General features: G+C 37.1%; 7 protein-coding genes and 16 pseudogenes across 11 annotated transcripts; 2 read left to right on the top strand and 21 right to left on the bottom strand.

The window, feature by feature from the left end:
* The window catches only part of LOC103330538 (exopolygalacturonase pseudogene), a 1,225-nt pseudogene extending 121 nt beyond the window's left edge, over positions 1–1,104 (bottom strand).
* Positions 1,105–8,698: 7,594 nt separating this feature from the next.
* LOC103343963 (exopolygalacturonase pseudogene) lies at positions 8,699–9,913 on the bottom strand (annotated as a pseudogene).
* Positions 9,914–24,637: 14,724 nt separating this feature from the next.
* Positions 24,638–25,860, bottom strand: LOC148916622 (exopolygalacturonase pseudogene; annotated as a pseudogene).
* Positions 25,861–36,243: 10,383 nt separating this feature from the next.
* LOC103330537 (transcription factor bHLH130-like) lies at positions 36,244–39,414 on the top strand. Its single transcript, XM_008233134.3, has 8 exons — positions 36,244–36,374; positions 36,535–36,657; positions 36,760–37,547; positions 38,129–38,463; positions 38,567–38,734; positions 38,847–38,912; positions 39,004–39,072; positions 39,178–39,414. Exons 3-8 carry the CDS (start codon positions 36,947–36,949, stop codon positions 39,226–39,228), a joined length of 1,290 nt encoding a protein of 429 aa, XP_008231356.2. The 5' UTR covers positions 36,244–36,374; positions 36,535–36,657; positions 36,760–36,946; the 3' UTR covers positions 39,229–39,414.
* A 4,746-nt stretch (positions 39,415–44,160) lies between these two features.
* Positions 44,161–47,105, top strand: RABA4C (RAB GTPase homolog A4C). Its single transcript, XM_008233131.2, has 3 exons — positions 44,161–44,743; positions 46,128–46,628; positions 46,720–47,105. The coding sequence occupies exons 1-2, from the start codon at positions 44,517–44,519 to the stop codon at positions 46,570–46,572; spliced, it is 672 nt and encodes a 223-aa protein (XP_008231353.1). The 5' UTR covers positions 44,161–44,516; the 3' UTR covers positions 46,573–46,628; positions 46,720–47,105.
* Positions 47,106–49,590: 2,485 nt separating this feature from the next.
* LOC103330569 (cytochrome P450 705A12-like) lies at positions 49,591–53,512 on the bottom strand (annotated as a pseudogene). The gene is made up of 2 exons (XR_016126726.1): positions 51,984–53,512; positions 49,591–50,415 (listed from the first exon to the last, which is right to left on the bottom strand). The product of XR_016126726.1 is annotated as a cytochrome P450 705A12-like (transcript).
* A 185-nt stretch (positions 53,513–53,697) lies between these two features.
* EMB3144 (AAA-type ATPase family protein) lies at positions 53,698–62,882 on the bottom strand. 3 transcript variants are annotated; one of them, XM_089051734.1, is made up of 18 exons: positions 62,366–62,494; positions 62,042–62,145; positions 61,666–61,921; positions 60,690–61,065; positions 59,941–60,199; positions 59,558–59,689; positions 58,006–58,080; positions 57,809–57,934; positions 57,609–57,718; positions 57,440–57,518; positions 57,150–57,287; positions 56,951–57,062; positions 55,880–56,043; positions 55,675–55,780; positions 55,453–55,529; positions 54,795–54,938; positions 54,562–54,707; positions 53,698–54,035 (listed from the first exon to the last, which is right to left on the bottom strand). In XM_089051734.1, exons 2-17 carry the CDS (start codon positions 62,042–62,044, stop codon positions 54,564–54,566), a joined length of 2,301 nt encoding a protein of 766 aa, XP_088907860.1. In that variant the 5' UTR covers positions 62,045–62,145; positions 62,366–62,494; the 3' UTR covers positions 53,698–54,035; positions 54,562–54,563. The 3 variants fall into 3 exon arrangements, with proteins under 3 accessions (XP_088907860.1, XP_008231350.2, XP_008231351.2); XM_008233128.2 differs by lacking the exon at positions 62,042–62,145 and having other exon boundaries at positions 53,698–54,038; positions 62,366–62,882; XM_008233129.3 differs by lacking the exon at positions 62,042–62,145 and having other exon boundaries at positions 62,366–62,882.
* A 5,222-nt stretch (positions 62,883–68,104) lies between these two features.
* On the bottom strand, positions 68,105–69,327 carry LOC103330533 (exopolygalacturonase pseudogene; annotated as a pseudogene).
* Positions 69,328–70,833: 1,506 nt separating this feature from the next.
* LOC103330531 (exopolygalacturonase pseudogene) lies at positions 70,834–72,050 on the bottom strand (annotated as a pseudogene).
* Positions 72,051–73,560: 1,510 nt separating this feature from the next.
* LOC148916621 (exopolygalacturonase pseudogene) lies at positions 73,561–74,779 on the bottom strand (annotated as a pseudogene).
* A 1,514-nt stretch (positions 74,780–76,293) lies between these two features.
* Positions 76,294–77,513, bottom strand: LOC148916620 (exopolygalacturonase pseudogene; annotated as a pseudogene).
* A 1,507-nt stretch (positions 77,514–79,020) lies between these two features.
* LOC148916619 (exopolygalacturonase pseudogene) lies at positions 79,021–80,228 on the bottom strand (annotated as a pseudogene).
* A 1,509-nt stretch (positions 80,229–81,737) lies between these two features.
* LOC148916618 (exopolygalacturonase pseudogene) lies at positions 81,738–82,961 on the bottom strand (annotated as a pseudogene).
* Positions 82,962–84,476: 1,515 nt separating this feature from the next.
* On the bottom strand, positions 84,477–85,691 carry LOC103330532 (exopolygalacturonase pseudogene; annotated as a pseudogene).
* A 1,512-nt stretch (positions 85,692–87,203) lies between these two features.
* Positions 87,204–88,425, bottom strand: LOC148916617 (exopolygalacturonase pseudogene; annotated as a pseudogene).
* A 2,982-nt stretch (positions 88,426–91,407) lies between these two features.
* On the bottom strand, positions 91,408–95,174 carry LOC103343565 (PKS-NRPS hybrid synthetase cheA-like; annotated as a pseudogene).
* A 5,693-nt stretch (positions 95,175–100,867) lies between these two features.
* Positions 100,868–102,086, bottom strand: LOC148916616 (exopolygalacturonase pseudogene; annotated as a pseudogene).
* A 2,285-nt stretch (positions 102,087–104,371) lies between these two features.
* On the bottom strand, positions 104,372–106,364 carry LOC103330529 (cytochrome P450 705A22). Its single transcript, XM_008233123.3, is given in 4 exon segments — positions 104,372–105,202; positions 105,278–105,321; positions 105,324–105,616; positions 105,699–106,364. Coding segments are annotated over 4 exon segments (1,563 nt in total). The 5' UTR covers positions 106,277–106,364; the 3' UTR covers positions 104,372–104,554.
* A 662-nt stretch (positions 106,365–107,026) lies between these two features.
* Positions 107,027–107,613, bottom strand: LOC148916615 (non-specific lipid-transfer protein 2-like; annotated as a pseudogene).
* Positions 107,614–108,248: 635 nt separating this feature from the next.
* LOC103330528 (uncharacterized) lies at positions 108,249–111,220 on the bottom strand (annotated as a pseudogene). Its single transcript, XR_016127287.1, has 7 exons — positions 110,861–111,220; positions 110,468–110,641; positions 110,254–110,346; positions 110,088–110,156; positions 109,352–109,558; positions 108,714–108,839; positions 108,249–108,576 (listed from the first exon to the last, which is right to left on the bottom strand). The product of XR_016127287.1 is annotated as an uncharacterized LOC103330528 (transcript).
* Positions 111,221–121,129: 9,909 nt separating this feature from the next.
* On the bottom strand, positions 121,130–121,998 carry LOC103330527 (protein LIM1). The gene is made up of 2 exons (XM_008233121.3): positions 121,666–121,998; positions 121,130–121,400 (listed from the first exon to the last, which is right to left on the bottom strand). The coding sequence occupies exons 1-2, from the start codon at positions 121,967–121,969 to the stop codon at positions 121,384–121,386; spliced, it is 321 nt and encodes a 106-aa protein (XP_008231343.3). The 5' UTR covers positions 121,970–121,998; the 3' UTR covers positions 121,130–121,383.
* A 787-nt stretch (positions 121,999–122,785) lies between these two features.
* LOC103330526 (uncharacterized) lies at positions 122,786–125,739 on the bottom strand. The gene is made up of 7 exons (XM_008233120.3): positions 125,373–125,739; positions 124,968–125,141; positions 124,757–124,849; positions 124,588–124,656; positions 123,853–124,059; positions 123,337–123,462; positions 122,786–123,199 (listed from the first exon to the last, which is right to left on the bottom strand). Exons 1-7 carry the CDS (start codon positions 125,598–125,600, stop codon positions 123,044–123,046), a joined length of 1,053 nt encoding a protein of 350 aa, XP_008231342.1. The 5' UTR covers positions 125,601–125,739; the 3' UTR covers positions 122,786–123,043.
* A 3,507-nt stretch (positions 125,740–129,246) lies between these two features.
* LOC103330525 (muniscin carboxy-terminal mu-like domain protein) lies at positions 129,247–131,580 on the bottom strand. The gene has a single exon (XM_008233119.2). The coding sequence runs from the start codon at positions 131,402–131,404 to the stop codon at positions 129,449–129,451; it is 1,956 nt and encodes a 651-aa protein (XP_008231341.1). The 5' UTR covers positions 131,405–131,580; the 3' UTR covers positions 129,247–129,448.
* Between the last annotated feature and the right edge of the window lie 12,599 nt (positions 131,581–144,179).

Raw genomic sequence — 144,179 nt, 5'->3', positions numbered from 1 at the left:
CCGTAGGTGAGATCAATGTCAGTCAATTCCACATTCTCACATGGTATGCCCGTGGTACATACAAGCTTGACTGCAAGTGGAGTGAAAGATGAGCCCTTAATGTTCTTGAAGCTGACATTGCTTATCTTAACTTTTGACGGAGGCTTTTGTTCACACTGAGTATATGGGCAGTACAATTGGTCTACAAGGATAGGGTTACTGACATTAACCATGATAATATCCTCATAGTGTATACCCGAGGCAGTGCTAGGCGAAGGAGAATCTGGAAATGTTTTGATTCTCACACCGTTGTCCGTATTAGTCAGGGTGCAGTTCTTAACTATGATCCCGGTCACATCCTTTTCGTCCTTATATTTTCCCAGGCTTCCAATGCTTATTCCATGGCCAGGCCCACAAGTAACATCAGTCACTATGATTTCGTGGGAGTCATCACCAATAGAAATACAGTCATCCCCAGTTCCAATCTTTGCATGAGTAATGTTGATACCAGTCGAAGCCCCGATATGGATTCCATCTGTGTTTCTGCTGTCGTCAGTGCTGTGATGGTAAGCTGTTGAAATGTAGTATGGTTGCATCGGAAAACATGCATGTGGAAAAATTTGCTGTTAAGTGAAGTTATGTCCTGAACTTTGGAATTTGTGAGGAATTCGAACCGCAGATTAACGGGAATAGGTTTGCAATTTTTGTTTTTGTGGCAGTCATTTTGATTCCAAGAAAGTGCTCCTTGGCCATCAAAAGTCCCACCACCTGATAAGGTGAGCATGTCAATGTACTGAAAACCAACCCAAGTATCCGGTCTTGTGAGTTGGCTAGCGTCTGCTGGAGCCTGCAATGTGCCTTGAACTTGCATCTCAATAGGAGCCTTACAGGGGCCTCTGAAATTTGCTTCTTTTAAGTTGTATGTCCCGCCGGAACAACAACTTTACTTGCGGATGGCGATGCACATGCATCACTCCAAGCCTTGGCCAAGGCCGTACTGACATCAGAGCCAGGCTTTGCACCGTATGTTGCACTCGTCACGTCAAACACACTAGCATGAGCTTTAGGTGTAGATGCTAACAATAAGCACAAAAGCATTGCCAAGAAACTTAATTTCATAGCCATCTTGATTTTCCTTCCACTTTGTTATTTTAATCTCTGTTTTTTTTTTCCCTTTGGAAGGATGATGCAACTCCATTTTGAGTTGAGGCCAATTTATAGTCCGATTGGGAAGGCTCAACGCCATCAAACTATCCAACCAATCACTAACTATTTTTATACACAGTTGCATTCTAGTTTAGCTTTATATCCTATAATTAGTAAGCTGTTTAGCCTTGAGAATATTCATCACCAAATCTCTATCTAGAACGTGCTAAGCTGTTTGTAGTATTGCTGTCCTCCTCCACACCCCGCAATATATGTATATTCCAAAAAAGGAGGACCAAAACCGTGCATACACACCTGGATAGAGTTAACAAGATCAACAGGAAAAGACCATGCCTACACTATTGGCGCATCTATGTATAAACTTTTTCTAATATCATCCAACTAGAAAGTGCCTCATCTCCACAACTTTAATTCATCGACTTAGCTTAAATAATCCACTTGCACCATTGTGGTGGTTAGTTCATCTATTTTTTACCATACTCTTTTTATTTTTCTTATAATCCATGGGTTTTTGCTTGCTATCCGCCGGTGACATTGATCTCACCTACAATGGAAACAAAGGCCCTCTTACCTCTCAATGTTCTAATGTCAAGCGCACCATTATGAGTTATAATGTCTAACGAAAGCCCTTGCCTGTGCTACCTATGTTGGGTTAAAGATAAATTGTTGTGCTCTTTGTTTTTTTTTTTTTATTGTTTTGTGGTGCATGTACCGGTCTTTTTTCTTCGCTCAGATACCTTCACATGGTATGAGTTATAAAATTCTAATATATTTAATATTTGCAAATAAATTGCCTGTGTTAAAGCATACATTCACTAATACCTTCACATGATAGTGCATCAGTTTCTACTCTATATACTTTTCTTGGCCTACAACCAGTTCGATGCCAACAAGAGGGCATTGTTTCTTCCCATGCTTGGCCAATTGAAGCTGGGATTAGTATGCCAGCTTGATTTTGATCCTTCCACCATATTAATTGAAGATTATCAGACAAACTGAATGTGTATGTTTATATATATATATATATATATATACATATTTATTCTCTTATCCGGACGGTCTGCAAGTTATTATCGTGCGGGCGCCATTGTAGACAAGGAGTATACTTTTAAAATAAATTAATATTTAAAGAGTGGCTATACTTGTTATTTATGCGAATATTTTTTAACTATAGCCGCGCGGCTATATTATTTAGATATTCCAATGTATGCAAGAGTATAAAAGGGTGTTCTTTTTCGTAATTAAGTAATATCTTACGATTTTAAAATTACTTTAATTTTTATGTATTTAGTGAATAATTAGTACTGAAATATTTTACTAATTTAAAAAATTACTTCATAAATTGTAATGAATTATTTTACATTATTTTGTGGACTTTGTTTTTTATTTAATTTTCTACAAAATTAGTTTATTTTGTTTAATATGTTCGAATATTTTAATAGTATAGCACAGCGACTGTACTATTCAAATATATTAATATTTAAATAGTATAGCCACGTGGCTATACCTGTTAAAAATATTCGGATTTTAAGAGTATAGTCGCACAACGATACTATTAAAATATTCAGACATATTGAAATATTCAAAAATATTAAATTAAATAAACTAATTTTGTACAAAATAAAAATAAAATAAACAAAGTCCTCAAAATAATTTAAGATAATTAATTACAATTTATTAAGTAATTTTATAAATTAGTACAAAATTTAAATACTAATTGTTCACTAAATTTATAATAATTAAAGCAATTAAAAAAGGCTAAGATATTTCATATTTACAAAACAGACGGCACTGGGATTGTGCCTTTTTGGTTGGCAACCGGTCCATGTCTTCTCACAACTTGTGATTTATCTCAATGGGTGTGTTAGCATGCTTACATCCAAGCATTCTTGTTTTAGTGTGTAGATCCATCAGATACTTCCTTTGAGACAAAAATGTACAAGTTTTTTACCTTGCTAGTTCAATTCCGTGGAAGTCTTTAAGAGTACCTAAATCCTTCATCTCAAATTACTCAGACAAATACATTTGTAGCTTATGTTGCTTTCTTGTGTCGTTCCCAGTTACAACCATGTCAGCCACATAAACAATTAATGCAGTGATATCTCTTGCATCACACTTCAAGAACAGGGAGTCATCTGAATTACTTTAAGTGTATCCAAAATTCTTGATGGACTTAGTAAATCTGCCAAACCATGCATTTGGAGATTGTTTTAACCCATAGAATGACTTTATGTGCTTGCAAACTTGATTTTTCTTTTCAGGAGCTAAATTACATCCTTGTGGTAAATCCATGTATATCTCTTCTACCAAGTCTCTATGTAAGAAGGCATTCTTAACATCGAACTGATGTAGTGGCCAATCTAGATTGGTTGCTAGAGACAGTAGGACTTTAATAGTGTCGATCTTGGCTATTGGGGCAAAGGTCTCTTGGTAGCCCACCTCATGTCTCTGTCTGTACCCCTTTGCCACCAATCTAACTTTAAATCTTTCAACGGATCCATTTGCTTTGAGTTTCACAGTATAGATCAACATGCATCCCATAGTCTTCTTTCCATAAGGTAAAGGCACGAGCTCTCATGTGGCAATCTTCTGGAGAGCTCACATGTAACACGCCGTCCCAAAAATCACTTTTCAATTGATTATTTAATTGTGGATTTACAATTTTGCCCTCGAGGATAGGGTTACTTTAGTCACTTTTCGATCTGGAAGGATTTCGTGGATTTGAGTGACACCATTTCGTAGAGCTCGCTCTCATGAGTTCGTAGACACGTAGTGGACTTAAATCGAAGTTATAACGAAGAAGTTGTGGCCAATGGAAGTGCAGTAGAACAAACGTAAATTTTTCAAAGTTGGGTTTTAAAATACCTAGTCAGCCTCTCTCTCTCTCTCTCTCTCTCTCTCTCTCTCTCTCTCTCTCTCTCTACGCATGCGACTTTCTCTCTTTACACGAGCGGCATCAAATTTTCAACGGTAATTTTGTCGTCGTTCCAGTGTCCGATTCGAGCAAAATTGGTTGCAAAAATTTCGTATCGATGTCCTTTATCTTACCCACATTTTCCTAGCACAAAAACTTAACGAAATTAAATTGGAATGATTGGAAGTTCGGGTGATTTTTGAAGTTTCCGACGTTGTTTTAGGAGATCTCGGTTGCGGTTTTCGTCGATTGAGGTACGAATCTTTATCCCATCCACGTGCTTTAGTTGTCTATGTTAGTATCTTGGATCAATTTTGAGGTTTTACATGTCGTTCAAAATACCCATTTTAGCCGACGGTTTCGGCTTTAATTCGGCTAGTTCCGACTAGTTTTTGGCCGTGGTCCAAGAACAAACCTTGATCCCCTAGTAAGTCTGAATCTGTTGGCATAGGTATTCTCCGGTGGTTTGGAGATTTTTCGTCGCTGGTAAATCTTTTAAGACACCCACGCGCTGTCGGCGGTAGGTGGCGGCCCATAGAGTTCTAAATTGTTACTCTTGTTGTCCTAAGCGTGACGGTATGCTCAGATTTGGATTTCATTATCGTTTCACAGTCGAACGGATATTGCACCTATTATGCAATATCCGGGTTCAATAGGTTTGGACCATTCAATCGGTCCCATTTTCTAATGCGTTGTTCCTCATACTTCTAGGATTTGTGTTGGAACTGGTGGATCGAGAATGGGAGTCCCGAATACTTCGAATCAATAATTCTAGAGTTAAGTAAACTGGTTACCGTCCGATCGTGCGATTGAGAGCGATCCAATTGCTCGATTGAGTCCAAACTCTGGAAACTTGTTAAGTAGACCTTGTTGGACTTATAGTAGAGTTTGGATCGAAAATCGGAGGTTGTGGGCCCTACGAGCCTAATTGTTCAAATTCAAAGATCGAGGTCAAACCGACCGTTAGATCGTGACGGGACTTCTAGAATGGGCTGAACTTTTGGTTATGGACCAATAGGAATTGTCATATAACAATTGGGGTCGTGGTCCCTTTGAGCCCAGTTGACTTAGATTGTGGGCTTTATTGGCTCGGTTGAGGCCTTTTAATAGTTGTAATTGTAATTGGAGGTTTGTTTTAAAATGATATTGTGTTTTGAGTGTTTTATTAAAATTTTATGAATTATTATGTAATCGTTTTTACTTTCCGTGATTAAGGAATGGCTTGGATAACCGGGTTTTGGCATGAATAAGGAATTAATTAAATGCCTGATTGTATATCTATATTTAAATATATGCTCGGTGGCTTGAAATCGATGAATGATGGATACTAGTTTTGTCAATAGTATGTTGTACGTATTTGAATGTAGTTTGAGAACAGTTTTGAAAGATTATGCATGGTCAAGTTCAAGTTAAGGAATGTTGGGATTGATCTCATTTTAAAAAGGGATTTTTGGTTATCTATTTAAGAATTGATCTTTGGAAAGTTGAGAAAGAATTTGGAAATTGGATTTGTGAAAGTGGATTAGTGAAAAAAGAGGAATTTTATGATAAGTTTCAGAAAATGGTTTTCAAAACCCACCACCGGAGTACCACACCCCCCAGTTGCCTTCGGAACAGTCTAGTCATTTATGACAATGCCCACGAGTCTCGAGGACCGCTGAACCGTGTGGTGCTAGGATTTGCGTTCTCAGGTTGATGATATCTTCCTGAGTCCTGCGAGGGGATTTGACGGATATGCGTTTCGGGCTGATCACCCGATTTTGAAAGGATGCGCGTAATGGGGTTGGCTGCGTGTTCCCCGAATTCTGCGATGATATGAGTTCTTGGGCTGACCACGTGTTCCCCGAGTTCTACGAGGACATGTGTTCTTTGGCTGCCTACGTGTCCCCAGACTTCTGCGAGGACATGAGTTCTCAGGCTGACCATGGTTCCTCCGAGTTCTGAAAGAATGTAACATATATGGTACTTGGAATTTACGGATTATGATTGGGGGTATGCCTAGGTGGATAGTATTTGAGTTTGGCGATGTTTTAAACCAAAATTGATGATTTTATCTTGGTACTAATTGATGAAAGTTTTAATACATGTATAGAGATTTATGAGACAAGGATTGAAAGTTTTCTAAATTTTAAGGATTGTATACAATTCACAACTATTTTCTTGAGTGATGAGTTTATTTTTACATGTGAAAGATGGAAGCTGTTTTATTTAAACCATTGATATTGATATTAAGGTTTCATGTGGCCAATGTTATTTTAATAATGTTCTCGTTTTCCTACTTATCTGGAATGAGCTATTATATATATGTATTTGTATATGCACATATGTGATAGGTGGAAAATTGTTCTAAAATCAATATATTTTGCTTAAGTTTCCCCGGATTGATTAGAGTTTGACGTTTTTGGTTTTAGGAAAGTGCGATGGAATATTTAATCCATATGCTTACATATGGGTTGAACTTTATTTTCTTGTATAAAGAACTACGTGTGGCTTGATCACTCAGTAAGGGTACCTGGGCAACCTAGGCTAACCTAGGTGCAGTCACAAGATTTTGATTGTCTGTTATGTTCAGTTTTGTAAAGTTGATTGTGCTGAACGCTCGAGACTATTTGAGTTTGCTGTGCATGTGCATTTTTTAAGGGAGACTCTGCCGGTTTTCCGATAGAAGTCAAACCCTAAATCAGTTTTTGGATTAGGGCAAGAAGCGTATTTTGGTCAAGCATGCCTGACACCCGCTAGGTGGTGGGCAAAACTGGGTTTGACACGAATTCCAAAGTGGAATTTAGGTCGGGTCCTGTCATCGCATTTATTCATTCGTGGCTTCTTTCCATTTTGAGTTTTCTAGTGCTTCAGTCACACTATTGGGGACATATATATCTTCCAACTGCTCCACAAAGTCTACATGTGACTCTAATAATCTAGTTAGAGATATATAATTATTGATTGTGCATTTCCAGTTCGCTTTAAGATCTACTTCGTAATGTACTCGAGGTTTACCACGATTCTTTCTTTCTGGAAGTTGGTATATAGGGGTATCTGCATCCTTTATGTTTTCTGAAATCAAATCATCATGGTATATTTCATTAGTGTTATTAGTTTCAGGGGGAGATGTTACCTAAACGACTTCTTCCGAAGGTGATTGGTGTGGTACTAAAGTTGAATGCAGGTCCAAATTGGGCAAAATCTCAAAAAACAGTTCAACTTCCTCCTAATGATTTTGGCAGTGTGGAGTTGCTCGATCATTTTTCACTGGCAACCGGTTGTTTTGACACAGAGGCTCAATGTTCGGGAAAGGAGGACAAAGTGATCGGTAGTTTGGGCAGAGCGGCTGGTCGTTTTGACACAGTGGCTCTGGTTGTGAAGGAATAAAAGGGGGCCACCGGCGACACATATTCGTAGGGATAGGTCTATCCCATCAAAGTTCGCCGGGATAAGTCTATCCCGTTAAAGTTCGTTTGGCTAGGTTTATCCCGACAAAATTCGCTGAGACATGTCTAGGTTAGGTTACGTCAGACTAACCCAACATTGAGAGCGAAACCTAAACCGTAAAGCCCTTGATCGAGTTACGTGATTATCCAAGCCTAATTGAGTCCTAAGTGCCCTACAGTAGATTTATAGCTAGAGTTTAAGGCTTGCGAACGATTATGGAACAAGTTCGGACAAGCTCGAAAGCTAGGGTTTTTGGTTCTAGACTTGGATTTAGAGTTTGGAGATTAAAATTCGATTTTTAGAATTTGTAATTAATTGAAACTACTTTTAAAATAATTTTATATTCCACAAAATGACTTAAGATAATTAAATATAATTAATTTGTATTTATTAAGTCATTTTTATGAAATTAATTGAAATATTTAAATACTAATTCTTCAATAAATAGTATAGCCATAGCCGTGCGGCTATACTCCAAAATATAACATTTTAAGAGTGTAGGGCTATTTCTAGCATTTTAAGGAAGAATTTGTAAAAGAATTATGTAATGGCCCCCAAACTAAGTTATTCACACTCTTGGTCCCTCTAAAAATTGTTTTCTAGCTTCACCCTCCTATTTTTTTATATAAAAAACTTATGAAAGATTTCATTAATTTGATAAACTTGGAGTATTATCCAATAACAATGAAGTAATTAAGTCATGGAGGATCTTCCTCTAACCAAAAGATTCTTGATCTAACAACAAGGCATGCCTAGCAAGGGAGTGAGCCACCTTATTGCATTCTATGGAGCTATATCGCCATCTCACCATAGAGAAAGAATGTGTGAGGCACTTAGCTTCTTTAAAAAGGTGACCTTCCACACATGCAAATCCTCCCCATCTTTCTCAAGAGCAGTAATAATATATTGTGCATCCCCTTCCACTTCAATAGTCCCGACAAAATTTCGGCAGGAAAGATCTATCGATTGTTTTTTATATAAGACAGAGATATATCATGCGGTGTTACTGCCAAATTCACAAGGGAAGTTTTCAGTGATGAAAATTGGGATCAAACAAGTCAACAATGGTATAAGAGGGCTCTAAATCCTGTTGGCATTGATGAAAATTGTGTTGTGCGTTTATTTATCTTGGACAAAGGAGAGAACATGTAGCACAAAAGCAAAGTAGAACACAGCAATTTATGTATTGAGAACACTAATTAGTGCTTTCTACTTCTTGGATAAAGGAAGAGGTGCCAAGGACGATGTAGCACAACCAAGAGCCTTTGTCACGCCAGTAATTGTGGGCTTGACATTAGAACACATAGAGGTAAGAGGGCCTTTGTCTCCGCCGTAGGTGAGATCAATGTCAGTCAACTCCACATTCTCACACGGTATGCCCGTGGTACATACAAGCTTGACTGCAAGTGGAGTGAAAGATGAGCCCTTAATGTTCTTGAAGCTGACATTGCTTATCTTAACTTTTGACGGAGGCTTTTGTTCACACTGAGTATATGGGCAGTACAATTGGTCTACGAGGATAGGGTTACTGACATTAACCATGATAATATCCTCATAGTGTATACCCGAGGCAGTGCTAGGCGAAGGAGAATCTGGAAATGTTTTGATTCTCACACCGTTGTCCGTATTAGTCAGGGTGCAGTTCTTAACTATGATCCCGGTCACATCCTTTTCGTCCTTATATTTTCCCAGGCTTCCAATGCTTATTCCATGGCCAGGCCCACAAGTAACATCAGTCACTATGATTTCGTGGGAGTCATCACCAATAGAAATACAGTCATCCCCAGTTCCAATCTTTGCATGAGTAATGTTGATACCAGTCGAAGCCCCGATATGGATTCCATCTGTGTTTCTGCTGTCGTCAGGTGCTGTGATGGTAAGCTGTTGAAATGTAGTATGGTTGCATCGGAAAACATGCATGTGGAAAAATTTGCTGTTAAGTGAAGTTATGTCCTGAACTTTGGAATTTGTGAGGAATTCGAACCGCAGATTAACGGGAATAGGTTTGCAATTTTTGTTTTTGTGGCAGTCATTTTGATTCCAAGAAAGTGCTCCTTGGCCATCAAAAGTCCCACCACCTGATAAGGTGAGCATGTCAATGTACTGAAAACCAACCCAAGTATCCGTTCTTGTGAGTTGGCTCACTGGAGCCTGCAATGTGCCTTGAACTTGCATCCAATAGGAGCCTTACAGGGGCCTCTGAAATTTGCTTCTTTTAAGTTGTATGTCCCGCTCGGAACAACAACTTTACTTGGATGGCGATGCACATGCATCACTCCAAGCCTTGGCCAAGGCCGTCGACATCGAGCCAGGCTTTGCACCGTATGTTGCACTCGTCACGTCAAACACACTAGCATGAGCTTTAGGTGTAGATGCTAACAATAAGCACAAAAGCATTGCCAAGAAACTTAATTTCATAGCCATCTTGATTTTCCTTCCACTTTGTTATTTTAATCTCTGTTTTTTTCCCTTTGGAAGGATGATGCAACTCCATTTTGAGTTGAGGCCAATTTATAGTCCGATTGGGAAGGCTCAACGCCATCAAACTATCCAACCAATCACTAACTATTTTTATACACAGTTGCATTCTAGTTTAGCTTTATATCCTATAATTAGTAAGCTGTTTAGCCTTGAGAATATTCATCACCAAATCTCTATCTAGAACGTGCTAAGCTGTTTGTAGTATTGCTGTCCTCCTCCACACCCCGCAATATATCTATATTCCAAAAAAGGAGGACCAAAACCATGCATACACACCTGGATAGAGTTAACAAGATCAACAGGAAAAGACCATGCCTACACTATTGGCGCATCTATGTATAAACTTTTTCTAATATCATCCAACTAGAAAGTGCCTCATCTCCACAACTTTAATTCATCGACTTAGCTTAAATAATCCACTTGCACCATTGTGGTGGTTAGTTCATCTATTTTTTACCATACTCTTTTTATTTTTCTTATAATCCATGGGTTTTTGCTTGCTATCCGCCGGTGACATTGATCTCACCTACAATGGAAACAAAGGCCCTCTTACCTCTCAATGTTCTAATGTCAAGCGCACCATTATGAGTTATAATGTCTAACGAAAGCCCTTGCCTGTGCTACCTTTGTTGGGTTAAAGATAAATTGTTGTGCTCTTTGTTTTTTTTATTTATTGTTTTGTGGTGCATGTACCGGTCTTTTTTCTTCGCTCAGATACCTTCACATGTTATGAGTTATAAAATTCTAATATATTTAATATTTGCAAATAAATTGCTTGAGTTAAAGTATACATTCACTAATTCATCATTGTCTAGATAATGCATCAGTTTCTACTCTATATACTTTTCTTGGCCTACAACCAGTTCGATGCCAACAAGAGGGCATTGTTTCTTCCCATGCTTGGCCAATTGAAGCTGGGATTAGTATGCCAGCTTGATTTTGATCCTTCCACCATATTAATTGAAGATTATCAGACAAACTGAATGTGTATGTTTATATATATATATATATATATATATATATACATATTTATTCTCTTATCCGGACGGTCTACAAGTTATTATCGTGCGGACGCCATTGTAGACAAGGAGTATACTTTTAAAATAAATTAATATTTAAAGAGTGGCTATACTTGTTATTTATGCGAATTTTTTTAACTATAGCCGCGCGGCTATATTATTTAGATATTCCGATGTATGCAAGAGTATAAAAGGGTGTTCTTTTTCGTAATTAAGTAATATCTTACGATTTTAAAATTACTTTAATTTTTATGTATTTAGTGAATAATTAGTACTGAAATATTTTACTAATTTAAAAAATTACTTCATAAATTGTAATGAATTATTTTACATTATTTTGTGGACTTTGTTTTTTATTTAATTTTCTACAAAATTAGTTTATTTTGTTTAATATGTTTGAATATTTTAATAGTATAGCACAGCGACTGTAGTATTAAAATATATTAATATTTAAATAGTATAGCCACGTGGCTATACCTGTTAAAAATATTCGGGTTTTAAGAGTATAGTCGCACGACGATACTATTAAAATATTCAAACATATTGAAATATTCGAAAATAGTAAATTAAATAAACTAATTTTGTACAAAATAAAAATAAAATAAACAAAGTCCTCAAAATAATTTAAGATAATTAATTACAATTTATTAAGTAATTTTATAAATTAGTAAAAAATTTAAATACTAATTGTTCACTAAATGTATAATAATTAAAACAATTAAAAATGGCTAAGATATTTCATATTTACAAAAAAGAAGGCACTGGTATTGTGCCTTTTTGGTTGGCAACCGGTTCATGTCTTCTCTTGTGATTTATCTCAATGGGTGTGTCAGCATGCTTACATCCAAGCATTCTTGTTTTAGTGTGTAGATCCATCAGATACTTCCTTTGAGACAAAAATGTACAAGTTTTTTACCTTGCTAGTTCAATTCCGTGGAACTCTTTAAGAGTACCTAAATCCTTCATCTCAAATTACTCATACAAATACTTTTGTAGCTTATGTTGCTTTCTTGTGTCGTTCCCAGTTACAACCATGTCAGCCACATAAACAATTAATGCAGTGATATCTCTTGCATCACACTTCAAGAACAGGGAGTCATCTGAATTACTTTAAGTGTATCCAAAATTCTTGATGGACTTAGTAAATCTGCCAAACCATGCATTTGGAGATTGTTTTAACCCACAGAATGACTTTATGTGCTTGCAAACTTGATTTCTCTTTTGAGGATCTAAATTACATCCTTGTGGTAAATCCATGTATATCTCTTTTACCAAGTCTCTATGTAAGAAGGCATTCTTAACATCGAACTGATGTAGTGGCCAATCTAGATTGGTTGCTAGAGACAGTAGGACTCTGATAGTGTCGATCTTGGCTATTGGGGCAAAGGTCTTTTGGTAGCCCACCTCATGTCTCTGTCTGTACCCCTTCGCCACCAATCTAACTTTAAATCTTTCAATGGATCCATTTGCTTTGAGTTTCACAGTATAGATCAACATGCATCCCATAGTCTTCTTTCCATAAGGTAAAGGCACGAGCTCTCATGTGGCAATCTTCTGGAAAGCTCGCATGTAACACCCCCGTCCCAAAAATCACTTTTCAATTGATTATTTAATTGTGGATTTACAATTTTGCCCTCGGGGATAGGTTTACTTTAGTCACTTTTCGGTATAGAAGGATTTTGAGGATTTGAGTGACACCATTTTTTTAGAGCTCGCTCTCACGAGTTCGTAGACACGTAGTGGGCTTAAATCGAAGTTATAACGAAGAACTTGTGGTCAACGGAAGTGCAGTAGAACAAACGTAAATTTTTCAAAGTTGGGTTTTAAAATACCTAGTCAGCCTCCCCTCTCTCTCTCTCTCTCTCTCTCTCTCTCTGCATGCGACTTTCTCTCTTTACACGAGCGGCAGCAAATTTTCAACGGCGATTTTGTCGTCGTTCCAGTGTCCGATTCGAGCAAAATTGGGTGCAAAAGTTTCGTATCGATGTCCTCTATCTTACCCACATTTTCCTAGCACAAAAACTTAACGAAATTAAATTGGAATGATTGGAAGTTCGGGTGATTTTTGAAGTTTCTGACGTTGTTTTAGGCGATCCCGGTTGCGGTTTTCGTCGATTGAGGTACGAATCTTTATCCCATCCTCGTGCTTTAGTTGATTATGTTAGTATCTTGGATCAATTTTGAGGTTTTACATGTCGTTCAAAATACCCATTTTAGCCGACGGTTTCGGCTTTAATTCGGCTAGTTCCGACTATTTTTTGGTCGTGGTCCAAGAACAAACCTTGATCCCCTAGTTAGTCTGAATCTGTTGGCATAGGTATTCTCCGGTGGTTTGGAGATTTTCCGTTGCTGGTAAATCTTTTAAGACACCCACGCGCTATCGGCGGTAGGTGGCGGCCCATAGAGTTCTAAATTGTTACTCTTGTTGTCCTAAGCGTGACGGTATGCTCGGATTTGGATTTGATTATCGTTTCACAGTCGAACGGATATTGCACCTATTATGCAATATCCGGGTTCAATAGGTTTGGACCATTCAATCGGTCCCATTTTCTAATGCGTTGTTCCTCCTACTTCTAGGATTTGTGTTGGAACTGGTGGATCGAGAATGGGAGTCCCGGATACTTCGAATTAATAATTCTAGAGTTAAGTAAACTGGTTACCGTCCGATCGTGCGATTGAGAGCAATCCAATTGCTCGATCGAGACCAAACTCTGGAAACTTGTTAAGTAGACCTTGTTGGACTTATAGTAAAGTTTGGATCGAAAATCGGAGGTTGTGGGGCCCAAGAGCCTAATTGTTCAAATTCAAAGATCGGGGTCAAACCGACCGTTAGATCGTGACGGGACTTCTAGAATGGGCTGAACTTTTGGTTATGGACCAATAGGAATTGTCATATAACAATTGGGGTCGTGGTCCCTTCGAGCCCAGTTGACTTAGATTGTGGGCTTTATTGGCTTGGTTGAGGCCTTTTAGTAGTTGTAATTGTAATTGGAGGATTGTTTTAAAATGATATTGTGTTTTGAGTGTTTTATTAAAATTTTATGAATTATTATATAATCGCTTTTACTTTCCATGATCAACGAATGGCTTGGATAACCGGGTTTTGGCATGAATAAGGAATTAATTAAATGCCTGATTGTATGTCTATATTTAAACATATGCTCGGTGGCTTGAAATCGATGAATGATGGATACTAGTTTTGTCAATAGTATGTTGTACGTATTTGAATGTAGTTTGAGAACAGTTTTGAAAGATTATGCATGGTCAAGTTCAAGTTAAGGAATGTTGGGATTGATCTCATTTTAAAAAGGGATTTTTGGTTATCTATTTAAGAATTGATCTTTGGAAAGTTGAGAAAGAATTTGGAAACTGGATTTGTGAAAGTGGATCAGTGAAAAAAGAGGAATTTCATGTTAAGTTTCAGAAAATGGTTTTCAAAACCCACCATCGAGTACCGCTTGCCTTCGGAATAGTCTAGTCATTTATGACAATGCCCACGAGTCTCGAGGACCCCTGAACCGTGTGGTGCTAGGATTTGCGTTCTCAGGTTGATTATATCTTCCTGAGTCCTGCGAGGGGATTTGACGGATATGCATTTCGGGCTGATCACCCGATTTTGAAAGGATGCGCGTAATGGGGCTGCGTGTTTCGAATTCTGCGATGATATGTTCTTGGGCTGACCACATGTTCCCCGAGTTCTACGAGGACATGTGTTCTTTGGCTGCCTACGTGTCCCCGACTTCTGCGAGGACATGAGTTCTCAGGCTGACCATGGTTCCTCCGAGTTCTGAAAGAATGTAACATATATGGTACTTGGAATTGACGGATTATGATTGGAGGTATGCCTAGGTGGATAGTATTTGAGTTTGGCGATGTTTTAAACCAAAATTGATGATTTTATCTTGGTACTAATTGGTGAAAGTTTTAATACATGTATAGAGATTTATGAGACAAGGATTGAAAGTTTTCTAAATTTTAAGGATTGTATACAATTCACAACTATTTTCTTGAGTGATGAGTTTTTTTTTTACATGTGAAAGATGGAAGCTGTTTTATTTAAACCATTCATATTGATATTAAGGTTTCATGTGGCCAATGTTATTGTAATAATGTTCTCATTTTCCTACTTATCTGGAATGAGCTATTATATATATGTATTTGCATATGCACATATGTGATAGGTTGAAAATTGTTCTAAAATCAATATATTTTGCTTAAGTTTCCCCGGACTGATTAGAGTTTGAAGCTTTTGGTTTTAGGAAAGTGCGATGGAATATTTAATCCATATGCTTACATATGGGTTGAACTTTATTTTCTTGTATAAAGAACTACGTGTGGCTTGATCACTCAGTAAGGGTACCTGGGCAACCTAGGCTAACCTAGGTGCAGTCACAAGATTTTGATTGTCTGTTATGTTCAGTTTTGTAAAGTTGATTGTGCTGAACGCTCGAGACTATTTGAGTTTGCTGTGCATGTGCATTTTTTAAGGGAGACTCTGCCGGTTTTCCGATAGAAGTCAAACCCTAAATCAGTTTTTGGATTAGGGCAAGAAGCATATTTTGGTCATGCATGCCTGACACCCGCCAGGTGGTGGGCAAAACTGGGTTTGACACGAATTCCAAAGTGGAATTTAGGTCGGGTCCTGTCATCGCATTTATTCATTCGTGGCTTCTTTCCATTTTGAGTTTTCTAGTGCTTCAGTCACACTATTGGGGACATATATATCTTCCAACTGCTCCACAAAATCTACATGTGACTCTAATAATGTAGTTAGAGATATATAATTATTGATTGTGCATTTCCCTTTCACTTTAAGATCTGCTTCGTAATGTACTCGAGGTTTACCATGATTCTTTCTTTCTGGAAGTTGGTATATAGGGGTATCTGCATCCTTTATGTTTTCTGAAATCAAATCATCATGGTATATTTCATTAGTGTTATTAGTTTCAAGGAGAGATGTTACCTAAACGACTTCTTCAAAAGTGATTGGTGTGGTACTAAAGTTGAATGCGGGTCCAAATTGGGCAAAATCTCAAAAAACAGTTCAACTTCCTCCTAATGATTTTGGCAGTGTGGAGTTGCTCGATCATTTTTCACTGGCAACCGGTTGTTTTGACACAGAGGCTCAATGTTTGGGAAAGGAGGACAAAGTGACCGGTAGTTTGGGCAGAGCGGCTGGTCGTTTTAACACAGTGGCTCTGGTTGTGAAGTAATAAAAGGGGGCGACCGGCGACACATATTCGTAGGGATAGGTCTATCCCATCAAAGTTCGCCGGGATAAGTCTATCCCGTTAAAGTTCGTTTGGCTAGGTTTATCCCGACAAAATTCGCTGAGATATGTCTAGGTTAGGTTACGTCAGACTAACCCAACATTGAGAGCGAAACCTAAACCGTAAAGCCCTTGATCGAGTTACGTGATTATCCAAGCCTAATTGAGTCCTAAGTGCCCTACAGTAGATTTGTAGCTAGAGTTTAAGGCCTGCGAACGATTATGGAACAAGTTCGGACAAGCTCGAAAGCTAGGGTTTTTGGTTCTAGACTTGGATTTAGAGTTTGGAGATTAAAATTCGATTTTTAGAATTTGTAATTAATTGAAACTACTTTTAAAATAATTTTATATTCCACAAAATGACTTAAGATAATTAAATATAATTAATTTGTATTTATTAAGTCATTTTTATGAAATTAATTGAAATATTTAAATACTAATTCTTCAATAAATAGTATAGCCATAGCTGTGCGGCTATACTCCAAAATATAATATTTTAACAGTGTAGGGCTATTTCTAGCATTTTAAGGAAGAATTTGTAAAAGAATTATGTAATGGCCCCCAAACTAAGTTATTCACACTCTTGGTTCCTCTAAAAATTGTTTTCTAGCTTCACCATCCTATTTTTTTATATAAAAAAATTATGAAAGATTTCATTAATTTGATAAACTTGGAGTATTATCCAATAACAATGAAGTAATTAAGTCATGGAGGATCTTCCTCTAACCAAAAGATTCTTGATCTAACAACAAGGCAGGCCTAGCAAGGGAGTGAGCCACCTTATTGCATTCTATGGAGCTATATCGCCATCTCACCATAGAGAAAGAATGTGTGAGGCACTTAGCTTCTTTAAAAAGGTGACCTTCCACACTTGCAAATCCTCCCCATCTTTCTCAAGAGCAGTAATAATATATTGTGCATCCCCTTCCACTTCAATAGTCCCGACAAAATTTCGGCGGGAAAGATCTATCAATTGTTTTTATATAAGACAGAGATATATCATGCGGTGTTACTGCCAAATGCACAAGGGAAGTTTTCGGTGATGAAAATTGGGATCAAACAGGTCAACAATGGTATAAGAGGGCTCTAAATCCTGTTGGCATTGATGAAAATTGTGTTGTGTGTTTATTTATCTTGGACAAAAGAGAGAACATGTAGCACAAAAGCAAAGTAGAACACAGCAATTTATGTATTGAGAACACTAATTAGTGCTTTCTACTTCTTCAATAAAGGAAGAGGTGCCAAGGACGATGTAGCACAACCAAGAGCCTTTGTCACGCCAGTAATTGTGGGCTTGACATTAGAACACATAGAGGTAAGAGGGCCTTTGTCTCCGCCGTAGGTGAGATCAATGTCAGTCAACTCCACATTCTCACACGGTATGCCCGTGGTACATACAAGCTTGATCTCACTCTTTTTATTTTTCTTATAATCCATGGGTTTTTGCTTGCTATCCGCCGGTGACATTGATCTCACCTACAATGGAAACAAAGGCCCTCTTACCTCTCAATGTTCTAATGTCAAGCGCACCATTATGAGTTATAATGTCTAACGAAAGCCCTTGCCTGTGCTACCTTTGTTGGGTTAAAGATAAATTGTTGTGCTCTTTGTTTTTTTTATTTATTGTTTTGTGGTGCATGTACCGGTCTTTTTTCTTCGCTCAGATACCTTCACATGTTATGAGTTATAAAATTCTAATATATTTAATATTTGCAAATAAATTGCTTGAGTTAAAGTATACATTCACTAATTCATCATTGTCTAGATAATGCATCAGTTTCTACTCTATATACTTTTCTTGGCCTACAACCAGTTCGATGCCAACAAGAGGGCATTGTTTCTTCCCATGCTTGGCCAATTGAAGCTGGGATTAGTATGCCAGCTTGATTTTGATCCTTCCACCATATTAATTGAAGATTATCAGACAAACTGAATGTGTATGTTTATATATATATATATATATATATATATACATATTTATTCTCTTATCCGGACGGTCTGCAAGTTATTATCGTGCGGGCGCCATTGTAGACAAGGAGTATACTTTTAAAATAAATTAATATTTAAAGAGTGGCTATACTTGTTATTTATGCGAATTTTTTTAACTATAGCCGCGCGGCTATATTATTTAGATATTCCGATGTATGCAAGAGTATAAAAGGGTGTTCTTTTTCGTAATTAAGTAATATCTTACGATTTTAAAATTACTTTAATTTTTATGTATTTAGTGAATAATTAGTACTGAAATATTTTACTAATTTAAAAAATTACTTCATAAATTGTAATGAATTATTTTACATTATTTTGTGGACTTTGTTTTTTATTTAATTTTCTACAAAATTAGTTTATTTTGTTTAATATGTTTGAATATTTTAATAGTATAGCACAGCGACTGTAGTATTAAAATATATTAATATTTAAATAGTATAGCCACGTGGCTATACCTGTTAAAAATATTCGGGTTTTAAGAGTATAGTCGCACGACGATACTATTAAAATATTCAAACATATTGAAATATTCGAAAATAGTAAATTAAATAAACTAATTTTGTACAAAATAAAAATAAAATAAACAAAGTCCTCAAAATAATTTAAGATAATTAATTACAATTTATTAAGTAATTTTATAAATTAGTAAAAAATTTAAATACTAATTGTTCACTAAATGTATAATAATTATAGCAATTAAAAAAGGCTAAGATATTTCATATTTACAAAAAAGAAGGCACTGGTATTGTGCCTTTTTGGTTGGCAACTGGTCCATGTCTTCTCTTGTGATTTATCTCAATGGTGTGTCAGCATGCTTACATCCAAGCATTCTTGTTTTAGTGTGTAGATCCATCAGATACTTCCTTTGAGACAAAAATGTACAAGTTTTTTACCTTGCTAGTTCAATTCCGTGGAAGTCTTTAAGAGTACCTAAATCCTTCATCTCAAATTACTCATACAAATACTTTTGTAGCTTATGTTGCTTTCTTGTGTCGTTCCCAGTTACAACCATGTCAGCCACATAAACAATTAATGCAGTGATATCTCTTGCATCACACTTCAAGAACAGGAAGTCATCTGAATTACTTTAAGTGTATCCAAAATTCTTGATGTTCTTAGTAAATCTGCCAAACCATGCATTTGGAGATTGTTTTAACCCACAGAATGACTTTATGTGCTTGCAAACTTGATTTTTCTTTTCAGAAGCTAAATTACATCATTGTGGTAAATCCATATATATCTCTTCTACCAAGTCTCTATGTAAGAAGGCATTCTTAACATCGAACAGATGTAGTGGCCAATCTAGATTGGTTGCTAGAGACAGTAGGACTCTAGTAGTGTCGATCTTGGCTATTGGGGCAAAGGTCTCTTGGTAGCCCACCTCATGTCTCTGTCTGTACCCCTTCGCCACCAATTTAACTTTAAATCTTTCAATGGATCCATTTGCTTTGAGTTTCACAGTATAGATCAACATGCATCCCATAGTCTTCTTTCCATAAGGTAAAGGCACGAGCTCTCATGTGGCAATCTTCTGGAGAGCTCGCATGTAACACCCCGTCCCAAAAATCACTTTTCAATTGATTATTTAATTGTGGATTTACAATTTTGCCCTCGGGATAGGGTTACTTTAGTCACTTTTCGATCTGGAAGGATTTTGAGTGACACCATTTCGTAGAGCTCGCTCTCACGAGTTCGTAGACACGTAGTGGGCTTAAATCGAAGTTATAACGAAGAAGTTGTGGCCAACGGAAGTGCAGTAGAACAAACGTAAATTTTTCAAAGTTGGGTTTTAAAATACCTAGTCAGCCTCTCTCTCTCTCTCTACGCATGCGACTTTCTCTCTTTACACAAGCGGCAGCAAATTTTCAACAATGATTTTGTCGTCGTTCCATGTCCGATTCGAGCAAAATTGGTTGCAAAAGTTTCGTATCGATGTCCTCTATCTTACCCACATTTTCCTAGCACAAAAACTTAACGAAAATTAATTGGAATGATTGGAAGTTCGGGTGATTTTTGGAGTTTCCGACGTTGTTTTAGGAGATCCCGGTTACGGTTTTCGTCGATTGAGGTACGAATCTTTATCCCATCCACGTGCTTTAGTTGTCTATGTTAGTATCTTGGATCAATTTTGAGGTTTTACATGTCGTTCAAAATACCCATTTTCGCCGAACAAACCTTGATCCCCTAGTAAGTCTGAATCTGTTGGCATAGGTATTCTCCGGTGGTTTGGAGATTTTCCGTCGCTGGTAAATCTTTTAAGACACCCACGCGCTGTCGGAGGTAGGTGGTGGCCCATAGAGTTCTAAATTGTTACTCTTGTTGTCCTAAGCGTGACGGTATGCTCAGATTTGGATTTCATTATCGTTTCACAATCGAACGGATATTGCACCTATTATGCAATATCCGGGTTCAATAGGTTTGGACCATTCAATCGGTCCCATTTTCTAATGCGTTGTTCCTCCTACTTCTAGGATTTGTGTTGGAACTGGGGATCGAGAATGGGAGTCCCGGATACTTCGAATCAATAATTCTAGAGTTAAGTAAACTGGTTACCGTCCGATCGTGCGATTGAGAGCGATCCAATTGCTCGATCGAGACCAAACTCTGGAAACTTGTTAAGTAGACCTTGTTGGACTTATAGTAAAGTTTGGATCGAAAATCGGAGGTTGTGGGCCCCAAGAGCCTAATTGTTCAAATTCAAAGATCGGGGTCCAACCGACCGTTAGATCGTGACGGGACTTCTAGAATGGGCTGAACTTTTGGTTATGGACCAATAGGAATTGTCATATAAAATGGGGTCGTGGTCCCTTCGAGCCCAGTTGACTTAGATTGTGGGCTTTATTGGCTCGGTTGAGGCCTTTTAGTAGTTGTAATTGTAATTGGAGGTTTGTTTTAAAATGATATTGTGTTTTGAGTGTTTTATTAAAATTTTATGAATTATCATGTAATCGCTTTTACTTTCCGTGATTAAGGAATGGCTTGGATAACCGGGTTTTGGCATGAATAAGGAATTAATTAAATGCCTGATTGTATGTCTATATTTAAATATATGCTCGGTGGCTTGAAATCGATGAATGATGGATACTAGTTTTGTCAATAGTATGTTGTACGTATTTGAATGTAGTTTGAGAACAGTTTTGAAAGATTATGCATGGTCAAGTTCAAGTTAAGGAATGTTGGGATTGATCTCATTTTAAAAAGGGATTTTTGGTTATCTATTTAAGAATTGATCTTTGGAAAGTTGAGAAAGAATTTGGAAACTGGATTTGTGAAAGTGGATTAGTGAAAAAAGAGGAATTTTATGATAAGTTTCAGAAAATGGTTTTCAAAACCCACCACCGAGTACCGCTTCAAGTTGCCTTCGAATAGTCTAGTCATTTATGACAATGCCCACGAGTCTCGAGGACCCCTGAACCATGTGGTGCTAGGATTTGCGTTCTCAGGTTGATTATATCTTCCTGAGTCCTGCGAGGGGATTTGACGGATATGCGTTTCGAGCTGATCACCCGATTTTGAAAGGATGCGCGTAATGGGGTTGGCTGCGTGTTCCCGAATTCTGCGATGATATGCGTTCTTGGGCTGACCACATGTTCCCCGAGTTCTACGAGGACATGTGTTCTTTGGCTGCCTACGTGTCCCTAGACTTCTGCGAGGACATGAGTTCTCAGGCTGACCATGGTTCCTCCGAGTTCCGAAAGAATGTAACATATATGGTACTTGGAATTGACGGATTATGATTGGGGGTATGCCTAGGTGGATAGTATTTGAGTTTGGCGATGTTTTAAACCAAAATTGATGATTTTATCTTGGTACTAATTGGTGAAAGTTTTAATACATGTATAGAGATTTATGAGACAAGGATTGAAAGTTTTCAAATTTTAAGGATTGTATACAATTCACAACTATTTTCTTGAGTGATGAGTTTGTTTTTACATGTGAAAGATGGAAGCTGTTTTATTTAAACCATTGATATTGATATTAAGGTTTCATGTGGCCAATGTTATTTTAATAATGTTCTCGTTTTCCTACTTATCTGGAATGAGCTATTATATATATGTATTTGTATATGCACATATGTGATAGGTGGAAAATTGTTCTAAAATCAATATATTTTGCTTAAGTTTCCCCGGATTGATTAGAGTTTGAAGCTTTTGGTTTTAGGAAAGTGCGATGGAATATTTAATCCATATGCTTACATATGGGTTGAACTTTATTTTCTTGTATAAAGAACTACGTGTGGCTTGATCACTCAGTAAGGGTACCTGGGCAACCTAGGCTAACCTAGGTGCAGTCACAAGATTTTGATTGTCTGTTATGTTCAGTTTTGTAAAGTTGATTGTGCTGAACGCTCGAGACTATTTGAGTTTGCTGTGCATGTGCATTTTTCAAGGGAGACTCTGCCGGTTTTCCGATAGAAGTCAAACCCTAAATCAGTTTTTGGATTAGGGCAAGAAGCGTATTTTGGTGATGCATGCCTGACACCCGCCAGGTGGTGGGCAAAACTGGGTTTGACACGAATTCCAAAGTGGAATTTAGGTCGGGTCCTGTCATCGCATTTATTCATTCGTGGCTTCTTTCCATTTTGAGTTTTCTAGGGCTTCAGTCACACTATTGGGGACATATATATCTTCCAACTGCTCCACAAAGTCTACATGTGACTCTAATAATCTAGTTAGAGATATATAATTATTGATTGTGCATTTCCCTTTCGCTTTAAGATCTGCTTTGTAATGTACTCGAGGTTTACCACGATTCTTTCTTTCTGGAAGTTGGTATATAGGGGTATCTGCATCCTTTATGTTTTCTGAAATCAAATCATCATGGTATGTTTCATTAGTGTTATTAGTTTCAGGGGGAGATGTTACCTAAATGACTTCTTCAAAAGGTGATTGGTGTGGTACTAAAGTTGAATGCGGGTCCAAATTGGGCAAAATCTCAAAAAACAGTTCAACTTCCTCCTAATGATTTTGGCAGTGTGGAGTTGCTCGATCATTTTTCACTGGCAACCGGTTGTTTTGACACAGAGGCTCAATGTTTGGGAAAGGAGGACAAAGTGACCGGTAGTTTGGGCAGAGCGACTGGTCGTTTTGACACAAAGTGGCTCTGGTTGTGAAGGAATAAAAGGGGGCGACCGGCGACACATATTCGTAGGGATAGGTCTATCCCATCAAAGTTCACCGGGATAAGTCTATCTCGTTAAAGTTCGTTTGGTTAGGTTTATCCCAACAAAATTCGCTGAGACATGTCTAGGTTAGGTTACGTCAGACTAACCCAACATTGAGAGCGAAACCTAAACCGTAAAGCCCTTGATCGAGTTACGTGATTATCCAAGCCTAATTGAGTCCTAAGTGCCCTACAGTAGATTTATAGCTAGAGTTTAAGGCCTGCGAACGATTATGGAACAAGTTCGGACAAGCTCGAAAGCTAGGGTTTTTGGTTCTAGACTTGGATTTAGAGTTTGGAGATTAAAATTCGATTTTTAGAATTTGTAATTAATTGAAACTACTTTTAAAATAATTTTATATTCCACAAAATGACTTAAGATAATTAAATATAATTAATTTGTATTTATTAAGTCATTTTTATGAAATTAATTGAAATATTTAAATACTAATTCTTCAATAAATAGTATAGCCATAGCCGTGCGGCTATACTACAAAATATAATATTTTAACAGTGTAGGGCTATTTCTAGCATTTTAAGGAAGAATTTGTAAAAGAATTATGTAATGGCCCCCAAACTAAGTTATTCACACTCTTGGTCCCTCTAAAAATTGTTTTCTAGCTTCACCCTCCTATTTTTTTATATAAAAAAATTATGAAAGATTTCATTAATTTGATAAACTTGGAGTATTATCCAATAACAATGAAGTAATTAAGTCATGGAGGATCTTCCTCTAACCAAAAGATTCTTGATCTAACAACAAGGCATGCCTAGCAAGGGAGTGAGCCACCTTATTGCATTCTATGGAGCTATATCGCCATCTCACCATAGAGAAAGAATGTATGAGGCACTTAGCTTCTTTAAAAAGGTGACCTTCCACACATGCAAATCTTCCCCATCTTTCTCAAGAGCAGTAATAATATATTGTGCGTCCCCTTCCACTTCAATAGTCCCGACAAAATTTCGGTGGGAAAGATCTATCGATTGTTTTTTATATAAGACAGAGATATATCATGCGGTGTTACTGCCAAATTCACAAGCGAAGTTTTCAGTGATGAAAATTGGGATCAAACAGGTCAACAATGGTATAAGAGGGCTCTAAATCCTGTTGGCATTGATGAAAATTGTGTTGTGTGTTTATTTATCTTGGACAAAGGAGAGAACATGTAGCACAAAAGCAAAGTAGAACACAGCAATTTATGTATTGAGAACACTAATTAGTGCTTTCTACTTCTTGGATAAAGGAAGAGGTGTCAAGGACGATGTAGCACAACCAAGAGCCTTTGTCACGCCAACAATTGTGGGCTTGACATTAGAACACATAGAGGTAAGAGGGCCTTTGTCTCCGCCGTAGGTGAGATCAATGTCAGTCAACTCCACATTCTCACACGGTATGCCCGTGGTACATACAAGCTTGACTGCAAGTGGAGTGAAAGATGAGCCCTTAATGTTCTTGAAGCTGACATTGCTTATCTTAACTTTTGACGGAGGTTTTTGTTCACACTGAGTATATGGGCAGTACAATTGGTCTACGAGGATAGGGTTGCTGACGTTAACCATGATAATATCCTCATAGTGTATACCCGAGGCAGTGCTAGGCGAAGGAGAATCTGGAAATGTTTTGATTCTCACACCGTTGTCCGTATTAGTCGGGTGCAGTTCTTAACGTGATCCCGGTCACATCCTTTTCGTCCTTATATTTTCCTGGCTTCCAATGCTTATTCCATGGCCAGGCCCACAAGTAACATCACACTGTGATTTCGTGGGAGTCATCACCAATAGAAATACAGTCATCCCCAGTTCCAATCTTTGCATGAGTAATGTTGATACCAGTGAAGCCCCGATATGGATTCCATCTGTGTTTCTACTGTCGTCAGGTGCTGTGATGGTAAGCTGTTGAAATGTAGTATGGTTGCATCGGAAAACATGCATGTGGAAAAATTTGCTGTTAAGTGAAGTTATGTCCTGAACTTTGGAATTTGTGAGGAATTCGAACCGCAGATTAACGGGAATAGGTTTGCAATTTTTGTTTTTGTGGCAGTCATTTTGATTCCAAGAAAGTGCTCCTTGGCCATCAAAAGTCCCACCACCTGATAAGGTGAGCATGTCAATGTACTGAAAACCAACCCAAGTATCCGGTCTTGTGAGTTGGCTAGCGTCTGCTGGAGCCTGCAATGTGCCTTGAACTTGCATCTCAATAGGAGCCTTACAGGGGCCTCTGAAATTTGCTTTTTTAAGTTGTATGTCCCGCTCGGAACAACAACTTTACTTATGCGGATGGCGATGCACATGCATCACTCCAAGCCTTGGCCAAGGCCGTACTCGACATCAGAGCCAGGCTTTGCACCGTATGTTGCACTCGTCACGTCAAACACACTAGCATGAGCTTTAGGTGTAGATGCTAACAATAAGCACAAAAGCATTGCCAAGAAACTTAATTTCATAGCCATCTTGATTTTCCTTCCACTTTGTTATTTTAATCTCTGTTTTTTTCCCTTTGGAAGGATGATGCAACTCCATTTTGAGTTGAGGCCAATTTATAGTCCGATTGGGAAGGCTCAACGCCATCAAACTATCCAACCAATCACTAACTATTTTTATACACAGTTGCATTCTAGTTTAGCTTTATATCCTATAATTAGTAAGCTGTTTAGCCTTGAGAATATTCATCACCAAATCTCTATCTAGAACGTGCTAAGCTGTTTGTAGTATTGCTGTCCTCCTCCACACCCCGCAATATATGTATATTCCAAAAAAGGAGGACCAAAACCATGCATACACACCTGGATAGAGTTAACAAGATCAACAGGAAAAGACCATGCCTACCCTATTGGCGCATCTATCTATGTATATACTTTTTCTAATATCATCCAACTAGAAAGTGCCTCATCTTAACAACTTTAATTCATCTACTTAGCTTAAATAATCCATTTGCACCATTGTGGTGGTTAGTTCATCTATTTTTTACCGTACTCTTTTTATTTGTCTTATAATCCAGAGGTTTTGCCTCTCAATGTTAATGTCAAGCCCATCATTACTTGTGTGACAAAAGCCCTTGCCTGTGCTACCTACGATGGGTTAAAGAAGTGGAAAGTACTAAAGATAAATTGTTGTGTTGTTTGATTTTTATTTTATTTTGTGGTGCTTGTGCATAGAATGGTATGCTCCCCCTGCTATACTGCATAAAATGGTTTTCTTTTTTGTAATTAAGTAATATCTTACCATTTTTCAATTACTTTAATTATTATTTATTTAGTGAATAATTAGTATTTAAATATTTTACTAATTTCAAAAATTACTTAATAAACTGTAATTAATTATTTTAAATTATTTTGTGGACTTTGTTTTTATTTTATTTTGTACAAAATAAAATGATTGAAGTGAAGAAGAAGAAGAAGAAGAAAATGAGCAACAGTAGAGAAGAGAAAATTTTAGCCAAAGAGAGAGAGCAAGAGAGCAACACCAAAGAAGAGAAGAAGAAGAAAAAGAAGAAGGGAATGGGAATCTATCCAGTGAATCAATTCCCAGAATCTTCGCACAAATGCCCACATACTTCAAATTTAAAACAAACCTAGAACTTGACGCAAAAAACCTTCAAGATAATTGAGTTTGTTGAAAACCCATTTTAAGCCCGGTTTTGGGGCAAGCGAGTAAGGAACCGTTGGAATAATCGTAGTGCATAATGTGTCTCTGACTCTGCGTCCTTCCACAAAATGAAACAATTTGGCAATTAGAGAAATCTGAAAGTTAGTATTTTTTGTGACCTATTTTGATTTCCTCTAGGCGACAAGACAATAGGAGAGTACGTATTTTTTTTTGGTTTGACAAGAGAGTACGTATATTCGTTAGAATTGGATATGTAAAGAGTGCTGCTATTTCCACTCCTTATTCTATTTTCCTATCTATCTATTTTATCTTCAAATTTTTAAAAATAAATTTAACCCTTTGTAAAATGACTTCTAAGAACTTAGAAAACATTTATCCAATAAGTTAGACAATCCACAGGCACCTTCACTCTCGACATAGTAACCCGAGTCCCGACCAATTACCCGTTCTCCCAATCCCCTACAAAATTCATACCTCTTAAGTTTCTTCTATCTTCAATTCTTGCAAATTACAAAGAAGACTCATCAGAGAATGGAAGAAAAAAAAAGGAAATACGTACAGTAAAGAAAAATATATTCAAAACTCATCTATATATTGATTCCCAACTTCATTTCTTTTTTCCACCACCAAAACTTCCCATCCTCTTTCTCTCTCAAGTTTCTGCCTCAAACCCTCAAAAGCCCAAATGCTCTTCGATTGAACAATGGGGGGAAGAAAGATATATAGTATTGCGGTTTTTAGAAAATTATATGGTGGGAATTTGCATGAATTAATAATTACATGGCATTTTAGGAATATGGTGGATGGAAAGATAGGATTGTGTTTGTTTAAATTTACATGGTTGGTGAGAAGCTAAGGTAGGTGGGGAAATTGGATAGTGCAGTGGAAATAACAATGCTTTATGTAAATATGGTTCTTCCTTTCTCTCTCGTTGCCTTAAATAGTAAAGTGAAATATAGTTATTAATTTTTCCTTTCGCCAAAGAACTATGTATTAATGAAAATCCCACAAAATGCTAATGTTTTAATAAAGTACTTTCACAGACATAAGCTTAGGTAAGTTGGCTAGAGAAGATGTGCTCAGTGGTGGATTCAAGAAATTCTATTCCGGGGGCCAACGTATAAAAGGTAAAAAAAATTCATACAAAATATGTTGAAGAATATAAGTCTCACATCGGAAACTTAACTAAATAAAATAAAATATATAATGAATGATTCCACCACTAATATCACCAAGGCCTTTTGTTATAAAACCTCACACTTATTTGGCTTTGTAGGTGGTTAAATTGAGGACAATATCGGTGTTGCTAGTAGTGGACTGTTGACCCGTCTCTCTAAAATTTAACATGGTATCAGGGAGGGTTGAATGATTACTCCTGAAATATTAGGCCTTTACCCTTACTCATTACCCAATATGTGGTGTTCACATGTTGAACTTGAATGTTTACCCTTACCCCTTACCCAATACATGGTGTAATGTTTGACTCAGATGTGGACTTGTCTCCATGTGTGGCCCATTATGTGGTAGTCCCACGTGAGGGGGACGTGTTGAAAAATATAAGCCCCACATCGGAAACTTAACTAAATAAAATACAACATATAATGAATGGTTCCTTTACTAATATCACCAATGCCTTTTGTGATAAAACTTCACACCTATTGGGCATTGTAGGTGGCTAAGTTGGGGACAATATCGATGTTGCTAGTAGTGGATCGCTAGCCCGTCTCTTTAAAATTTAACAAAATAGACCCATGAAATGAAACGATAATATTATATTTCATACTGAATAGAAAAACCACATTACAAACTACAATTTTCCACATCAAATTTTGAGTGTGGATGGTCGTGGTGGTTTGAGTGCGGAGGGGTAGGGTTAGGAGTTGGGAAGGTAGGGTTCTTTTTGGGGAAATTCAGTTGAAACTGATTTGGGGGAAGGGGGAGTATTGGGCTTGCTTTAGGTCGGTTTGGCATTGATGTGAAAATGATGAAAAACTTCAAAAATTGAGTTCGTTGAAAACCCATTTTAATCCCTGTTTTGGGGCAAGCGAGTAAACAACCGTTGGAATAATCATAGTTCATAACGTGTATCTAACTTTGTGTCAGTTAGAGAAATCAAAAAGTTAGTACATTTTGTAACCTATTTTGATTTCCTCTAGGCGACAAGACAACAAGAGAGTACCTTCTTTTTTTGGTTTGATAAGAGAGTATGTATATTCATTAGATATGTAAAGAGTGTTGTTATTTCCGCCTATCTTATCTTCAAATTTTTAAAGATAAATTAAAATGACTTGTAAGAACATTTATCCAACAAGTTAGACAATCCACAGCCACCTTCACTCTTGACATAGTAACCCGACCAATTACCCAGTCTCCCAATCCCCTACAAAATTCATACCTCTTAAGTTTTCTTCTATCTTCAATTCTTGCAAATTACAAATGGAAATGCATAGAGTAAAATCTATTCAAAACTCATCCAAAAATAAAGCCATGAACAAATTGATACTTCCCAAGTCTCCAGTTCTCTCTATGCTCTTTTTGGGGAAATTCAATTGAAACTGATTTGGGGGCCGGGGAGTATTGGGCTTGCTTTAGGCCAATTTGACATCGATGTGAAAATGATCAATCGTATAATCATGAAGTCATTATTTTAGATTGCAATATCTCTCTAGCATGCATAACAATATCTCTAAATTGAATGCCATGACCAATTACTAGATTTAGAATACAATTCTCACTCGATTAAAAAAATTGACGATCTTAATTTCCTGTAAATTCTACTAAAAAAATTAAAAGTCTCTGAAGTGGTCTTTAATCAAAGGTTTCCAAATAAAATATTCTGAAACATGTAGATCTTGTATCGTGCTATCCTCCAGTACTTGATAACATGTCATATAGATACATAGTGGACTTTGCCTACAAAAACCCCATCATGCATGCCATCCAAAGATGCTTTGCATATAATATTTTATGCACATGCAATCCAACAGATCCGATTCTTTTCAGGGGACAGCTAGCTATTAATTATAAAGTAATCAAGATTCATAGTCACCCTTTTCTTAATTCAGGGTAGGGTAGGGTAGGTATATATCCCCCTCTATATTTAGGATCACATATCCCCCTCTATATTTTAGCGGCCTGAAATGTGTGCTCATCGCCAACAAGCCAAATGCGCAAAAAGTGCTTATCACCAAAATAGAAGAATAATTTTTATATGTATTTGTTTTTTTCACGGGAGCTGGTTTTCCAACTTCTTGTTTATCCACTTACACTTTCCTGTAAGTGGATAAAAGACCGGTGAGGAGCAAAATGCCACAAACTTGATGGCTAATTAATGGTGTAATCTTCAGTCCTCACTTTCTATAAGTGGCCAGAAGAACACTTCTTCATCCGCAATAATTAAGTTAGTGCACGCCCTATAAAACTGCCCTTTGGTGGAAAAGTTTAGGACAATATCCGTACGAGACAACCTTTTTGTTACTTTAATTATACCTACTAATTCTTTCTCAAACTCACAGAACATGCTAGACGGAAGAAACCGACTTCAACTGGTAATTCTGAATCCCTCCTACTAAAAAATAAAAATAAAATTGGACTGATAAATAGACAACTCCTCCTCGATATCCATCGATCTTATAAAGAATATTTTTTGGGACAAATGCTTTATGCTTGTTCTTTGTGGCTGTGGTGATGTGAGTTGGGTTTATGTAGCTATTTTAAACATATCTTTAGTAATTTAGCTTTCAAGACCCCTGACGTATGACTATGAAGTTGAAAGGATACTGATTGATTCCTTCTTTGTGAGATACTCATCCTTTCTGCAAATTACAGTTTGACATATGCAAAAATAATTCATCAAAAACACACACAAATATATATATATATATATATATATATTCCACACACATGTCACACTGTTATTAGTAGGAATGTAGGAGCTCTTACTTCCATAGTAAGAAGGGAAATATTTTCCAAGTTAAAAATGAGCTATTTAACTCATATATACATTAATAAGCAATCAAAATAATGTCACTCAATTTTATGTTTCTTTTTCATATAAGTGATATTGAAAAGGAGAAAATCAAACTAGGACCTCGGATGCAAAGGAAAATGTTCTACCACTTAAGCTACAAGCCTCTACTACTATGTCACACTTTTTATACCCTAATATACTACTTTTTATGGTTGCATTCTTCTCCTTATCCACAATAATGCTTTTTGTAAGACGCACTTGATAAATGCTTCATCAATAAGCACTAAAACCTTTTTAACTTTAGAAAACATATCCATCTTTCCCTATGTCAGCCAAAAAGCACTCCTAAGTCCTAACCACACCATTATATGTAGTATAACTTGTGGCATTTTTTTTGGTAATTATCCAATTAATAGTTCATGTAATTTCACATTTTGGTTTTTAACCGAAATGGTCCTCGAACTTTTGCTTGAGTTTCATCCATCAACTAAAATTTTTATTTCAATTCACCCAAATTGAGGGATGTTTTTACCCCTCAATTTAACGGCAAAATTGACAGACTTTGATGATAAGACTAATTTGATACTAAATGGAGAGTTGAGGGACTATTGGAATGAAAAATTTAGTTGATAGACCAAATGAAACTAGAGCAAAAATTGAAGGGACCATTTCGGTCAAAAACCCCTTCATATTTTGTTAAAATGGAAAATTTACAAAAACCGAGATTTATTTATCCCATGGGAAAACATAATGACTCTGTGAGATGCTCGTGTGAAATTGGATGCTCCATTGCTCCTTGAAGCATGACAAATCCTTGAGTGAAAGCATCTCCAATTTATGCCTTGGTTTAACAGAACCATTCCCTCTGTTCTGGGAACATTCTCGGGTAGACATCACAGCTGAGAGGTGATCATTATTTGAAAGTAATTTGCAAGCCAACTCGGACGACAAAGTGGTGGAACATTCAACAGTGGCTTTCTTATTTGTGCTAAGCTTGAATGCTTTACGATGGGATTGAAAGTCAAATGAACAACTAGCGGGTTTCTTTGATTTTACTTTTGCGTTTATGATAACAACTCACACGGGAAAGTTTGGTAAACGTTGAAATTTTGCCTAGAATAAAAAGTTAGGTTTCTAATAATGTCCCCAATTAATATTGCTGACTACTTTTTCTTGGTCAAACACTCTTCATTTATTATGAGAAACTCCATTAGACAAACTTCAACAATACAATCAAAGACATCAACATAACATCTAATGCACCAATCTCACGAGGGCGACAAACTAACATACTAAATCTCCAATAGCAATAGCAAATTAAACTCTTAAAATTAAATTTTGTTGACATATGTGGCAATTTGACAAGGTTTATTTACTGCTTTAATCATTTGTGCCTAGCAGACTCTTCAATTCAATTAATGCAATTTTATAAAGAAAAAAAATATATATGAAAACATGTGAATAATGTCTATGTATTTATTATATGGAAAAAAAAGGTGCATGTTTTTAACATTTTCAAGGAGGTTTTGTTTTTCCAAAGTAAAATTAAATGTTTTGAAGAGCCAATGTCAACTTACCAGTCTTGAATAGAGAGAAATAAGTTGCAGCTTTAATGACTGTGTTTGACAAGGCTGTTGAAGAGAGTTTTGATGATGTAACTCACTTATTTTAGCATTCCAAAGTTGTTGACGAGGCAATTGGAGATGCTCTAAGCAAAACTAAAAGGGACAAAAGCCGTACAAAAACTACTAGCCCATATCACCATAATTAAGCATAACCCCAAACAAAGCCCACAAACCCAACATAGCTAAAACCCTAAAGCAACCCACGAACCTAAATGAACCCTACCACAACCACCTGAAGAAGTGCCATTGCAGCCACACCCACTACCACATCCGTAACAAATCTAGGGAAAACATGGTTTTCATCGATTTACTTGCACATAAGAGCGAACAAATAAACCAAAACAATCCTAACAAAGAATAATTAGGTGATTTGCAGTAACCTCCATCAAATAAGATGTAGAACCAAATTTAAAGAACTTGAGTAGTGTTAGAAAACATTTTTGGGAGAATGATTTGATTAAAAACATAGTTCAAAAGAGGTGATGGGGAACTTCAATCTGAACATGGATTATAAGAAATCACCACAAAAAGCTTCTTATTCAAAGTGCCTCAATGAATTTATTCACTAACCAAAAGAAAAACGGCAAGAAAAGAAGAGGGAGAGGAGGGGCAGTGACGCTTCTTCCTTCTCTCCATCCATGGAATTTTTCTTTGGGAGTCACAGAGGAATAAGGCGGCTAGAATTTTATTAGGTGTGTTCTTTGAAAATGTGATATCAAACTCTCTTCAATTTGATATTTTAATTAGTTGTCACATACATTAATTATGAATATATATGTACCTATATTGAAGCTGTTAAGATAAGAGGACGCGGTTTTTTTTTTTTTTTTTCGTTTTTTAACCCCTTAAAAAAGTAGTAATTTCATCTTTAATTTGATATTTATGTTCTTTTCTAATGAACATGTGTTGGGGAGAATGGAAGAGGGCACAACTTACTACATTAAGGAAAAATCACTAATTAGTTTGTAAATTTTTCGACGCGATAATTCACCCACAACAAACCTACACCACAACAATGAGGTTCGCTTCAATCAAACTCATCACAATTGCATTCATGAAAGTCGAGCTTAAAAGACCTTTTTCAATTAAGTGAAAACTAATCGGTAAATGCTAGTTAACCTTTATATTATGAGTAATACTAGAGAACATCAAAATTGTGAATAAATCACAAATGATGTGACATATTTTACATAATCAATTTATATTATACAAGAGGATGATCATGGACTTAAGGGGTTTTACCAAATCAACACAATTATGACTTTCTCCAATGATCAAGAAGGTTGACTTTTATATTTAGTCAATGGATTCCACAGTCAGGCTACATAATTGACTAGGATTCACGAGCAACACATGATGTGTTGTTTAAGTGAAATGTGTGGTTCCAAAGTAAGAGAGACATTGCTTTCATTAACATCAACCAACAAATAGCCATGTGTAAATTAATTAACTATGGATTAGAGAAAGTTTTTAGCGACCACTGGTCAATACTTTCCGTTAATCCAATGGTTAGGATTATCTCTCTTTGTTGGGATTAGGGTTGTACAGCTGGGATGGAAAATTTCTTTGACCAAACACCGTTTTGTTTCTTGTCCTATTCTTCTTACACGTCTCTAGTTGTAAACTAATTTGTATATGATTTGTATAATAGAAATCAACAAGTATGTCCACATACAATATTTTGTTTTTGGTTGTGTTGTGTGGTTAATAGATATCTAATATTAAATGAGTAATTTTAAGGGACTTACAGTTCAATAGTTAAAAGCAACGAAAAATTACAACGGAGATAACACACTTGACTCCGACTCAACAAATCACATAATAGGGCGTCTTAAATAAAATTAAGGACACCACAAACCAAATAAAGCTGTCCATATTATGCAGACCGAATCGAGCAAGTCGGTGTGCAACACCATTTGCTTCTCTATAAGTCAAATTGAAAAAGAAAATTAGGAATTTGTTTCTGAAGATGCTTTACATCTTCAACAATGGTACCAAAGTTTGATTCAATTTGATCTTAATTATAAAAGAAGATGCAGTTGCTTGAATATCTGGATAAGTCGAAAAGATGACTTCCCTAGGTTGTTCTCCACTTGCAATTTATGAATTTTATTTCCAACATTCTTAAACTTATTTACTAATGTCAACCACAATGCCAGTTGATCATCAGAAAACGAACATTTCATCGACTTATGCAAAGTTTAAGGACGTCTTACATTAATTAAGCAGTTGGCCTTTAAATATTAAACGAAGACATTTGGATGTGAAAACTTTATTGGGTTGACGAATAAATTAAATACTTCCAGTTGCTGCGTGAAAGAAAGGTAACAGTCATCGTTTTTCTGCTGTACTTGTTTGAATATTTTGGTCTTGGTCATTTTAGTATGCTGCTCCCTCCTCCATATGCACGCATTCGTGCTTGAATGTGTCAATAAAAGGTCAACTTCATGTTTCTAAATGCCTTTTTTCCTTAGGACTTCTTGTTTCTACTGAATGCCTTTTCATAGCAATTTCTGATTTCAATATTTCAGATATATCCTCATGTGAGTGGCAGAATTAAAACAAAGTCATGTTCTTATATATTACCTGCGCATGAAAAATAATTATTAATATATTGGGTTCCAAGTGTCTCTTTCCAATTTTTAAAAGAGGTTAGTAGTTTTTTCATTTAAATATAAGCGATAGTCTAAATTATAAAGGGAATGAGGTTTTTCTCACACGTATTACCAAGCCATAAAAGTTCAACCTAAGACCCCCTAGGCTAAAACCCCCTATTTATAAACAGGTTAGTAGTTTGAATCTTATTCTTTGTTCATAAGATTATAGATAATAAATGTTCGCATAAACCACTAAATAACTATCCGAACTAAACTAGTGGAAATATACCGCACATCAGAGCTACTTCATCACAATCAATCACTTTATATTAGGTATTGAACTCATCACAAACGTACAATTTATTGTGAATCGAATTTAAGACCTTTTCCAACTAAGTGAAGACTTTAAGACTAGCCGATCAACCCAATTTTTGGTTCATTAGACCACAACTGGGAATATATTTACAATAGCATTTTATGACATCCAGATTCCCATTGGAAGCTCACTTTTTCTTAATGATTTGTGAGCAGCCATTTTTTGGCTCCCAAAAGTGCACCAATGGAATGAAACTAGTTAGGCAACTTCTTGTTCTTATGATTAGTATTTCTCTATTAGCGTCTCTTCCTTGAAACCAAAGAACAGAAAACAGAGCGTCCGGTTTTATTAGCGGCACACGTTTTTAAGTTTTGGTCTCGGAGTTAAAAGACTTTGACTCAGAAGTCGCTTGGTCCATAAGCAAAGCACCATATACCAATATACCATTATCCACTCAAAAGTCTATAGATAACGTTGTTTTCAGAATTAAAAGAAAAAATAAATGTAACATTAAATCACAGAAGAAAACAAAAACATCAGATTGTGTCGACAAGCAAATGGTTAAAATCCCAGAGACAAATCTGTCAGGGTAGTTTCGTCAACTCATGTACTGACGTGCCACGGCCGCCACCATGCCTCAATGGCATTAGGGTAATAGCAACAAAAACAGAGGGTAGGTATGGAACATCTGTAGTACATATATCATATGACATGTGTATGTGAATGTGTAAAGAAAGGAGATGAGCCATTGCAAAACATTGTTGGTTATCCAAGGTTTTCTCTTTTCTGTGTTTTGTTGAAGGAGACTGTTGGTTGCTGACTCAGATTCAGAAGCACAAAGAAAACATAGGTACTTGAATTGTTGAAGCTCAATCATTCAACTTCTTATCCAAAAAATAAGAAAAGAAATGAAAAATTAGAACTCAGAACAAACGAGTACTGGTTTTTTTTTCTTTCCTTTTTGGTTCCAATTCATGCTGTTTGTTAATGGGGATTCTTTTGTCTTGAAGCTGCTTTGATTGCAGAGGAACAAAAATCCATAAAGATTCTCACTTCTGGTAGTTTGGAAAATATTTTCAATCCCTGCAAAATTCAGAGTTCATTTCCAGATACAGAAATTGAATTGAGTTGTGGTATGTAATGTAAATTTGTAGGCTTTCAAGTGAGATCGAGGAACATGCCAAAGGGTTTGTTTGGATTGGATTAATTTTGATGAATTCTTGCTTTGTTTGCAGATTTGGGTTCAATTTAGATCAAAGCAGAAGTAGATCTTATCTGGGTGGGTCTCCTTCTCAATCAGATGAATCTTGAAGAAACCCAAGTGTTACGTAGTGTTTGAATTTGCAAGGATTCAGATTAGCAGACAAGAAAGGAAACAAGAAGTTGTTGGCGCTCTTCAGAATCTGGAAAAAAAAAAACACTATGAGTAGCCTTTTGTACAAATACAATCCTAATTTTAAGTGTTCAGAGGCAGAGCTGAGGAAGAACCACGCAGAGTTCATGGATTCAAATATTTTCCAGCAACAGCAGCCACAGCAGCTCCATCAGCAGCTGCAGCAGCCGCAGCAGCAGAGCTCTGGCCTAATGCGGTATCGGTCTGCTCCGAGCTCATTTCTAATGGATTTGGTGGATAACAATGGTGGTGTTGGGTGCGAGGATTCGCGGTATCTTCGACCTTCAAGCCCCGAAGTGGAAACAGTGTTAGCCAGGTTCATGTCTTCATGTAATGAACCAGATCATCATGACAATGGTGCCAATAGTCTGCAGCATCAGTTTGAAGAGAGGGCTGTGAAGCAGGAAGCAGGGGACTCTGTTTCTAGACAGAATGGCTACTCAAATTCTTCGCATATGATGTACCAAGCTCAACAAGTTCATGCTTTGGATAATAACTCCTTTGCTGCCATCACCTCTACGGGGTTGGAGAATTCGATGCAGTCAAAAATTGGTGTCGGAAATCGCTCTAATCTTGTTAGACAAAGTAGCTCTCCGGCTGGATTCTTCCCTGACTTAACTGTTGACAATGGTATATATTTTTCTTGCTTATTTCTTGGTTGTCTGGTATTCATCTTTGTTAAAATGCTGATAGAATTGTACAAGAGTTTTAAGAAGTTCAGAAAATTAGGATCAATGTTGCTTCGGTTATCAACTTGCATAAACTTGACTGCATATTGTTCTCAACCTGCAATGAGTAAAAAACTAAAATCGAAAAAGGATATAAATATCTATAATTTTCCTATACTTGGCTGGAAAGTGGAATCTATCTAATCTCTATAAGATGAGTGCTGTTTATTGGACGCTTCTTTTCTCTTCCTTTTTCAATACTTTCCTTCCTGCTTTTTCTCCTTTTTTTCCTTCCCTTTTCATGAAATTGCTCATCTAGTCACCAAAAGATACTGCAGTGCATATTTAAGAGGCAAACAGTAGGTTTAGGTGGAGTCAATTTGGAGGGTTATTTAGCGTTTGGGTGCAGTTGTGTATGTTTAGCTTCAGATGAAGAAAAGCTAAATACACAAACAAGTGGTTGGTTATGATTTGATAAATTTTCTCTATTTGGAAACTTTTTCTGGTTCCTCTACTAATTGTATTTGTTTGCTTGGCATACAGGCTTTAATGTGATGAAAGATGGTGTAAGTTTTAGAGCAGGCAATGGTATAAATGGAGAAGCTAGTCCATCATCAACTTCTAGGTTGAATAATCAACTGAACTTCTCATCTGGGCCATCTTCGTACCCAAGCCGTATGCCTCGGATTGCTGAAATGGAGAATGGAAACATGGGAGATGGTAGCCAACAGGATCAAGGTTTGGGAAATGCTAGCAATTCACATTGCATTTCTAACTTCCCAAATGATTCTTGGGACATTTCTTCATTTAATGACCTCAAAAGAGGCAGAAACAATGATGGGAACAAGTTTTCTAATTCAACTGCATTGGAAACTCAGGTAGCCTTTGCACTTTTCTTTTCTGTAAACTCACTACTCAAGTCGTTTCTGCTTGCCCATCTGCTTGCTTGCCCTATTAGTAATGTTATTCTTCTTTGAACAGAACAATGATTTTGGACACCGCAATTACGGCCTGACGCATCATTTGAGCTTGCCGAAACATTTTGAGATGCCTGCTATGGAGAAGTTTTTGCAATTTGAAGATTCGATTCCATGTAAAATTCGTGCCAAAAGAGGTTTCGCCACTCACCCGCGAAGCATTGCAGAGAGGGTAAATCTCATCTTTTGCATGAGTTAATTGAGCTTATTTATACCTCACAGTGATTAGCTTATACTATTAGCCAGATTAAATCATATCCATGATTGTGAATATTGTATTTCAGATGAGAAGGACACGGATCAGCGAAAGAATGAAGAAATTGCAGGATCTTTTCCCAAACATGGACAAGGTAGTTGGAGACGCTTGCAACATCACAATTTTATTCAGTGTTTTCTTGAATGAATGCATGAAATTGAGTCTTGCATGTTGTATTCTTGCAGCAAATAAACACAGCAGAAATGTTGGACTTGGCGGTTGAGTTCATTAAAGACCTTCAGAAACAGGTTAAGGTACAGTTTCAATCAATGAAAAATATAATCTTTGATTCCAAGTAATCCACATGAAATTCAACCAACTCTATATTTCCTCTAAAGTGTTTCCAATTTTTCATGCAGACACTCGGGGATACAAAGGCGAAGTGCAGTTGTTCAAGCAAACAGAAATAAATTGATTCAAATCCTTCTGCCTCATATATTCATGTAAAGCTTGTAGTATAGGAAGATGGAAAGTAGAAGAAACCAATTTCTTTTTCTTTTTTCTCCTTTGTATTTTCACCGAAGAGATAATAGTAGGATGGTAGCATTTTCTGTGGGTGCATGGGAATTTTAATCAATTTCATGTTAGTTTTTAGATCCAGTGGGCTTCTGTAGTTTCAACTTTTCGGTCAACTCTGTTGTTTCAATTACATCCTGTAAACGAAAAGCAATGCCAATTAAAACAAAAAACAAAAAATTCAATGCGTAAAAGAGAATTACAAAACAATGTCTCGGGAGCAAGTAGGCCCAAAGAGGTCAAAAGAGCTCAAAATAGAAAGGAGTTACAGAGGATAAAGGGAGACCATTCTCCCATATACAAAGGAAGAAAGACGATGGCCCAATCCATTCGGGGCATTATTTTAAACCGCATGTAAAATCTAACAAAGTATTATGGAATAGTTCATAAACCAGTACTAAAAAATGAGCTTAAGATTGACACCCTTCAAAATACACACTACCTAATAATGTTGATAAAATCTAAATCAAACATAACAACTCCCATAAACAGTTCGTTCGTCTCTCATTTTATAACTGTAATATATAAGTTCTCTTATTGCAATATCAAGACACTTCTTACAATCTCCAACTTGAAGGTCCTTGGTACATCCAACGGTGGCATGAATACGCTTACTATATGGTAATTGTTGAGTCCCCTGAGCATACAACAATCCAAGAACAACTTTAGAACTTAACTTAATCGTGTGAGCATTTGACGAGCTTTATATTTAATCAACATAGAATCATCATTGAATTCAGTATTTATCTCATAAAACCCGTTATCCGTGACACTCATAATAAAGAAATTTGCATATGAGTATTTTAAAAGGCATCTAACTATCCAAACTATTGCTCCTCGACTGAGAGCACAACCTAGGTGAAGCTCTAAAAGCAAGTCCAGTGAGCAGCCTAGCCCAAGGCCGAGGGGGAGGGGGAAGTTGTTCTAGCGGACAACCTGTGGCTCGGGAGGTGTGGGACCCTCCAACCGGGCTGGCGGCGGCTTCAGCCGAGGTCCAAAGCGAGGAGGGTGACGCGTCACCTCGACGTCAGTACCGACGAGCGACGTAGGTCCAACGGAAGCCACGTGGCACGCCTCCTCCGATTTGCTTCTACAACCTTCATCCAACAGTTGGCGTTTTTCAAGCAATAAAATTATGAAAAAAAATCGAAATTTTTTTTAAAAAAATACTTTAAAATTCTGATTTTTTTTTCTATAAATATCTATCAATACCCTTCACTTTCAACACCAATTCTCATACATTTTATTCTACTTCTACTATTACTCAACATTTTATTCACTCTTCACTCAACATTTTCATCTCTTTCACCTTGTATTTTTATTTCTTATTTTTATGGCTTCTTTTATCGAAACCGAAAGGGCGTGGAGCACCATGGAAGATGTTTCTTTGTGTGAGGCTTGGCTCCGAGTTTGTCATTGTCCCGTGACAGGCAATGAGATGAAATTTTTCCATATGTGGAAAAAAATTCATGCCGAATTTTGCGAAAAAATTCGGAGTCGCCTCGTACGGAAATGGCATTGTCGAGTAGGTGGAAACTTCTCAACAAAGAGATGGCAAAATGGAGAGATGCCTTGGCAAAAGCGATGAACTTGTATACAAGTGGGGAAAATCGTACTAACGAGGTAAGTATTTTGTAATTTTCGTTTTATTAAGTTTAATGTCCTAATATATATATGTTGTTAATATTTATTGTATTTTCAATATTTTGTTAATATTTCTTTCATTTTCAATATTTTGTTAATATTTCTTGCATTTTCAATATGTTGTTAATATTTCTTGCATTTCCAATTGTTTCTTCATATTTCTTGATATTTCTTGCATTTTTCAATATGTTGTTAATATTTATTGCATTTCCAATTGTTTCTTCATATTTCTTGCACTTCCAATTTATTTGTAAGGTTAATTGCATTTCCATTATTTTATTTTGTTACTTGCATATCCAATATATTTTAAATATTTCTTGCATTTCCATTTTTCTTGACACGTAGGAACCCGGAAATCTTATCCGAAAATATTATCCAAAATAATTATTGAGGTAAAAAAATTTGTGAGTAAAACAAAAAAATGAATATTAACTGCCCTTAGCCATGACAACGGGTGGAAACACAAAATACTATTTGCAAGGACAACCACTATTCACGTGAATAGTGGCTGCCCTAGCTCCCTCCTTGCCATGGCTAAGGACAAATGAGTGAAGTTGCTTTAAGGCTGCAGTATTAAGACAACTTTTGCATGTTGCAAAGCCTTTGTCTTTTCGAATGGAATTCCAACACTGCACTAACCCATGTACAGAAGTATTTTTTTCTACTATAGATTTTGATGTGCCATTAATGAGTCCATTTTGGTATCCCATAATTGAAACTTCTTTAGTCAACACTTATGTCAGTAAGACATTCAAGTTTTCCCCAAAATACCCCTTGGCTGGAAACTCTACCTCATTAAAACAATTATGCCCCAAAAACACGAGATCCATATTATCCAACGACCTCCTGGAGAAAAAGAGAAAAAGAGAAAAAGAAATAAAAAAAACTCAAAATGATCAAGGATTTTGAGTACAAACACATCATGATTATCTTGCTTGTATTTATATGAAATGTTCAATACGCTTTTCCAAATAATTATAGTCATATATATGCTATAACCGGATAAGAAGCCATTGTTAGTATTGTCCCATGATTATAACTCATTTATTTATTAATTCATGTTTTGGCCGATTTGTTTTAGAAAGAGCAATAATTGATCTGTGTATAAATATACAAGAAATTAAATTTTAAAATATTTTTCTTTGAAATCTACAACATAAGTGTTATAGCTATGTCTATCCTTGATGGGTTAAGTAATTGCATTTGTTCATTTCAAACAAGCATATACCTTTGAGTAGAGTGATGTGGTATCACACTACATTTGTTGATGACAATGACATCTTGTGTGGCAGATCAAGCCCGAACATGTTTTTCTTATGGAAGCTGATTACGGGATCATCTTTTATTGTTGGGTAGCTGGTGAGAACTTGGGAGATTCTAGTTGTCTACTTAATCTTCCTCTTCTTCTCCTTGTAAGTCATTCCAGACTCCTCGGTGTCACCTAGGACAGTGTGGATCCTTATGAATTTTTGCGGAGGTTCTTTGGCAACATCACGATCCTTAATCTACTGAAAAGCTTTCTTGGCCACGAACTAGGTGCAATGTCCCTCCTTTACCAGCTCCTCAAGATGCCTCTTCCAGGATTTGCAGTCACCAGTGTAGTACCCATGCGTTCCGTGGAAGACGCGGTACTTGGAGGTGTCCCTCGTGGCAAGATCAGTTTTCAAAGGTGGCAGCCACTTCAGCCACGGCTTATCCTTCACATGGTTTAGAATTTGATTGATAGGAATCATGAATTCTGTGTAGCTCTTACCAACTGAAGAGCCACCTCTAATAGATCGCGACTTTGCGCTTTCCTAAGTTATTCCCATTGTAGGACCCGTCATTCTTATGTATAGCCTCTTTTAGTGGATAATCAATTTGTTTGCCAGACTTCTTCTCATTAATACGATCATCATCCCAGAGCCCATAATGCTCTGCCGTTATGAAGACTTCAGCTAGAGTTTGACTCAGAGTGATGGCCAACTCTCGGTACAAGTTATGCTCAGTTAATAAGCCCTTCTTAAAATCAGAGGATGCAATTCGATCATCACATCCCACAATGTTGGATTTCTCCGCTAGAAACCTCTTTATGTATTCCCGGAGAGACTCATCCTGCTTCTGCTTCAAGTTGAAGAGGTGATCAGATTGCTTCTTGATCACTCGGTAGAAAGAATACTCCTTCGTGAAAACGAGAGCTTATTCCCGGAAGCTATTGATCGACTTGGGCGTCAAAGTATGGAACCAATCTTGGGTCGCTCCTCACAAGGTCATGGCAAACACTTTGCACATCAATGCATCGTCGCCTTTATAAAGTATCATGACACTCCTAAAGTGCTTAAGATGGCTTTCGGGATTTGTATCCCCTTTGAATGGTATGAAGGTAGGTGTCGTGAACTGCCTAGGTGGAGTTGCCTGCTCAATTTCATTGGTGAACGGCAAGGAGTTCACTTGGTATACTTCTATGCGTAGAGTGTCTTCCAAGTCTCCTCTGACTTGATTTGGAATGTGTTATATAATATTTTAACCCATCAAAAGATAAGATAGAAAAGTAAAGGAATAATGTGACTCATCCCTCTTTGCCCAATGATATCACAACACCACTTGTTACTAGCACGCAAGGTGACATGGCAATGATGATTTGATTAAAACCAATCCCAAGTCTCTACATGTGGAAAACAAGAATGGTGTCATTTTTCACCTAAAGGAATAATCCCATACTAGACTTAATATTTTATAACATTTAGGTCTTCATAATAAATATTAAATAAGGAAAAGCCATATTAATAAATAATTAATATGTAGTATGAATATTTCTTTAAAATATATATTTTTTTATAAAAGAAAAAAAAAAAGGTTCTCACAGACCATAAAAAGAAAACAAAAGGAGTTATTTACACTAATACCCTCAAGGTTTTTAAAGTTCTCATAAAATCCCTTTAGGTTTCAAAAATTACACAAACGACTCTTGAAGTTCAAACTTATTTTCACCAGTAATTATTTGTCTAAAAATTGATGATTTCATATATTATAAAAATTATAAAAATGACAAAATTAATCTCAATAAATATGTTGATACCAAAAATCCATAGGGCATGCCAAAAAGAGCCTTCCTTAATTGTTAAATGATTTCATTAATTATTGTTAATCATTCTTTGACGAAAGGAAAAGAGAAACAAAAGCCGTTGTTCTCCAATGTCAATTCCAACAGCAAATTTCCTGTCATTTCTGTAAAAATAATTTAATATTTACGCACAAATATGGGGAGGAGGAAACAGACCCCAAAACTCTGCTAGCTCAACTCTGCGAGTTTTCACTATCTTCTTCTACGCAATCGAAATATCTTTTCACATCTAAATTACACCGATTCGATCATATTCCCATACTGATCAATTGGTCTCGGTCTCCATTCCTTCATTTTCTTTTTCTTTTTTTTCTTTTTCTTCAAAAGTTTCATACGTGAGAAATACATTTGTTCCTCTTTCCTTTTTCGGTTTGTGTATTATAATTTTTTTGGTGGGTTTATTAAGATTTGAAATTTAGACAAATATACAAGAAGATGTCGAATTTGCAAAGTAATTTCAATCAGAAGATCGACTACGTGTTCAAGGTGGTGCTGATCGGAGACTCAGCGGTGGGAAAGTCTCAGCTCTTGGCTCGTTTTGCTCGGAACGAGTTCAGTTTGGAGTCAAAAGCAACAATTGGGGTTGAGTTCCAGACTAAGACGCTCGTGATCGACCACAAAACCATCAAGGCCCAGATTTGGGACACCGCTGGTCAAGAAAGGTTAGTGCTTTTCTAATTTATTTGTATTTAATTATATAATTTAAGGAAGTTTCTGTGCTTTGGTGATTTGAGTTTTTTGATGTGGGTTTTTTGTTGTTCACAATTTATTATGTGGGTTTGCTTGAATTTTATTTTGTGTTCTTGTTTGAGATGTGATCATGTGAATGATCACCACGATTTTGCTGAATTAGAAGGGCAGTCCATGTTTTGGTAAAGTCTTTAGCCCAAAACAACCCCTGCCCTGAAAAATTTGTGGAAATGTAGATATGAATCCAATATAATGAACAAGTTGTGGAACGTTGCAAGATCTAGTAAATTTACCATAATCCAATACAGTCTCCTCAAACACATAAAGATAGATGCTTGATAAACTGACATTCTCTGTGGGTTATAACAACGAAGAATCACTGAATAAAGGAGTTGCCAACTAGACGTTATGATCACTCAAGATTGAACTAATATGCTCAGCAAGTGACCTGATGTTTTAACTGCTGGGTGGAGCAAGTTTTGTTTCCAATTTATTAGCACAGGATATTAGAAACACAAAACAGTCTTACTAATGGGTCTTTTTTTCTTTTTTTTCCTTTCTTTATTTCTGTGTAAAAAGAAATAATGCAAAAGTTACTGATTTCTATGTATTCTAGGAAGCTAACAATTTAAACCAAAATAGTTTAAAGCTTAAACTATATGTGGGTGTGTGATTCGACCCTCTTGTGGTGAGGATGCTAGGATGGAAGGAGTGATATTGTGAGCTTGGTTACATGTAAAGGCCCAAGGAACTTAAGTTGCTTATTTACATTTAAAGTTATATTCAGTGTTTACGGTGATCCTAGTCCCATAGAGTTTTGGTGATATTGGATGTTTAAAGTTGTTGCAATATAGCAGTTAAAGGTATTCTTGTTGGAAAATTCTCGTAGATTCATTTCTCTTTTCTAACATAAAATCATTCCATAGTTATATTATTGTTTTAAGGGTGTTTTCCCAGCTGGTGGAGTATGCTAGTCAGGTTTCACCTCTGTTTTTCTTTTCTAAAATAAAACCTTTTCATAGTTGCTTTTGTTAAGATTTTTCGTCTCCCTGCTAATGGAGTAAGCTGGATGGGCGTGACCTCTGCTTTGATGAAAAAAAAGTGAAATAAGGATTTCAAAAAGCTTTTCTTGAGCTGATATGCAATTTGCACCTTGCTAGTAAGAGATTCTTATATAAGTATAGTGTGTGTGCGGAGGAGGGGAGGGAATAAATAGATAGAGAGATCTATGTTTCATTTAGTTACCCTGACATCTGTGTCTAACATGTGAAATAAACTCCTTTATTCTTGCCTCGAAGTCCATAGTCTTGTGCTTGTAAATTTTTATTCTTTTCACACTTCTGGTGCTGATCTCAGATACAGGGCGGTGACAAGTGCTTACTATAGAGGTTCAGTGGGGGCAATGCTGGTCTATGACATAACCAAGCATCAATCATTTGATCATGTAACCAAGTGGTTAGAGGAATTGAGGGGGCATGCTGACAACAATATTGTCGTGATGCTTGTAGGTAACAAGTCTGACCTTGGAACACTGAGAGCTGTACCTTCTGAGGATGCGAAAGAGTTTGCCCAAAGGGAGAACCTATTCTTTATGGAGGCATCAGCACTTGAGGCTACTAATGTTGAATCTGCATTTATTACAGTACTAACGGAAATTTATCGAATCCTTGGCAAGAAGTCCCTCATTGCCAATGACGAAGCAGAGTCGGAAGGGAGTGCCTCACTTCTCAAGGGTACAAAAATTGTTGTCCCTGGAAGAGAGCCCGAGCCTCAAGGAAATAGCTGTTGCTGGTCTTCATAGGATTGTAGCCTTTTAACCTTATCCTGTAACGTGGATTACTGCAGTTTATAGATCCAGTAATTTTCTTACCCTCTTTTCTTTAATCCCTTACCATTCAACTTCCACGTTTGTCATTGTTTGACATGGTTACATTTTTCCATCTTTCAGGAGAGAATTGTAATACAGCTCGTGGTACATCTGGTAATTAGTTTCACCCTCTTCTTGTAAAAAGCTGTTGGCAGCTGACCGGAACAGAAATCTCGGACTCAAACACGAAGTGATGTGATAAAAATTGACATGTACTTGCATGTAGTTAAAGATCGCATATATTTTATGATTTTTACAAGCATTTCGTGGGTGGAATAGTAAGGTTATTTTGGTTTGCGCAGGAGCGCACTCACCCACAAACATGCAACTACTAGACCAGACGAGAAGTAGCTCGTGAGAAAATGTGCTTGAGTTTGGTTGTGGAACAGCGTTGTATTTCACTATTTATTGAGTCTTACCATTGATGCATGAATTGCTTTCGAAGTAATTGATTCAACATTCTGTGATGGAGTTTTTGGCAACAGTTTTGAGCAGCTCATTCATACATGAATTGCCTTCAAATGATCGAAATTCATATTGAAATATTTCAATTCGGTAGAGTCCAAGCTAAACTGTCATAACCATGATCATGAATATTTACGTTTGCATTGAAAACCAGAGGAACTACTTAGTACCAGAAAAATAAATAAAAGTAAATATTAAGCATGCATAATTTTTTGTATAGAGTCTAAGCTAAACTGTCATAACCATGATCATGAATATTTGCGTTTACATCGAAAACCAGAGGAACACTTGGTACCAGAAAAATAAATATAAGTAAATATTAAGCATGCATAATTTTTTGGCTATACTATTAATTTGAATGAATTTTTTTAAAAAACAAGGATTATAGAATTAATTTGATAAAAAATTTAAAAACACAGAGTATAGCAGCGCGCCTACACTACTAATTTGAATAAATATTAAAAAATAGAGTATAGCCGGGCAGGTGTACTATTTATTTATATATAAAAAAACATAGTATTGCAGCACAGTCGTACTACTTATTAGATAAATGATAATTTTGGGAATTTTTACAACTAAATTTTTTCGCCATTATGTGATATTTTACAATAATTTATTTGAAAATTTATTATAAGTACATATTTGTATTTTATGTTTGATTTTTATAAATGAATAAAAAAAAACCTTGTATTTTACCAAGTCTTTAAGATGTGTACGGAAAATGAAAGTATTATTAAAAAATATATATGTACTTGTATAATACGAATATTTAACTGGAAAATATACAGATAATAACTATGGAAAAAATCACCATGAAGTATTATACGAGTATTATATGGAAAATGAAAGTATTATTGATAAATATGTACTTACATGTATAATACAAGTATTAAATGAAAAATACTAAATTATTTATATGAATAATAACCCTGAAAATACTATTAATACGAATAAATATTAAAAAACAGAGCATAGCCGCTCGGCTATACTATTAATTTGAGTAAATATTTAAAAACAGAGCATAGCCGCTCGGCTATACTATTAATTTGAGTAAATATTAAAAACAGCGTATAGCCAGTCGGCTATACTATTATTTTAAAAAAAAATAATTCAAAAACATGGAGTATAGCCGATCAGCTATACTTTTAAATTGAATAAAAATAAAAAATAAAAACGGAGTGCTATACAGTTAATTTGAATAAATATTTTTTAAAAATGAAGTATAGCCGTACGGCTAGACTATTAGTTTGAAAACAATTTAATAAGGAAAGAGTATAGCCGCGCGGCTATAGTATTAATTTTTAATAAATATTAAAAATATAGTTTTTGGGACGAAATTAAAAATATAGTATAGCCGTACGGCTATACAATTAATTTGAAATTTTTTTTAAAAAAAGCAGAGTATAGCCGATCGGCTAGACTATCAAATTTGAATTTTTTAAAAAGCCGGAGTATAGCCGTTCGGCTACACTATCAAATTTGAATTTTTTTAAAAAGCCGGAGTATCGCCATTCGGCTACACTATCAAATTTGAATTTTTTTAAGAAGCACAAAGTATAGCCGCCCAGCTATACTATTAAATTTGAATAAATATAAAAAGGGAGTTTCACTAAAACACCAAAAATGGGGGTTGAAATTATAAAAAAACCCAAGCACTATTTAAACATATAAACACACCCAAAACCCATCATTACACACACTCAAAACCCATTTATAAACACACCCAAAAAGTTGACTTTGGGGTTGATTTTGGGTGTGTTTCTATGTTTAAATAGTGCTTGGGTTTTTTTATAAATACATGTCTAGGATTGGGTTTATTTATAAATTTGTAATATAAAAAAGGGATTATATCCTGGCGGCTATACTATTATTTTGAAAAACTTAAGCCGGTTATACTTTTATGTTGGGATGAGAATGGATTAATGCCGGCGAATTTTTTAATTCAGTAAAAAACTTAAGCCGACGAAGATGTTGCCTGGGTTTGAAAAATAGTCAATAGGCAGATCCAACGCAAATCCCTAATTCCTCTCCTCTCTCCATCCTTTCCCCCACCCCCATGATGCCGAGTACTCTTCCCCGGCGCCTCAATATTTAGGTGCTTACTACTCCTTGCTATGAGAGATGCTTGAATTCTTGCCCAGCAGACTTCCCCTCCAGAGAATGTGATTATATATGTACACATGATTGCTGTAATTTATTCAGACGTCTCTAAGCTTGTGTATATGAGAGATGTTGGGTTTGGTTATTATGTGGTACGCAGTGACTGAATATGTATTATTTTCTATAAACAATACAAGAATATGTAACAATAATCAGCAGTTTTTTTTTCTGTTAATTGGTTGTTCTTTTCAATTTATGAGAAAAGACAATTACATTACAAGTGCTAAAAGTGTTTCGATCGAGTTGTTATTTACACTTTAAAAAAGTTATCGTATGCTACGTTTATTCGCTACTTCATTAAATTGATACAAAGAAGTGTGTATAATATAGTGTAAAACAACCCTTTTAAATATAATTCAATTGACAATTCAATCTATATATGGTGTATCAAACGATCCCTAAGTATGCTCAATTATTTAAGCACCACATGACAAAGTGGATATATAGGCAACTTGTAAGGTTTCACAGTATAGAAAACTATATAGAAGAGACAAATGGGTTGAAGTGAATGATAGGAAGCAATTCAAGTGGGTAAGCCATTGGTAAACTTATGCCTGCTCCAATCTCCATATTAACCTTATTAGCCTCATCACCATCTCCTTTTTTCCCAACCTTCCAATCAAAGCATTGAACCATGGTTGCAATTGCAGTGTTCACCAAGATAAGCGCCACTGCAGAGCCAAGGCACCGCCTCCTTCCCCCGCCAAAGGGAGCATAGTTGAAGTTCTGTTCGTTGGTTTGAGGACCTTGATCATTATACTCCACACTATCATGTACCTGATTAGAGGAAGCCAAGAACCTCTCGGGACGAAATTCATTGGGGCTGTCCCAAATCTCTATATCTCTCATAATTGCAAACACATTGGTGGCCACCATAACTCCTTGGGGGATATCAAAGCCTTTGATTTTACAATTTTGACGGCATTTTCTTATGATCACAGGAGATGGAGGGTAGAGTCTTAAAGATTCCTTCACAACTGCTTGCAAGTAAGGGAGATTGGGAATGTCCGTTTCCCCAACCAGTCTGGAATTTCCTACCACCGATTTTATCTCTTGCCTGACCTTGTTGAATATGTCAGGGTGGTTGATGAGCTCGGTCATCGTCCATTGCATGGTCTCTGTGGAGGAAATTGTGCCCCCAATGAATAGGTCCTAGCACCACAAAAGCATAAAATTCGAACCAGTGAGACACAGTGTACTATAATTGACTAGCTAGTTTGACAAGGCATCTCTATTGGAAATGTCAAAATGTAAAACAGAATTTAAAGTGAGGTCAAATTCACACGCAGGTAGGGTTGGTCATCGGCCGGCTTTTTCTTTAGCCTTCAGACCTCGAATGATGACCCCTACATGCAAGTGCAACCCGTGTTACAAAAGACAGCTTGCTTTATGGTATTCAAATATGTCGCTCAGAACCATCAAGTCCAAGACAGATTTGACTTATCTATTGGAGCATTTTGCTCCTCTCAGAGATTTTAAAGTTGCACTTTCGACCAAAAAGAAGATTTAAGGTTGCACAGTTCACCTGGCAATCGATATTCTGGGTGGAAATGGTATGAACGTTCTAACAAGTACTAGATTTGTTTATGCTCTTTTTCGGAGATGGTCAACTTAGAGAAAAGGGGTTTGCCTTCAGCAGTGGAGAAGGAGGACCTTCGGTAAGGAAAGAGCCTGCAGAAGACAAAATAGGAGAAGCAATCGTTAAGCTTCGGACACCTGTGTGATGCCGGCCGAAGGCTCTCCAATGCTTAAGTTAGCTAAGAGTAGTAACTTTGGTAGAATAACAGTAAAATGTAAGAAAGTAGTTACCTTTTTTACTAGGGTACTGTTCCCTATTTATAGGGGAGTGAAAGTGAGAGGTTTGTGTAGATTTCCGATGTGGGACTTTGTGCAAGTCGCCATGGTAGTGACACGTGTCCCAGAAGTTAGGTTCATCAATTAGGACCTTCTGCAGTTGGGAGCTTCGGCAGGTGCTTGGCACTTCGGAAGAATGTCTTCTTTCGGCATGGAAGAAGGCGTGTGTGCCTTTGGTGCTAGTTAGTTTGCTTTGAGGTTGGATATGCTCGGTTGATTATGGTGTAAATAGTAGTCTCCCAAGTTCGCGGTCAAGAAGTAACTTCTGGGTTGGGAACTTGTGAGTTTTTGTGTAATCATGACCGAGCATTCCAGATTTAGTAGGAGCCGTAAGGCATTCCTTGGTCCCCCAAGTTGGCAAGCTAGAAGTTGCGTCATCACTTGGAAGGTATGATAACAGCAATGTGAGCCTCTAGAACTGTTGATAGCTAGGTACCTAGACCTTTGGCGAGTCCTTGGCAAGTCCTTGGTTTAGCAAGGAATGGGCCCCTTGGAGCTAGGCCTTGCGTTTTTGTGCTTATGGTTCTGACAATGTCGTCAAGAGACCAAAGCTTTGGTACGGCTGGGCTGGAAGCAAAGTTTTGTGAAGGGCTGAGCAACAAGGGAAACAATTACAATAACATCGATTGAGACAAAACATCAAATAAGGTTGGTTCAAAAAGAGGAGGCTAGCTCCAAGAAAACCAAGGCTTGTTTTCCAGGTTTTCCCTTCTCCCCTTCTTGAAATGTAAAATTTTAACAAGACATGGGCTAATTTGTGTTGAAGAAAGCTCAATCCAAGCTGAAACAAAATGAGAGAGAGAGAGAGAGAGAGAGAGAGAGAGAGAGAGAGAGAGAGAGGATGAGAGTAAAATAAGACTACTTACAAGCAAGAAAGCCTTAATTTGAGTTCTGGTAATTTTGAGCTCAGCCTGATCATCCTGATACACTTTCAACAGCAAGTCCATGAAATCTAACTCCTTTCTCTCCCCTTTCTTCTCATGCTCCTTCAACATCTCCTCCAAAAGCTCATCAAACTCCAAGGACACTTCAGCAAGCTGCTTCCCATAAAGCCAGAACCCCAACCTCTTCAATGGTCCCAACACATCCCCATAAGACACCTTTGTCGCCAACCCAAGTGTCCTCATCATCATCTCCCCAATCCTTGCAGCCTCATCGCCATTCTCCGAACAGCTCGTGCTCATCACCATCTTGCAAGTGGAGTTGTTAGTAAGCTTCATGAGCGCACCACCCAAATCCACAACCTCTTTATTCTCAGCACTCTAAATCAATTTTTACAAGAATTACCAATTTCTACGTGCCTGGTATTGCGCGAGCGTTCCAGCTGCCACTGCGCAAACAATTCTGTCATGCAGATCTTCTTCATTTACTTCCAATAGTCCCCGTACTCAGCACCAAAAAAACCTGAGTTCCCGTATGGTAGCTCATCTGCGAAAGCGAATGCCGGGTGATCTTCGAAAGCAAGGTCTTGGGTTTTGAAGATCTCGGTGGCCATGGAGGCTGATGAAACAAGGAGCATTCTAGAAGCGCCGAGGCGGAGGTTAAGGAGAGGGCCACATTTGGTGGAGAGGTTTTGGAAGGAAATGGCTTGGTGAGCTGTGGTTAGATGATGAAGGTGACCAATTACTGGGAGGGCCGGTGGGCTTGGAGGAGGATGAAGTTGAGGGGTTGGCTTGGTGGAGTATTTGTTGAACAAGGATCTAAGTAGGAGGGTTGAGAGATAGCATATGAGGAAGTAGAGAAGGTAGTGTTGGGCATCGGTTATTGTTGCCATAGCTATTTGATGTTAGGAAATTGGATGATCTACAACTCAACAAGACATAGTTCAATTGCCTTGGTTGCGTTATTGCTTTGCAAATTTCACAGATGAGCTTAATTCAAGAGCCGGCGAGGCTAACCTGATTTGCATTGTTTGCCTGAAATTTACTTTTGCTGATGTCACATGAGATTCTTCCAATTGAAAAATACTTTCGTTCAACTTTGTAAGGCGCCATTCATACTTTTGTTAAACTTTGAAAGGCGCCATTCATCTTCATCGGGAAACATCGTTTTAATCATGATTTTTAAGCAAGGAAACTCCAAGTATGACCAACATTTTCACATTTTACTAAAACTCTTCCCAATTGCCATCTCTCTTGAACATCACTCAATAATAATGGTGCTTTTGATCTTTTATATATAGCCTTTTTTTATTGTCTTGTTGCACGACTTTTTTTTTCTGTCAACTTAATGATGATGCACTTCATTTCTCTGAGCAAAAAATTGTGGAAAGCTGCCACAAACAATGGCTTCCAAGTCCTCTCTCTGGTTCATATGTTATTGCTTCTTATAAAAAGAAAATAGGAAAAGTTTTTAAACCCATACAGAGAGCTCATAGGAGTGGTGGAGAAGAAAGTGCATTAAGCGGAAGTCTTGGAATTAATACACTTCATCAAGCCTCAGTTCCTTCCTATACAAGCCTCTTTTGTTCCCTGGGAAATAAATCCTAGAGCTACTTCTCCTCAGTAAAGCTGTAGCTCATATGAATGTATTGGTAACTCATTTCAAAGTTAAAAAAACTGCCCTGCATGCAGTACCCACTGAAAACAAAACCTGCTACTTTTCATAATCACTTTTCTTTGCTACAGCATTATAATCGTCGTTTTGTCTTTTATCCAACACTCGAATCATCAACAAATTAATTTTGTTCTAACCCCTACTTTTAGTATCACTTTGAATGTCTTGATAACGTGTTCTATAAACTACAGTTCGCCGGATGATGATTATGATTACCTGTGCTTTTCGTCATGGCACAGAAGAGTCATCTTCGTTGAAATTCATCTGACAATGCTGCCAACTCCATCCTATATACTTGAGGATAAATCGTGAGTTCAACCATCCTCTGATCTCACAAAACAGGCTTTTTACAAGAAACGTTCCTGCTAAGGAAAAAATATCAGAGATTCTACATGTTAGCGAAATGAACTCAATGGATTCACTAAAAACAAGGACCCTGCGAATGTCAACCTAGGAAAATACCCTTTTACCAAGGAAAGTGCCTTGCATGTTAGGCTGCACCCCTTAAGTGCAGTGGATTTCAAGAAAAATCCCTGCTCAGTGTTTATGGTAAAAGCATGGTTGAAATAAATCTTAAAACATGTTACTATTGCTTAGTTGAATTACATTTCGCAGGCTATATGGGCAGAAGGGCTGACGTATAACTGGTACAAGCCAGAAGAGTGAAATGATGGAAAGTGCACAAAAGTTGGGCTTCCAACGAAAAAAACCATTCCTAGGAAATATTTTCTAATTAGGCATATGACTACAAAAAGGTAAATTTGTATTTTTTTTATTTCTAAAATTACCGTTCTTAATAGGGGGGCCATTCAAGATAAGTGTAAAAGGGAAATAATAAGTAAAATTAATTAAAAGATACAGCATTTCCAGTACAGAAAAGATATTTACTTTCAGAAGAAATGGCTGGCCATTAAAAGTTGTGGGACCTCTTTGTCTTCTTCAACCTCTGCCAAAGCTTCAGCTTTAATTTCTTGAACTCTTTCATCCCATATGTTATCTATCAGCTTCCAAGTTTTATCATTGACTCGTTGGGTCTGCAAAAAGAATTAGACAACAATTGGCTAGCATGATGACAAACATTGCAATAGAAAAACCCCGGTAAAGCATAATTCTCTAGATACCTCCATAGGGCGGGGAGCACCAAAGGTTGAAAATCCAGCATTTCCAGGTGAAAATGTAACTCTCCCGGGGAGTGTGACCCCATGGATTCCCCATCGCCCAGCGTAAATTAGGGCTCCATATTCATCAACCGGCTTCACTGCAGGCTGAAGAATGAGCAAGAACAAATGCTTCAAATGCACACATCATTGGAGATGCCAAGGCAATAGAAGTTCAATAATCGTCTATTCATGGACCCAAAGTTTAAACACTTCTATTAGATTGTGAACATTTTCTAGATAAATGAAGGTTCCTCTACATATCTTACATCATCAACACTGACGGGGGAAAGATGTATTGGGTCAGGAGTGTACTAAGAATCACAGAAGGGTGAACTCACATTTATATAGATCAATAAAAGATAGCTTTTCATTTGAATTGTCAGCCGTATTAATTTAGAATAAACATAAACTACCGATGAATGAGAGGAAAGACAAGGAAAGCACATGCGAAAAAAATGAAAGAAAATAGTTTCAGATACCTCACTCTAATTCAAAATAATTATGTCCAGAATTATCATGTTAACATTAAGAAATTCAACACTTATCCATAAGAAAAATACGAGCCCACAAATACAGCAGGCCATAACAATTACTATCCAACGCTATGTTTAAGATCTACCTGAGGTATCCGAGGAGACCTTTTATATATGTCCCAAATTTCTTCAGCTTTAATCTCTCCCTTTTCAAGTAAAATATCTGCATGACATGAAAGCATTGAGCCAACCACTAAGTAGTGCATGATTACAACTTGACTAAGTATGAAAGCTCAACCTCTCACACAACCAAAGTCTAACCAACAACTTATTTTTCAATTTTCAATTGAATCAAACAGATTAATAACCTGTAATTGTCTCTACAGCTGAATGGTACTCCCTTAGTACAGATGAACATTTGTCCTCAGCATAACGCATATATTCATCTCGAAGTGCTTCAAGCTTGGCTGCAAGCTGTTTTAAATTCACAAATTACTGAAGCTATTTGGGTCCTCCAGAAAAGTAATTTTTTCTGAAATGATATAGAATGTAACTCAAATCTATGAAGCATACATTTGGCACAAGATCACTTTGATTCCTGTAGTATGCTTTTCCATATGCTGTCATTCCTGTCTGCAGAATAAGAAATTCTGCAAGCCTCGAAGCTTCTAATGTGGCCTTTGCAGATATCCAACACAAGTTGTCAACTCCAAACATCTCCTCCTCAATAACTCTAGCTACAAATTAGGGCAATCAGTAAGCCATACACTTCCTTTCTGCAGTTGTATGATTAGATTTAACAAGAAAACCAAAAAGTAAAAATCAACAGAAGCAAAAGCAGAATAAATTCATCCAGGTACCATTGCTTGATAATCAGGTTCATATCAAGGAGTGAGCCTTACAACTCCTGGTTCAACATCAAAAGCACTGATGCATACATGGGGTCACTTCAGGCCTAAATTCAGCTGTAGGTGCTACTTTGATTTTATATCAATAAGCTGTCGCGTATCCTAACCCTAAAATCTTAGCAGTAAAGTTCAAGTAGTTTGAATGCTTTTTTTTATTTTTTATGAAGAAGTAGTTTGAATGCTTTCTATAAACTTAAAGAACCCTTCTCCACGGGCTTAGATAACACCCTTTGTAATCTCCTTTCAGATTGTATAGGTTTATTAGAATTCAAAAATCAAATAGTTGTTAAGATTTATTTTGTACATAAGAAATGAGGTTGAAGGTTGCCTACAAAGGTTTGCTCATGATGCAGGACAGTGCGTCATAAATCGATATATCAAAACCTACTCTCTTTTAATTTCCTAATTATTGCATTACCAATTTACCACGGACACTTCTCTTTGGACCAAAAAAGACCAAAAATTTTCAGAAATTAAAACACATTTGAATGCAGGTTTTCAAATATGCACTCAAGCATGGTCCATGAACGCTAGAGTCTACAGAAAACATGTCACAGGATGATCGAACATACGTTATTGTAATATGTGTGTGACAAAAGGTTAACCATTTTTAAGATATTCGAATGACTGAAAGAGAAACATATTTATATAAAAAAAACTCCAGCATGATGAGCAAGAAAGACAAACATAGCTCTTAAAAGTAAACTTGCTAGCAAGACAAATGTTTTGTACTTACGAGCACATGCACGCACTATAGAGTTTACAAAATCCGATTTTCTTGAGAAGACCTTCCCTGATATTTCAGTGTAGCGCATATTTGGCTGACTACGGATGGATTTTATATCTGTCTGAAGAAGATAGAAAATATGAAATTAGCATGTTGGTAGACACAAAAATACATGCAACACATAGTAAAACAAAGTAGAACAATTAACCTCAGTGAAAGGGTGGTATGGATCAGGAAAGTAGCAGGCAAGGACAGCAACAGCTGCTTCTCGATATGCCAATCTCAGTTTTAGTTCCTCTGGAATTTCAGTACTATCTTCCTGACCTGTTTCAAACGTGCCCTTTTGCTGCAAATTGATAAACAAATACATGAACATGTGAGGCAGTAAGCCAGTCTATATAATTGGTTTACTTGAGCTATGTTGTTAGGGAAGTGGGAACAGGGGGTGTATAATATCGCCCAAAAAGGGATAGCTGGATGGGGAAAAACTCCACCAACCCTTTTCAAAGCCTCCAGAAGCTCTTCTCGTCCGATGAAATCTAAGTCCTTCCTGGCAGTCAAAATTCCAGCTTCATTCCTGTCAGGTGACGGGAAAAATGTAAGCATCAGTGCATCACTCTATTGTTACTGAATTGAAAATTTTAACTACCAATTAGGAATAAATTACAGTATGTTCTGCAACTCTGCACCCGTGAAATCCTCTGTAAGCTCTGCAATTTCCTGAAGGAGAACCTCCTTCTCCTCTTCAGAACGAAAAAATTTATTTCTAGCATGCACCTATTCGCATAAAAAGTAGAACGTTATGCAAGGACTAGGCAAATTTCAGAAGCTAGAGTTTCTAATGCTAGAAGCAATAAAAAAAAACACCTTCAAGATGGCCAGTCTACCATCCTTTGATGGCAAACCAACTCTTATAATCTTGTCAAAGCGGCCCTTTCTCAATAGAGCAGGATCAAGGATATCTAATCTATTTGTTGCACCTATAACTAGCACCTGAAAAAGACAAAATTAGCAGCAAAGATACAAAATTTCCTATTCAATTCAAGGAGGAAGAAAATACATACCTGTGAGGTAAACTCTTTAAATCCATCCATCTCTGTTAGTATCTGAAGCAGGCCTTGTTCCCTTTCTGCACCACCCTTCATAGGACAATTGCAGAGACCAAAAACGATGGTGTGAATTATAATCATGAAATCAACAAAAGATTATTAAATTCAAAATGGCACCAGTTAACTAATTCAGCAACTTCATAAAGAATGAACATGTATAAGTGCCTATTTGGAAGTCTGTTTGGCACCAATAAAATGAACGGCAATTACATCTGTTTGGGTAAAACCATTACACATTTTTGTATTATCGAATCTGCAACTGCAACTTGAAAAAGTGGCACTCATAAAACTTTTGCAAAAATGTGAAGCTAAATGATGATTTTTTTAATAAATAAAAATGTAAAAAATTGTATAAATGGGTACAGAAATTTTTCCCTGATAACAATTGTTGAAGAATATAAGTCCTACATGGAAACTTGACTAAATAAACATATCATGAATGGTTACACTATTAATACCATTGAGGCCTTTTGTGATAACACCTACTGGGCTTTGTAGGTGGTTAAGTTAGGGATAATATCGGTGTTGCTAGTAGTGGGCCGCTGACCCGTATCTCTGAAATTTAACATGGTATCAAAGCAGGTTGATTGATTGGGCCCAAATTAGTAGTGGGCCTTTACCCTTACCCCTTACTCCTTACCCAACATGTGGTGTTCGCATGTTGGGCTTGAATATTTACCCTTACCCAATACATGGTGTTCACATGTTGGCTTGAATATTTGACTCCGATGTGGACTTGGCTCCATGTGTAGCCCACTATGTGGTGGTCCCATGTGAGGGAGTGTGTTGAAGAATATAAGTCTCACATTAGAAACTTGACTAAATAAACACATAATGAATGGTTACACTACTAATATCACCGAGGCCTTTTGTGATAAAACCCCACACCTACGGGGTTTTGGAGATGGCTAAGTTGGGGACAATATTGGTGTTGCTAGTAGGGGCCGCTGGCCCATCTCTATGAAATTTAACTACTACTATAATCACAAGATAAACCAACATTTTTATAAGCAGTACACTCCTAGCTTTTGCATGTTGATTTGTATTTTCATAAGAAACAAAATATTTTATTGAAATTAAACTGATTATGTTTGTGGGGGACACGTTTTCCACTGTTCACATAATAAGATCTAGAGTACATAAATCTCTATCATATCTGCACCATTATTAAAGCATCATGCATGCAATGGTACAGAATAATAGCAAAATGATAGTATATCATGGGCAATGTAAATAAAACGAAAACAAACAGACTTTATAAGAATATAAAACCCAAGAATATTGTAAAGCCTTGTCTATCTTTCAAGGTAATGCACTAAGACCACACAAGAATGAAAATTTATAAATAAATAAAAAAAGCAACTGCCAACCATTAATTCATTACTTTTCATCTCCCCTTCTTTTCTTTATGAAGACGTAGGAAAGAAAAAGAAAACAAAACTGAGAGAGAGAGAGAGAGAGAGAGAGAGAAGAGAGAGAGAGAGGGAAACAATATCTATTGACTTACCCCACCAATATCAGGTCCACCACGTTTGCTACCAATGGCATCTATCTCATCAATAAATATAATGGATGGTGAGAATTTTCTGGCACTAGCAAATAAATCCTTGACACGAGATGCTGCGACACCTACAAACATCTGGAGAAAATTTAAGTTAGATTATCTTCTTTTACCAGCACAGTATTGATTGTGCTGTATGGAGACAACAACCAATTATATGCCTCTAAGAAGGCATTAAAATAAAGTATTGTACTAACTGTTCCAGGTAAATGCTAAAAATATCTACATGCATTTTAATAACATGCTGTTTGATCCTCATAAAATTTGGTTTTACAAAGGCATTTAATCCTTTACATTTCAAAACCATGACTTCAAAAATCTGCTCGGACCTCTACAAAATCAGTGCCATTTGCTGCAAAGAAAGGCAGTCCTGCTTCGCCAGCAATAGCTTTAGCCAGAAGTGTTTTGCCAGTTCCTGGAGGTCCATGAAGAAGTACACCTTTTGGGCAATAGATGCCTTTGTCTTGAAACTCTTCATCGTTCTTTAAAATTCTAACAATCTCCTGCAGTTCCCGCTTTATATATTCCTGGCCAGCAAAATCATCAAAGGTAATGCCAGTAGATTCTTCTGCTGATATAAATTTTGCCCTGGCGGAAAAGCAACTATAATTAGGACCCGGAAAGGTGATTGTTAGCAGAATTTGATGCCCCAATTAAATACACAATTATTGTGCACATTGTCATGTTCTAATTTTGCAGGGTGCTCCAAACATCATGTTCTGAAAAATTGAACTATCTAAAGAATCTTGACATGTTCTCAATTTGTTTTATAAACAGAATAACCGAACAAGTATTGTCCAAGTTATTTTCCCCATCAAAATGAAAACACCCGTAAGTCAAACAGCCAACTAACTCTTCTTATTAAAACATCCCACTTACTCTAACGACAGAAGGGCATAATGTACTATGAAAAAAATCTGTCCCAAGACCCCCTTTGAACAACTATATGAGTTTTATAAATCAATAATATATGAAACCAATTCCAAAAATGCTTGACAATGCCCCAAACAACAAGTGACCTAGCAGTTTCTGAAAATGAAGAATCCAACATGTCACCAAGAAATTACTCTCCACATACCGGCTCTTGCCTAATGATCCAAGTGCACGACGCTTGAGTGGCTGCCTGGTTTTTTTGCTAGGAGTTCCTAAATCACAAGGTATTAACTTTGCATAAATTGGCCGCATCAAGTTGTCAATCCAGAGATACAATACAATAGACAACGCAAGCCGCATAGACCATATGACTGCAGTTGCAACGGTAGAATATATTTCAGCAGGTACTGTATCAACATTCAGAACCTCAACATTTACTATTTGCTGATGCAACTTCTGCCAAACATCATTCCAACTGTCTATTGGCATCCGGTCAACAACATGACGCCGAAAAATAACCTCCTTTTTTGAATTTCCTTTTGCTCCTTCCATTTTCTCATCTTTGTAGTAAGGTAGAATCACTGCAGAAGTAGGCCATTATTGAGCGCAATGATTTAAAGGAATAAAGATGACACGTTTACAAACTAGGCAATGTGCTGGCATATGCAACTATCACCAGAGAGACAAAGAACCAAAGAGGTAAATGTGTTTCAGAGGTTACAACGTATTTTTCTGATAAGAAACAAAAATTCATTATGAAGAGAAAGAACAGAAAACACAGGGAACAAGGTGTACAAAAAACAAAACATTTAAAGCAAAACTAATTCACAACCACATTCCAATCAGAATAAAAAACATGAAAAGACCAATGCTTAAAATCTAAAGAAACTGAAGCCCATAAGTCAAACATGATGATACAAACAAATACCCAATAGCAACAGAACTCCATCTTACTCCATCTTTTAATGGATAAGACACACCATTAAATGCATCAGATATTTGAAAGCAACAACTGCATTGACTAAAAGCACGGCAAGGAAATATTTTTAGTGCATGGAAATTAAAAGAAGAAAAAAATTGAGAACAATGGCCTAAATTTGAACAATAGCAGCAAATGAAAAAAGTACCAATGACTGGGAACACAATTTAAATCGCATTAGATAAGAAAAAAAAAAATATACCTGATATTGTTTGGCCATAGTTTGAGTACTCCATAAACTGGACGTTATTTGAGTTCAGGAGTCTCCAAAAGTCACTGAAGTCAATCCTGTGTGAGTTCTCAGGATCCCACTCTGATCCCCTTAACTTCCCACGCATAGTCAACAAGGCCCTGCTCCAATTTGAAGCCATGACAAGCTGTCTCTCTAACTGCATGTTCGCCTTGTTATCAAGTTCTTCTAACTCATTTATTCTTTGTTTCTCGGCATCCTTCAATTTCTATAAAGTAAGAAGAACTAATAAGTAAAAGAATCCAAATAACTGTCATTGAACAAGTTTTCCTTTTGGATTCATTGAATTAGTCTTCTAACTCAAACAACCAGCACAAATCAAACTTACCATTAAGATTCATCCTTTTCCTTCATTTTCCCAATCCCCAAACAGACTATATACAAATCCCCACAAACACATAACCAAAACCACCGTTGTACGACCACAATTGACTGCCAACAAAAAATATGAAAACCTTATTTTCCAATGATTAGAACAGCATATGAAGCCGAATTACTTTCTTAATTCTTCACATTCATTATATTCCCGTGAATTTCTCAATACCTAAACAGACCCAAAAAAGATAAACTACAATAACCCATCACCAAAAGACACACAAGCAACAAAAATCTGAAGAAAAAAATATATATATATATATATATATATATATACCTCAAAAGCCCCAACGACCGAGTTCGTCGTTCCTAAATCGATATCTTCAACTTTCTTGTTGACTATGCGAAGCGGTCCGACTCTTCTAACGAAATTGGATATCGGGGTCATAAACATAAAGCCATTTGATGGCGACGTTTGGCCCAGTCTCTGACCTAAAAACAAAGCCCTTGGGGTTGTGAAATTGGGGCTCTTGAATGAAGAACCATGCGCAGTGCCCAGGACGTTGATTCCAGCCGTGTAGGAAGTCATCACTGAGAATTTTCGGGTGAATCAGGGCTTTTCGTTCATCGCAAGTATGAGAGTCTTGTCCCAGCGCACTGGAAGATTCTTAGACAAGGCAAGGATCGAAAATGTGATTCGGCTTGACCTAATGAAGGATAATAGTTGGCCTTTGCAAACTTATGCTCGGTCGAGACTTGGTGTTGAATAACGACGATGTCGGAGGAGATGTTTCGTGACGAACCAAGTGAAGTGAAGTGAAATGAGGAGATAAGGGGAAAGAAGAGAAACAAGTGCAAGGGTTTTTGGAATGTTCTATTGCTCTTTATGATTTTTTTTTTTAAATTATTATTTTTTTAGTGCTGCTAAAATTACCTGAACATGCCATACAACCAAATTATTTATTAAATTACTAAGAGATATTCTCCCACTAGGGTGTGGCCCTGGCAAAAGAGGGCCTGAGCCCCATTTTGCGATTCCACCGGCTTTAAGTAGCCCGTTTAGTGTGCGGGGACCACTAAACCGAGTGGGCCTAAAATTCTGAAATGGGCTTGAATTCCATATCGCCCTAGAAAATTAACAGTAGAGAGTACAACGAATTTGGAATAAAGTAATCTTCAAAAAGATTCTTACCCCTAGAATGCCTACGTCTGTTCACGTTTGGGCCACGACCAACTTGTGAACTACGGTGGTGGCCTTGGCTTAATAGATGGAGCATACCCACTACTATAGCAACTTGTTCATCATCTTCTTCCTCCTCCCCTTCTTCTTCAGCTCGTCTGCACCTTCTTTCTTTCATTTCTCGCTCTTCCCTCTCCAAGCACCTCCTCATGTAAAACACTGAGAGTAGACTATGAAATCTAAAATATGAGAAATGAAAAGATAGAGAGGATATGGTGTGAGAGGTTTGAGTTGAGGCTCTGGTTTATAGAGGGATTTAGAAGATAGAGATTACACGTGACACAATTTTAAAGGGTGAAAATCTTATCTGAAATATGAGATTTGTATTTTATAATAAATATTGACACGTGGCAACCAAAAATCTTATCCGAAAATCTTATCAGAAATTTGAGATGTGAATTTTATAATTAATATGGATACGTGGCAATCGAAAAATCCAAAAAATTCATCCAAAATATGATATGTGAATTTTATAATAAATATTGACACGTGGCAACCAAAAATCTTATCCAAATTAATCGTTTAAGTAAAATTAAATAAATAAAAAAAGTAAATAGTATTTGCCCTTTGTCATTTTAATGGGTGGAAACACGACAAGCCTTTTGCAAGGGCTGCCACTATTCACTTGAATAGTAACAACCATTGCCTTGCCCTTGCCCTTTGCCATGGCAAATAGGTAGAAGTGCTCTAATTTATCTTGATATAAAATGACCAAAATATATATATTGAATTGTGTACCCCAATATATACACCGTCCTTAAGACTTAACACATGTCCATTGTTATAACTATGGTCAACTCTTTAATTTTAAATCATTTAAAGTATTTAAAACCAAAAAATAAAGTTTTAAAAAAACACATCTCCTTCTCGACCCACCCCACCCTGAAACCTTATTCTCTACGCCACCCCCCTCAACAACCTTAGTCATCATTTCTCCTTCAACTCCGACGACAACTCATTAAAACCCAATTCTCAAATGCAACAATCCAATCCCAATCCCAATCCCAATCCCAATTCAGATGTTTCCAAAAAAAAAAACCCATGGAGGTCGTGGTGGAGAACTACAATTCCATGTGGTGGTGGTCGCACAAGAGAGAGATAGGGAAAAAAAAAAACTGCAGCGTCAAGGGGAGAGAGTGTAACACCTGACTCTATTTAATTTCCGATGCAAAGGGTAAAACTAAATTAAATGTGAAATTACGAAACTACCCTTGGGGTAGGGTATTTCGGTCATTTTCTTGTCCGGAAGGATTTTGGGACCACAAGTGGTTTGGTTGCATAGGTGGTTCTGAGATGAATTCGTGGACAGGCGGTAGGCTTGAATCGGAATTATAACGAGGTTTTGGCGATGAAATTTCTTTCGGTGGCAAAATCGTAAATAACTCGAAAATGGTATTTGTAAAAATAAAATCAGATTTTTTCATTTTCAGTTTATATTTTTCTCTCTCTCCCGCGAGACCTCTCTCCCGTCACTGTTCACCCGAGCGAATTCTTCACGCCACCGCTTCCTCCGGTCACCATTCGAGGTAGTGTTGGTCCCAAAATGACCGGCTGATCTTCCACTTCCAACCCCAAAGCTCACTGCCAGCTGCAAATTTCGCGGAAATTGCAGAAAATTCGGCGGTTTTTCCTGAATTTTCAAATCGCTCGTTCTCTCTCATTTCTCCACCAAATTGGACGTATAAGGTATGGATTTCTACCTATTTTTCATGCTCTAGCTGATGGTTGGATAGGATTGCATCGATTTTGAGCGTAGGATGTCTGATTTTCGACTTAGGTTTTGGACGGATTTCGGGATGAAATTCCGGCCACTTCCGGTCAATTTTTGGGGTATGCCCAAGAACAAAAGTGACTCCAAATAGGGTGTTACATCTAGGATAGGAGTCTTGGGCCGAGATTTTGAGATTTTCCGGCCAAGCCTAATCGCTTTGGACACCCGCTTGCTGCCAGCGCGTGTGGCGGCGCGTGGGCAAGTGTGGTGGAGCTGTAAATCATTCCAGTGTGATCCTTAGGTTGTCACGAGCGCGTAGGATTTCGCGGATCTCGATTCCGAGGTCGTTTGACAATCGAACGAATTATCGCATATTGTGCGTTATTCGGGTTCGATATGTCCCGACCGTTGGATCGTTTTCAAACTGAAGTATGTTCCTCTAGATACCCTTAGGATCGTGTAGGATTCGACGGATCGTAAAACGGAGTCCCGGATACTCCGGAAATGCTAACCTAGGGTGAGGGTTTCAGTATGGCACCGTCCATTTGTGCGATCGTGAGCGATCTAACCGTCCGTTTCGGACCAAACGTACAGGACGTGTATCCTAGACCTCGTAAAACCTATAGGAACTCCCGGGAAGCTAGGGTTTTATTTTAAAGTTCTGTTTTGAAGCGCTTGACGTTCATCGTATTTTTGTATTCAATCAGCTCACCCGATACGCAGCAGTGGGACCCTCTAGGGTCAAGCTGTGTGGGACTACTTGTGAGTGGACTTTTCTTTTGAAACTCAATATGATTTCATTTATGGAAATATGACATATAGTTTTATTATGTTTATCAAGAATTTTTATATGCTCGAATGAAAGTTCGAGGCTTTCATAAAACTTATTATAATAATTGACTTTTGAGAAACTATATTTACATGCGTCTATGCATGGGGTACGTGGTGGTTGATATGAGCTATAGAAAGGTAATATTTGATCTGTTAAGTGAAGTGCGTTAAGCACTAATTCATGTACCTCTCCTGATCTGATTTTGGTTACGGATATTGAGTACTTTTGAAATTATGAGAACTCAGAACATCCTTGAGGATGTTCTGTGGACCCTGGATTTGGGGTAGTCTGCGCGCGTGGGAGGTATTTCAGGCGTACAAGCTTTGACTGTGTGTCGGCTGCGTCTGGTGAGAGTTAGTCCCCAGTTGGACGGCTCGTTCCCTAGACACATGGTGAATTGAGGAATGGCTCTGCCATGTGGACTAGTCAAACAGTCCCCCGATTGGATTGTTTCCCCGGTACAATTAAATATTGGTGATATTCATATACTATTATTATTAACATTATTATTATTATTCTGTTACGTCATATATTTAGTATGTATATAATTATATGTACGTATGACTGTTCTTTGGTTCTATTTCTCGGTAAGGATACTTCCTCGCCGGTCGTACCTTTGAGAATGTTTATGAGAGTCTAACCTCTCGGAACTCTTAAATTGAGTGGTGGGCTTCGTGAAGTATTATTCACGGATTACGGATTTGAGATCCGGTATAAATGTGTTAGTATGTATGCATGTACTGTTTATGTTGTTTTGTTATGCTTATGGTTTCCTTGCATGTTTTAATAAAGGTGGGGGTTACACTATTTTGTTTTCACTTGAACTGAACTTGATTTTTGTCCACTCACAACTTTACATTTTGCGCTCCGATGCGAGCTTTGCGTTGGCGGACCGAGTGCATCTTGGAATTCGAGTCTTCGTAGAGACTCTTGGTACCTTTTCCTTTCAGATTGACGATATTTCGGTTGTATTTTGAATTCTGTAGATATGCTATGTATCGCTCACTGAGGGTTTAAATTTTGTGAGGCACAGAGGCCTTGGTTGTAAATTATTTTACTGCTTGTAAAGCATCTTTGCCGATTGGTTGTTTTTAATCAAATTTTGAGCAGTTGAAATTGGGAAATGTTCAATTTACGGGAGACTCACAAATTTTGGTAGAAAGTCTCGATCTTTAGTAAATGGGCCCGGCATCGGGATGATGTCGATAATTAAGCGAAGTCCGTCGAGTTCCGAGGAATTTACGGACGGGTCTGTTAGAGAGAGATATATATTGGTTAAAATATTTTTTTTTTTTTTTGCTTTATTTTTTAATTTTAAATATTTTAAAAAAAATTAAAAATAAAAGAAGGTGTACTATGGGTATTTTTGGTAGTTAAATAGGGTGTACTTGGTTAATTTTACATTTTAATTTAAATATTAGGGTGTACTTAGATCATATGGTGTACTCAGTTAATTTTAGGATTTGTTTAGTTGCACTCTTTTTTTTTTTTTTGGTACAAGTGATTGGGGAGGGTTTTACACACAAATATTTGTTGGGTATTGTTCGAACCTTGCCAACATGACTGGAGATAAAAGAGATCAACCAACTAAGTTCTGCATTGCCCGTTATAATTTGATGAATGAGCCATCTGATTTTGGAGAAAACTAGCATGTTAGTAGGAAAAATTGTGACCTCTGTTCTTAAGTTCATGACTCATGACTTCCCTTAACCCTAGTAAGTAAATATGTAATTGGATCATAATTAGTGACACGAAACTCATGTTGTTATAAAATAAGTTGAGTATGAGAGTACAATTAAATATTGGAGTGAAATTGTATTTATGCTTGCAGTATTGCACTGATAGAATTTTCTCTTTGATTCCACTCTCTCACTTTTCTCTTCTAATTGGTGCATTTCAAAAGCCTTAAGATTGCCTCAATTTATAGATGGAGGGTACAAGCCTTACAACCACAACATTTACTCCTCAACCACAATATTTACTTCTTGATGTATGTAAATAGTGAGTGAGCCAAGAAGTCTTCAACTCTGCGTAAAACCTAGTGTTTCACTTCTAACATTGTTTTCCACTTTTAACATGTGGGTCATCCACCATTTACAACACATGTAATTTTTTCAGTGATGAAAATTGGGATCAAATAGGTCAACAATGGTATAAGCGGGCTCTAAACCCTGTTGGGATTGATGAAAATTGTGTTGTGTATTTATTTATCTTGGACAAAGGAGAGAACATGTAGCACAAAAGCAAAGTAGAACACAGCAATTTATGTATAGAGAACATTAATTATTACTTTCTACTTCTTGGATAAAGGAAGAGGTGCCAAGGACGATGTAGCACAACCAAGACCCTTTATCACGCCAGTAATTGTGGGCTTGACATTAGAACACATAGAGGTAAGAGGGCCTTTGTCTCCACCGTAGGTGAGATCAATGTCAGTCAACTCCACATTCTCACACGGTATGCCCGTGGTACATACAAGCTTGACTGCAAGTGGAGTGAAAGATGAGCCCTTAATGTTCTTGAAGCTAACATTGCTTATCTTAACTTTTGACGGAGGCTTTTGTTCACACTGAGCATATGGGCAGTACAATTGGTCTACGAGGATAGGGTTACTGACATTAACCATGATAATATCCTCATAGTGTATACCCGAGGCAGTGCTAGGCGAAGGAGAATCTGGAAATGTTTTGATTCTCACACCGTTGTCCGTATTAGTCAGGGTGCAGTTCTTAACTATGATCCCGGTCACATCCTTTTCGCCCTTATATTTTCCAAGGCTTCCAATGCTTATTCCATGGCACTGGCCCACAAGTAACATCATCACTGTGATTTCGTGGAGTCATCACCAATAGAAATACATCATCCCGTTCCAATCTTTGCATGAGTAATGTTGATACCAGTCGAAGCCCCGATATGGATTCCATCTGTGTTTCTACTGTCGTCAGGTGCTGTGATGGTAAGCTGTTGAAATGTAGTATGGTTGCATCGGAAAACATGCATGTGGAAAAATTTGCTGTTAAGTGAAGTTATGTCCTGAACTTTGGAATTTGTGAGGAATTCGAACCGCAGATTAACGGGAATAGGTTTGCAATTTTTGTTTTTGTGGCAGTCATTTTGATTCCAAGAAAGTGCTCCTTGGCCATCAAAAGTCCCACCACCTGATAAGGTGAGCATGTCAATGTACTGAAAACCAACCCAAGTATCCGGTCTTGTGAGTTGGCTAGCGTCTGCTGGAGCCTGCAGTGTGCCTTGAACTTGCATCTCAATAGGAGCCTTACAGGGGCCTCTGAAATTTGCTTCTTTTAACTTGTATGTCCCGCTCGGAACAACAACTTTACTCGCGGATGGCGATGCACATGCATCACTCCAAGCCTTGGCCAAGGCCGTACTGACATCAGAGCCAGGCTTTGCACCGTATGTTGCACTCGTCACGTCAAACACACTAGCATGAGCTTTAGGTGTAGATGCTAACAATAAGCACAAAAGCATTGCCAAGAAACTTAATTTCATAGCCATCTTGATTTTCCTTCCACTTTGTTATTTTATTCTCTGTGTTTTTTTTTCTTTTTCCCTTTGGAAGGATGATGCAACTCCATTTTGAGTTGAGGCCAATTTATAGTCCGATTGGGAAGGCTCAACACCATCAAACTATCCAACCAATCACTAACTATTTTTATACACAGTTGCATTCTAGTTTAGCTTTATATCCTATAATTAGTAAGCTGTTTAGCCTTGAGAATATTCATCACCAAATCTCTATCTAGAACGTGCTAAGCTATTTGTAGTATTGCTGTCCTCCTCAACACCCCGCAAAATATGTATATTCCAAAAAAGGAGGACCAAAACTATGCATACACACCTGGATAGAGTTAACAAGATCAACAGGAAAAGACCATGCCTACACTATTGAGAGATCGTAAAGCCCTAGATCGAGTTACGTGATTATCCAAGCCTAATTGAGTCCTAAGTGCCCTACAGTAGATTTGTAGCTAGAGTTTAAGGCCCGCGAACGATTTTGGAACAAGTTCGGACAAGTTCGAAAGCTAGGGTTTTTGGTTCAAGACTTGGATTTAGAGTTTGGAGATTAAAATTCGATTTTTAGAATTTGTAATTAATTGAAACTATTTTTAAAATAATTTTAAATTCCACAAAATTGTTTAAGATAATTAATTTTTATTTATTAAGTCATTTTTATGAAATTAATTGAAATATTTAAATACTAATTCTTCACTAAATAGTATAGCCGCGCGAAATATAATATTTTAACGGTATAGCCTTGGCTATACTCCATAAATATAATATTTTAACAGTATAGGGCTATTTCTAGCATTTTATGGAAGAGTTTGTAAAAGATTTATGTAATGGCCCCCAAACTAAGTTATTCACACTCTTGGTCCCTCAAAAAATTATTTTCTAGCTTCACCCTCCTATTTTTTTTTTTTTTTAAAAATTGTGAAAGATTTCATTAATTTGATAAACTTGGAGTATTATCCAATAACATTGAAGTAATTAAGTCATGGAGGCTGTTCCTCTAACCAAAAGATTCTTGATCTAACAACAAGGCATGCCTAGCAAGGGAGTGAGCCACCTTATTGCATTCTACGGAGCTATATCGCCATCTCACCATAGAGAAAGAATGTGTGAGGCACTTAGCTTCTTTAAAAAGCTGACCTTCCACACATGCAAATCCTCCCCATCTTTCTCAAGAGCAGTAATAATATATTGTGCATCCCCTTCCACTTCAATAGTCCCGACAAAATTTCGGCGGGAAAGATCTATCGATTGTTTTTACATAAGACAGAGAAATATCATGCGGTGTTACTGCCAAATTCACAAAGGAAGTTTTCAGCGATGAAAATTGGAATCAAACAGTCAACAATGGTATAAGCGGGCTCTAAACCTGTTGGGATTGATGAAAATTGTGTTGTGTATTTATTTATCTTGGACAAAGGAGAGAACATGTAGCACAAAAGCAAAGTAGAACACAGCAATTTATGTATAGAGAACATTAATTATTACTTTCTACTTCTTGGATAAAGGAAGAGGTGCCAAGGACGATGTAGCACAACCAAGACCCTTTATCACGCCAGTAATTGTGGGCTTGACATTAGAACACATAGAGGTAAGAGGGCCTTTGTCTCCACCGTAGGTGAGATCAATGTCAGTCAACTCCACATTCTCACACGGTATGCCCGTGGTACATACAAGCTTGACTGCAAGTGGAGTGAAAGATGAGCCCTTAATGTTCTTGAAGCTAACATTGCTTATCTTAACTTTTGACGGAGGCTTTTGTTCACACTGAGTATATGGGCAGTACAATTGGTCTACGAGGATAGGGTTACTGACATTAACCATGATAATATCCTCATAGTGTATACCCGAGGCAGTGCTAGGCGAAGGAGAATCTGGAAATGTTTTGATTCTCACACCGTTGTCCGTATTAGTCAGGGTGCAGTTCTTAACTATGATCCCGGTCACATCCTTTTCGCCCTTATATTTTCCAAGGCTTCCAATGCTTATTCCATGGCCTGGCCCACAAGTAACATCAGTCACTGTGATTTCGTGAGTCATCACCAATAGAAATACTGAGTCATCCCGATTCAATCTTTGCATGAGTAATGTTGATACGGTGAAGCCCGATATGGATTCCATCTGTGTTTCTACCGTCAGGTCTGTGATGGTAAGCTGTTGAAATGTAGTATGGTTGCATCGGAAAACATGCATGTGGAAAAATTTGCTGTTAAGTGAAGTTATGTCTGAACTTTGGAATTTGTGAGGAATTCGAACCGCAGATTAACGGGAATAGGTTTGCAATTTTTGTTTTTGTGGCAGTCATTTTGATTCCAAGAAAGTGCTCCTTGGCCATCAAAAGTCCCACCACCTGATAAGGTGAGCATGTCAATGTACTGAAAACCAACCCAAGTATCCGGTCTTGTGAGTTGGCTAGCGTCTGCTGGAGCCTGCAGTGTGCCTTGAACTTGCATCTCAATAGGAGCCTTACAGGGGCCTCTGAAATTTGCTTCTTTTAACTTGTATGTCCCGCTCGGAACAACAACTTTACTCGCGGATGGCGATGCACATGCATCACTCCAAGCCTTGGCCAAGGCCGTACTGACATCAGAGCCAGGCTTTGCACCGTATGTTGCACTCGTCACGTCAAACACACTAGCATGAGCTTTAGGTGTAGATGCTAACAATAAGCACAAAAGCATTGCCAAGAAACTTAATTTCATAGCCATCTTGATTTTCCTTCCACTTTGTTATTTTATTCTCTGTGTTTTTTTTTCTTTTTCCCTTTGGAAGGATGATGCAACTCCATTTTGAGTTGAGGCCAATTTATAGTCCGATTGGGAAGGCTCAACACCATCAAACTATCCAACCAATCACTAACTATTTTTATACACAGTTGCATTCTAGTTTAGCTTTATATCCTATAATTAGTAAGCTGTTTAGCCTTGAGAATATTCATCACCAAATCTCTATCTAGAACGTGCTAAGCTATTTGTAGTATTGCTGTCCTCCTCAACACCCCGCAAAATATGTATATTCCAAAAAAGGAGGACCAAAACTATGCATACACACCTGGATAGAGTTAACAAGATCAACAGGAAAAGACCATGCCTACACTATTGAGAGATCGTAAAGCCCTAGATCGAGTTACGTGATTATCCAAGCCTAATTGAGTCCTAAGTGCCCTACAGTAGATTTGTAGCTAGAGTTTAAGGCCCGCGAACGATTTTGGAACAAGTTCGGACAAGTTCGAAAGCTAGGGTTTTTGGTTCAAGACTTGGATTTAGAGTTTGGAGATTAAAATTCGATTTTTAGAATTTGTAATTAATTGAAACTATTTTTAAAATAATTTTAAATTCCACAAAATTGTTTAAGATAATTAATTTTTATTTATTAAGTCATTTTTATGAAATTAATTGAAATATTTAAATACTAATTCTTCACTAAATAGTATAGCCGCGCGAAATATAATATTTTAACGGTATAGCCTGGCTATACTCCATAAATATAATATTTTAACAGTATAGGGCTATTTCTAGCATTTTATGGAAGAGTTTGTAAAAGATTTATGTAATGGCCCCCAAACTAAGTTATTCACACTCTTGGTCCCTCAAAAAATTATTTTCTAGCTTCACCCTCCTATTTTTTTTTTTTTTTTTTAAAAATTGTGAAAGATTTCATTAATTTGATAAACTTGGAGTATTATCCAATAACATTGAAGTAATTAAGTCATGGAGGCTGTTCCTCTAACCAAAAGATTCTTGATCTAACAACAAGGCATGCCTAGCAAGGGTGAGCCACCTTATTGCATTCTACGGAGCTATATCGCCATCTCACCATAGAGAAAGAATGTGTGAGGCACTTAGCTTCTTTAAAAGCTGACCTTCCACACATGCAAATCCTCCCCATCTTTCTCAAGAGCAGTAATAATATATTGTGCATCCCCTTCCACTTCAATAGTCCCGACAAAATTTCGGCGGGAAAGATCTATCGATTGTTTTTTACATAAGACAGAGAAATATCATGCGGTGTTATTCTGCCAAATTCACAAAGGAAGTTTTCAGTGATGAAAATTGGAATCAAACAGGTCAACAATGGTATAAGCGGGCTCTAAACCCTGTTGGGATTGATGAAAATTGTGTTGTGTATTTATTTATCTTGGACAAAGGAGAGAACATGTAGCACAAAAGCAAAGTAGAACACAGCAATTTATGTATAGAGAACATTAATTATTACTTTCTACTTCTTGGATAAAGGAAGAGGTGCCAAGGACGATGTAGCACAACCAAGACCCTTTATCACGCCAGTAATTGTGGGCTTGACATTAGAACACATAGAGGTAAGAGGGCCTTTGTCTCCACCGTAGGTGAGATCAATGTCAGATCAACTCCACATTCTCACACGGTATGCCCGTGGTACATACAAGCTTGACTGCAAGTGGAGTGAAAGATGAGCCCTTAATGTTCTTGAAGCTAACATTGCTTATCTTAACTTTTGACGGAGGCTTTTGTTCACACTGAGCATATGGGCAGTACAATTGGTCTACGAGGATAGGGTTACTGACATTAACCATGATAATATCCTCATAGTGTATACCGAGGCGTGCTAAGCGAAGGAGAATCTGAAATGTTTTGATTCTCACACCGTTGTCCGTATTAGTCAGAGTGCAGTTCTTAACTATGATCCCGGTCACATCCTTTTCGCCCTTATATTTTCCAAGGCTTCCAATGCTTATTCCATGGCCTGGCCCACAAGTAACATCGATCACTGTGATTTCGTGGGAGTCATCACCAATAGAAATACTGAGTCATCCCGATTCAATCTTTGCATGAGTAATGTTGATACGATTGAAGCCCGATATGGATTCCATCTGTGTTTCTACTGTCGTCAGTCTGTGATGGTAAGCTGTTGAAATGTAGTATGGTTGCATCGGAAAACATGCATGTGGAAAAATTTGCTGTTAAGTGAAGTTATGTCCTGAACTTTGGAATTTGTGAGGAATTCGAACCGCAGATTAACGGGAATAGGTTTGCAATTTTTGTTTTTGTGGCAGTCATTTTGATTCCAAGAAAGTGCTCCTTGGCCATCAAAAGTCCCACCACCTGATAAGGTGAGCATGTCAATGTACTGAAAACCAACCCAAGTATCCGGTCTTGTGAGTTGGCTAGCGTCTGCTGGAGCCTGCAGTGTGCCTTGAACTTGCATCTCAATAGGAGCCTTACAGGGGCCTCTGAAATTTGCTTCTTTTAACTTGTATGTCCCGCTCGGAACAACAACTTTACTCGCGGATGGCGATGCACATGCATCACTCCAAGCCTTGGCCAAGGCCGTCTGACATCAGAGCGGGCTTTGCACCGTATGTTGCACTCGTCACGTCAAACACACTAGCATGAGCTTTAGGTGTAGATGCTAACAATAAGCACAAAAGCATTGCCAAGAAACTTAATTTCATAGCCATCTTGATTTTCCTTCCACTTTGTTATTTTATTCTCTGTGTTTTTTTTTCTTTTTCCCTTTGGAAGGATGATGCAACTCCATTTTGAGTTGAGGCCAATTTATAGTCCGATTGGGAAGGCTCAACACCATCAAACTATCCAACCAATCACTAACTATTTTTATACACAGTTGCATTCTAGTTTAGCTTTATATCCTATAATTAGTAAGCTGTTTAGCCTTGAGAATATTCATCACCAAATCTCTATCTAGAACGTGCTAAGCTATTTGTAGTATTGCTGTCCTCCTCAACACCCCGCATAAAATATGTATATTCCAAAAAAGGAGGACCAAAACTATGCATACACACCTGGATAGAGTTAACAAGATCAACAGGAAAAGACCATGCCTACACTATTGAGAGATCGTAAAGCCCTAGATCGAGTTACGTGATTATCCAAGCCTAATTGAGTCCTAAGTGCCCTACAGTAGATTTGTAGCTAGAGTTTAAGGCCCGCGAACGATTTTGGAACAAGTTCGGACAAGTTCGAAAGCTAGGGTTTTTGGTTCAAGACTTGGATTTAGAGTTTGGAGATTAAAATTCGATTTTTAGAATTTGTAATTAATTGAAACTATTTTTAAAATAATTTTAAATTCCACAAAATTGTTTAAGATAATTAATTTTTATTTATTAAGTCATTTTTATGAAATTAATTGAAATATTTAAATACTAATTCTTCACTAAATAGTATAGCCGCGCGAAATATAATATTTTAACGGTATAGCCGCCCGGCTATACTCCATAAATATAATATTTTAACAGTATAGGGCTATTTCTAGCATTTTATGGAAGAGTTTGTAAAAGATTTATGTAATGGCCCCCAAACTAAGTTATTCACACTCTTGGTCCCTCAAAAAATTATTTTCTAGCTTCACCCTCCTATTTTTTTTTTTTTTTAAAAAATTGTGAAAGATTTCATTAATTTGATAAACTTGGAGTATTATCCAATAACATTGAAGTAATTAAGTCATGGAGGCTGTTCCTCTAACCAAAAGATTCTTGATCTAACAACAAGGCATGCCTAGCAAGGGAGTGAGCCACCTTATTGCATTCTACAGAGCTATATCGCCATCTCACCATAGAGAAAGAATGTGTGAGGCACTTAGCTTCTTTAAAAAGCTGACCTTCCACACATGCAAATCCTCCCCATCTTTCTCAAGAGCAGTAATAATATATTGTGCATCCCCTTCCACTTCAATAGTCCCGACAAAATTTCGGCGGGAAAGATCTATCGATTGTTTTTTACATAAGACAGAGAAATATCATGCGGTGTTACTGCCAAATTCACAAAGGAAGTTTTCAGCGATGAAAATTGGAATCAAACAGGTCAACAATGGTATAAGCGGGCTCTAAACCCTGTTGGGATTGATGAAAATTGTGTTGTGTATTTATTTATCTTGGACAAAGGAGAGAACATGTAGCACAAAAGCAAAGTAGAACACAGCAATTTATGTATAGAGAACATTAATTATTACTTTCTACTTCTTGGATAAAGGAAGAGGTGCCAAGGACGATGTAGCACAACCAAGACCCTTTATCACGCCAGTAATTGTGGGCTTGACATTAGAACACATAGAGGTAAGAGGGCCTTTGTCTCCACCGTAGGTGAGATCAATGTCAGTCAACTCCACATTCTCACACGGTATGCCCGTGGTACATACAAGCTTGACTGCAAGTGGAGTGAAAGATGAGCCCTTAATGTTCTTGAAGCTAACATTGCTTATCTTAACTTTTGACGGAGGCTTTTGTTCACACTGAGTATATGGGCAGTACAATTGGTCTACGAGGATAGGGTTACTGACATTAACCATGATAATATCCTCATAGTGTATACCCGAGGCAGTGCTAGGCGAAGGAGAATCTGGAAATGTTTTGATTCTCACACCGTTGTCCGTATTAGTCAGGGTGCAGTTCTTAACTATGATCCCGGTCACATCCTTTTCGCCCTTATATTTTCCAAGGCTTCCAATGCTTATTCCATGGCCTGGCCCACAAGTAACATCAGATCACTGTGATTTCGTGAGTCATCACCAATAAAATACTGAGTCATCCCGTTCCAATCTTTGCATGAGTAATGTTGATACGATGAAGCCCGATATGGATTCCATCTGTGTTTCTACTGTCGTCAGTGCTGTGATGGTAAGCTGTTGAAATGTAGTATGGTTGCATCGGAAAACATGCATGTGGAAAAATTTGCTGTTAAGTGAAGTTATGTCCTGAACTTTGGAATTTGTGAGGAATTCGAACCGCAGATTAACGGGAATAGGTTTGCAATTTTTGTTTTTGTGGCAGTCATTTTGATTCCAAGAAAGTGCTCCTTGGCCATCAAAAGTCCCACCACCTGATAAGGTGAGCATGTCAATGTACTGAAAACCAACCCAAGTATCCGGTCTTGTGAGTTGGCTAGCGTCTGCTGGAGCCTGCAGTGTGCCTTGAACTTGCATCTCAATAGGAGCCTTACAGGGGCCTCTGAAATTTGCTTCTTTTAACTTGTATGTCCCGCTCGGAACAACAACTTTACTCGCGGATGGCGATGCACATGCATCACTCCAAGCCTTGGCCAAGGCCGTACGACATCAGAGCCAGGCTTTGCACCGTATGTTGCACTCGTCACGTCAAACACACTAGCATGAGCTTTAGGTGTAGATGCTAACAATAAGCACAAAAGCATTGCCAAGAAACTTAATTTCATAGCCATCTTGATTTTCCTTCCACTTTGTTATTTTATTCTCTGTGTTTTTTTTTCTTTTTCCCTTTGGAAGGATGATGCAACTCCATTTTGAGTTGAGGCCAATTTATAGTCCGATTGGGAAGGCTCAACACCATCAAACTATCCAACCAATCACTAACTATTTTTATACACAGTTGCATTCTAGTTTAGCTTTATATCCTATAATTAGTAAGCTGTTTAGCCTTGAGAATATTCATCACCAAATCTCTATCTAGAACGTGCTAAGCTATTTGTAGTATTGCTGTCCTCCTCAACACCCCGCAAAATATGTATATTCCAAAAAAGGAGGACCAAAACTATGCATACACACCTGGATAGAGTTAACAAGATCAACAGGAAAAGACCATGCCTACACTATTGAGAGATCGTAAAGCCCTAGATCGAGTTACGTGATTATCCAAGCCTAATTGAGTCCTAAGTGCCCTACAGTAGATTTGTAGCTAGAGTTTAAGGCCCGCGAACGATTTTGGAACAAGTTCGGACAAGTTCGAAAGCTAGGGTTTTTGGTTCAAGACTTGGATTTAGAGTTTGGAGATTAAAATTCGATTTTTAGAATTTGTAATTAATTGAAACTATTTTTAAAATAATTTTAAATTCCACAAAATTGTTTAAGATAATTAATTTTTATTTATTAAGTCATTTTTATGAAATTAATTGAAATATTTAAATACTAATTCTTCACTAAATAGTATAGCAGAAATATAATATTTTAACGGTATAGCCGCCCGGCTATACTCCATAAATATAATATTTTAACAGTATAGGGCTATTTCTAGCATTTTATGGAAGAGTTTGTAAAAGATTTATGTAATGGCCCCCAAACTAAGTTATTCACACTCTTGGTCCCTCAAAAAATTATTTTCTAGCTTCACCCTCCTATTTTTTTTTTTTTTAAAAAATTGTGAAAGATTTCATTAATTTGATAAACTTGGAGTATTATCCAATAACATTGAAGTAATTAAGTCATGGAGGCTGTTCCTCTAACCAAAAGATTCTTGATCTAACAACAAGGCATGCCTAGCAAGGGAGTGAGCCACCTTATTGCATTCTACGGAGCTATATCGCCATCTCACCATAGAGAAAGAATGTGTGAGGCACTTAGCTTCTTTAAAAAGCTGACCTTCCACACATGCAAATCCTCCCCATCTTTCTCAAGAGCAGTAATAATATATTGTGCATCCCCTTCCACTTCAATAGTCCCGACAAAATTTCGGCGGGAAAGATCTATCGATTGTTTTTTACATAAGACAGAGAAATATCATGCGGTGTTACTGCCAAATTCACAAAGGAAGTTTTCAGCGATGAAAATTGGAATCAAACAGGTCAACAATGGTATAAGCGGGCTCTAAACCCTGTTGGGATTGATGAAAATTGTGTTGTGTATTTATTTATCTTGGACAAAGGAGAGAACATGTAGCACAAAAGCAAAGTAGAACACAGCAATTTATGTATAGAGAACATTAATTATTACTTTCTACTTCTTGGATAAAGGAAGAGGTGCCAAGGACGATGTAGCACAACCAAGACCCTTTATCACGCCAGAATTGTGGGCTTGACATTAGAACACATAGAGGTAAGAGGGCCTTTGTCTCCACCGTAGGTGAGATCAATGTCAGTCAACTCCACATTCTCACACGGTATGCCCGTGGTACATACAAGCTTGACTGCAAGTGGAGTGAAAGATGAGCCCTTAATGTTCTTGAAGCTAACATTGCTTATCTTAACTTTTGACGGAGGCTTTTGTTCACACTGAGTATATGGGCAGTACAATTGGTCTACGAGGATAGGGTTACTGACATTAACCATGATAATATCCTCATAGTGTATACCCGAGGCAGTGCTAGGCGAAGGAGAATCTGGAAATGTTTTGATTCTCACACCGTTGTCCGTATTAGTCGGGTGCAGTTCTTAACTATGATCCCGGTCACATCCTTTTCGCCCTTATATTTTCCAAGGCTTCCAATGCTTATTCCATGGCCTGGCCCACAAGTAACATCATCACTTTGTGATTTCGTGGAGTCATCACCAATAGAAATACAGATCATCCCGATTCAATCTTTGCATGAGTAATGTTGATACGGTGAAGCCTGATATGGATTCCATCTGTTTCTACCGTCAGTGCTGTGATGGTAAGTGTTGAAATGTAGTATGGTTGCATCGGAAAACATGCATGTGGAAAAATTTGCTGTTAAGTGAAGTTATGTCTGAACTTTGGAATTTGTGAGAATTGAACCGATTAACGGGAATAGGTTTGCAATTTTTGTTTTTGTGGCAGTCATTTTGATTCCAAGAAAGTGCTCCTTGGCCATCAAAAGTCCCACCACCTGATAAGGTGAGCATGTCAATGTACTGAAAACCAACCCAAGTATCCGGTCTTGTGAGTTGGCTAGCGTCTGCTGGAGCCTGCAGTGTGCCTTGAACTTGCATCTCAATAGGAGCCTTACAGGGGCCTCTGAAATTTGCTTCTTTTAACTTGTATGTCCCGCTCGGAACAACAACTTTACTCGCGGATGGCGATGCACATGCATCACTCCAAGCCTTGGCCAAGGCCGTACTGACATCAGAGCCAGGCTTTGCACCGTATGTTGCACTCGTCACGTCAAACACACTAGCATGAGCTTTAGGTGTAGATGCTAACAATAAGCACAAAAGCATTGCCAAGAAACTTAATTTCATAGCCATCTTGATTTTCCTTCCACTTTGTTATTTTATTCTCTGTGTTTTTTTTTCTTTTTCCCTTTGGAAGGATGATGCAACTCCATTTTGAGTTGAGGCCAATTTATAGTCCGATTGGGAAGGCTCAACACCATCAAACTATCCAACCAATCACTAACTATTTTTATACACAGTTGCATTCTAGTTTAGCTTTATATCCTATAATTAGTAAGCTGTTTAGCCTTGAGAATATTCATCACCAAATCTCTATCTAGAACGTGCTAAGCTATTTGTAGTATTGCTGTCCTCCTCAACACCCCGCAAAATATGTATATTCCAAAAAAGGAGGACCAAAACTATGCATACACACCTGGATAGAGTTAACAAGATCAACAGGAAAAGACCATGCCTACACTATTGAGAGATCGTAAAGCCCTAGATCGAGTTACGTGATTATCCAAGCCTAATTGAGTCCTAAGTGCCCTACAGTAGATTTGTAGCTAGAGTTTAAGGCCCGCGAACGATTTTGGAACAAGTTCGGACAAGTTCGAAAGCTAGGGTTTTTGGTTCAAGACTTGGATTTAGAGTTTGGAGATTAAAATTCGATTTTTAGAATTTGTAATTAATTGAAACTATTTTTAAAATAATTTTAAATTCCACAAAATTGTTTAAGATAATTAATTTTTATTTATTAAGTCATTTTTATGAAATTAATTGAAATATTTAAATACTAATTCTTCACTAAATAGTATAGCCATGAAATATAATATTTTAACGGTATAGCCGCCCGGCTATACTCCATAAATATAATATTTTAACAGTATAGGGCTATTTCTAGCATTTTATGGAAGAGTTTGTAAAAGATTTATGTAATGGCCCCCAAACTAAGTTATTCACACTCTTGGTCCCTCAAAAAATTATTTTCTAGCTTCACCCTCCTATTTTTTTTTTTTTAAAAAAATTGTGAAAGATTTCATTAATTTGATAAACTTGGAGTATTATCCAATAACATTGAAGTAATTAAGTCATGGAGGCTGTTCCTCTAACCAAAAGATTCTTGATCTAACAACAAGGCATGCCTAGCAAGGGAGTGAGCCACCTTATTGCATTCTACGGAGCTATATCGCCATCTCACCATAGAGAAAGAATGTGTGAGGCACTTAGCTTCTTTAAAAAGCTGACCTTCCACACATGCAAATCCTCCCCATCTTTCTCAAGAGCAGTAATAATATATTGTGCATCCCCTTCCACTTCAATAGTCCCGACAAAATTTCGGCGGGAAAGATCTATCGATTGTTTTTTACATAAGACAGAGAAATATCATGCGGTGTTACTGCCAAATTCACAAAGGAAGTTTTCAGCGATGAAAATTGGAATCAAACAGGTCAACAATGGTATAAGCGGGCTCTAAACCCTGTTGGGATTGATGAAAATTGTGTTGTGTATTTATTTATCTTGGACAAAGGAGAGAACATGTAGCACAAAAGCAAAGTAGAACACAGCAATTTATGTATAGAGAACATTAATTATTACTTTCTACTTCTTGGATAAAGGAAGAGGTGCCAAGGACGATGTAGCACAACCAAGACCCTTTATCACGCCAGTAATTGTGGGCTTGACATTAGAACACATAGAGGTAAGAGGGCCTTTGTCTCCACCGTAGGTGAGATCAATGTCAGTCAACTCCACATTCTCACACGGTATGCCCGTGGTACATACAAGCTTGACTGCAAGTGGAGTGAAAGATGAGCCCTTAATGTTCTTGAAGCTAACATTGCTTATCTTAACTTTTGACGGAGGCTTTTGTTCACACTGAGTATATGGGCAGTACAATTGGTCTACGAGGATAGGGTTACTGACATTAACCATGATAATATCCTCATAGTGTATACCCGAGGCAGTGCTAGGCGAAGGAGAATCTGGAAATGTTTTGATTCTCACACCGTTGTCCGTATTAGTCAGGGTGCAGTTCTTAACTATGATCCCGGTCACATCCTTTTCGCCCTTATATTTTCCAAGGCTTCCAATGCTTATTCCATGGCCTGGCCCACAAGTAACATCATCACTGTGATTTCGTGGGAGTCATCACCAATAGAAATACAGTCATCCCCATTCCAATCTTTGCATGAGTAATGTTGATACCAGTCGAAGCCCCGATATGGATTCCATCTGTGTTTCTACTGTCGTCAGTGCTGTGATGGTAAGCTGTTGAAATGTAGTATGGTTGCATCGGAAAACATGCATGTGGAAAAATTTGCTGTTAAGTGAAGTTATGTCCTGAACTTTGGAATTTGTGAGGAATTCGAACCGCAGATTAACGGGAATAGGTTTGCAATTTTTGTTTTTGTGGCAGTCATTTTGATTCCAAGAAAGTGCTCCTTGGCCATCAAAAGTCCCACCACCTGATAAGGTGAGCATGTCAATGTACTGAAAACCAACCCAAGTATCCGGTCTTGTGAGTTGGCTAGCGTCTGCTGGAGCCTGCAGTGTGCCTTGAACTTGCATCTCAATAGGAGCCTTACAGGGGCCTCTGAAATTTGCTTCTTTTAACTTGTATGTCCCGCTCGGAACAACAACTTTACTCGCGGATGGCGATGCACATGCATCACTCCAAGCCTTGGCCAAGGCCGTACTGACATCAGAGCCAGGCTTTGCACCGTATGTTGCACTCGTCACGTCAAACACACTAGCATGAGCTTTAGGTGTAGATGCTAACAATAAGCACAAAAGCATTGCCAAGAAACTTAATTTCATAGCCATCTTGATTTTCCTTCCACTTTGTTATTTTATTCTCTGTGTTTTTTTTTCTTTTTCCCTTTGGAAGGATGATGCAACTCCATTTTGAGTTGAGGCCAATTTATAGTCCGATTGGGAAGGCTCAACACCATCAAACTATCCAACCAATCACTAACTATTTTTATACACAGTTGCATTCTAGTTTAGCTTTATATCCTATAATTAGTAAGCTGTTTAGCCTTGAGAATATTCATCACCAAATCTCTATCTAGAACGTGCTAAGCTATTTGTAGTATTGCTGTCCTCCTCAACACCCCGCAAAATATGTATATTCCAAAAAAGGAGGACCAAAACTATGCATACACACCTGGATAGAGTTAACAAGATCAACAGGAAAAGACCATGCCTACACTATTGAGAGATCGTAAAGCCCTAGATCGAGTTACGTGATTATCCAAGCCTAATTGAGTCCTAAGTGCCCTACAGTAGATTTGTAGCTAGAGTTTAAGGCCCGCGAACGATTTTGGAACAAGTTCGGACAAGTTCGAAAGCTAGGGTTTTTGGTTCAAGACTTGGATTTAGAGTTTGGAGATTAAAATTCGATTTTTAGAATTTGTAATTAATTGAAACTATTTTTAAAATAATTTTAAATTCCACAAAATTGTTTAAGATAATTAATTTTTATTTATTAAGTCATTTTTATGAAATTAATTGAAATATTTAAATACTAATTCTTCACTAAATAGTATAGCCGCGCGAAATATAATATTTTAACGGTATAGCCGCCCGGCTATACTCCATAAATATAATATTTTAACAGTATAGGGCTATTTCTAGCATTTTATGGAAGAGTTTGTAAAAGATTTATGTAATGGCCCCCAAACTAAGTTATTCACACTCTTGGTCCCTCAAAAAATTATTTTCTAGCTTCACCCTCCTATTTTTTTTTTTTTTTTTTAAAAAATTGTGAAAGATTTCATTAATTTGATAAACTTGGAGTATTATCCAATAACATTGAAGTAATTAAGTCATGGAGGCTGTTCCTCTAACCAAAAGATTCTTGATCTAACAACAAGGCATGCCTAGCAAGGGAGTGAGCCACCTTATTGCATTCTACGGAGCTATATCGCCATCTCACCATAGAGAAAGAATGTGTGAGGCACTTAGCTTCTTTAAAAAGCTGACCTTCCACACATGCAAATCCTCCCCATCTTTCTCAAGAGCAGTAATAATATATTGTGCATCCCCTTCCACTTCAATAGTCCCGACAAAATTTCGGCGGGAAAGATCTATCGATTGTTTTTTACATAAGACAGAGAAATATCATGCGGTGTTACTGCCAAATTCACAAAGGAAGTTTTCAGCGATGAAAATTGGAATCAAACAGGTCAACAATGGTATAAGCGGGCTCTAAACCCTGTTGGGATTGATGAAAATTGTGTTGTGTATTTATTTATCTTGGACAAAGGAGAGAACATGTAGCACAAAAGCAAAGTAGAACACAGCAATTTATGTATAGAGAACATTAATTATTACTTTCTACTTCTTGGATAAAGGAAGAGGTGCCAAGGACGATGTAGCACAACCAAGACCCTTTATCACGCCAGTAATTGTGGGCTTGACATTAGAACACATAGAGGTAAGAGGGCCTTTGTCTCCACCGTAGGTGAGATCAATGTCAGTCAACTCCACATTCTCACACGGTATGCCCGTGGTACATACAAGCTTGACTGCAAGTGGAGTGAAAGATGAGCCCTTAATGTTCTTGAAGCTAACATTGCTTATCTTAACTTTTGACGGAGGCTTTTGTTCACACTGAGTATATGGGCAGTACAATTGGTCTACGAGGATAGGGTTACTGACATTAACCATGATAATATCCTCATAGTGTATACCCGAGGCAGTGCTAGGCGAAGGAGAATCTGAAATGTTTTGATTCTCACACCGTTGTCCGTATTAGTCAGGGTGCAGTTCTTAACTATGATCCCGGTCACATCCTTTTCGCCCTTATATTTTCCAAGGCTTCCAATGCTTATTCCATGGCCTGGCCCACAAGTAACATCAGTCACTGTGATTTCGTGAGTCATCACCAATAGAAATACATCATCCCGATTCAATCTTTGCATGAGTAATGTTGATACCAGTGAAGCCCGATATGGATTCCATCTGTGTTTCTACCGTCAGTGCTGTGATGGTAAGCTGTTGAAATGTAGTATGGTTGCATCGGAAAACATGCATGTGGAAAAATTTGCTGTTAAGTGAAGTTATGTCCTGAACTTTGGAATTTGTGAGGAATTCGAACCGCAGATTAACGGGAATAGGTTTGCAATTTTTGTTTTTGTGGCAGTCATTTTGATTCCAAGAAAGTGCTCCTTGGCCATCAAAAGTCCCACCACCTGATAAGGTGAGCATGTCAATGTACTGAAAACCAACCCAAGTATCCGGTCTTGTGAGTTGGCTAGCGTCTGCTGGAGCCTGCAGTGTGCCTTGAACTTGCATCTCAATAGGAGCCTTACAGGGGCCTCTGAAATTTGCTTCTTTTAACTTGTATGTCCCGCTCGGAACAACAACTTTACTCGCGGATGGCGATGCACATGCATCACTCCAAGCCTTGGCCAAGGCCGTACTGACATCAGAGCCAGGCTTTGCACCGTATGTTGCACTCGTCACGTCAAACACACTAGCATGAGCTTTAGGTGTAGATGCTAACAATAAGCACAAAAGCATTGCCAAGAAACTTAATTTCATAGCCATCTTGATTTTCCTTCCACTTTGTTATTTTATTCTCTGTGTTTTTTTTTCTTTTTCCCTTTGGAAGGATGATGCAACTCCATTTTGAGTTGAGGCCAATTTATAGTCCGATTGGGAAGGCTCAACACCATCAAACTATCCAACCAATCACTAACTATTTTTATACACAGTTGCATTCTAGTTTAGCTTTATATCCTATAATTAGTAAGCTGTTTAGCCTTGAGAATATTCATCACCAAATCTCTATCTAGAACGTGCTAAGCTATTTGTAGTATTGCTGTCCTCCTCAACACCCCGCAAAATATGTATATTCCAAAAAAGGAGGACCAAAACTATGCATACACACCTGGATAGAGTTAACAAGATCAACAGGAAAAGACCATGCCTACACTATTGAGAGATCGTAAAGCCCTAGATCGAGTTACGTGATTATCCAAGCCTAATTGAGTCCTAAGTGCCCTACAGTAGATTTGTAGCTAGAGTTTAAGGCCCGCGAACGATTTTGGAACAAGTTCGGACAAGTTCGAAAGCTAGGGTTTTTGGTTCAAGACTTGGATTTAGAGTTTGGAGATTAAAATTCGATTTTTAGAATTTGTAATTAATTGAAACTATTTTTAAAATAATTTTAAATTCCACAAAATTGTTTAAGATAATTAATTTTTATTTATTAAGTCATTTTTATGAAATTAATTGAAATATTTAAATACTAATTCTTCACTAAATAGTATAGCCGCGCGAAATATAATATTTTAACGGTATAGCCGCCCGGCTATACTCCATAAATATAATATTTTAACAGTATAGGGCTATTTCTAGCATTTTATGGAAGAGTTTGTAAAAGATTTATGTAATGGCCCCCAAACTAAGTTATTCACACTCTTGGTCCCTCAAAAAATTATTTTCTAGCTTCACCCTCCTATTTTTTTTTTTTTTTAAAAAATTGTGAAAGATTTCATTAATTTGATAAACTTGGAGTATTATCCAATAACATTGAAGTAATTAAGTCATGGAGGCTGTTCCTCTAACCAAAAGATTCTTGATCTAACAACAAGGCATGCCTAGCAAGGGAGTGAGCCACCTTATTGCATTCTACGGAGCTATATCGCCATCTCACCATAGAGAAAGAATGTGTGAGGCACTTAGCTTCTTTAAAAAGCTGACCTTCCACACATGCAAATCCTCCCCATCTTTCTCAAGAGCAGTAATAATATATTGTGCATCCCCTTCCACTTCAATAGTCCCGACAAAATTTCGGCGGGAAAGATCTATCGATTGTTTTTTACATAAGACAGAGAAATATCATGCGGTGTTACTGCCAAATTCACAAAGGAAGTTTTCAGCGATGAAAATTGGAATCAAACAGGTCAACAATGGTATAAGCGGGCTCTAAACCCTGTTGGGATTGATGAAAATTGTGTTGTGTATTTATTTATCTTGGACAAAGGAGAGAACATGTAGCACAAAAGCAAAGTAGAACACAGCAATTTATGTATAGAGAACATTAATTATTACTTTCTACTTCTTGGATAAAGGAAGAGGTGCCAAGGACGATGTAGCACAACCAAGACCCTTTATCACGCCAGTAATTGTGGGCTTGACATTAGAACACATAGAGGTAAGAGGGCCTTTGTCTCCACCGTAGGTGAGATCAATGTCAGTCAACTCCACATTCTCACACGGTATGCCCGTGGTACATACAAGCTTGACTGCAAGTGGAGTGAAAGATGAGCCCTTAATGTTCTTGAAGCTAACATTGCTTATCTTAACTTTTGACGGAGGCTTTTGTTCACACTGAGTATATGGGCAGTACAATTGGTCTACGAGGATAGGGTTACTGACATTAACCATGATAATATCCTCATAGTGTATACCCGAGGCAGTGCTAGGCGAAGGAGAATCTGGAAATGTTTTGATTCTCACACCGTTGTCCGTATTAGTCAGGGTGCAGTTCTTAACTATGATCCCGGTCACATCCTTTTCGCCCTTATATTTTCCAAGGCTTCCAATGCTTATTCCATGGCCTGGCCCACAAGTAACATCAGTCACTTTGTGATTTCGTGAGTCATCACCAATAGAAATACTGATCATCCCAGTTCAATCTTTGCATGAGTAATGTTGATACCAGTGAAGCCCGATATGGATTCCATCTGTGTTTCTACTGTCGTCAGGTGCTGTGATGGTAAGCTGTTGAAATGTAGTATGGTTGCATCGGAAAACATGCATGTGGAAAAATTTGCTGTTAAGTGAAGTTATGTCCTGAACTTTGGAATTTGTGAGGAATTCGAACCGCAGATTAACGGGAATAGGTTTGCAATTTTTGTTTTTGTGGCAGTCATTTTGATTCCAAGAAAGTGCTCCTTGGCCATCAAAAGTCCCACCACCTGATAAGGTGAGCATGTCAATGTACTGAAAACCAACCCAAGTATCCGGTCTTGTGAGTTGGCTAGCGTCTGCTGGAGCCTGCAGTGTGCCTTGAACTTGCATCTCAATAGGAGCCTTACAGGGGCCTCTGAAATTTGCTTCTTTTAACTTGTATGTCCCGCTCGGAACAACAACTTTACTCGCGGATGGCGATGCACATGCATCACTCAAGCCTTGGCCAAGGCCGTCTGACATCAGAGCCAGGCTTTGCACCGTATGTTGCACTCGTCACGTCAAACACACTAGCATGAGCTTTAGGTGTAGATGCTAACAATAAGCACAAAAGCATTGCCAAGAAACTTAATTTCATAGCCATCTTGATTTTCCTTCCACTTTGTTATTTTATTCTCTGTGTTTTTTTTTCTTTTTCCCTTTGGAAGGATGATGCAACTCCATTTTGAGTTGAGGCCAATTTATAGTCCGATTGGGAAGGCTCAACACCATCAAACTATCCAACCAATCACTAACTATTTTTATACACAGTTGCATTCTAGTTTAGTCTTATATCCTATAATTAGTAAGCTGTTTAGCCTTGAGAATATTCATCACCAAATCTCTATCTAGAACGTGCTAAGCTGTTTGTAGTATTGCTGTCCTCCTCCACACCCCGCAATATATGTATATTCCAAAAAAGGAGGACCAAAACCATGCATACACACCTGGATAGAGTTAACAAGATCAACAGGAAAAGACCATGCCTACACTATTGGCGCATCTATGTATATACTTTTTCTAATATCATCCAACTAGAAAGTGCCTCATCTTAACAACTTTAATTCATCTACTTAGCTTAAATAATCCATTTGCACCATTGTGGTGGTTAGTTCATCTATTTTTGACCATACTTTTTTATTTGTCTTATAATCCAGAGGTTTTGCTTGCTATCCGCCGGTGACATTGACCTCACCTACAATGGAAACAAAGGCCCTCTTAGCTCTCAATGTTAATGTCAAGCCCACCATTACTTGTGTCACAAAAGCCCTTGCCTGTGCTAAAGAAGTGGAAAGTACTAAAGATAAATTGTTGTGTTGTTTGATTTTTATTTTATTTTGTGGTGCTTGTGCCGGTCTTTTTTCTTCGCTCAGATACCTTCACATGTTCTGAGCTACAAAATTCTAATATATTTAATATTTACAAATAAATTGCTTGTGTTAAAACATACATTCACTAATTCATCATTGTCTAGATAATGCATCAGTTTCTACTCTATATACTTTTCTTGGCCTCCAACCAGTTCGAACAAGAGAGCATTCTTTCTCCCCATGCTTGGCCAATTGAAGCTAGGATTAGTATGCCAGCTTGATTTTGATCCTTCCGCTATATTAATTGAAGATTATCAGACAAACTCAATGTATATATATATATATATATATATATATATATATACACATATATACACATTTATTCTCTCATACGGACGGTCTGCACGTTATTATCATGCGGGCGCCATTGTAAAGAAGCAGTATACTTTTAAAATAAATTAATATTTAAAGAGTGGCTATACTTGTTATTTATTATAATATTTTTAATGTATAGCCCTACGGCTATACTATTTAAGTATAGCCGCCGGCTATACTGCATAAAATAATTGAGTAATTTCTTACCATTTTAAAATTACTTTAATTTTTATGTATTTAGTGAATAATTAGTATTGAAATATTTTACTAATTTCAAAAATTACTTCAAAAATTGTAAATTAATTATTTTAAATTATTTTGTGGACTTTTTTATTTATTTAGTTTTTTCTACAAATTCAATTTATTTTGTTTAATATGTTCGAATATTTGAATAGTATAGCCGTGCAACTGTACTATTAAAATATATTAATATTTAAAGAGTATAGCCACGCAGCTACACCCGTTAAATATATTCGGGTTTTAAGAGTATAGCCACACGACGATACTATTAAAATATTCAGACATATTGAAATATTTGAACATATTAAACTAAACAAACTAATTTTGTACAAAATAAAATAAAAAAACAAAGTTAAAAAAATAATTAAAATAGTTTATTGCAATTTATTAAGTAATTTTTGAAATTAGTAAAATATTTAAATACTAATTGTTCACTAAATTTATAATAATTAAAGCAATTAAAAAAGGGAGCTGATTTCTCCACTCCATTTTTCTCCACTTATACTCTTTTTTGCTTTTTAATGATTTTTAATCAATTTTTTTCTTTTTTGTTCTTTCTCTTTCCTATTATACCCTTACCCTATCTTATTTCTTTTTACTTCACTTTTATATTATTTCTTTTTCTTTACACTTAATTTTCCAACATGCCTTTTTTTTTTTTTCCCTTTCATCAAGTAAGAAATAATTAACACTGTATATTTGTCTAGGCAAAATTATGTGGTCCACCTGCTACAAAAACACATGCCCACGGATAAACCTTGCAACCATAGGGATTTTTTATTTTTTTTTTTATATTTTTATTTTTTGTGAATAGGCAAAAAATTTCTTTAGTGATTCATTTGCATCTGGCATCTCCCATTCTTGAACTAGAAAATAGTGATCCATTCGAGAACAAAATATAAATATTTACTTAGATGCTTCATTGGACTGTTTAGATAACATGGGAAATAAAAGAAAGCAAAAAACTTAGCTCCATTGGCATGTTCTTTTTTTGGTCAATAGCTGAAACTTCATTGAAAGCCAAAAAATATGGCTAAACAGAGATAGCAACAAGAGTGACAACCAAAAAGTACAGACAAAACCATCGTGGTTGCCAAAAAATTTAGCTCCATTAACCAAACTATATCATTCCAAATCCAAACAAGAGCAGAGAAAAGCTATAACCACAAAAAAGATAATTTAGCTCCATTAACCAAACTGTATCATTCCATACAACACTTCTTCCTTGTGTTAAAAAAAAAAAAAAAGACATCTGAAATAAGGATGAATCCATCCAACCACTTCAAAATACCTACAAGAAAGAAGACTAATTAATTAACAAACTAATTGATCTCTCATAATACTATTTACTACTGTAAAATTTGATGAGATACAATTCCCTTTAATAAGAAGACATGTACAATTACATTGAAAATTATGAAAGAATAAAAATATGAGACTATTATGCATAAGAAGTACCTTGCTCTCTGCATATCTAAGCTCCTAATGACAGTTTGGTTAGTAACATTCTTTGGTTCTTCTACCTGTAAACATGTTAGTCAAAAAAATTTATTATCTATTAACTACAACAAAGATAAATAGTACTCACATACTTGGTAAAAAAAAAATAAAGAATTTGGCACACAAATACTTACATTTCTATCCATGTCCAAAAGGTAGAATTAAGAGGCAACTTGAAATGGACAAGTACTTTTATTGTGGCCAACACCTTTGCAAACACTACATTTACGAGACTTTTCAACTATCTCAAATTTTGAAGGTTCACGCCTTGTAGAGCTAGATCCATTTCTCTTCTTTGACCCTAGTGGCCGTCCTTTATGAGGTTGAATCTTAGGCTCCAGAATTAAGGGAAAAGAAGTACCAACAAATTGAGATAGTTATCTCTTTGTATCATCTTTTTGAAGAATGGGCAGTTTTTCATACTTTTCTTTGAAGTCCAATAGAAGACTATTTATTTGATCATTTTCATCGTCCAAACTTGCATGTTGATCATTGTTAAACAATCGTGCATCGATCCTCCACTGATTATGTATGGCATTTAAAGGCAATACTTGAATTTTCATATCCTTAATCATGTGTCCACAAGGAATACCCATCGTTTTGAAAAAATGGCCTGTGCATTGAGATGAAAGATTACCATATTTTGCAGCTTCATATTGCTTGTATAACTCATCTAAAGCAAACATAGATACATGAGTAACAACTTCTTCAAAGAATGGAATCCAAAGTCTATATGGAACACAAACCTTTTCACTTGAGAGTTGAGTTTTGATTTCTTGAAATTGATGTTCAATAGCAAGACATATTTTTTCTTTTACCTCACGAAGACCTCCGGTTGAAACTTGAAGATACTTCTTTAGTATTGCATGTGCACCTTCAGCTCTTGAAGTAGCCCGATTACCTAAGTGTGCAACCTCATCTGTCCATGCACTTACAAATTTTTCTTTCAATGGCAGCCAAGTACCACTAATATAGTTCAAAACAGCAGCATTCTCCTTGTACTCGTTTTCAAAACGATCCCAAGCTTTATCGAATGATGATTCATTTGGAGATTTGATTAAATCAGCCCAAGTAGATAGGAAAGCAACCCAATCAACTTCTTCTCTAAAATGAGGTTTACAATTTGCAAGAATGTTTTTCTCAATATGCCACACGCATAACAAATTACAAGCACTTGGGAATACAATGCGTATAGCATTCATTAAGGCCAATTCTCTATTTGATATGATCACCAATGGCTGATTATGAACTCCCACAAATTTTATTGAACATTTCTAGAGCCCACACATAATCCTTCTCTTCTTCTTTTTGCATGAAGACAAAACAAGACTAGAATGAAGTGTTGAAACTTGAAACCCCTATTATATCCAATAATGGCATCTTATACTTATTAGTTTTATAAGTGCAATCCATCAAAAAGACATGTGGATAACTCTTACTCAATTCAATTGACATAGGATGAGCAAAAAACAAATGAGTCAAATGCCCTTCTTGGTCATACTCAATGATATAAGAGAAACCACCCTCACCAAGTTCATCCACTAATGCTTGAATAACCGTACGTCCTGCTAGGCTCTCTTCCAAAATTTTAGCCTTCTTATTGTAAATGTTTCGGAAAATTGCTCGAAGATGAGGATTGCTCTGTCGAAGTGAAGAGAGAATTTGGCCCGGTGGTATACCAGCCATACACATTTCTTTAATCCGAATAATTTCCTCATTTAAAAATCGACGACAATAGGGATGTCTAGACATGTCCGTTGAAGGTTCATGATTATGCAACAAACTTTTAATCTCCAATTTCCAAAATCCTTGAAGTTTCCTTTTCTTTTTGCCCCAAATTTCAAATGGACAGTTTATGAGGCGAGATGCTGATTTCTTTTTTCTTTCCTCTAGTGGAACTTTTCTGCTTTTATAATTACTGCCTCTATCACAACCAAGGACAACATATATCTCGGATTTAGATCTTCTAATAACTAGTGCATACCCTTGCACAAAGGCAATCTTACGAGCAGCTTCAATGAGGTCTTCCCAACTTTGAAAATTTTTGTTTGTCAAAGAGAGCATTTTGTCACTTTCATCAATCGATGCTTCACTACCTATATCACAAACCATCCAATTTATATGAAACATAAACTACACATTGGCTACAGCTATGAAGAATGTTTATGCTTCACTGCCTATCACATATTAGTTAAGAATGAATATATATTACAGAACAGGTACTGCTATGAGACATTTCATTGAGCAGTTGGTTGGTGCCTCCAATGGGTCGCACCAGCAGGTCACCACGACCTTTACCCAAGGGCAAAAATAAAGAGATAGCAGTGGCACTAATTTAAACTTGTCTTTGTGTGCACATGAGAAGATAAGAGGGCAAAAGAAAGACAGAGCACACAAAACACAAACTCAAAATTGAATTGCAATTCATTAGAGCACCAAGTATTTCGTAAAACTGAACCTATGAATAAGATAATAGGTAATGCTCAGCAAAGTGAATTTCTTTTTAATACAGAAACATCTTTTAGAGTTCAAAAAGCTTCCTTTTGGACACAAATGTAAACCATCAATGCCATCTCCCCACAAGGTTAACAAATCCCTTATGAAAAGGTTAAACGTAAAGATACACACACATACATAAAACCAATATGCTAATTCACTGCTAATAACCGATAAAGTTAGATTAAGTAAGAAATAAAACGTACCATGCATAATATCTTGAGAATTTGAAGGATTACTAAATTCTATCATTCCACTATAAAATCACTATGGCCCACCATGTCTAAAATCCTCTGCAACTTAGACTCTAATTTTTGTTCTTCATCCATAGCTAACCTTTCACCAATAATTAAGAGTATTTGCTTTGGGTAGGAGAAGGATTGAGTAGCTCTGGGTATGAGAAGTGGGAAAGACACAATGAAGGATAAGAAGAGGGTTTAGGTATCAAAATAGAAGAAGACGCTCTGACTTCTTTTTTATTTTATGTTAACTTTTCTTAATTTTAATTATCAAAAAATTAATTTAGGATAAGGGTAGAATAGGAAAGAGAAAGAACAAAAAAGAAAATTTTGATTAAAAATTATTATAAAACAAAAGGGCGTGTAAGTGGAGAAAATGGGAGTGGAGAAATCAGCTCCCTTAAAAAAGGCTAAGATATTTCATATTTACCAAAAAGAAGGTGCTAGTATTGTGCCTTTTTGGTTGACAACCGGTCCATGTCTTCTCACAACTTGTGATTTATCTCAATGGGTGTGTCAGCATGCTTACATCCAAGAATTCTTGTTTTAGTGAGTAGATCCATCACATACTTCCTTTGAGACAAAAATGTACCAGTTTTTGAACTTGCTAGTTCAATTCCGAGGAAGTCTTTAAGCGTACCTAAAGCCTTCATCTCAAATTACCGAGACAAATACTTGTGTAGCTTATGTTGCTCTCTAGTGTCGTTCCCAGTTACGACCATATCATCCACATAAACAATTAATGCAGTGATATTTCCTTCATCACACTTCAAGAACAGGGTGTCATCTGAATTACTTTAAGTGTATCCAAAATTCTTCAAGGACTTAGTAAATCTGTCAAACCATGCATTCGGAGATTGTTTTAACCCATATAATGACTTTATGCGCTTGCAAACTTAATTTTTCTTTTCAGGAGCTAACTTACATCCTGGTGGTAAATCCATGTATATCTCTTCTACCAAGTCTCCGTGTAAGAAGGCATTCCTAACATCGAATTGATGTAGTGGCCAATCTAATTTTGTTGCTAAAGACAGTAGGACTCTGATAGTGTTGATCTTGGCTATTAGGGCAAATGTCTCTTGGTAGTCCACCCCATATCTTTGTGTGTAACCCTTCGCCACCAATCTAACTTTATATCCTTCAATAGATCCATCTGCTTTGAGTTTCACAGTATAGATCAACCTGCATCCCATAGTCTTCTTTCCGTAAGGTAAAGACACGAGCTCTCATATGGCAATCTTCTGGAGAGCTCGCATGTAACACCCAGTCCCAAAAATCACTATTCATTTGATTATTTAATTGTAGATTTACAATTTTGCCCTTGGGGGTAGGTTACCTTAGTCACTTTTCGATCTAGAAGGATTTAGAGGATTTGACTGGCACAATTTTGTAGAGCTAGCTCTCACGAGTTTCTTAGACACATAGTGGGCTCAAATCGGAGTTATAACGAAGAAATTGTGGTCAACAAAAGGGCAGTGGCACAAACGTAAATTTTTTGAACTTGAGTTTTAAAATACCCGATCAGCCTTTCTCTCTCTCTCTCTCTCCCTACGCACGTGACTTTCTCTCTCTAAACGAGTGGCAGCAAATTTTCAACGGGGATTTTGGCGCTGTCCGGTGTCCGATTCAAGCAAGATTGGTTGCAAAAGTTTCGTATCGATGTCCTCTATCTTACTCACATTTTCCCAGCTCAAAAGCCCAAAGAAATTAAATTGGAACGATTGGAAGTTCGGATGATTTTTGAAGTTTCTAACACCGTTTTATGCTATTTCCGTGGCTATTTTCGTCGATCTGCAGGTATGAATTTTCATCCCATCCATGTGCTCTAGTTGTCTATGCTGGTATCTTGGATCAATTTTGAGGTTTTACATGTCGTTCAAAATACTCATTTTAGCCGACGGTTTCGGCTTCGATTCGGCTAGTTCCGACTAGTTTTTGGCCATGGTCCAAGAACAAAACTTGATCCCCTAGTAAGTCTGAATCTGTTGGCATAGGTATTCGCTGGTGCTTTTGGGATTTTTCGTCGCTGGAAAATCTTTCAAGACACCTATGCTCTGCCCATGGTGGGTGGTGGCCTATAGAGTTCTAAATTATTACCCTTGTCGTCCTGAGAATGACGGTATGCTCGGATTTGGATTTGATTATCGTTTGACAGTTGAACGAGTATTGCACCTATTATGCGATATCCGGGTTCAATAAGTTCGGACCGTTCAATAGGTCCCATTTTCTAATGTGTTGTTCCTTGTACTTCTAGGATTTGTGTTGGAACTGGTGGATAGTGAATGGGCGTCCCGGATACTCTCAATCCATGATTCTAGGGTTTAGTAAACCGGTTACCGTCTGATTGTGTGATCAACAGCGATCCGACCACTCGTTCTAGACCAAACTCCCAAAACTTTTTAAGTAGACTTGTTGGACTTATAATAAAGTTCAGATTGAAAATCAGAGGTTCTGGGCGCTACGGGCCCAATTGGTCAAATTCAACGATTGGGGTCAAACTGACTGTTAGATCGTGACAGGACTTCTAGAATGGGCTAAACTTTTGGTTATGGACCAATAGGAATTGTCATATAACAATTGGGGTCGTGGGCCCTACGAGCCTAGTTGACTTAGATTGTGGGCTTTGTTGGCTCGGTTGAGGCCCTTTAGTAGTTGTAATTGTAATTGGAGATTTGTTTTAAAATGGTATTGTGTTTTGAGTGTTTTGTTTTAATGTTTATGAATTATTATGCAATCGCTTTTACTTTCCATGCATGTTATATTATGTTTAATTGTGTGGAGTTGGGAATGGCTTGGATAACCGGGTTTTGGCATGAATAAGGAATTAATTAAATGCCTGATTGTATGTCTATATTTAAATATATGCTCGGTGGCTTGAAATCGATGAATGATGGATACTATTTTTCTCAATAGTATGTTGTACATATTTGAATGTAGTTTGAGAAAAGTTTTGAAAGATTATGCATGGTCAAATTCAAGTTAAGGAATGTTGGGATTGATCTCGTTTTAAAAAGGGATTTTTGGTTATCTATTTAAGAATGGATTTTTGGTTATCTATTTAAGAATTGATTTTTGGAAAGTTGAGAAAGAATCTAGAAAATGGATTTGAGAAAGTGGATTTGTGGAAAAAGAGGAATTTTATGATAAGTTTCGGAAAATGGTTTTCAAACCCACCACAGGAGTACCTCCCCCCCTCACCTCTAGTTGCCTTCAGAACAGTCTAGTCATTTCTGACAATGCCCCACGAGTCTCAAGGACCCCTGAACCATGTGGTGCAAGGATTTGCGTTCTCAGGTTGATTATATCTTCCTAAGTCCTAGAGGGGATTTGATAGATATGCGTTTCGGGCTGATCACCTGATTCTACAAGGATATGCATTCTCGGGCTGACCACGTGTTTCCCGAGTTCTGCGAGGACATGCATTCTCGGGCTGCCTATGTGTCCCTCGACTTCTGCTAGGATATGCATTCTCGGGCCGACCATGGGTTCCCCGAGTTCTGCGAGGATGTAACATATATGGTACTTGGAATTCACGCAATATTATTGGAATTGACGGATTATGATTGGGGGTACGCCCAGGTAGAGAGTATTTGAGTTTGGAGATGTTTTAAACTAAAATTGATGATTTTATCTTGGTACTTATTGGTGAAAGTTTTAATACATGTATTTAGATTTATGAGACAAGGATTGAAAGTTTTCTAAATTTTAAGGATTGTATACAATTCACAACTATTTTCTTGAGTGATGAGTTTGTTTTTACATGTTAAAGATGGAAGCATGTTTTATTCAAAGCGTTGATATTGATATTAAGGTTTCACATGGCCAATGTTATTTTAATAATTTTCTAGTTTTCGTACTTATCTGTAATGAGCTATTTCATATATATGTATTTGTATATGCACATATGTGATGGGCGGAAGATTGTTCTGAAATCAATATCTTTTGCTTAAGTTTCAGTGGATTGATTAGAGTTTGAAGCTTTTGGTTTTAGGAAAGTGCGATGGAACATTTAATTCATATGCTTACATGTGGGTTGAACTCTATTTTCTTGTATAAAGAACTACGTGTGGCTTGATCCCTCAGTAAAGGTACTTGGGCAACCTAGGCTAACCTGGGTGCAGCCACAAGTTTTTTATTGTTTGTTATGTTCAGTTTGTAAAGTTGATTGTGTTGAACGCTCGGGGCTATTTGAGTTTGTTGTGCATGTGCCTTTTTCAAGGGAGACTCTACCGGTTTTCCGGTATAAGTTAAACCCTAAATCAGTTTTTGGATTAGGGAAAGAAGCGTATTTTGGTCATTCGGGCCTGACACCTGCCAAGTGTTGGACAAAACCGAGTTCGACACGGATTCCAAAGTGGAATTTGGGCGGGTCCTGTCATAGCATTTATTCATTCATGGCTTTTTTTCCATTTTGAGCCTTCTAGTGCTTCAGTCACACTATTAGGGACATATATATATATATATCTGCCAACTACTCCACAAAGTATACATGTGACTCTAATAATCTACTTAGAGATATATAATTATTGATGGTATATTTTCTTTTCTCTTTAAGATCTGCTTCTTACTGTACTCGAGGTTTGCCAATGTTCTTTCTTTCTGGAAGTTAGTGTATCGGGGTATCTGCATCCTTTATGTTTTCTGAAATCAAATTATCATGGTATATTTCGTTAGTGTTATTTGTTTCAGGAGGAGATGTTACCTAAACGACTTCTTCGAAAGGTGATTGGTGTGGTACTAAAGCTGAATGTGGGTCCGGATTAGGCAAAATCTCAACAACAACAAAAGTTCAACTTCCTCCTAATGATTTTGGCAGCATGGAGTTGACTAATCATTTTTCACTAGCAACCAGTTGTTTTGACACAGAGGCTTAATGTTCGGTAAAGGAGGACAAAGCGACCGATAGTTTGGGCAGAGCGACCAGTCGTTTTGGCACAATGGCTCTGGCTGTGAAGGAAAAAAAAGGGGTGATCGGCGACACATATTCGCGGGATAGGTCTATCCCATCAAAGTTCGCAGGGACAGGTCTATCCCGTTAAAGTTCGTCGGGCTAGGTTTATCCCGAAAAAATTTCCCAAGACATGTCTAGTGTAGATTCGGTTATGTCATACTAACCCAAGACTGAGAACTAAACCTAAATCATAAAGCCCTAGGTCGAGTTACGTAATTATCCAAGCCTAATCGAGTCCTAAGTGCCCTACAGTAGATTCATAATTAGAGTTTAAGGCTTGCGAATGATTTTGGAACAAGTTTGGACAAGTTCGAAACCTACGGTTTTTGGTTCGAGACTTGGATTTAGAGTTTGGAGAATAAAATTCGATTTTTAGAATTTTTAAATAATTGAAACTATTTTTAAAATAATTGTAAATTCCACAAAATTATTTAAGATAATTAAATATAATTAATTTGTATTTATTAAGTAATTTTATGAAATTAATTGAAATATTTAAATACTAATTCTTCACTAAATAGTATAGCCAAACGGCTATACTATTTAAATATTAAATATAATATTTTAACGGTATAGTCGTGCCGCTACACTCCATAAATATAATATTTTAATAATACAGGGCTATACTCCTTAAATATAATGTTTTAAAGGTATAGCCGAACGGCTATACACTAAAAAAAATATATATCTTAAAAGTATAGCCTTAAATATAATATTTTGACTGTATAGCCACACGGCTATACGTTAAAATAGAATATTTTAAATGTGTATCCGCACGGCAATACACCAAAAATTATATAATATCTTGAAAGTACAGTCGATCGGCTATACCCTGCAAATAGCAAACTCTCCCGACGAAGTTGCGTTGGCACATGTCTATGCCAGCAAATATTTATCGGATTAGACCTCTCCTGATTTAACTTACCTCTACCGACGACATTTCGTCAGGAGATTTTTTTTTAAAAAATATATATAATTAGTTTCTTTACTTTTGTTTTCTAGCCAACTTCTTTAATTTAATATATGTAATTAAGTAATATCTTAGCCCTTTTAAATTACTTTAATTAGTAATTATGTATTAACTATTATTTCTTTAGTGAATATTTAAATATGTTACAGATTTAATTCTGCTATGCAAAAACGAAAAAATAAATTACTTATTTTCTTTTGGGTGTCTTAATTAAATTTTTCCAAAGCCCAAGGCTCATCTTTTTTATAATTAAATATTATGTATTACCTATATAATATTTAATTCCCAAATTGAATTTGAAGTCCCCAAACTAAGTTATTCACACGCTTGGTCCTCTAAAAATTGTTTTCTAGCTTCACCCTCCTATTTTTTTAATTTTTTTATTTTTAAATATGAAAGATTTCATTAATTTGATAAACTTGGAGTATTATCCAATAACAATGAAGTAATTAAGTCATGGAGGCTCTTCCTCTAACCAAAAGATTCTTGATCTAACAACAAGGCATGCTTAGCAAGGGAGTGAGCCACCTTATTACATTCTATGGAGCTATATCGCCATCACACTAGAGAGAAAGAATGTGTGAGGCACTTAGCTTTTTTAAAAAGGTGACCTTCCACACATGCAAATCCTCCCCATCTTTCTCAAGAGCAGTAATAATATATTGTGCATCCCCTTCCACTTTAATAGTCCCGACAAAATTTCGGCAAGAAAGATCTATCGATTGTTTTTTATATAAGACAGAGAAACATCATGAGGTGTTACTGCAAAATTCACAAGGGAAGTTTTCAGTGATGAAAATTGGGATCAAACAGGTCAACAATGGTATAAGAGGGCTCTAAATCCTGTTGCCATTGATGAAAATTGTGTTGTGTATTTATTTATCTTGGCCAAAGGAGGGAACATGTAGCACAAAAGCAAAGTAGAACACAGCAATTTATGTATAGAGAACATTAATTAGTACTTTCTACTTCTTGGATAAAGGAAGAGGTGCCAAGGACGATGTAGCACAACCAAGAGCCTTTATCACACCAGTAATTGTGGGCTTGACATTAGAACACATAGAGGTAAGAGGGCCTTTGTCTCCACCGTAGGTGAGATCAATGTCAGTCAACTCCACATTCTCACACGGTATGCCCGTGGTACATACAAGCTTGCAAGTGGAGTGAAAGATGAGCCCTTAATGTTCTTGAAGCTGACATTGCTAATCTTAACTTTTGACGAAGGCTTTGGTTCACACTGAGTATATGGGCAGTACAATTGGTCTATGAGGATAGGGTTGCTGACATTAACCATGATAATATCCTCATAGTGTGTACCCGAGGCAGTGCTAGGCGAAGGAGAATCTGGAAATGTTTTGATTCTCACACCGTTGTCCGTATTAGTTATGGTGCAGTTCTTAACTATGATCCCGGTCACATCCTTTTCGTCCTTATATTTTCCAAGGCTTCCAATGCTTATTCCATGGCCTGGCCCACAAGTAACATCAGATCACTGTGATTTCGTGGGAGTCATCACCAATAGAAATACAGATCATCCCGATTCCCAATCTTTGCATGAGTAATGTTAATACAGTGAAGCCCTATATGGATTCCATCTGTGTTTCTGCTGTCATCAGTCTGTGATGGTAAGCTGTTGAAATGTAGTATGGTTGCACCGGAAAACATGCATGTGGAAAAATTTGCTGTGAAGTGAAGTTATGTCCTAAACTTTGGAATTTGTGAGGAATTCGAACCGCAGATTAACGGGAATAGGTTTGCAATTTTGTTTTTGTGGCAATCATTTTGATTCCAAGAAAGAGCTCCTTGGACATCAAAAGTCCCACCACCTGAGAAGGTGAGAATGTCAATGTACTGAAAACCAACCCAAGTATCTGGTCTTGTGAGTTGGCCAGCATCTGCTAGAGCCTGCAATGTTCCTTGAACTTGCATCTCAATAGGAGCCTTACAGGGGCCTCTGAAAGTTGCTTCTTTCAACTTGTATGTCCCGTTCGGAACAACAACTTTACTCGCGGATGGTGATGCACATGCATCACTCCAAGCCTTGGCCAAGGCCATACTGACATCAGAGCCAGGCTTTGCACCGTATGTTGCACTCGTCACGTCAAACACACTAGCATGAGCTTTAGGTGTAGATGCTAACAATAAGCACAAAAGCATTGCCAAGAAACTTAATTTCATAGCCATCTTGAATTTCCTTCCACTTTGTTATTTTATTCTCTGTTTTTTTTCCTTTGGAAGGATGATGCAACTCCATTTTGAGTTGAGGCCAATTTACGGTCCAATTGGGAAGGCTCAACACCATCAAACTATCCAACCAATCACTAACTATTTTTATACAAAGTTGCATTCTAGTTTAGCTTTATATCCTATAATTAGTAAGCTGTTTAGCCTTGAACCAAATCTCTATCTAGAACGTGCTAAGCTGTTTGTAGTATTGCTGTCCTCCTCAACACCCCGCAAAATATGTATATTCCGAAAAAGGAGGACCAAAACCTTGCATACACACCTGGACCATGAAAAGTCTAATGGGTTAGGGTGGGATTTGAGATAGAGGTTGGTATTTATACCTCCCACTAAAAAGTCCCACAGAATTTCTCATTTTTAAAAATCCTGAGAAACTAACAAGGTTTAAATACTATAAAACTTTTTGTTACTTATTTGAAGTCTTGATTAAATACCACTAGATTTGACAGTTCTCTTTTGAAAAATTTAATAGTCTTAATGGAATACCACAAGACTTATTTAGATTACTTAAAAGTCTTAATTGAATACCACATGACTTATTTATCCTAAAATAATCTTTTAAAATCCCAATTGAATACACAACTTTTAATTCTCTTCAATCCAACTCTTCAACTCAATTCAATTAGTGATCCTGAAGAGAACACACGTACTCAAGCGAGGATGGCAGCTCCAGATGGACCTGACTCTGATCTCTTCGTCTACTACTGCAAGCACTGTGGATCTCACCTCCTCATAACTGGTTCTCTCTCTCTCTCTCTTTTGATTGTAGTTGGGTTATTGTTTGAGTAGAAATTAATATGTTCCAAAAAAGAAATTGGTGTTGGATTTTTCATAATGGTTGTTAAAAGAGAGTTTGTTGAATAATACTTGTGGCAAGCAGTTTATATTATACTGAAGTGTGTGTTGTATAAGACCAGTTGCAGAAAATGCCCAAAAGGAAGACTGACAAAGCTTATGTGTTGGACAAGAGCAAACATCTTGCAAGGCTTAACATTGCTGAGGCTGGAAAAGTTGTATTGAAAAGGTTCTTCTTTCTTCTTCTAATGAAAGTATGATATCTTATACAGTTTGTAAGAAGAAGAAAACAAGAACTGGATGACACTCACTGTTTAACAGTGGCTGATCACCTGCCTTCGGTTTCTTGTACCTCAGTTTGTCTGACAGTTTCTGTGAAACTATTTTGTTTCTACACCTTTTCATACTTATGTTCTTCCTCGATATTGTCCTGTCAGTGCATTATGTTCTTCAATCAAGATAGAGTTTAATGATTTTTTCAAAATTTATGTGATAGTATCATCATATTTCATATTTTTTCAAAATTTATGTGATAGAGTTTAATGCTTTTTACACCGGTGTTAGGTCTGAGACTAAGCCAGATGACTCTTCAGAGAGGGTGGAATAATAACTCGAAACTCCTTGTGGTGAGTTAAACAAGTTTTACTCTCTCTCTCTCTCTCTCTCTCTCTCTCTCTCATGGGTGCGGGTGTTGGTGGCAGCTTGGGTGTATCATACTCTGTTTCAAATGTGCCTATGTTAAGGAGAACAATATCATTTTTGTTATTAAAAAAATTCAGAGCATTGTATACAATAATTTTGCTGCCATGCACTATTCCCCGATTTACTGTATTGTTGCACAAACATTTCTACTTTGGCTACATAGATAAAAACAAGACATGGTATTTCTTTCTTATCTAATTTTTTCGACTGCTTATAAAATAAGCGCAACTACAATTCATTTAGGGAACCTCACTTGGGCAGCATCCTGATAGAAGCTATGTATGCAATAGACCCCTGAATTATGTATAAGTTATGATGCCAATTTAACTCAGAAACTGCTTAAGCTGATCTTGCTTGGCCTTCTTCATTATCATTTGGTGATTATTGCAGGTGGAGGATTTCTCTGCTAGGCAAGTATATGAGAAACTTGTGGAGGCTGTTCAACCTTGAGGTTGTACAATTTACATGTCAATTGTAATGAAAGATAAGATCCATTCAACTTGTACGTTTACCCTGGACATCCTGGAGGCTGTTCAACCCTAAACCCTGATTGTTGTAATGCAATGATGCAATGTCAAAAATTCAATTGTACAACCTGAGTCTATTTGATGATAATTCCAGTTAATTCTGTCTGGAGAAATTAAGAATTTTGCCCTCCAATTGTATCTCAATTTCTTGAAAATAAAACCACTTATGCTAGGATCCAGAGTTACCTTTTAGAGAAATCATTTATAAGAACACATTATACTTCGTATACTTTTCGCAATGGCATACTAAACATGGAGTGGCATGTAAGAAGTCTATGATCAAATTTCGTTATCTTGTACTGAGTAACACAAATACCCACATAGCTTGCCTTTATTCTTCTCACAAGTTTGTTTTGCATAACCCACATGCAAGTTTACATAGAACTATGTTGAAGAAGCAAATGGGTTGAAGTGATCAACAGGTAAAAGTATAAGTGGGTGAGCCATGGGCAAAGACATGCCTGCGCCAACTTGCATATTAACCTTACCCTCATTTCCATCTCCAACTTTCCAATCAAAGCATTGAACCATGGCAGCAATTGAAGTATTCAACAAGATGGTTGCCAAATTCGAGCCAGGACACCTTCTCCTTCCCGATCCAAATGGAACATATTGAAAATTCTGTCCTCTAGTCTCTTTCTGATTCATTTCCCCATCTGGTTTCTCTTCAGGAGACAAAAACCTCTCTGGCCTAAAGTCATCTGGATTGTCCCATAACTCTGGATCTCTCATTATAGCATACTGGTTGATTGCTACTGCAGTCTTTTCTGGTATATCAAACTCTTTTATTTTACAAGCTTGGCGGCTCTCTCTTGTTGACAAAGGCACTGGTGGGTGTAATCTTAGTGTTTCTTTTGTCACTGCCTGCAAGTAGGGGAGGTTTCCAACATCCGATTCCTCAACTAGTCTACTACCAACAACCGATTTTATCTCCACCCTGAGCTTGTTGAATATGTTGGGATGGTTGATGAGCTCAGCTACTGCCCATTGCATGGCCTCTGCTGTGGTAGCAGTACCTCCGATGAAAAGATCCTAACATAATAGTAAATTATGAATTGATCAGAAACAAGATGTGGTTTGAAAATGGAAAGGATTGAAATCACTTACAAGCAAGAAAGCCTTCACATGAGTTCTGGAAATCTTGACCTCAGCTTTTCATCTTGATAGGCCTTCAATAGTATATCCATCAGATCTTTATCTTCTCTATCCCAACCCTCTCTCTCTGCTCTCTCTTCATGCTGCTTCAGCATCCCCTCTAAAAGTTTATCATACCCCATGGTCACATCCATGAGCTGCTTCCCATAAACCCAGAAACCCAACCTCTTCAGTGGGCCCAACACATCCCCAAAACAAACCTTTGCAGCCAACTCAAATGATTCTTTTACCAACTCCCTGATTTTTTCAGCTTCCTCACCATTCTCTGAACAACTAGTGCTCATAGCCATCCTGCTATTAAACAGGTACTTGTTAAAAAGAGAAATATTGGAGAAAATTTCAAAGATCATATCAAATTAATTTTAGAGCATGCCTGCATATACTGTTGTTTGTAAGCCTCATCAGCTCCGCACCCACATCAACCATCTCTTTCCTCGTAGCACTCTCCAACATTTTCCTCAAAAACTTTGCAACCTCTGCATGTCGAATGGCGCGTGACCTTTCTATTTGCTTGGGTGAGAGCAGTTCTGTCATGCAAAGCTTCTTCATGAACCTCCAATAGTCACCATATGGGGTGGCAAAGAATCCCAAGTTTCCGTACGGCAACTCGTCAGCAAAAGCAAATGAGGGACGAGAAGCAAAAGTGAGATCGTGAGTTTTGAAGATTTCAGTAGCCATGGAGGCTGACGAAACCACTAGCATCCGAGAAGCGCCGAACCGGACTAGGAGGAGAGGACCATACTTGGTGGAGAGGTTGTGCAAGGACTTGGACAAGGAGGAGGAGAGGAGGTGAAGGTGACCGATGACCGGCAAAGCCGGTGGACTAGGAGGGAGGCAGAGAGTGGTGGTTTGCTTGGTGGGTTTGTTGAAGAAGGATTTGATCAAGATGGTGGAGAGGAAGCAGAGGATCAAGCAGATGAAGTAGTACTGGAAATCAGTCATGGTGCTCATGGCTTCCAACAAGTTTGAGCAAATAGATTCAGCGCAGAGCACTGATTGATCACTGGAGACTTGTATTAGTATGGACAAAAGCCACTGAATTCTGATTTGTTAGGATAGATAATGTCGTTAATGCGTAGGCTATTACATCATGTTCAATCATGTTCAATTAAGACTATAGATTTAGTTGACCAGTGTGAGCAGCAAACCTTGTCGAGTTGTCAATAAATAATTAAGACTGTTGATCTGTTTGACTCTGAGAGAACATGCGGTCCAGATTTATAATAACGTGAGCATTTTTCTTGTCACTACATAAATTTTGCAAGAGGAACATCACTCACGTGTAACCCTTGGATAGTTACATATTAAATTAATAAGAAAGCTGAATTTTCAGCTGAATTCCAATTTGGATGCAGAACCATTTTAGTCGAGCCTGCCAATGTTGGCGGAGACTGGTGTCAATTTTGTAACCCATTTTGTAAGCCCGCCAATGCGGAATCCTTTTTTTTTTTTTTGGGAATTTCACTAAAACACCCAAAATGATGGCTGAATTATAAAAAAACTCAACACCCAAAACACTTTATAAACACACTCAAAACTCATCATTACACACACTCAAAACCCATTTATAAACACACCCAAAAAATATACAATTATTGATTTTGTGGTTGATTTTGGGTGTGTTTCTATGTTTAAATAGTGTTTGGGTTTTTTTATAAATACATGTCTAGGATTGGGTTTATTTATAAATTTGTATTTTTTTTTTCAATCAAGTAAATAATACATACTTAGTTATTAATATAATATATTAGTTCAAATGGGTGAAAAATATTGCTTCAGGAACCATTTTTTTTCTAGCACTACTGTGTTGAGTAACAGATGGGAGCTAGAGAGTACATAGTTCAAAGTTGATAGTGCACTTCTCTGGGAGCTGCATTGCCATGGTACGATCGACGCCAGAAATCGAAGGGCCATTGACAAACACACATAGGCAAGGCTGGCCAAGAGCTTTGAGGGCATTGCAGCAAGTCTCACTTGGTGGGATGGGGCTAAAAGGAACAACTGCTGCTCTGCAAGGTATTAGCTGAACAATAGATGAGAAGAAGGTGCTTGCGCACATGGTGCCCTCCCCTTGGTCCACCAAACCGTCAAAACTAACATAACCCCCAAAACTGGAAGAGTCGTAGTAATTAGCCTCATCTTAATTAATTTGAGCTGAGATTAATTACAGAGAAGACGTCCCGAATTCGAATATGTAGGACATTCTGATGAGGGTCATGCCATCATGCAGGTACATCCTACCCAAAGGTCACACCTATATGATGCCATTGTCGCCAGCTCTGCCAGTGATGATATGTGCATAAAAACCAGCCAAAAGTACAGTTGGTGTGCTGGTGAAGCAGAAACTCAAATTTCATGACTCTTTGCATTTTCCAAATGCATTAGCAAAGAAGCTCAGTTAAAATGAATCGAAGGCACCTACGTTCTCATTGTTTGTCTATGTAGAGGCCAAAAACAATGCGCTTCAGTTACAAGATCCAAAGTGTGACCATCCAAAATATTAATATCGGATAATTAGCTCCAAGTTAGTATTTGAAATTATGTGATTTAGACCAATCTGAAATTGCTAAGAAAAGTATATTCGATTATGAAGTGTTAAACTAGAAGGACGAAAATGAAATTGATGCTACACTATAGCAACTCAGAATACAAAATCAGTTAGGAGCAAATCCAAACTTGCGTCATGATCATAAGTTCACAACATTTGAAGTTTTCGAGAAGATATTTCCGTGTTCAATTGAATCATGATTCTCGAGGAAATTGCTTTCGACACATTTGACAACTTTTGGTGAAAATCAAAATATGAGAGCACAATGTACCCAAAAAAAAATAGTTAAGCATAACTAACAAATCAGAGATATATATTCGATTTGGGAATCCAAAGAAATTGTAGAAATTTTCTTGCTGGAGGAAGAACAGAAAGTCAGTAAATGAGACAATATAATTCTCCAATCTTTCCTTATGTGTGCGGCCACAGTTAATAATCATCGATCCCAACCTTCTTTATTACAACTCATCTCATTCCCAAGGGCCTCTTCAAATGCTTTTCATATCATTGACATAACAAGTTATGATTTTCACATATTACAGGTTATCAAAGTTCTCCTTTGTTTCCTTTGAGATTGATTACTGCAAGCTCCTGTTCAACAAACTCTCCTGCATAAATCGCCAGGATATTTACTGGCAAGCGAGGATTCTGCAAAGCGACCTAAGGGCTTTAACACAGCATCAGATGCTATGTGCGCAAACAACTACATCACGAGAAATGTCACATATAAGTATATTATGCATCGAGAAATCTTATTTATATAAATCTCTTTTAAAATGCCAGCTAAAAGCAGAAAAACGAAACAGTAACAATGACTACAATATGACTAGCTTCACTCACTGTAGAAGATACTCTCCAAAGTAAGCGATGTTGCTCCGTTGCTAGTTTGATAGCGTCAACTGTCCTGTTTGTTACAACAACTTCATGCATTCCAGCTATGCAATCTCCTGCAGTCAACCACTCTATCTGCACAATGAAAATTTGTGTGAATGGAATACAATTAGCTTAAAGATTTAAAATACAACACATGTCATAGCCAACCAACCTAAAAACAGCCATTCCAATCAAAGAGGGAACTTGAATTAAAAATAAACACGCTAATATTTCTTTTCTTTGTAGTGGGGTGGTGGGGTTGGGTTGTGGTTGTTACACTAAGCACAACACAACTAATCAAATGTTTCGCATGTGTTGTATTTTATTTTTTGACCAAAAGATGTGCATAAACCCTATCTGTACTACTAATTGAAAAGCCCTACCCCTCTCCCTGTCCATTTTGAAGTATAATCAGATAGATCTTGCACATGACATTATTGCTATAGTTAAAATATAAGTTTAAATTTTATATTGTATAATGTGTTATTTAATTGATGCAACCGAAATCCAAATTGATTTCCCATAAAAGCCACCATATCCAGGGGGTCAACTAGCTTGTAAACTATTGGAAAACTACTAAGCACAATGGTCAAAAATACTCTTACCTGCTTCCCAGCATGAATGAGAAGACATCCTACAGGAACCTTCACTTCAACTTTTTGCCCATTTCTTAGCCAGATATTCAGACCAGGAAATCTACTTCTGCCATGAATGGTAAGAAAGTTCAGGTCGTAGTGATATCCTGCAAACACAGTACCCTCCTGGCCGTAACGCTGAAGGTCACTTCCTGTTGGAGCTAGAAGGTGTGGTCCCTGGGTTCACAAAGAAAGGGTACTTAGCATATATCGCATGAACTTAGCCAGGAAATTGGCAAATGGAAAGGAAGAGATTCTAGATACTCAATTCAGAAGTTGGTGATTGTCGAAAATGCAGCATGGAGACAAAATACATGCTCTATATCCGATCACAAGCCAATGTATTTAATAAGACTATAAAGTGGTTGAAGAATATGCCCACTCCAAATTCATCTTTGTAAGAAAAAAAGACAAAATAGAGAAGTGTAATAAGATAAAAATAATAGTGGCATTATGGAGCAATACAAAAGGCATTCAACAGAATGCCACACAAATTTGGGGACACAGGTGGTCACAGTGGCTAAAGATAAGAAAAGTGATGGATATAGAAGATGGAATGGAAACTGATGGATGCAGGTAACTACTGTCAGAGTAGGCAACCAGTAATCATGATTCCATTATTTGATTTCAATACCGCTGCCCCACCACTAGTGGCAGAAAGTCATAGAGACATGAATGTAAGTTTCACTTGGCAATCATTGGTCACCTGCTTCATAAGTGATGTGAATGCATCCTTTGGCAAGCCAAACCCAATGGCAGCCATTTCGGCAACAGCCTGAAAAGAAAGAGAGGCATAAACATGAAGAATATTAGATAATACGCAAAACAAGCAAGTGGAATGAGCAAGCTGAAAAATCAAATTAAGGGCTCACCTCTATTGCGGATATCATCTTGTAACCCCATGAATCCATGGTATCTTTCCATTCAGGAAACCCCTCGGGTACGACCGGCTCTGCATTAAGTTCCTAGAAAACAAGAATAACATAATCATCATCATCATGGCAAGTAGAATAATTAGCATTTAATTAAAACAGTCAATACAGACGAGTGCAAAGTGAATATCTAAAGGAAAACAAAGAGTGAGACCTGAAAGCGGGTTTCTGAGGGTCGAGGACCCACTCTCCACATGTATCGCCATTTGCGATCTGCCCCCTTGGGAATGGATGGCTGGAACTCTTTGGGCAGTTCTTTCAATTTCTCCTGCATTTCTTCATCAACAAGGCTTCTTGGCACTTCCACACCCTCTGGTGTCACCCCAACCTGTAATCTTATCCCCACTTCAAGTTTTGAACAACAACAATCCAATTCCCACCACAAATCAAAAGAAATAGACAATTAAAATCAAGATAAGCCACCAATCAGTAATCAAAGAATTGGGCTTCAATTTTCAATTTTTTTTTTATAACGAAATTCAATTTTTCATTTTTCTGATATCTAGGCAACAGTTTTTCATTTTCTCGGGAACCAAACAGAACCCACCTGGTAATGCAATTGGGGCCTCTCCTGGAGTCGCTTGAACTCCGGCGGTCTATCGAAGTATCTCTCCATCATATCGAGGAAGCGATCGTTGTCCTCGGCCGTATATCTGGGGTCCTTGACCAACAGAGCACCTGTTTCTCTCAGACTCCGGCTCACCTCGCCGCACAACTCCTCCACTTCTCCCTTCGATCCCAAGTACAAACTCAGATCTACTACCGTCAGCTCCATTTTCCCGATCCAAATCTTCAACCCGGATCAAAATTCGATGAGATTCCTGGTTTTTGAGGGTTTACAAATGTTTTGGGGATGGCGGGAGATTTTTTATTTTGTTTCTGTATTTGGTTTTTTGAAGTGGATAATAACGCTTGCGTGGAGATTCCTGTAATAATGGTGTCGCTTCTCTTTTGGGAGAAAAGGATTGCGTGTAGTGCACTGGACATACGATAAGTCCAAATTCGGTATTATCCCTGACACGTGGAATTGAATGCGACTGAACTGGATCCTGCCAGCTCAACATTGATGAAGATGAAAGGTTTTTTTTTATACAAAGGATACTTAAGGGGAGGAATCCAACCTAGTACAATGTGCATTAAATAATCTTAAGGGAGATCCCTTGAACTACAGCCCTTTGCGAAATTAAAGAAACCACTTTGCGGCTAGTACTTGGGTAGGTAGGCAACAAACACCCAATATTAATATTATACAAGCACCAAGCAAGCAACACAATAGCAAGGGCAACACGCAAGGCAATGAGAGGGGTTCAAATCCCCTTTGTGTTTTTTGCTTCCTCCATTATATTTGGCAAACATGCTTACCTTTTTTCATCAAGTGAACTAGCTTTCCACCGATTTCTAGTCACTTTGTAGGTAGCATTGATGAGCATTTTCGTTACGGAAGAAAAAGGAAACATAGAATGCTTGAAGAGTTACGATATTATACCAAATACAAGAAAATAAAATATTTTGCTACCTACCAAAATACTTCACACACAATCAAGCGGCAATGTGCTTGACTAATGTGACTTGGACAAATGGTATCGGCATTACAAGGCGACCCCTATTTTTTCAGCTTCCTCACCATATTCTGAACAACTTGTCGAAGTTTGGTATTCATACGATATGTATTCCTAGCTGGGATATCCAAGTTGTAATATGTTTGGGAGGTTTGGATGCAAGCTTCCAAGTTGGTCGGATTCTAACTTAGTTTAGTTTTTGGTTTCCTATACTATAGTAGGATTTGGTTGTCATCAATCTAGTATAAATAAATGATCTTAGGAGCAGTCTAATATTGGAGAGTGAGGCATATGTTTATGATCTTAGAGCTATTGAGAGTTTGTTAGTTCTCTTTCATTGGGTTTAATAAAAGGTTTCATTGCTCAAGGAGGTACTCCTATATTGAGGAACCCTTAAATTGTTCGTGTTCCTTGTTCTTTGTTCATTGTTTTGTTCTTAATTCTTTCTTAAAGTATAGCATAGTATCATGGTCTAAAATATCGTGATATCGGAAATATCATAGCCAAAAACATGGAAATTTCGATGGAAATATCGAGATATTAGATATGGATAAAAATTGAATAAAAACCACGAAAATTGTAAGAAAAACTTGGCTTAGGAGAATCTAATCAACCAAAAAAAAATACACACCATAATAATTTATATATAATGATTTACTACAATTTTTACACTTTATACATTGCACAGACCACATAAATTTTTCACTATCTTCATCATCTCTATATGTGTGTAATTAGGTATTTTTTCTTGTTTCCTAGTTTGATACAAAATGGCCTCTATCGTTACAAATGGTTGAAGTGGTCCTTAGCGACGAGGTAAAAAAATTTGCCGTTTTATTCAATTTAATGTTTTTTTATTATTTATATTTTCTTGCATTCCAATTTCATTTTTTTAATAGATTATTCAAGGCAAAAAAAAAAAAGGAAAACCATTACAAATGGCTCCTCAAGTGAACAATACCCGAATGGTGTGTTGAAATAATGGCACTATTACATCCTCCGAAGAAAATACTTCCCCACATCGTGATCCGGTAGAACCGCCTCCTCCAATATTGAGTCGTCCCTATACTCGATTGTGTTGGACTATGAGGACCGGGACTATTTCAATTGTATGATGAGTGAGTAGGTATTTCAATTGTATAATGAGTGAGATGTGAATTTTACAATAAATATGGACATGTGACAACTGAAAAATCTTGTCCAATAATTTTATCTAAAATTTGAGATGTGGATTTTATAATAAATATGGAAACGTGGCAACCGAAAATCTTGTTTGAAAATTTTATCTGAAATTTGATATGAGAATTTTATAATAAATAGTGACACGTGACAACCGAAATCTTATCCGCAAATTTTATCAAAATTAATCATTTAAGTATAAAGCATAGAAAATAAATTAAAGTAAATAGTAATTGCCATTGCCCTTGCCCATAGGGGTGGAAACAAAATTGCAAGAGCTTCCACTATTTACATGAATAGTGGAAGCCCTTGCCTTGCCTTTGCCCATAGGGGTGGAAGTGCTCTAAGAGAAGAAAAACTATTGAATGCAAATGGATATATGCAATGAAGGAGGGAGTCAATGATGTGAGTGTGGTGCTGTTTAAAGCCAGGCCAGTGGCTAAAGGATATGCTCAAAAAGAAGGAATCGATTATAATGAAATATTTTCCCATGTGGTGAAACACTCCTCCATTCAAATTTTGCTTGCTTTAGTAGCACAGTTTGATCTTGAGTTAGTACAACTATATGTAAAAACTGCGTTCTACATGGAAATTTGTCTGAAGCAATTTACATAAGACAACCTGAAGGGTATGAAGAAAAAGGAAAAGATAGTTTAGTCTACAAGCTCAACAAGTTGCTATATGGATTGAAACAATCACCCAGGCAGTGGTACTTGAGATTCGGTAAGTTTATGAAATATCAAGTCTATACAAGAAGTCATTATGATCATTGTGTGTACCACAAGAAACTAAGAGGAGGCGCATATATATACTTATTGATTTATATAGACAATATGATCATAGCTTCTAGTGATATCACTGAGATTAAAAAGCTGAAAAGCTCATATGCATAAAGATTTTGAAATGAAAGATCTTGGTGAGGCAATGAAGATTTTAGGGATGGAGATCACGAGAAATAGGAAGAAGGCGTTGGTGTATTTATCATAGAAACAGTACCTTGAAAAGTTGCTGCACAATTTAGTACACCACTAGCTCCTCATTTTAAATTGAATACTCAACTATGCCCTAAAACTGAGGAAGAAAAACTCAAGATGAAAGATGTTCCTTATTCTAGTTTGGTGGGGTTGATGCATGCTATGGTATGTAGTCGCCCCAATATTTCTCACGCAGTTGGAATTGTTAGTAGATTTATGCACAATCTTGAAAATGTGTATTGGGAGGCTGTTAAATGGATACTGAGATATCTTCATAGAACAAAGGAGACAGGAATTTGTTTTGAGAATAATTATGAAGGAGTTGAAAAGTTCTCAATTGGATATGTGGACTCTGATTTTGCTAGTGATTTAGACAAAAGAAGGTCCACGACAGGGTATGTGTTTACTATGGCAAAAGGTCCTATATGTTGGAGATCAATATTAGAACCAATTGTTGCATTATCAACCACAGAGGCTGAATATATGGCAATGGCTAAGGCCATTAGAAGCAATCTGGACGTTAGGGTTGTTAGAAGATTTGGGTGTTAATCAACACAAGTTGGATGTGTATTGTGATAGTCAGAGTGCCATTTACTTGGCAACGTATCAGTACATCGTGCAATTACCAAACATATAGATGAGAGATATCACTTTATTCGAGAAGTGATAGTTGAAGATGACATTCGTATCAAGAAAATTGCGGTAGATAATCCTACTGATATGTTAACTAAGGTAGTAGGTGTATCAAAGTTCAAGCATTGCTTAAAATTGGTGCATATTAAGCAAGTCTGAAAACTTAATAACAGTGGAGCAATGGAAGCTAATGAAGGTCTCTGATGTGGATTTCTTACCAAGGTGGAGATTGTTGAAGTTTGGTTTGAAATTGATTATGTATTCCTAGCTAAGTTAGGAATCCAAGTTGTAATATGTTGCCCTTGGATTATTTTATTGTTGACTTTTTGTAATTTGGTTTCACTGTATCATCGGGGGCATGCTCGAATTTATATGAAGAAAATACTGCTGCCTATTTGATTAATCGTACTCCTAGCCGGGTTCTTGATTTCAAGACTCCACATGATGTGTTTGGTGACCATGTTTCCCCTGTCTCAGTCTCCAAGTTGCCCCCTAAAGTTTTTGGGTATGTTGCTTATGTTCATGATCTACTATTATCAACGGAAAGTAAACTTGATTCCTTGTGCTCTACGATGTGTCTTTATTGGTTACTCGTCTACTCAAAAATGGTTATAAGTGCTATCATTCCACCTACCCAGAAAGTGCATGTTACTTTGGACGTGACTTTCCATGAAGAAGTGCCCTATTATGTCTCTCCCTCCTCTCCAATATCTGGATTAAAGATGAAGTAGGTGCTCTAGGTGTTTATGAAATGACCGGTCACACAAGAGATGAAGTAGGTGCAAGTGACCAGAAGCAAGTCAGCCCTATATCTTAAAATAATGACAGTGATTCTTGTATGGATGAGTTCGATGCAATACCCCATGCCCTGCTAGTGCCCCAATCTACTCGTGATAGTGAATCAAGTGAGGTAATTTATAATGATTTATTTGTGTCAACTTATCAGTTACCCACACGAACCACTCGTAGGAAACCTAAAGTACAATATTCTCCTATATACATGCCAAGTCTAAATATCTCATTAGCATTATGTGTCAACTCATCGTTTGTCTAAGTCATATGCATCATATTTGTGTCAATTATCTAGTGTATGTGTGCCAACTAAGCTGCAGGATGCTTTATCTAACCCAAAATAGGATGAATGCCATGAATGTTGAAATGGATGCCTTGAACAAGAATAAAACATGGGATTTAGTTCCTTTGCCACGAGGGAAGAAAGCTGTTGAATGCAGAATGGGTGTTTACTTTGAAGCATAAAGCTGATGGTTCCATTGACCGTTACAAGGCTAGATTGGTAGCAAAAGGTTATACTCAGACCTATGGAGTGGATTATTTGGAGACCTTTGCTCCAGTGGCAAAGCTCAATATTGTGCGTCTACTATTGTCTATGGCCGCTAACCGCGACTGGCCCTTATTACAATTTGATGTCAAAAATGCATTTCTACATGGTGACCTCAAGGAGGAGATTTACATGAATCTCCCTCATGGTATTCTTGTAACCTCTAAGGAGGGTGTTGTGTGTAAGTTGCGGAAGTCTTTATATGGATTGAAGCAGTCTCCAAGAGCGTGGTTTGGGAGATTTGCAGTATCTATGAAAAAATTTGGGTATGTGCAGAGTAACTCAGACCATACTTTGTTTCTAAAGTGTCATAAAGGTAAATTGACAGCTTTAATTATTTATGTTGATGATATGATTATGCTTGGAGATGATCAGGCAGAAATGCAAAATCTTCATAAGTATCTGGCTTCCGAGTTTGAGATGAAGTCATTGGGTGATTTGAAGTACTTTCTTGGGATTGAAGTTGCCAGATCTAAACATGGTATCTTTCTATCTCAAAGAAAATATATTTTGGATTTACTTGCAGAGACTGGAATGTTAGATTGTAAACCAATTGATACCCCTAGTGAACAGAATCATAAGTTAGGGGTTGTATCCTGAATCAAGTCCCTACATATAAAGAGCGTTATCAACGATTTGTGGGGAAATTGATTTATTTATCTCATACACGTTCCTGATATTGCATATGCAGTGAGTGTAGTGAGTCAGTTTATGCATTCTCCTAGTGAAGATCATATGGGTGCTGTGATGCGCATCTTGAGGTATCTTAAAGTGACTCTTGGAAAGGGGTTAATATTTTGCAAGTATGGTCATACATATGTGGAAGGGTATATGAATGCGAATTTGTTGAAATTGGCTAATAGCATTAAATCAAATAAAAGTATAAACCAAGTATGCATTAAATCAACTAATTAAAAGTGTATTATTTTGTGCCCTGCGATCGAGAGAATTGAAATCTTTTGTTATTACATCTGAATTGATATTGTCAGCAAGTTCTTTTTCAATGTAGACAACCATAGAATTGCTAGAAAATCATTCTCCATCTTGTTGGTAGCTGAAAAAGCTCGTTCAATCTCAACCTGATTCTTTTTGACCTTGTTTCAACTAATCCCCGACATAATTCAGAGGAGTGAAAAGCTCTTTTGGAGTGAAATCCTGAGGATAGCAAGGCTGTTTTATCAGATTTAAAAGAATCACTAGTCCAAAGTCTAAGAATAAGAAGTTCCATTGCCCCTTCAGAACCTACTGTTCAACTCTGCCAATTGAGCATCACAAAGTGGTAATGATGCGTAATATTGTCCTTTTGTTGACAAGAACGACCTGTTCCCACTTTATATTGAGCATTCATATCAGGCATGTCAATGTCATGTTTCTTGCAAAACAAATGTTTCCCAACCATTTAATCTCAATTTTCCAAGGACATCTTTTGTTGTACCAACTAGGTTCATAGCATTCACGATGTCTTGAGACTTATGTTGTAAAAAGGATATCTGTGAGTCCCATAATTTCTTTCAATAGATGCAAGATGAATACAAAGAATTGCCTAATCTTGTATCCACCAGTAGCTTCCCCACGTAACCTGTGGATCCATCCTCTTTTATATTCTCAAGAACCGTACAAACTGCATCATACATTTCTATTAAGTCACAAACAGAATCGTGAACTCCACCGAGTAGCTCTACCAATTTGATTAGCTCCTCTACCAGTTTGATTGAGCAACTTGTAACTTGTATGACGTTTTGGAGAAGCCCTAATGACATCAATTGCAATGATGAAAAGAATAACCAAATTGTAGCTACTTCTTTTGATGCTGAAACTAATGCTAACTGAGTTGATGAGCAATTAATAATATGCATATGGGCAATCTCTAAGAAATAATGCTTGTAGCCCATTCCATGCACCCCGCATATTACTAGCACCATCATATCCTTGACCTCTCATCTTGTCAATACATAATTCATGGAGATCAAGTACTTTCTTGATCTCTTTTTGAAGTGTTGATAGTGTCTTCAACCCACACAATGTCAAAAAAACGTTCAGTAGAAAACCATCAGAATCTTAAAACAATAGCCATTTGCGACATCTTGTGATTCATCAAGAAGGATACAAAAAGCAGCATGCCCAACTTCTTCACGAAATTTTTTTCTCACTTTGTTTGCAAGAATATTTAAAATCTCCTTTTGAATCTTGAGGTATATTTTGCATTTCCTGGGGCATTCTCTAAAACAACTCCAGCCACCTCATCATTAAACTTTGCTGTATGCTTGACCATTTCAATAAAATTTCCACGATTTTTAGAATCCAAAGATTCATCATGACTCTAAAAGCACATGCCTGATATGTAAATCGAACACACTTATCGTTGTCTTGAGCCGTAACCGGTTTTTCAAAATGTCTTCCTTTGATTGTCGATTAATAACTTTGTCGACATGTTGAGATGGGTTCATCAAATCCTCCATACATCCTTCACAAGTATTATGCGATGAAGATGGACCTCCAACATGAGTCAAAAATACACAATTCTTTCCATCATTAACTCTTTCCAATTGTTAAAACCCTCAGTGTTAATGCAGGACGACCATTCTACCAAAAATAAAACAAGGAAAACATGACTTTATCTTCTGAAGAATATTCTAACCATGGAAATTGAGAGAGAATATTGAAATCGACGATATTACCCAAACTGAGACCTTGGATATTCTAATAATTTTGGTTGGTAAGGCCAACTTGATATAAGCACATCGAACCTCATCACGTTGATTAATAGGGTATTCAGATATTTGAATTTTACCAGGGTCTCGTTCCAAAAAAGCAACATCAAACTGGTGAGGTTCAACTAGGGAAGATGTGTGATGAGGTGACTCAATTGATGGTGAAGCCTTATCATTGAATGGAAGCCTTGTCATTGTCTAATTTATCACCATCATTTTTTTTCTTGAAGAATGAATCAATAGTTTTTGCTCTTTTACTTGCTTGGTTCTGATTGACATTATAATCTAATAACACATATTTTACTTTATACTAAACAAATCAATGAAAAAATAATAATAATTCGAGATAGAGTTAGATACCTTTATTACGCTTGTTGAATGAACTCGACTTTGGTAGCACAGAATACAAAACACTGCAAATATTATTTTGGGACTTAGTAGGGCTAAGTTTCATAAATATGAATATCTCTTCTTCTTTTTTTATTAGACTTAAGATACTTATAAAGTATCAAACTAGGCTAGGAATAGGATACTTCATCATATCAGACTATCTTTATTCAATGGGAAAGTAGAATACTTTATTGTATAGGAAATAGACCACAAAACTTAAAATAATAATAAAATAATAAAAAGATAACAGCAGCCAGCCATCTGATCCAATGCATTGGCCAGACAAATTAAGCACAACCACATAATGAATTTCACATTTGTTGATGGTAATCTTGTTACTTGGAGGAGTAAAAAGCAAAAAGTAGTGTCTAGGTCTAGTGTCGAGGCTGAGTACCGTGGGATGGCTCAAGGTGTGTGTGAGTTACTATGGTTGAGAAGATTGTTGAGAGATCTTGGGTTTGGACCCCAGAAACCCATAGATTTGTATTGCGATAATAAAGCTGCAATTGCAATTGCGCATAACCCTGTGCAACATGATCGTACAAATCACGTGGAGGTTGATCGACATTTTGTTAAAGAGAAGTTAGATGCTAAAATTATTTCTTTTCCGTTTATATCATCCGAGTATCAACTGGCAGATGTTCTTACGAAAGTTGTGTCTACTACGGTCTTTCTCAACTCGCTTGACAAGTTGGGCATGCGTGACATCTTTGCTCCAACTTGAGCGGGAGTGTTAGCGAGATCCTCACTTAATTAAGATATTTATTTCCCAGTTTATTAGGATTATATTTCTTTTCTTTTTGTATAGATATTGTGCAATTAGATTTTTATCTTGTTTCCTAGTTTGACCCTACTAGGGTTACATCCTTGTACTATAAATACCTTCTTTTAGAGAATGAAATACAACTTGAAAAAAATTCTACCCACATTTTTTGACTCTTGTGAAAAAGAGAAACATTGGAGAAAATTTCAAAGATCATATCAAATTAATTTTAGAGCATGCCCGCATATACTGTTGTTTGTAAGCCTCATCAGCTCAGCACCCACATCAACGTCTCTTTCGTCATAGCACTCTCCAACATTTTCCTCAAAAACTTTGCAACCTCTGCATGTCGAATGGCACGTGACCTTTCTATTTGCTTGGGTGAGAGCAGTTCTGTCATGTAAAGCTTCTTCATGAACCTCCAATAGTCACCATACACCATATGGGGTGGCAAAGAATCCCAAGTTTGAGCTAATAGATAATTAGATTCACACTGATTAGATCACTGGAGACTTGCATTAGTTTGGACAAAGTCACCTACTGAATTCTGATTTGTTAGGATAGATAATGTTGTTAATTCTTAGGCCATACTATTACATATGTTCAATTATGACTTTAGGTGTAGTTGACCAGTGTGAGCAACAAACCTTGTCGAGGTGCCAATATATAACCCCGATTGTTGATCCGTTTGACTCTGATGAATTTTGCAACATAAATTTTGCAAGAGGAACCATTTTAAGAAGGCTGAATTTTCGGCTGAAATCCAATTTGGATGCAGAACCATTTTAGTCAATCTCGCCAATGTTGGTGGATATTGGTGTCAATTTTATAAGCCAAATAAGTTTAGACATATACCTCATCAGAGATTCTTGGTTCGATTCTCTCATCTCTCAATATCACTTGTATAAAAAAATAATAATAATAATAAATTTAGGCATATGGATTATGGACTCATTATGAGCAATTAATTCCCCTTGTCACAAATGTTTTCTTGACAAGAGGTAATTGCAAGAATGAAGATATTGCAGCATTTACAAGATCTCTTCAATGATGCCAAAAAAGAATTATGGCTTTTTTCTAGTGTAAATAAAGTCAAGAATAGAGATAAATATCTGTAGATTGTGTAAAAAGAGTCAAATTTGATTGCTGCATGTCATCAACCCTAAGGGATGCCTCGGCCAACTAGCATAATCACTTAGAAAGTAGGAGGAAAAGTAATGATGATGAGAAGAAAAAAAAAATTACAATTACCAAAAGGGATATCCAGGTAAAAGGAACAAGCAAAGAATACATATTTTTGTTTTTTTATCAAGTAAATAATACATACTTAGTTATTAAAATAAACTAGTAATCTATTACATCAGAAATCAAATTAAAACCCAAGTGGATCACTGCATAATCTCAAGTTCTAAAAATACAGCCTCTTATTAACAGCAGCATTAAATATTACACAACCAAAAGGAGCCTTACAACTTCAAGACACTTATTCTAGAATACTCCTCAGCTCTATGCTTCAACTTCTTTAATTCATGATTCCACCTGCATCAGAGAAAACAAAACACCAGATTCATCAATTATAAATTTTCAGAAATACACAAGGGAAAGATGTTCTTTTTCTTCTTTTATCTTTTTTTTCCCTCTAAAGATTCCTACAATATTACTAATAAACAAGGAGGTTCAATATAAACATATATAGTAAAAGTCATTATATAATATATTAGATCAAATGGGTGAAAAATATTGCTTCAGGAAACATTTTTTTTAGCACTATTGTGTTAAGTAACAGAGAGGAGCTAGAGAGTACATGGTTCAAAGTTGATAGTGCACTTCTCTGGGAGCTGCATTGCCATGGTACGATCGACGCCAGAAATTGAAGGGCCATTGACAAGCACACATAGGCAAGGCTGGCCAAGAGCTTTGAGGGCATTGCAGCAAGTCTCACTTGGTGGGATGGGGCTAAAAGGAACAACTGCTGCTCTGCAAGGTATTAGCTGAACAATAGATGAGAAGAAGGTGCTTGCACACAAGGTGCCCTCCCCTTGATCCACCAAACCTGTCAAAACTAACATAACCACCAAAACTGGAAGAGTCATAGTAATTAGCCTCATCTTAATTAATTTGAGCTGAGATTAATTGCAGAGAAGACGTCCCGAATTCGAATATATAGGACATTATGATGAGGGTCATGCCATCATGCAGGTACATCCTACCCAAAGGTCACACCTATATGATGCCATTGTCGCCAGCTCTGCCACTGATGATATGTGCATAAAAACCAGCCAAAAATACATTTGGTGTGCTGGTGGAGCAGTTGTTAAACTCAAATTTCATGACTCTTTGCATTTTCCAAATGCATCAGCAAAGAAGCTCTAGTTAAAATGAATCAAAGGCACCTACTTTCTCATTGTTTGCATATGTAGAGGCCAAAAACAATGCGCTTCTAGCTTTAATGCTATAATGCTTTACACACTTTTACTTCAATCAATTTCTTGAAACCTATTAAGCATGAACATGTAGCAACCTACAAAATGGCTCAGAAAACCTCCTAAACTACCTTTCAAACGATCCCAGAGTGTGACCATCCAAAATATTAATATCAGATAATTAGCTCCAAGTTAGTATTTAAGAGTATGTGATTAGACCAATTTGAAATTACTTAGAAAAGTACATACGATTATGAAGTTTTAAACTACAAGGACAAAAATAAAACTGATGCTACCCTATAGCAACTCAGAATACAAAATCAGTTAGGAGCAAATCCAGACTTGCGTCATGATCATAAGTTCACAACATTTGAAGTATTCGAGAAGATAATTTCCGTGTTCAATTGAATGCATGATTCTCGAGGAAATTGCTTTCGAGCACATTTGACAACTTTTGGTGAAAATCAAAATATGTGAGCACAATGCACCAAAACAAAATAATTAAGCATGACAAACAAATCAGAAATATATATTTGATTTGAGAATCCAAAGAAATTGTACAAATTTTCTTGCTGAGGAAGAACAGAAAGTCAGTAAATGAGAATATAATTCTCCAATCTTTCCTCATGTGTGTGGCCACAGTGAATAATCATCGATCCCAACCATCTTTATTACAACTCATGTCATTCCCAAAGGCCTCTTCAAATGGATTTCATATCATTGACATAACAAGTTATGATTTTCGCATATTACAGGTTATCAAAGTTCTCCTTTGTTTCCTTTGAGATTGATTACTGCAAGCTCCTGTTCAACAAACTCTCCTGCATAAATCGCTGGATATTTACTGGCAAGCGAGGATTCTGCAAAGCGACCTAAGGGCTTTAACACAGCATCAGATGCTATGTGGGCAAACAACTACATCGCAAGAAATGTCACATATAAGCATACGATGCATTGAGAAATCTTATTTATATAAATCTCTTTTAAGATGCCAACTAAAAGTAGAAGAACAAAACAGTAACAATGACAACAATATGACTAGCTGCACTCACTGTAGAAGATACTCTCCAAAGTAAGCGATGTTGCTCCGTTGCTAGTTTGATTGCGTCAACTGTCCTGTTTGTTACAACAACTTCATGCATTCCAGCTATGCAATCTCCTGCAGTCAACCACTCTATCTGTACATGAAAATTTGTGTGAATGGAATACAATTAGCTTAAAGATTTAAAATGCAACACATGCCATAGCCAGCCAACCTAAAAACAGCCATTCCAATCAAAGAGGGAACTTGAATTAAAAATTAACATGCGTAATATTTGTTTTACTTGTACCAATTCTTTTTTTTTTGGGGGGGGAACACTAAGCACAACTAATCAAATGTTTCGCATGTGTTTTATTTTTTATTTTTACCAAAAGATGTGCATAAACCCGATATGTATAACGTGTTATTTAATTGATGCAATTGAAATCCAAATTGCTTTCCCATGAAAGCCACCATATTCAGGGGGTCAACAAACTTTGTAAACTATTGCATAACTACTAAGCACAATGGTCAAAAATGCTCTTACCTGCTTCCCAGTCTGAATGAGAAGACATCCTACAGGAACCTTCACTTCAACTTTTTGCCCATTTCTTAGCCAGATATTCAGACCTGGAAATCTACTTCTGCCATGAATGGTTAGAAAGTTCAGGTCGTAGTGATATCCTGCAAACACAGTACCCGCCTGGCCATAATGCCGAAGGTCACTTCCTGTTGGGGCTAGAAGGTGTGGTCCCTGGGTTCACAAAGAAAGGGTACTTAGCACATATCGCATGAACTTGGCCAGGAAATTGGCAAATGGAAAGGAAGAGATTCTAGATACTCAATTCAGAAGTTGGTGATTGTCGAAAATGCAGCATGTAGACAAAATACATGCTCTATATCCGATCACAAGCCAACGTATTTAATAAGACTATAAAGTGGTTGAAGAATATGCCCACCCCGAATTCATCTTTGTAAGAAAAAAGGACAAAACTGAGAAGTGTAATAAGATAAAATAATAGTGGCATTATGGAGCAATACAAAAGGCATTCAACAGAATGCCACACAAATTTGGGGACACAGGTGGTCACAGTGGCTAAAGATAAGAAAAGTGATGGATATAGAAGATGGAATGGAAACTGATGGATATAGGCAACTACTGTCAGAGTAGGCAACCAGTAATCATGATTCCATTATTTGATTTCAATACCGCTGCCCACCACTAGTGGCAAAACAGTCATAGAGACATGAATGTAAGTTTCAATTGGCAATCATTGGTCACCTGCTTCATAAGAGAAGTGAATGCATCCTTTGGCAAGCCAAACCCAATGGCAGCCATTTCAGCAACAGCCTGAAAAGAAAGAGAGGCATAAATTACATGAAGAATGTTAGATAATATGCAAAACAAGCAAGTGGTATGAGCAAGCTGAAAAATCAAATTAATGGCTCACCTCTATTGCGGATATCATCTTGTAACCCCATGAATCCATGGTATCTTTCCATTCAGGAAACCCCTCGGGTACGACCGGCTCTGCATTAAGTTCCTAGAAAACAAGAATAACATAATCATCATCATCATGGCAAGTAGAATATAGCATTTAATTAAAACAGTCAATACATATGAGTGCAAGTGAATATCTAAAGGGAAACAAAGAATGAGACCTGAAAGCGGGTTTCTGATGGTCGAGGACCCACTCTCCACATGTATCGCCATTTGCGATCTGCCCCCTTGGGAATGGATGGCTGGAACTCTTTGGGCATTTCTTTCAATTTCTCCTGCATTTCTTCATCAACAAGGCTTCTTGGCACTTCCACACCCTCTGGTGTCACCCCAACCTGTGATGTTATCCCCATTTCAAGTTTTGAGCAACAACAATCCAATTCCCACCACAAATCAAAAGAAATGGATAATTAAAATCAAAAGAGAACCCAGATAAGCCACCAATCAGTAAGCAAAGAATTGGGCTTCAAATTTCAATCTTTTTTATTATAAAGAAATTCAAATTTTCATTTTTCTGATATCTAGGCAACAGTTTTTCATTTTCTCGGGAACCAAACATAACCCACCTGGTAATGCAATTGGGGCCTCTCCTGGAGTCGCTTGAAATCCGGCGGTCTATCGAAGTACCTCTCCATCATATCGAGGAAGCGATCGTTGTCCTCGGCCGTACATCTGGGGTCCTTGACCAACAGAGCACCTGTTTCTCTCAGACTCCGGCTCACCTTGCCGCACAACTCCTTCACTTCGCCCTTCGATCCCAAGTACAAGCTCAGATCTACCACCGTGAGCTCCATTTTCCCGATCTAAATCTTCAACCCGGATCAAAATTCGATGAGATTCCTGGTTTTTGAGGGTTTACAAATGTTTTAGGGATGGCGGGAGATTTTTTATTTTGTTTCTGTATTTGGGTTTTTTGAAGTGTATAACGCTTGCGTGGAGATTCGTGTAGTAATGGTGTCGCTTTTCTTTTGGGGGAAAAGGATTGCGTGTAGTGCACTGGACATACGGTACGTCCACACTCGGTATTATCCTGACACATGGAATTGAGCGAAAGAAGTGGATCCTGCCAGCCCAACATTGATGAGGTCTGGAAAGTTTTTTTAATATAAACGATATTGGAGGGAGGAATCGAACCTAGTACATTCTGCATGGTTAAATACTCTTAAGACCACTTGAACCACAAGCACTTGCATGAAGGTCGGAAATTAAAAAAACCACTTTGCAGCACTTGCTAGTACGGAGTAGGCAACAAACACCCAATATTCATATTATACAAGCTCTAAGCAAGCAGCACAACAGCAAGTTCAACACACAAGGCAATGAGTGATTGTATAATGCTTCTCTTAAGCCTCGTTTGGTTCATGGTAAAAGAAATTTTGGAATAAGAAATCAATTGTTTTTTCATGTTTGATGAGTCTAATGTTTGATGAGTCTAAGTATGAAAAATCGTTGTCTGACTCACGGGAAAGTATGGGGGAAAGTGAAGTCATCCTCCTAACTTAGGTTTTGTTTTCCCTTCTCATGAGAAAGTTTGAAAAAATAAGCTAACATTAAATACATATTTTTTATGACGATTTTATCCCATTAACAATTTAGAATTACAATATATCATTAAATGCATTCTTTTTTTATTTGAGTTAATAAGAGTATAATTGAAAATTTATACAAATTTTGTTTTTCATTCCTACTCAAAACAAACATGAAAAATGAAATAAAGTGATATTTCCCAATTACTTTCCCAACATTACCAAACGTGGAAAAGGAATCTTCCATTCTCATTCCTTGGAGAATGACATGGGAAATAATTTCCCCTCAAATTCATTCCATGAACCAAACGGGGCCTTATATTGAAGGCAAGCATGCTTACCTATACAAGTGAACTAGCTCACCATTCCACCGACTAGTCACCCCTTGTAAGTAGCATGATGAGCATTTTCTTAAGTTACCGACGGAGAGGAAACATCAGAATGCTTGAAGAGAACTTATAATGACCAAATACAAGAAAATAAAATATTTTGCCAACTACCAAAATACTCCCACGCACAATCAAGTGGCTATGGGCTTGACTAATGACTTGGACAAGCATGTTGTGCGGCATTACAAAGCGACCCCTAACATTCTCCCCACTTAAGATGTCAGCGCTCACGATGACTACATCTTCTTTAAGTCTTCAATCTTCTTCTTAAACTGCTCCAAGTATATCTCCTTCTCTCACTTAGTCTCTGTCTCCAAGGCCCTTTCACTTGATGAGAAACTCCATAAGTGAGAAACTCCTTTCATAGGCAACCGCCTAACCTCATCCACTTCTTTCAGCTTCAACTGCTTGATGTCGACTTCAGCTCTGGTTGACTGGTTGCATGTTTGGATCTTGCATGAAAAACAGGAAAATTATGGTGCACCTTCATCCACATAGATCCATGTAGGAACATCAACTTTGTATGAGGCTCTCCCTTCAGCAAAAATAGCAAGTAGGGAACCAAAATTGAACTGGGTAGAAGATTGTGCAGTCACAAAGCTTCCCTAAAGTATCCAATGCCAACAATCGTGTACGTCTTACTTGTGTCCTGACTCCCATGAGATCTGCACTTTTCCACTTACAATCAATTTTATAAATTTAAATATTATTCTAACAAATTTTTTCTGGAAATTAACAATCAAGAGATTAAATAGAAGTTTCAAGCAGTACGTAATATGCTGTTGAGTTAGCTGATTTTCCTGCTTATTATATAATTAGAGCAATTGCCAATTGATAGCTCCCTAAAGTCAATATGCACTAGTATCCTAAGCTACAAGGAAGGGGATTCAAACTCGGATACTAGGGACAGACACACTAACCTAGCTGGCCTCACCCTCATCTGCTTAATATTTACACATTTGATGATGGGTATCATTACATACTGGAAAAGTAAAATAAAATTTTATCAGAATACGGCAACTTTTGCGGTGAATAGAAAATAGAAATTGGAGCCTTGTCTCTTCAAATTAAGGACAGTATCTAATATGGCACTTTTCAATATGAACAATGTCAGTATTCGATGAGTGAAATATACATCAAGATTAAGAAAGACGACTCACATACTCATTTTTGCTTGCAACACATACAACACTCATTCATAAGGAATCCTTGTTTAATGAAATTTTCCAACATAAGAATTTTTTTTAAAGAGAAAGCAAAAGCCCAAAGAAAGAACGAGGCCTTTGATTACCTAAACGGCCGGCCAACAACTTATTGGTGCATGATGTAACTAGAAAATAGCAGAGTCCGTCTTACACAGTAAATAGAGGACTAAACATACTTCAAACATTGCGTAGAAGATTGGTAAAACAAGCATGGGGAGATAAATATAAGGTAGAATTGCCTAGAAGATTGGTAAAACAAATAAGACAACCAATTCAAGTTGGAACCAGAAAGAGCACAAGTCAGTCCTATATTTGCAAGTTAGTCCTAGTACACATCAAAATGCTGTAGCATTCTTTTAATTTCGGTCCTTGCCTATATTACACAGTATCACGCACAACAATCATCGTTCACAAATGAGTAAAAAAAAAAATGGCAGATTTATGTCAGCAAACATGTGTATAATAAATTTATATTTTCATGCATATTATACGAAGTTATAGAAATGACATTGGTAGCAGATTGTTAGCTTACCAGCCTGACCCGTGTGTCTATTATTGGGATCAAGGGTGGAGTGATTACCCTCAAAATGCTCTCAGCATCAGCCTCCATAAAGGTTCCACTTGTGAATCTAAGCTACAAGAGACCTTATACAAAATTGTTGCCTTCTCAACACAGCTGATGAAGCCAACATATAAACACAATTCTTTGCACCAAACCCAGAATTCATTCCTTGTTTTATTAGCATCAATATGATAAAACACCACTTTCTTTAACTGAAAACTTTTTAAAAAATAAAAAAAATTATCATACAATTAATTTATTATTTACCAAAAAATTGAAAACAATTGCCAAAGGGTGAATTATGAAGATGAAATTGCAGATACATACCAATACAAGCACAATGAAAATCAATGAAAAAGGCCTTCTTCCTCTTTTTGTTTGGTTTTTTCTAAATCTCTGCAAGCACGGTGAAAGCAGTGAAATGGTACGGCAAACTGCAGTAGTTTTTTGGCTGTGGAATAAGATACAGCTTACCTACATGTTTGCAAACATAAGTGACTGCAAAAGTTTCAACAAAACAACAGGGTTCGGCCTTCCCTTGCCTTCCAGCTTTTATATATTTCTAGCAGCCTTTAGCTTTTGGTTTTATATGATTTTTGCTAACTATGCAGTTGTTTTGGTTTCAAAATATATTTATCATCATAATTTTAGATTTTTCTTGTAGCATCAATTGCTTGTCTTATGTAGCAAATATGTTTCAAAACCTGCGAGTCCATATGATAGTAAAAGTAAAAAACCAAAAGATGGAAGAAAGCATGTAAAGAGAAACTTGTATATCCATTCACACAAATGAAAAGCCAATACCAAAAGACACAAAGCTTTCACATGACTGATAATCTAAGCTACAAGCTCATTATCAAAGAATGCTACAACAACATACAATCAACATATATCTCTCAAAATAAACAGAGAAAAAAAGAGGCACAACCCTCTACAATGCAACAGTGATTTCATCATGGGTCAATTGCACATATATACCCCACTCTCATACCTGTGATTAACCTCATAAAAATCTGTATTACCCTCGGAAGCCGGTCGCAAACAAACTCCGGACAATGATCTGTTTCCTTGCCAAGAAAATTTCACATGGGCAATAACTTCAATGTCCTCACTGCCATCTCCTTCATTAGAATCCACAGGCATCCTTGCTCTCAACCTACCCGGAGATCCATTCAACGGAATCTCAGGCACATGCCATTTCAGTTCTTTCTCAGACCTACTTAATACAGCTTTCGGGGACACCTTCAACAACGTAGGATCAAGGGGGAGTTTCAAAACAAATGTCACATCAGTCAAAGGTGCTGGCAGCTCAGGATTTGACACATATTGTATCATCACAGAAAGTAAGCTCCCAGTATGGCGTTGCACAAGGCGAACCCTCAAGGGCAATGGTGTCAACCTAGGCAGCAGACTATACTTCAAGACGGGTAAAGGCTCATCTGAGGCTGCGGTCCTTACATGAAACATCCCATTGCCTAGACTACTAACTCGAGAACTCTGCATAATAAACCTCTTAACCGCACTGGTTCCCTCAACCCGGAATGAAAACTCGGTTTCTTTATCACCACTAGTCTTGGTTGGCAAAGTTTTCAAATAAACAACACCCATTAATCCTACTCTAGCAAGCAATGACTCTCTAAACTCAGCACTGATCTCTTCCACAATGTGCATCTCAGGACCCTTCATTTCACTTTTCACGAGGGTATCAAGAGGACTGCCTGCTGCCGCACCACCTGCAGCCGCATCAGCAGTTTTCGGAGCATCTGGCCCAGTCTGCAACAACTCAAGCCCGCCAAGCCCTTCCTTCTTCGCAACCTTCTTTGTTCCAACAAACTCGGAAGCATCCAGCCCACCACCCCAAGCATCACTAAACCCTTCAAAAGTCTCACCCAAAGAAGCCTGGTCATGCCCAAATTCAATCCCACCATACTCCCCTTCAAACCCTTCAACAGCAATATGAGTAGACTGGGTCGCCTCTGCCGGGGGCAATGTCGTCACTTCCAGTGTCGCCAACGCCAGTGTTAAGTCCGTGGCCGAAGGATCCTTATTCTTCTTGAACCCACTCACCAACTCTTCAGGCTGATTAATCTTTTCACTCGCAGCAAATGGGTCTTTTTCTACTTGACTCTCTTCCTCATTCTCTAACTTCAGATCCTTCTCCTCACTCTGCACCACCGGCGCCAAGCTCGCCGCCACCTCATCTCCAGCAGCTATTGTCTCCGGCGGCAATTCAAACCCCAAATTGTTGAACGCCTCAATGCCCACCTCGTGTTCGACGGAATGCGCCTCAACAGCTCTCCAATTCTCCGCCCCACGAATCTTGTTCTCAGTATCCAAGGCAGAGTGCACCATCTTCGCAATGCCGTCGCCGTGCATCGACGAAAGCATCGCCGCCAATCGAATATTGCTGACACCTCTCAGAACAATGTCGAGAGCCATGTAGATCTCGGCATACTTTCGACCCAGCTTCTCCGGAGTAACATCGACACCACGGCAAGCGGTGACGATGACGCTGACGGCTTGGTTGACGATGTGGATGCACTCGAAGACGTTGATCGAGTTGTCATGATCGGCGGTGGTGACGCCGAGGACGTAGATGGAGTTGACGAGGCGGTAGACGACTCGGTACCGAGATTCGACGCCGACGATGAGCTGGCCGCTGGAGGCGGCGAGTGGGTCGTCACCGAGGGATGCGATGGAGTCGGCGGTGGCGTCGGAGGAGGAAGATTCCGAGTTGTTGTGTTGCTGGTCTTTTGGGGTGTGGAGTTGTTGTTGTTTGGCGGCGGCGAAGGCTAGGCGGGTTTGGCGGAAGGAGGAGACGGCGACGAGAGCTCGGGCCGGCGGGAACCATTCTCGGGTTTGGAGCAGGATATCGGATCCATTGGCGGGTTGGAGAGAGAGGGCTAGGCAGGACATGGTGGGATCGGATCAAGCTCAGATCTGATCCAGGGTTTGGGTTTGAAATGGTTGATGATGTGAAGTTGCACAGAGAGAGAGAGAGAGAGAGAGAGAGAGATGACTCGGTGAGACTCCGATGGAAGGAGACTCGGAATAGATGGTGGGGAAGTGGTTTTGGGCCAAAATGAATTTAACAGGCCTCTCCTGGATTGGAACTAGCACAGTTTTGGCCCAATTGTTAGAGCATTTTTACCCATTTGTCATGGTAAAATGCAAGAGAAGTAATGGCTGTCACTATCCAAATGAATAGTGTCTGACCTAGTAATTTTTTTGTCTGTTTTCTACTCATTGTCATGGTAACTCAAGGATAACCATTATTTATATGAATATGATGAGATGAATTTATATAGAGTTTTGGTTTGGAAAGTGAAAAATATGGCTAAGTATTTATTTATTTTTAAAATTCTGAAATTTTTGGTTTTTAAAATTTTTTTTGTTATTTAAATTGGTTGTTAACATCATAATAACGTTAGCATTAGGTCAGCTTGCGCAAGCAAGTCTTGCCTTTACGTTTGCCTAGGTTGGCGGAGCCCAGCTCTTGCCCTAGCAAGACTAGGCGGTGGAAACACATTTAAAGCATTTTCAACAGTTAGCCTCTTGCATGGCAAGGAGCCCTAGGAAAGCTACTATTCACATGAATAGTGGTTGTCTTGGCCTCCAAAGCAAAGTGTGTTTCCAACAGTGCCCTTTGTCATGGCAAATACTATTTATTTTTTTTGTTTTTTTCACAACTTTGTTTACTTAAACAATTAATTTGGATAATATTTTTGGATAACATTTTTGGGTTCCTACGTGTCAATACTATTCATATCGGATAAGATTTTCGGTTTCAAATTTTAGATACATTTCAAAATTCAAATTTCAGATAAATTTAAAATGATTTTTACCCTCTAAGATTGCGTCACGTGTCATATCTATCTACCTAAATTTTTCTATAAAACCAGAGGCTCGGCTTATACCTCCCACACCATATCTTCTCTACATTTCAATTTCTCAGATTTTAGATTTTATTCTACATTCTCAATGGCAAACATGCAAGAGGTTTTGGAGAGGCAATAGTGATAAACTAGAGAAAGAATGCGTAGACGAGCTGCAAGCAAAAGGGCTCAGAGAGAACTAGATAAGCAACTTGGCATAGCAGTTGCTTTACTAAAGGAAGAAAACCAGAGCTGCCGTGGTTCACGAGAAGGCCATGGCCCGAATGTGGACAGACATAGACATTTTCGGGGTAAGAATCTTCTGGAAGATTATTTTATCTCCACATTCTTTGTACTCTGATGTTTATTTTCAAGCTAGATATAGAATGCAACCCCATTTGTTCAATAAAGTCATGCATGATATTTGCAATTATGATGAAAACTTTGTTCAAAAGAAAAAATGTGCTGGAAATTTGGGGCTTCTTCCCGAGCAAAAGTTCACAGCTGTGATACGAATGTTGGCGTATGGGTCATCTGCTGATTAGGTAGATGAGATTGCCCGGATGGGAAAGTTCACTATTTTGGAGAGCTTGGTGCGATTTTGTGATGCAGTGGAAACTCGCACAGCAGGGGACTACTGCGCGGACCTACGCCGAGGACCCGCAACGGCTTCTACAAAAAAATGAGTCTCGTGGATTTCTTGGAATGATTGGTAGCATTGACTACATGCACTGGCAATGGAAAAATTGTTCAACTGAGTGGCAAGGGGATTATGGAAATAGGAAATGTCAAAAAAGTATCATCCTTAAAACAGTTGCTAGTTTGATATATGGGTTTAGCACGCCTTCTTCGGATTTGCCGGATCTCAAAACGATTTGAACGTATCAGGTCACTCCCCGGTGTTCAATGATGTTTTGAGAGGTGAAGCCCCAAATATCACATATGAAATCAACAATACCGTCTACCATAACGGGTATTATCTTGCTGATGACATCTACCCGAGGTGGACAACATTTGTGAAATCAATTCCACATCCTCGATCCCATAAGCAAATTTTTTTGCTGCCTATCAAGAGGAGTACAGAAAATATGTGAAGAGATGCTTTGGTATCCTTCAAGCCCGGTGGGCTATTATCAGGGGCGCGACGCGTCTATATGACGAGGAGGTGCTTATGAGTATAATGATGACTTGTATCATCCTCCACAACATGATTGTGGAAGATGAGTATGATTACGATGCTGATGAAGTGTATGAACCAGATCCCATGAACACGGCCTTAACATGAATTTATGAAAAACCCACAATGCCAAATGGAGAACCAGTGCAGCATGAACCGTTGGTTAGAGACGGTAGTTTCATGCCCCGTATGATTGAGCGCTACACGGAGATGCAATCGTCGTATATTCATGAACGCCGTCAAGTTGAATTGATGAAGCATTTGTGGGCGGTGAAAGGCAATGAAGGTGAATAAAGTGAAGTGAAGATGTTTTTTTTTTTTTTAAATTTATTATGTTTATGTTGTATTTTTAGTTATGCTTTGTTTTTTTTTTTATGCTTTAGTTGTGGTTCATTTATTTTTTATGCTTTGGTTGTGGTTTTCTTTTTATGTATGGAATGTTTTGAATAAAAAGAAATTTTGTTGAATATTTTCTTTATTCACTAAAAGAAAATCAATACAACTCATAAAATAAAATACATGAATTACTACTAATTTTTTAAACAAAACAAAAAATACAATGAAATGAAAGGCAAGCAAACTAAATTAATGGTTTTGATCATTTAACTAATCCGTGTTGCTAGGTTCATCATCACGAAGAAGTCTTCGTCTCATAACATCCCTTCGTTCTAGCTTCCAAAATTGTTTTATTTCAGGGGACATATGGCTTGCATCCATGGTCATGGTTTCCTAATCTTTTTTTTCAATGTTTTGTTGGCGTACATACTCTCTTTCATTGCGGACATACTCCCTTTCTTTTGCATATTCTAGTTGAATTGTCATATCGTGCTCTTGTTGTTTCATGTCCATTTCAATTCTTATGGCTTGGTGCTTTGAAAGTTCCTCCAAAAATTTAGATGCATGCTTGATAGAATAACTCCCTCTCTTCGCCTTCGCCGCCTTCCTCCCAACAGGCCTTGGCTCTTTTTCGATGGGTGAGTCTTGACTCATCGGGGAATCCATAGGTGAATTCGATACCAGTGTCTCATAGAGTGGCATCTCGTTCAACACTACCGTCAGACCCATTGAAATATTTCGGAATCTCTTACAATTCTTCACTGCCTCCTAACATAGGGTGTGGTTGAAATTTTTTTTGCCTTGCCCAGTAGCACCAAATCACATTTGTACTAGCATAATCTATATATATATATAAATGGAAATGCAAGAAACTTTTAAAAAATATTGGCAATGCAACAAGTATAAAACAATAATAATGGAAATGCAACAAACTTTAAATAATATTGGCAATGCAACAGTAAAAAAACATAATGCAAATGCAATAAATTTTTAAAAAATGCAACATGTATAAAAAAAAAACAAATAATAGAAATGCAATAAATTTTAACAATTTATTAGAAATGCAAAACAAAATATAAATATTGCAAGAAACATTCATATTAATATTGGAAATACAAGAAATATTAACAAAATATATAAATTGCAAGAAACATTTAAATAAAAATTAATATGGCATAGAAATTAATAAAATGAAAATTACAAATAATTTACTTCACTGCTAAGGTTTTCCCCGCTTCTATGGTTGTTCATAATTTTTGCCAAGGCATCTCTCCATTTCACCAACTCTTTATTAAGAATTTTCCACCTATTAGATAATGACATTTCTGTACGGGTCGAATCAATTGCCATTTCACAAATTTTCTGATGAATTTTTTTTCACATATGACATAATTTCATCTCATTGCCCATTACGGGACAATGACTAACTTGGACCCAAGCCTCACACAAGCTAACATCTTCCATCATGCTCCATACCCTTCCAGTTTCACTAGAAGAATTCATAATATGATAGAGAAAAATACAACTTGAAAGTGAAAAAAATATTGAGTAGAAAGTGAATAATAGTAGAAGGACAAGAAAATGTATGAGGATTTTATGTTAAAAGTGAAGAGTATTGGTTGGTATTTATAGAAAAAAAATTTCAGTAATTTTTTTGTATTTTAAAAAAAATTCGATTTTTTTTTCATTTTTTTATTGCAGAAAAATTGGATGCCTTTGGATTGAAGGAAAAAATCAGATCGGAGAGCCAAGACGCCAACACATGGAAGCTAGTCGTTGGCGGCTACTATAGCGCGAGCTTTGAATTTTTTTAACGTTGGCGTGTGGCGAAAAAAATTCAAAGTCAAGGGTCGACGCCAAAGAAGCGCCAACGATGACATCACCACCTTGGGCCGAACTCCACCTCAAGTGTGCCTAGTTTGGTGGCCTTCACCTCCTGCCCGGGTTGCATTTTGTTGCTGAAAACGCCTTTTTCACTCAAACCCCTCAGAGTCCAAATTTAGTTGCTGGACTTGCTCTTAGGGGTCTAAGGGGCCTATTTCCAAGGCTGGGACCTCCGATGGAAATGCTCTTAGCTCTATTTGAATTTCACCTTTTTCGTTGAATTATCCTAGAAAACCTCTCAGAATTATAAACTGAGCTTCAGGATGTATTCAATTAAGATTTTAAAATATTTTAGAGAAGTTTAAAAGTTATGGGATATTCGAACAAAATTTTATAGAAGTCTAAGACATTCCCCACATGATCAAATTAAGATTTAAGTGGGGGATGCGTGGTGGTGGGCTGATGCGCTAGGCTCCCTAAGGTTTAGATCACATGGGTGGGTCCAATGGGCCCTATTGTAGAGTGGTTCCTCATTACCAAAAATAATAATAATAATCTCGACAGTATTAATTCAAATTTTGATGCATTTAATCATGACTTTAGAAACTTCATAAATGTGAACTATGATTGATTCTAGATTGATTTTAGGTCATGACAAATTTTTGCATCCCATAAATTTTGATATATATCCACCACCACCTTGTCATAGTCATTAATGTCGTCGTCGCCGTCATAGTCATTAATCTCTACTATTATAAAACCAACCCAAAAGTTATTGCTTTCTTCAATTTCAATTTAATCAATTTCCTAATATTTTTCTAATTCCGATTAAGTTATGAAGTCCACACAAATGATGACAGCAAATTCAATGACAAATGTCTTCTTTTTTTACTTTTGTTCTTTCAAACTTACCATTACCCATTTTGTTTTTTCGAAGCTTTGTTTTTCTTTATGTGGATGTATGAACGATTTCATGAGGAAAACTGCTAAAATAAGTTTTTCGAAGCATTAAACATATATGGTTTTTTTTCAATTATATTATATTTCATGTTTTTCATACCAAAATATATACATATCGTACTTCTGGTGTGTTTACTAATCAGGAATTGAAGTTCGAATCATGAGTTGAATTCCAATTATGAAGGATTTCAGTGTTTATTTCAATCAATAAATTAAAAAGTAAGTGGGGTCCACACAAAATTAGGAATCAAATTCCTGATTTTGGAGGAATTCAATTCTTGGGTGGGATGTGGTATTCTAATTCTTGGAGAACTAACTCATTATGAATTCATTTTTTAAGAGAGCTTTAGTAATATGCCCAAAATAGGGGCTGATATTATGAAAAAAACTCCACACGAAATACAATTTAGAAACACACCTAAAACTCATTTACTACATAAGAAATGAGTATTGACGTTCTTATAAATTACATGATCGCCGCTGATTAACTTAAAACAAGCCAACACAAAAAACTCAAAAAAAACACAAAACAAGCCCAGCAAGTCCCGAAGTACATTGTTAATACTATGTCATAGAAGTACATTGTTAATACCATGTCATAAAAATACATTGTTAATATCATCTCATAGAAAAACATTGTTAATATCATATCATAAAAGTACATTGTTAATACCATGTCATAAAAATACATTGTTAATATCATCTCATAGAAAAACATTGTTAATACCATTTCATATTAAAAAAACTCAAAAAAGCCCAGCAAGACATCTAATATCCTTTGCAAAAGCCACCTCCAATTGTCCATAGTTTCACCAGAAATAATTGCAAAAGCAAACGGAAATGCCTCTACAAAAAGAAAAAAATTGTACACTATTAATGCTATGTTATAGAAGTACATTGTTAATGTTATGTCATAGAACTATCTTCCTAATAAATATCACATTCTACATATCATAAATTTCAAGTGCACAACTATATTTATAGCAAATTATAGAGCATGCTTTGTTACTGAAATTCTGTTAATACTATATCATAGAAGTACACTGTTAATACTATGTCATAGAAATCAACTAAGTTTCAAGGTATGAATAATATAACAACTATTCATACCACTTATTGGAAGTTAATAACAACATCATTTCATTTGCATAATAGGTATGATAAACCAAATAAAGTCTAACCAAATCAGAAAATATTTGAGATATGAATAGAGGATCCAGTGTTCGTTAATTTACATATTCAATTGTAAACCAAATAAAGTAAGAGGGCCACATTACATACTAACTCATACATACATATGGACTTAGAAGTCTTTTAAACTACTAGTTAATCCTAGAGACTTTCCTGACTCTGTCTCAAACTCAACATGCAATGAACTGTTCCTAGTATAAATGATCAGCCATGAGAAAGCTGTCAGGTTCTTATTACTAAACTAAACAAGAAGTTGGACATGGTAAAGGTATATACAATTATTTCTATATGCAAAAAAATGTCTTTAAACATAGGACTTGACTTAAACTCTAATGCCTATCATGCTATTGATTGCAAACAGAGTTGAGACTCCAAATCAAATAGTTGGTTGCGAAATTCCATAATTATAGTCAGGTATAAAGCCGTATCATGGAAGCTAAATTTTAAACCAGGTGAATTACCAATTGCATCTAGCCTTTCCTTCTTTTTCACTATCTTTTCCTCCTTGCTCAATGGCTTTTTAAACCCAAGTTCAGCTATTGCCATTTCTTTCTCTTTTCTCTGTGCAGCAAGACGCTCACCATAACTGCAAAATTTGAGTATTCAGAAAAGACTTCAAGAAAATGAGTAAAGATTTGAAACTTGTTCTTCTGCTGAGACTTATCTACCTCTCACTTTAGAATCACTAATAAAAGTAAACAAGGTATTTTTTAACCTAACATTTTGCTTACATCCAAGGATAACATGCCAAGTTAATGAAAATTATGCCCCATCTCATAAGACAATTTACAACAATAGAAATAATAGAATTGTTCATTCATAACTAACACAAGCATGACAACAGGCCAACCTAAACAAAAACTCCACTCAAACCAAAAGATGATATAGTTGGTCTTACGTTGCACTTTGCAAGTTTGTGTATCACTAGAAGTCATATTTATATAATTCTGATTTGCCACAAAAGCATTATTGGCCAAGTAGCTCTTGAATTGCTCAACATGAGGGAACTAAAATTTTAACCCAAAAAAACATGACTAAACAAAAATATTAATAAGCGAAAAAGGGACCCATGCTATATTCAAATTTTATGTTTCCTCTCTATTGAAAGCACATGTTAAGAAAGAATAGTGATGTTCGTCTTACAACTGTCATATTTCCAGTAAACACAAGAACATCATCTAAATCATTGCCTAAAAGAACTTGCACCAATATAAATTGTTTCCCACAATTGGTGGATCATAGACACAAAATGGAACCATCGTATAATTAATTCAAGTTAATTGTAATTTCGTAGCCCTAAGCATGACCGGAGACTGCTATCCTTCAAAAATTAAAACGAAAGGAAACGATTGAAAAAACCTTATCTAGATTCTTCTCTAAACTCCATAAAATGTTTCCAGCAAACCTTATCTAGTGTTTCTAAGCCATAAGAGAACAACTAAGTCAAAAACCCCTAATATCCTCAAACTTTTAACTAAAAAAGTAACAATGACTAAAGAACAAATAAATTAGTTTCCTTCAATATTGAAACAATCACAAACAACAACATAAAAAGTTAACATGTTTAGATTTCTAACCTAAGCATACCAACTAAATCGTTGAATTTAAAACGGTCACAAGCCAAACACAAAAAGAAAACACAAAGATTCATACAATAAATACTAGAAAATACTGAAATGAGAAATCAGGATATAAGAATAAAAATGTGAAAATACGTACATCAGAGGCATTACTAATGAGCTCACAGTGAATGATCTCCTTGTTGCTGTAGAAGGTGTTGATGATCAAACTCAGAAGCTGGTTGATATCATGGATCAGGACCCGAGTCCACTTATTGAGTTGTAAAACGACGTTGCTGCGGTCAAGTATATCCCGCCCTTTGAAGAAGAGCTTCTTCAATGGCGGCGCAGAGAGGAAGACGAAGTAGCAACCCCTCTGGCCCTAGCTTTGGAAGAATCACAATCGTCGGTGTCGACAAACAGGAGGTCCCGGTTGAAATCTGGAACACCGGATGGATATAGCCATTTTGGAATACATCGTCGGTGGAAATCGGAGACCCGTCAGGGTTGGTGTAAGCAAAAGAGAAATCGAATTCATCTTCATTCTTCTCGCAATCACCACTGTTGTCAGCGTTCTGAACACCTTCATTCTCTTCCATTTTCAGCTTCTCCTTCTCATTATCTAAAGCTATGTACGGTTTTAGGGTCATTAAATTCGAAATTGCTACCGGAACCAGCGACTTTGGACTTGGAGATGAAATTTATAGAGAGTTGCGCGTATTCAAATTTGTTCTTCAAATCGTACAAATTTAAAACCGCTTGCATTTTCATTTTGTTCAATCGTAGACAATTTGGGGGTTTTGAGGGTTTAAGGCTTGAAACTCGAGAGAGTGAGAGAGAGGGTTGGGAACTTAGGAGTTTAGTGTTGAGAGTTAATGGTGGGAAGAGAACATGTCAGAGAGTTCACATGGCTCGCTTTGAGTTTTTTTAATATGGATTCAACACCAAAGGAGTTCACATGGCTCGTTTGGATTTTTAAATATGAATTCAACATTAAAGGGTAAAATCGGAAATTAGATATAAAGTAAATCCAAAAAAAGATAGCTGGCAATAATAGGGTATATTTATAAATTCTATTTCATGTAGGATATGGTGTGTTTATAAAGTCAGTTTCATATAGGGTTTTTCTATGATTTTATAGCTAAAATGGGTTTCTTTATAGTTATCTATTTTTTTTACCCATTATATCCTCACACAAGTTTTAAAATTTCAAATTTACCATATATTTTAACCCAACAACGAGGACATTTTAGTAATTAGTACCATTTCTACCCCAATTCCATATGATTTAGTAAACAACTTCAATAAGAATCCGAAATCTAACTCTCCTCAATCCATATGGTTTAGTAAACAACTTCAATAGGAATCCGAAATCTAATTCTCCTCAATCCAACTCCTCCTCAATTCCATTCATTCTCAATTCAATTCTTCCTAATCCAATTACAGATTAGTAAACATGTCATTCATGTGGTTACTATTATTCTAAAAAATTCTACACTTTTGCTGAGTTGGCAAATAGATGCACGGAGAAATATGAGGCTTTCAACTTGCATTAACTCTCAAGCTTTTTTGTTGGACATTGTCACTGGTCGCTCTCTTTTAAGTCTAAAAAAACCCAATAAAAAGGGGATGAGGAAGAAGTGTTACGACCCCTCTTCTCTTGTTCTCTCTTTTTTATTTTTCCTTTCGAGTTGATGAATGAGTTCATTGGGGCATTTTGAATATATAAAAAATCATTTGTGGTGATTTATTTTGAGCCATAATCATATCGAAGTTCCCCATCACATCTTTTCGGCATTTTTGAATAAGAAGCTCCTTGTTTGTGTAAAAGTGTTGTGGAAATGAAGAAATCAAATGAATTTCAAATAACTCTTTGTATATAGTCATTTCAAATTCATTCAAAATGTACATGATATAGGTTTCTAATTTTTTATTATTATCAAATTTAGCCATGAAGCCTAAAGTCCATCATTTAAAATGATTTGGATCCTATGCTTGGATTTCCTATGTTATGATCTGCTTGACTTTTCTTCTTTACATACCACGATATTTAAATATCAATCCAATGGCTAAAAACTAAAACAATATGATGTATATATATGGGTCAGGATCGAGGGACACATAAAAAGTCACACTTTTTGACACATTTTTTTAACCATTAGATTGAAGCAGTTTCAATGGCTAAGATTGTCACTCACACTGCATCTTCTTCTTCATCTATGATGACATGAATCTCTGAAAAACAAGATGATTAGGGACATGCCATGGGTCTTTCTTATGAACAAAAAGAAAAAAGAAAATCCAAAACGTTTTTTAAATCTCTCCCCCGCACAATTTCCTTCGTCTAAACTCTCATTTCTCATCAGTCTTAACAAAACAAACACTGAGGCGTAATTGAGCATCTGTTATGCCTTTCTCTTTTTTCTTTTTTTTTTTTTTTTTTGGCATGATTGAGCATCTATTATTTGAGGGTGGGTTTGTTTTCCACCATTTTCAGATAACGTAAGGCCATAAGTTTACCAATATAACAAAGTGGCCGAAATAACTCTCGTTGTTAAAAATTGACGACTTTAGGCAGAGATTCAAGCTAAGATCTGGGTTAAAATAAAGGCCTAGAAACAACAACGTAACTTTTCCAATGCCTATTTCCATCAATGACAGTAGCACCTGAGTTTGAACGAAAAAAGAAAAAACAGAGCCACCGACTTCAAACTAGGCGACATTGACTTCTACGTCATCGAAAATTATAATGATTATACTAAACTAGTACATATATGGAAATTTATTGACAAACAATTGATTTAGATTAGATTGGTTGTTGTTTCAAAATTGGGTCAGGATCGAGGAATTGGACGAATTGAGTTTGATCGAAAGAAAAACAGAGCCACCCACTTCAAATTTGCAACATGTTTATTTTTAAAAAATATACCATATCAATTCAATATTTTTTCTAAGACCAATACATGGAAAATTGAGAACATATATACATAACTTGGTATTGGCAAGAGATGGCTGGGGTTCTTTGTTTGCAAAAAAAAAAAAAAAAAAAAAGGTTGTGTTTCTTCGTCGAAGATGGTTAAGTTCCATCAGAGGTGATGGAGCTATGTGTATGTGTGTGGGGGGGAGAGAGAGAGAGTTAAAGTGAGGGTGGGAGGAAATCGAGAGCGTTTAATGGAAAAGACATTAATACACCATACTAATTAAAATATTAAATATTATTAACTAATAAATCTCGAACGTTAGATGGTACGATATCCAATCGTGAAAGAAGTGTGTCAAAATGTGTGGTTTTTTGTGTGTCCCCCAATTTTGACCAATATATATATATATATATATATATATATGTATATACATAAATTCTCTTATACAAACCTTCAGACGTTATTATCGTGCGGGCGCCATGTATTTTCTACTAACCTTCCTTACTTTCCTCCCTGTTTACAATGACATTAACACGATAATAACGTGCGGACATCTGCATGAGAGAATAACTGATTATATATATATAAGCTTAAAGTGGAAACTAATCATTCCACATCTCTTGAATGTGTAACTAATCATTCTTTTTAATGAATTCTTCCCCAAATCAAGTTCTTTCGCAAAATATATTTCCTGCTCATGATAAAAAAAATTCTTGAATGAAAAAAAAAAAAAATCAAACCTTCATTTGAACATGAGAAGTACGTAATGCTAATGTCCCTTGGATGATCCATATCTCATTTCAAAAGATTTCAAAAGATTGAGCAGGGTGTGGGACATCAAAGTTTCAAACATAATACTTCTGCACATATTTTTTATAGTAACTTGTATTTTAGTATTGCAATTCATGTTCTTATGGCATTTCATTCAACATGATCATAAACGAAACCCGTATGTAATGGAATGCATAGGGCACTTAGATATTTAACAGGTAGAAATTGTTCATGAAATTCCTCATGCTTCTTAATTTTAGCTTTGTATTGGTACTGGACTTTGTGGTGTTTTGTTGACGAGAATTGTTGCCTATATGTTTCTTGTTTTTCCGATTTCTAGTTCTTTTGGGTAGCTTGCCCATTTGCCCTATGGTTTGGCATATACTATTTGTTTGTACCACCTTTGACCCTACCACTCACTTCATGACACATGGAAAGGGTACAACACCAACAGAGCGGTCAAAGGCATGAATCGGAACAAGTGACCGATTCATCACAAGACACTCTCGTTACTCGCTAATCGGCTTACGCTCCCATAAGCTCCTACAATGTAACGATCGGCACTCCATGCCGATTGTACGAAAGGATCTCGAAAAGCCCCCATTAATTTTTTGTGAACTCGTGTTGAACTCAAAGGACACTCTCACGAGTCCCACATCGAAACTAAGTACTAAGAGCATCCCAAATGCTCTCTATAAAAGGACCCTTTGCCCCAGACAAAGGGTAAGATCTCTCAGCTTGATTTACGCTATAAATACTTGCTAAAACAGAGAATTCTCCCTAACTTACTTTACCATTGGACGGTCTTGGGCTGGTACCACACCGGTGCTCTCGACCTCATCCATTATTTCTTTTTTTAGCCAGGAACGAAGCATCATACCTTAAGGTACAGAATGCTCACATCAAGGGTCCACTAGGCCGAATCATCACACCACCTGCAAGTTGCCTTCTTCTATATCTGTTTAGTTTTGGGGCAAACACTATTGATGTGTTTATATTTATATAGCTTTTTGATAAATATTTCTCTTAGATTTGTATAATTGGATTGGTGAATTGTATTAAATTTAATTGTTTTGA

Source organism: Prunus mume, linkage group LG5 (assembly GCF_029339155.1).
Source record: "Prunus mume cultivar Tortuosa linkage group LG5, ASM2933915v1, whole genome shotgun sequence".
NCBI classification, from domain to species: domain Eukaryota; kingdom Viridiplantae; phylum Streptophyta; class Magnoliopsida; order Rosales; family Rosaceae; genus Prunus; species Prunus mume.
The sequence above is the reverse complement of the archived record's forward strand: the minus strand, read 5'-3'. Positions and strand labels throughout refer to the sequence as shown.

What these genes read in the sequence shown, in the direction of transcription:
- LOC103330537 (XM_008233134.3), top strand. Translation starts at nt 36,947, where the DNA reads ATGAGTAGCCTTTTGTACAAATACAATCCTAATTTTAAGTGTTCAGAG. An exon ending in TGACTTAACTGTTGACAATG is followed by an intron (nt 37,548 to 38,128) that starts GTATATATTTTT and finishes CTTGGCATACAG; the next exon opens with GCTTTAATGTGATGAAAGAT. An exon ending in CGCGAAGCATTGCAGAGAGG is followed by an intron (nt 38,735 to 38,846) that starts GTAAATCTCATC and finishes ATTGTATTTCAG; the next exon opens with ATGAGAAGGACACGGATCAG.
- RABA4C (XM_008233131.2), top strand. Translation starts at nt 44,517, where the DNA reads ATGTCGAATTTGCAAAGTAATTTCAATCAGAAGATCGACTACGTGTTC. An exon ending in GACACCGCTGGTCAAGAAAG is followed by an intron (nt 44,744 to 46,127) that starts GTTAGTGCTTTT and finishes TGCTGATCTCAG; the next exon opens with ATACAGGGCGGTGACAAGTG.
- EMB3144 (XM_008233128.2), bottom strand. Translation starts at nt 62,617, where the DNA reads ATGACTTCCTACACGGCTGGAATCAACGTCCTGGGCACTGCGCATGGT. An exon ending in GGTCTCCTCGGATACCTCAG is followed by an intron (nt 54,939 to 55,452) that starts GTAGATCTTAAA and finishes CTCATTCTTCAG; the next exon opens with CCTGCAGTGAAGCCGGTTGA. An exon ending in GTGCTCCCCGCCCTATGGAG is followed by an intron (nt 54,708 to 54,794) that starts GTATCTAGAGAA and finishes TTCTTTTTGCAG; the next exon opens with ACCCAACGAGTCAATGATAA.
- LOC103330527 (XM_008233121.3), bottom strand. Translation starts at nt 121,969, where the DNA reads ATGAGGCTAATTACTATGACTCTTCCAGTTTTGGTGGTTATGTTAGTT.
- LOC103330526 (XM_008233120.3), bottom strand. Translation starts at nt 125,600, where the DNA reads ATGGAGCTCACGGTGGTAGATCTGAGCTTGTACTTGGGATCGAAGGGC. An exon ending in TCACTTCTCTTATGAAGCAG is followed by an intron (nt 124,060 to 124,587) that starts GTGACCAATGAT and finishes TTGTGAACCCAG; the next exon opens with GGACCACACCTTCTAGCCCC. An exon ending in TTTGGAGAGTATCTTCTACA is followed by an intron (nt 123,200 to 123,336) that starts GTGAGTGCAGCT and finishes CTTGCGATGTAG; the next exon opens with TTGTTTGCCCACATAGCATC.
- LOC103330525 (XM_008233119.2), bottom strand. Translation starts at nt 131,404, where the DNA reads ATGTCCTGCCTAGCCCTCTCTCTCCAACCCGCCAATGGATCCGATATC.